Genomic DNA, 128191 nt, shown 5'->3' with positions numbered 1-128191 from the left:
CTTCAACAATTATTCCATGAACACCCCGGATGATCTCCCCTTCACGGAGGAAGAGGTGCTTGAGCAACTTAGCTCCATAAGCCCGAAAAAAGCTCCCGGATTAGACAATCTAACATCAGATATTTGCCATAAGTTCGCAAAGATATACCCCCGTCTCATGACAGATATTTTAAATAGATGTCTCTCACTCCAGTACTTTCCTGGAGCGTGGAAGGAGGCCTACGTAAAGATCATTCCCAAACCGGGCAAAGACGACCACATGGATCTTAAATCCTTTCGCCCCATAGGACTGCTTCCAGTCTTCGGGAAGCTACTGGAGAAGCTATTTATCAAAAGGGTCGTCCATAAAGCAGAGTCGGAGAATAAACTCAACAACAACCAGTTTGGCTTTCGGCAACAGAGAAACACGACGCTAGCCGTTCACACCGCTCTGGACTTCATCCGCCTCGCAAAAAGAGAATAAAACATGTAATCGCGGTCTCTTTGGATATCAAGGCGGCGTTTGACAATGCTTGGCCCGCACTCTTCCAACGTCTCGCCAATCTTGGTGTGCCCAACAACATCTACGGGCTCATCAAGGATTACGTCAGGGATCGAGTAGTCACTTTGGATCACGCCGGAGTGCGCGCGTAAAACACTCGCCAGGGGGTGCATACAGGGGTCTGCGTGTGGCCCCGTTCTGTGGAACATGATCTGGATGAACTCCCATACGCAGCTGCCAGCGGATGCCACCACAGGCCTTTGCGGATGATGTCCCCTTATAGTCACCGCGGACAATAATGAAGAACTGCAGAGCGTGTCAAATACCGTCCTGTCCGAAATTAGTAACTGGGAACTAAAGTAAACTCAATTTTGGCCCAGCGAAGACACAAGTCATTGCTTTCACGCCGAAGGCCAAGTCCGTGCAGCTCCATATGGACGGCACGGACTTGGCATTCGTGCCTGAAATTAAATTGCTCGGCATAGTGATAGACGAAAAGCTCAAATTCAAGCGACACCTCAAATACGTGCTGGTAAGGCCTCGCGTATCTACAACAAACTGTGCATTTACGCGAGACCAACCTGGGGCACACACCCTGAAAATTCGCGAACCATCTACTTACATGTTATAGAGCCGATCATCACCTACGCTGCAGGAATATGGGGCCAAGTGGCAATGCAAAGAGTGCACGAAAAGATCTTGCCAGCCTGCAACGCGGCTTCGCACTAAAGGCCATTCGCGCCTTCAGGACAGTGTCCACTAATGCTGCCCTGGCGCTTGCGCAACTCATTCCACTTGACCTCAGAATCCTCGAGGTGCATCAAATCGAGCAAACGCGCCTTACCAACACCACTCCCTTTTTGCCGGAGGACGTTACGCTAGAGCGGCCCACACCTGCCCGCGAACTACTGCACCCAGCGTTGAGAGTGGGAAACCTAATTTAGACCACGAAAGAACGGACGATACTCAAGAAATATTTACAGACGGAAGCAAACAAGACAGCGGCGCTGTAGGGGCTGCCTTTGTGTGCCTTGACCCAGGTGGGTCACAACAACCAATCATTACTAAAAAATTCAAACTACACGACTCTTGCACGGTCTTCCAAGCTGAGCTCTTCGCCATCCTGGAGGCCTGCAAGGGCGACTCAAAATATCAAAACACTGTTATCTACACCGATTCACAAGCATCATTACAAGCCATAGCGGACAGAAGCAACACACACCCTCTCGTCACACAAATACATAAAATCATACATACACCGCGATACAAAAAACATCACACTTAAATGGGTCAAGGCACATAGGGGCAATGTCGGCAACGAGGCTGCCGACGCCGCGGCAAAACTGGCGACCCTTCTTCACAAGACGCCGGACTACAGGTCGTTCCCAATGTCCTTCGTGAAACATAAGCTCCGCATGCGTAGCCTGGACCTTTGGCAGCGCGCACGTCCAGCGAACAGGGACAGTACACTAAAAGCATTTTCCCTACACTAACTGATATCAAACACTTCCGAAAACACACAGACATTCACTTCCACACAACACAAATACTCACCAACCACGGCTTTCACAAAACATACTTACACAGATTCCACATCACACCAGACGACTGCTGTCCCTGCAACACAATACACCCCAGACTGTGACGCACCTGCTGACTGACTGTCCGAGGTTCGCTGCGGAGCGAATGCGACACGAGGCATTATGCGTCTACCATGATATCGTCCCGTATAGTTTGCCAGAACTACTTAAGAAAGAGGAAGCGCTGGCAAGTTATACGGAACTCGCGAGCAGAATTTACTCGAAACTCAAAGCCTACAATGGCACATAAAATAATATCTATTATTACTCATCTATACATTTTCATATATTATCATATATTTCATTATTCATATATATTCTGAATATTTATTATTCTTTTCTACCCAAGCGATATCAAAACTTAAAAGCGACATCCCAAGTTTCGGCAGCAAGCGTATCAAATCGCGCAAACTGCCGCAACATATCATATACGCGAAATAACAGCTATCTTAAACCAAAACAAAGTTCAATAAAAAAAAAAACCTAACCTAACCTAACCTAACCTAACCTAACCTAACCTAACCTAACCTAACCTAACCTAACCTAATCCTAACCTAACCTAACCTAACCTAACCTAACCTAACCTAACCTAACCTAACCTAACCTAACCTAACCTAATCCCCTAACCTAACCTAACCTAACCTAACCTAACCTAACCTAACCTAACCTAACCTAACCTAACCTAACCTAACCTAACCTAACCTAACCTAACCTAACCTATCCCAACCTAACCTAACTTTGTAAACCTAACTAACCTAACCTAACCTAACTTTGTAAAACTAACTTTGTCAAACCGAACTTTGTACAACCTAACTTTGTCACAGAATGTATTCACAATGAGAGGCAATGCTATTGTGGGAGCCTTAATTTGGGTATAAGTAGAACAGAGGATCAAATTCCTACTTAAGCCTGCACAATAGAACAAATCACTTCTGCAATGAAACCTTTAGGCAGAAAAGTGATAAATATATCTTTTATACAGTTCCGTTAAAAGTCTACATTAGAATCTTTTTGACAAAGTTAGGTTTGACAAAGTTAGGATTGCAATGTTAGGTTGCAAAGTTAGTTTAACAAAGTTAGGTTGTACAAAGTTAGGTTTGACAAAGTTAGGTTTGACAAAGTTAGCTCAAAGTTAGGTTTGACAAAAGTTAGATTGCAATGTTAGGTTGTACAGTTAGGTTTGACAAAGTTAGGTTTGCAATGTTAGGTTGTACAAAGTTAGGTTTAACAAAGTTAGGTTTGCAATGTTAGGTTAGGTTAGGTTAGGTTTGACAAAGTTAGGTTTGACAAAAGTTAGGATTGCAATGTTAGGTTGTACAAAGTTAGGTTTAACAAAGTTAGGTTGTACAAAGTTAGGTTTGACAAAGTTAGGTTTGACAAAGTTAGGTTTGACAAAGTTAGGTTTGACAAAGTTAGGTTTGCAATGTTAGGTTGTACAAAGTTAGGTCGTACAAAGTTAGGTTGCACACAAGTTAGGTTACCTTGAAAGGATCATGCCCATATTAGTATTGAGTCAAAAGTCAGCAACGCCATGCAATGCCCAAATTCCAGTTCTATGTCATACGATAGCTTTATAGCCATATTTGTAAGATATCTAGATTTAATATTATATAAAGCACCGATTCAAAAGATATTGGACATTAAACATGATAACTTCCCACTGGTTTTTTATACATTTTATCGTTTATAGACAGCATTGCTATTAGTTTTTCACTAGGAACTTCATGATCATCATGAATTCATGACTTAATTGTATGTTATTAGATAAACATGTCAGTTATTTGAATATATTGTATACAGTAAATGAATATATACATGGGCCAATGGAAGAGATTGCAGACCGTAATAAATAAAGCATGATTGAAACGATGTCATGTACTGCAATATCAACAAGAATGTCTTATTTTTTTTATTTTTTAACCGGTGCTTTTTAAGACTTCAAATTATCATTATAATTCTAGTTTTTATTTAATAAGGCTATCTTGTGATAGAGTTTCTCTTGGCGTTACTGGGGCACAGGTGGGCATGGTCCTTTGTTTTGAGGTAAGACTTCTGCATGTTTTAGCATGTTATTATTTATTAAAAGTTATAATGCCTTACGTCTGTCTTTTGAAAGTTAAAGTTTTAATAAAACTTCCATTTTCATTATGATTATTGATTTGAGATAGTTGCCACTAATTTATTTAGTGCTTCCTGCTCGGGAGTTCGGAGTGTAGGAAGTTTTGTTATCTACTTTATGAAAAAAACTGTTTTTCGACCAAAACTTTAAAATTTTGCTCTATACTTAGCTATCATTATATACCATTGGATAGCTCTCGCGGAGACGCTTCTTTTGACACTACTCTTGTTTCGATATCTTTTACGAAACGTCAAAAATTGCCCCGCCCACCCACCCGGTGTGTACAGGGCAGGTAAACTTTGCCTCAAGGTCATATTGTGATTACCGCATTTTGAATGAAATTTGTTTCGAAATGGCTTGTAGTTGACTGCCCAAACATCTTTTGTTCTAACAAAACCCTCATAGTCGTACCAGGGAGTGTCACTGCGAGTGTTTTGCTATTAACTTTTCGATATGTCACCCGACAAACAGTAAATGTTAGTTTTATGAAAGAAGTTGTTCAACAGTAGACATTTATAAATAATAATTTTTATTTTATACTAGTGTAAGACTAATTGGATGCTTTTCCCTTTCCAAAAATATAGAAAAATAAACCATTTGTTCCTTCTCCACAAAAAAAAATATATTTAGGTTCTTGTTTCCTAATTTTCAAATAAATGAATCTTCCGTAGTATTGTATGCTTGTTACTCAATCAATTGACTGCCTCGTTGGTCTAGTGGTCGCAAGCGCGGCTGCTGTGCTCGAGGGCCGAAATCGCTTTGTGGGTTTCTTAAACTTTCACAAAGCAGCCCGTAGTCTTGAAGTTGGTGATTGATTCACCCGTGCATCGAGAGCACGTAAATGTAGGTCCTGCGACTGATCTCTCTCTGGTCGTGTCGGACTGCCGTCCCATCGGGATAAGAGAGTAAAGGAATAGTGAGTGCACTTGTGTTCGCGCAAATGCTCGTGCACTCCTGCACAGATGGCTAATCTCCTAAAATGAGAACAGCCACCGTGGCCGCTCTCGAGTCTTTTCCTATCTGTTAGGGTCGGCTTTCAGCCCAACCGGATTCAGCTGAGTGCCAATATTTTACAAGGAGCTACAGCTTATCTAACCTCCTTAACCGAGTTACCCGGCCAAACTGATACCCCTTGGTTAGACTGGCGTCTCGACGAACGACTGCCAAGGATGTTCAATGGTAGCCGGAATTTCTGTGCCATCCAAAGTCATTGGCGTCCAAAATATACTTAGAAAGTACATAAAACTTAGAAAAGTTGTATTGGTACTTGCCTGACCTGTAATCGAACCCACGCACTCATACTTGAGAGGTTGTTTTACCCACTAGGCCACCACGACTTTTTGACGATGCGGCGCTAGTGTCATAGTATGGTTATATTTTCATTTAATGTATATATATATACATTCAAATAACTGACATGTTTATCTGATAACATACAAATAAATCATAAATTCATGATGATCATGAAGTTCCTAGTGAAAACTAATAGCAATACTGTCTATAAACGATAAAATGTATAAAAACCAGTAGGAAGTTATCATGTTTAATGTCCAATATCTTTTGAATCAGTGCAAATCTAGATATCAAAACAAAGGACCATGCCCATCTGTGCCCCAGTAACGCCAAGAGAAACTCTATCACAAAATAGCCTTATTAAATAAAACTAGAATTATAATGATAATTTGAAGTCTTAAAAAGCACCGGTTAAAAATTAAAAAAAATAAGACATTCTTGTTGATATTGCAGTACATGACATCGTTTCAATCATACTTTATTTATTACGGTCTGGAATCTCTTCCATTGGCCCATGTATATATTCATTTACTGTATACAATATATTCAAATAACTGCCATGTTTATCTAATAACATACAATTAAGTCATGAATTCATGATGATCATGAAGTTCCTAGTGAAAAACTAATAGCAATGCTGTCTATAACCGATAAAATGTATAAAAACCAGTAGGAAGTTATCATGTTTAATGTCCAATATCTTTTGAATCAGTGTAAATCTAGATATCTTACAAATATGGCTATAAAGCTATCGTATGACATAGAACTGGAATTTGGGCATTGCATGGCGTTGCTGACTTTTGACTCTATACTAATATGGGCATGATCCTTTGCAGATTCGCGCCCCAGGTACCTATCTAAGTTCAAAAGCTTGCTGAGTACACCTGCCTATTGCACGCAAGCAATTTTCTTCGTTAGGTAAGTAAATACATGATTAATTTTCTAAGTTAAAAAGTTGTCTAGTCTAGAGGAATATGAGGAAAAATCTTATCAGATTTACATTCATAAATAGTGTAGCCTTGTCTTAGGGTTAATAATTTTATTTTTGAAGTATTCATTGTTTTGACACGGAAATTCTTGGACCGGTTACAAAACGCGATCATACGATGTTTGTTTACATCAGTTTACGATGCAAAAATGTGCCTCGTCTCGCCTCTCGCTGAGTGGGTCGCGTGAGAGGTGTGGCGGCCGCGGCGAATAGCAGCGCTCGAGTCGAGCGCGCCGCCCGCGCCAACGTCGCACCACACAGACCTAGAGGCGTAATTACTAATCTAAACAATGTCAAAACATGTTTTGATATTACACAGCTAGTATATAATTCAGAGCACTGTTTACGAGAGCGCAGTATACAGGGAAGTCAGTCACTCACGAGTACTCTGCAACGATAATTGAATTGATAAACTTTAGTGGAACTGTGTTTTGGACAGATCTACGTTACGAAAACATTTGTGTAAAACTCTGAGGTAAAACTATTAATAAAACAGGAAGACTAGTGAAAGTGATAGTGAACATAGTGATCGTACCACCTCGCACCGTGTTGCGGAGTTTATTTTTGTCTACGTTTCGTTTGGGCCAATATTTTATACTGTTTTCAAAAATACTGTGAGTTCACTTCGTAAATATTATTCAGGTAGAACAGTCTGACACTAATTTATACAATTAAGTGCGTCATATTTACTTGAAGAACAGTAATAGCCAAAAATTTAAAAATAATAATTTGAAAAGTTTATCTTTTCATCCCATTTTGTTCCGTGTAACGAAACGGTTTGCGATTTGTTTTGATTTGCTGATGTTGGTAGCGCTTAGATCGTCTGATTTTACGTCATGTTAACCTGTCATTGATTTATTTATATTTATTTGCGAATTTTACTCAAAACGTACGGGTTTAGCACGAATTGTATAATTTATCTTGCTGTCGCGCGGCGCTAAAATACGAAAACTGCAAGAAAAAACATATCGAACAGTGGCATTCCTTTTTGAGTAACAAGACTAATACAAAGGATTGTTTGTGTCAGACATTGGTGTGGAACATATTTATAAAGTGCAGTGGAGAGTGCGCGAGACTTCTAGAAGGCGCCAGTGCTCGTGTGTAGTGTGGTGAGAGGGAAGATGTCGTCGCTGGGCGGGCAGTGGCGCGTGATCCGGCACTACCTGTCGCTCAGCAATCTCAACGCGGAGGTGGAGAAGCTGGTGCAGAAGCTGAAGCCCGCCACGCCGGACCAGTGGGACAGTACGTACCTCACACACACATACTCACGCACAACGCCCGCGTCAGGTTCACGTCAGGACGTTGACACACTGACACATATCATTAAACAGATGATATTAGACTCTTTTGCAAGAAAACGGGCACCTGTCTTGGTTTTAACAACTTTCTGTATAGATATTTCAAAAGGTTTTAATGACTGGAATATGTTTCTAGCATTAAAAGGGTAGAAAAGCATATTTCTAGCTTCTAAATTAGTAATAATGGTGAATTTCTTGGAAAGTTATTAAACCTTGTGTAAATTCTGTCTGACTGACACTAATTCCTGGTTGAAAGTTTTAAAAAAATGCAAAGTTAGCGATAAATGACTCAGTGGGTCATTTTATGATGGGTAAAACACAACTAAAATAGGAGTGTTAAATAACAGGGTTAAACCACTCGTAGCAATTCTCATACATTTTACATATTCCAGTCATCAAAACCTTTTAAAACATAAAGCGGTCACAAGCAACACTCATAAAGAGCCTATGTTTTAGCAAAGAGTTTAGATAAACATTATATACTAGTGGCCCGTCCTCACTTCGCTCGTAACAGAGTTATATTATAGCTGATTTATAACATCCCATCAGACACCTCTAAAATTATTAGTGTATCTCTTCTATATTATGCATGTTTTATACCCATAAACCTTACTCTTGAAACAGCTTATTAAAAAAACTGCATGAAAATTGGTTGCATAGTATCGAAGATTTAAGCATATAAAGGGATAAAGGGACAGAAAAGCGACTTTGTCTTATTCTATGTAGTGATATGTTCTCAATCGGTGAACTTATGTTAAATAATTTTAATGAAGCTGGCTATTGCGGCCATAAACTTCTGAGAATTCAGAGCTAGATATGAAATAGTGGCAAGTGATAGTAATGTATTCTCAATTGTGATTCCATCTGTTACAGATCTAATACAGAAGTTTGAGAAGGCAGTGTCGGCGCGGCTGTCCGGCAGGTATGCCGCGGGCGCGGAGGCTGACAAGACAGAAGCAGATGTCAAACCCAACAATGCTGCTGAGGACACAAATAGTAAAGTCGTGAAGCCGGCGAGTGAGCCCAAGCCCAGGGAGTCGACCGGCGGCGAGCTCAGCGTGGAGGGGCTGCTGCAGGGCCTGCGCCTCAAGAAGGACACGCAGCTCGGCAAGATCTCACAGCCCACCTGGAAGGAGCAGAAGAGTTCAGTCTCTAAGGTCAGCCGCGACACTACTACGTAAACTATCAATCTAGTCAGTAACAGTGTAAAGTGTAGAGGATGTAAGAGAGAGCTGTTTGAGTTTCCCCTGTTTCTAGGAAATGTTTACATCGTTTTGGTAACAAACCAGTCACCTGCGTGCGTATTAGTGAGCGCACAAATAGCGCCGGTAAGTGCATTAGACATGATCACGCGCATAAGGCGGGTTCCGGATGCGCGGTGCAGCGATGTGATTGACATTAACTAGCGACAACATGCATGGCGCCGGGATGATATGCCATACACTGCATGTACACTGCCGCAGCCCAGATAGGGACAGAAGGTTAAGACATGTTTCTGTTTCTATATGTGATCAGCTGTTATCTATGAGGCACAGAATCAGCGAAGTGATTTGACGATATGTATGTAACGCACGTCGCCCTGCAGAGCCGAGGTTATCTCATTCACTTGTATAAATAGAGCAGAGAAATGGCGGCGTGCGTCACCATGTGTAATCAGCCGCGAGCACTTCCCGCACCACCGAGCTGGGAATATAATAATATATTCCCTATTATGCTGGGGATATAGAATAGTATCCGCACACAGCTTCATCCGTGTCTACTTCCTGCTCCTGCGTAAGAAGTAGCCTATAAGGATTATTATTATGTTACATATGTAAGCTATATGTATAACTGCCAAGATTCATTAAAATCCATTCTGTATTTTTGCGCTAAAGAGTTAGCTAATCATCATACATATGTACAAATCTTACAAGGCTTTTGCCTAAGTAGTCAATAATAGTAAGAATGTAATTGTATTTTAAGCGCTCATTGATTGTTGGCTTTCAATTATGAGAAGGAATCAAAACATGTTTGTTGATTAGTGCGAGAGCTATGTGCGGCATGTTGTTGTTAGTGAGTCAGTGAGTGCACTATGTGCGTGTTGTTATTGTAGGCAGCCGCGACGCTCGCTAGCTCGAGTACACCCACCAGCTGAGCGTCGCAGGAGGCCTGGCTGCTTGTATCACGCAATAAACAACATTATCTCTTTATCAATGCCATCGCATACGGAGATAAAGTCTGAACGAATTTGCGACGCATTTGGGAAAAGCCTTGAGGTGTTGTGCTGTAATCATTTAGTGAATAATATCATATCTTGAGGAAATGATTTGCTAAACTTTTACGATGTCACTCGACGCGGCTTAGTGTTTCTTTATCAATGAATTAATAAATATGATAAACAGACCCCCAGGCCTGTCCTCAACAGGTCAGGTACAAATTCTTTCATTGGGTTAATCTGTAATATTAATAATAGCATTGCTATAAGTATGGAAAGAGACAATAAGGCACAGCAAGAATAGAAGTGATGCGTGTGTGCTGGCGCCGCGCCACTGATGATGTTCCAGGTGTGCGTTAAGTTGGTAGCGCGGCTGTGCTTACATAACCATATCTATCGCACTGATGTTACGCTGTCAACGCTTGTTTTGAATCAACGTACGAATGGACTGATACACATGCTAGGTGCACCTGCACCGGTTTGTTATTCAATCGATACCTCTCTAGTAGAAGATAGAAAAGAGCTATCATCTGTTTAGCCTTTTCCCAACTACCTAATTTGCAGTCGGCTTCCAGTCTAACCGAATGGAGCTGGGTATCAGTGTTTTACATGGAGTGACTGCCTATCTGACTTCCACAACTCAGTTGCCCAGGCAACACAATACCCCTTGGCAAGACTAGTATTCAGACTTTCTGGATTCTGATTCCCTGTAACGACTGACAAAGATGTTCAAATGTCAGCTGAGATTCAGCTGTTTATCGTGCTTTCCAGAACACGGAATAAGTCCGTCTCGTTATGACAAGATTGACGATAGAGACGATCGTCTATTCTATTCTAGCTGCTAGAATGAAACGAAATGTCGAAATTAGACCTATTTATAAGTAAAGTAAAACAGTTTTTGCTAAAAAATTTTTATTATATAGTGTCAACGAATATTTAAATGAAAAATAAAATGATTAGAATATGTATTAAATAAAACTTAATTAAGCTCTCTTCCTCTCTCCTACTTTTACTTTGCTGTGCCCGACAGAGTCCATGATGATCTAATAATTTTCAATTTACCACCTAAGAAACGCATTGTGGAATGCAATAAATGATTGAGTGTATAAGTGATGTGTTGCATGTGTTGTGCAGTCGTCGATAGCGTCGCGCACGGCGTACGTGATCGGCGCGGTATCGGCGGCCACCTCGCGCGACAGCGTGCTGCGCCGCGCCGAGCGACTCGTCGAGCATCTGCACGAGTACCCCGAGGCGCGGGACTACGCCATCAAGGTGAGCACTGTTGCAGCTCCAGTCATACGGCTCAATTCATTACGACAACTTGTCAAGTCATTGAATGTAACGTTCGATGTCTTCTTGACTTGAATGGAATACAGTCTAGTTTCCAATATTTATTTGAAAGTAGCCGGGCGTCGGCGTAATAAAGAGTTATGCCCATTTTCACCAACAATCTCTTAATCTAAGTGCCACTTAGAATAAGGGCTCTCCCAATTTTGACATAAATGCGGGGATCAGGGTTCGTGGAATACTTGCGTAATTAAATAATAACCGTTGAATTTCAATCTAAACTATTTATTACTATTTTTTTACTTAAAATCGTTAGGTACATCGTCTATCTGTTAACTCTTCCATCTTTAAATTAAAATCTCAAAACCAATCTCTCACTCTCATTCATTCATTCCCTCTTACTCCCACTCATTCGTTTAGAAACGTCCATCATCTTACACACATCTCAATCGTTCAGAAACATTCAATCCCACATTCGGTCATCCTGACGGAGTGTCTGTCCTCAGACACTTCACCAAATAAACATCATTGAGTTTACATCGTAAGGCTTAAATTAAACAAAAAATCTTTTTAAAACTAAACAAAGGATCTTCTTAGAATTTAACAAAATATCTTAGGTATTAAACATGACTAACAACTTTTTTGACAAACAGTTAAACTTATTTTTAAACAATACTTAAACTAAATAAAATCAACTGGCATACATCTCTTTTTCACTAGAAAATAAAATGAAGTTTGTTACATCAGAAATAGAATAGAATATTACCCTTATTCTCCTATAATCGGCCATTTCTTCATATTGTCTACAGAGGTAGAAGTTCTGTTAGGGCCGTCTCCTTCTCCATTGTATACCTTTTCTACATCATAACGGTCTTTCCCTTTAATTCTTGTAATTTTGTAGGGACCTAGGAACTTTGGCTTCAATTTGAGTCCACCTCCAAACTGAGTGCGTTTAATAGCTACTAATTCTCCAACGTCGTATTTAGTACATTCCTTCCTGCTTCTGTTGTAGTTTCTTTTATTCTCTTCTTGTATTTTAAGGATCTGTTCTTTAGCCTTTAACCTAAGTTGTTCTCTACTGTCAGCAAACTCATCAATTTCTTCCTGTTGTATTAAATTGTATATTTCTGCATCTTTACCTGTCTTCATTTTGACTCCTGTTAATAACTCAAATGGCGTTGTGTTTATACTCCTATGAAACGTGCTGTTGATAGCTCTCTGAACCTGGCTAACGTGTTTATACCATAGGGATGGCTTCTCAATACATAACTTCGTGAGTACTGATATTATTGTCCTGTGAACTCGCTCCACCTGCCCATTTCCACGAGGTACTCCTGTGGTAATCTTCACCTGTTCAATGCCTTCAGCATTACAGAATTCTGCAAACTCAGTGCTGGTAAAAGCTGTTCCGCGATCTGTGATGAAGCGCACAGGATTTCCAAATGCCTGCTGATAAATCAATAACTTGTTTATAGTTTCATTAGCTGATACAGTCTTCGTTGGAAATAGCCAAACAAATTTGGTAAAAGCGTCAATAACCGTCAGTATATAATTGTATTGTTTCTTGGTTTCACACATAGGACCAATGTGATCTAGATGCACTGTATGCAATGGTCTATCTCCCTTATCAATGGGATGTAGAAATCCTTCTTTCCTTGTTTTTGTTGTGGCCAACAGGCATGGTATACAAGTTACAATGTAATCTTTAACTTTTCTTTCTAAATCCTTGATGTAGTAATCTTTGCTTATAAGATCAATCGTCCTTTTTGATGAGAAATGTCCATTTGAGTGAGCCTTCTCGATAACTGCAAGTTCCATACTTTTAGGTACTACTAAAAGTTTGTCTGCACCTTTATACAAGAGACCGTTCTGCAAAAAGTAATCTTCATATGATTTATCTTTCAAAACCATTGAGATGGCTTTGAGACCGTCATCAAGCTCTTGTGCTTTCCTCAAACTATCTTGTATTCTCGTGACTACACCAACATATGGATTACGACTTAGTGCGTCTACATGTTGCATTCTGCTTCCTGAGCGATGCTCAACAACAAAGTCAAATTCCTGAAGTAGTAGTGCCCATCTTGCTACTCTGGTGGTTAAGTCTTTCTTTCTGAGTGTTAATTGGAAGGCTTGACAATCCGTAACTATTTTGAATGTTATACCATATAGATAATGTCGAAATTTCTTCACACCCTCTATGATAGCTAATGCCTCAAGCTCGTAGCTCGAATACTTCTTCTCAAATTCGTTGGTCTTTCTACTCATGTAGTAAACTGGATGCAGGTTACCATCTTCATCTCTGCATAAGAATAGCTGCATAGGCCAAGCTTGACGCATCAGTATGCAATTCTGTGGGTAATCTGGAATTGAAAATCTTTAGAACTGGACCACTTGCCAACTTTTGTTTTAAAATATTAAAAGCCTCTCTTTCTCGTTCACCAAAAACAAATGGGGTATCCTTCTTCAATAAGTCAGTTAACGGACTTGCTATTGTTGCAAAATTAAATATGTATTTTCTAAAATATAGGCTAATCCAACAAAACTATGTACCTGTTTTGTTGTTTGTGGTTCAGGAAATTTCATGATTGCTTCAGTTTTCTCTAATGATGGTCGTACTTCTCCGTTTTCAATTATATGTCCAAGAAAGGTAATTTTTGGGGTAATCAGGCTAGCTTTCTTCCAATTAATCTGCAGTCCATATTCTGCGGCAACTTCCAGAACTTCCATCAATCTTGTTACTGCCATTTGTTCGCTTACCGCTGGAATTATTATGTCATCAATAAATATTATAACTTTACCTGAAGATATCAGGTCTCTGAAAACTATAGACACGAACCTCATGAAATAATTTGGACAAATAGATAGTCCGAATGGGGCCCTTAAAAATTCAAATTGGCCGTGATGGGTTACAAAAGCAGTGTACTTTATGGATTCCTCACTGACAGGTAAATGGAAAAATCCATTTTTTAAATCAATCACACTAAAATATCTACCACCAGATAGTTTATCGATGCAGTCGTCAATTAAGGGAAGAGGAAATTCATCTTTTAAAATCTTCTGGTTCAATTTTCTATAATCAACACATATTCTCACGGATCCATCCTTTTTCCGAACAAGTACTAAGGGACTAGCATATCCAGAGTGACTTACCCGAACAATGCCTTTATCTAACCATTCTTTAACTTGTGTTTCTACCTCTTGTTGTTCTTTCAATGAAATCCTTCGGGGACGTTGTGCTACAGGGACATCATCCTTGACAATAATCTTCATTTGTATGGGAGATTCTTTACCTTGCTGAGGTTTGTAACTTTTAACTAACTGTTGAACTTTGTTTCGCACCTTGTTATCTTTAATATGATCTGTGGAAGGAAAATCAGAGCACACATAAGCCTCACTCAACATGCAGCTCAACCACTCGTCATCTTTACTACCAAACCACACAGAATTACCACTCATACACATTGTCACTCTTTGTAAAAAATCATTGCCTAATATGATACAAAAAGGCATTTCACGTTTCGAGATAACATAAAACTTAACGTTTTCGTATTTCTTATTGTCTATAACAATGTCCACTGTGCACGAACCACTCGTTTTATCACTGATAAACCTAAACCACTGACCGAAACACTATCACCGTTAACACTCATTCCTAGTTGACGACGACACTCATCCGTAATAAGATTGATATCGCTGCCCGAATCCACCAGCGCATCTGTTGGTTTACCGCATATTTCCACCGTTTTCAGCGGTTTCTGGCGCGATTTCGATGTAAACAGTGCTATGTTGTTGTTATTATTGACATCTTGATCTTGATCGATAACGTCACTTGATGAGCTGTCACTGTCATACGTTGCGTTTCGTTCATCATGAATCGTGGCGCACTTCATACCCGTGTTGACAACATGAACATCGTGCACGACGTCGTCGATCTCATCGCGATCGCTCTCGTTCTCAATCTCACTCGTGAAGTAGGTCTGCTTCGGCGGAAGTCGCGTAGCTGCGTCCGGTGTCGGGCGACTCCGTGGATATTCGTGCCGTTCAGTTGTTCGGGTTGTTCGTTCACCGCCGCCGCCATCTTTCTTGATTGCATGAATGTTTTGAAGGCGTTGCATGCTTCTTATTCGGACATTCTACCGAAATATGCCCAAAATCGTTACAATGGAAACATTTCTTGCCTTTACTGCTATTCGGGCACTGGTCTGACATGTGGCTTCGATCGCCGCAGCTGTAACATCTTGGTTGAAATGGCTTATGATAATCATTGTGACTCACCGCTTGAGGCTTACTGCGCACACTCAATGTTCTCGCCTTCATTTTTTCTTTCACCATCTCATAAATTTTAAACTTTTCTTTTAGATCTGGATATGTCGTAACACCGTAAAGCATGATTTTGTTACTCTCTAAGTCAGGTATCCCGTCTACAATGTAGCGGATGGCGATATAGTCCGGCATTTTACCACGTTTTCCTAATTCCTTCATTGTATATAGGTACTCTAATAGGGACTCACTGGGTTTTTTTCTACGCGCACTCATTAATTCATGCACTGTTTTTTGATCCAACGTGTCAGGAAATTCCTTTGAGATAGCCGTTTTCAACTCGTCCCATGTCTTGAACTTAGTCGTAGCGTCGTAGTTTTCGTTAGTCGTCGTCGTCGTCGTAGTAATTTTCGAAGGAAACCGGTGCGGCGTGCAGAGGCGTAATGGCGTTCCACGTGGCGTCTTTGTTCGTCGGTACGAATCGTATCCACAGCACTGATCCCGGACGAGCCCCCAAAACTGTGGGGATCAGGGTTCGTGGAGTACTTGCGTAATTCAATAATAACCGTTGAATTTCAATCTAAACTATTTATTACTATTTTTTTTTTACATAAAATCGTTAGGTACATCGTCTTTAATCTCTTAACTCCCCCATCTTTAAATACCAATCTTTTAAACCAATCTCTCACTCTCATTCATTCATTCCCTCTTACTCCCACTCATTCGTTTAGAAACGTCCATCATCTTACACACATCTCAATCGTTCAGAAACATTCAATCCCACATTCGGTCATCCTGACGGAGTGTCTGTCCTCAGACACTTCACCAAATAAACATCATTGAGTTTACATCGTAAGGCTTAAATTAAACAAAAAAACTTTTTAAAACTAAACAAAGGATCTTCTTAGAATTTAACAAAATATCTTAGGTATTAAACATGACTAACAACTTTTTTGACAAACAGTTAAACTTATTTTTAAACAATACTTAAACTAAATAAAATCAACTGGCATACATCTCTTTCTTCATTGTATACTTTTTCTACGTCGTAACAGTCTTTCATTTTAACTTTCCTAAATTTGTAGGGACCTCGGACCTTTGGCTTCAATTTTCTGTGATAAACACATTTTCTCACAGATCTATCCTTTTTCCGAACAAGTACTAAGGGACTAGCATATTCAGAGTGACTTACCCGAACAATGCCTTTATCTAACCATTCTTTAACTTGTGTTTCTACCTCTTGTTGTTCTTTCAATGAAATCCTTCGGGGACGTTGTGCTACAGGGACATCATCCTTGACAATAATCTTCATTTGTATGGGAGATTCTTTACCTTGCTGAGGTTTGTAACTTTTAACTAACTGTTGAACTTTGTTTCGCACCTTGTTATCTTTAATGTGATCTGTGGAAGGAAAATCAGAGCACGCATAAGCCTCACTCAACATACAGCTCAACCACTCGTCATCTTTACTACCAAACCACACAGAATTACCACTCATACACATTGTCACTCTTTGTAAAAAATCATTGCCTAATATGATACAAAAAGGCATTTCACGTTTTGAGATAACATAAAACTTAACGTTTTCGTATTTCTTATTGTCTATAACAATGTCCACTGTGCACGAACCACTCGTTTTTATCACTGATAAACCTAAGCCACTGACCGAAACACTATCACCGTTAACACTCATTCCTAGTTGACGACGACACTCATCCGTAATAAGATTGATATCGCTGCCCGAATCCACCAGCGCATCTGTTGGTTTACCGCATATTTCCACCGTTTTCAGCGGTTTCTGGCGCGATTTCGATGTAAACAGTGCTATGTTGTTGTTATTATTGACATCTTGATCTTGATCGATAACGTCACTTGATGAGCTGTCACTGTCATACGTTGCGTTTCGTTCATCATGAATCGTGGCGCACTTCATACCGTGTTGACAACATGAACATCGTGCACGACGTCGTCGATCTCATCGCGATCGCTCTCGTTCTCAATCTCACTCGTGAAGTAGGTCTGCTTCGGCGGAAGTCGCGTAGCTGCGTCCGGTGTCGGGCGACTCCGTGGATATTCGTGCCGTTCAGTTGTTCGGGTTGTTCGTTCACCGCCGCCGCCATCTTTCTTGATTGCATGAATGTTTTGAAGGCGTTGCATGCTTCTTATTCGGACATTCTACCGAAATATGCCCAAAATCGTTACAATGGAAACATTTCTTGCCTTTACTGCTATTCGGGCACTGGTCTGACATGTGGCTTCGATCGCCGCAGCTGTAACATCTTGGTTGAAATGGCTTATGATAATCATTGTGACTCACCGCTTGAGGCTTACTGCGCACACTCAATGTTCTCGCCTTCATTTTTTCTTTCACCATCTCATAAATTTTAAACTTTTCTTTTAGATCTGCATATGTCGTAACACCGTAAAGCATGATTTTGTTACTCTCTAAGTCAGGTATCCCGTCTACAATGTAGCGGATGGCGATATAGTCCGGCATTTTACCACGTTTTCCTAATTCCTTCATTGCATATAGGTACTCTAATAGGGACTCACTGGGTTTTTTTCTACGCGCACTCATTAATTCATGCACTGTTTTTTGATCCAACGTGTCAGGAAATTCCTTTGAGATAGCCGTTTTCAACTCGTCCCATGTCTTGAAGGTTTTTTCGGCTCGGAACCAGAGCGCGGCTGTACCAGTAAGCGAGCGCCTGGCGACGATGAGCTGTTGTATTGGTGACCACTGGAATATGTCTTTATTATCCTCGATATCTTGAATCCATTTCGAGACGGGGTACGTTTTGTCCTGCCCGCTGAACGATGGAACGGCGTCCTTGGTGTACCAGAGCTGCTCGTGGTCTGGTGAACCACCGGCATCAGTATCCTTCGACATCCTCTTGAAATCGTCGTAGTCGTAGCGTCGTAGTTTTCGTTAGTCGTCGTCGTCGTCGTCGTAGTAATTTTCGAAGGAAACCGGTGCGGCGTGTGCAGAGGCGTAATGGCGTTCCACGTGGCGTCTTTGTTCGTCGGTACGAATCCTATCCACAGCACTGATCCCGGACGAGCCCCCAAAACTGCGGGGATCAGGGTTCGTGGAATACTTGCGTAATTAAATAATAACCGTTGAATTTCAATCTAAACTATTTATTACTATTTTTTTACTTAAAATCGTTAGGTACATCGTCTATCTGTTAACTCTTCCATCTTTAAATTAAAATCTCAAAACCAATCTCTCACTCTCATTCATTCATTCCCTCTTACTCCCACTCATTCGTTTAGAAACGTCCATCATCTTACACACATCTCAATCGTTCAGAAACATTCAATCCCACATAAATTACTATGGATAAGGGATACCTAAACTTTGGTGAAAACGAAATTCTTATTAAGTGTTCCGTAAATGCTCTTAGGGGATCCCTTAATTTAAGTATTTGTTGGTGAAAATGGGCATAAATCCATGCTATTACGCTATTTACAAAAAACATGCTTAAAAGAAAACGAAAAAATATCAACACAGTAAATACCATCTATGTAAGCTGTTGGGCGCCATATTTGTTTTGTACAAGTTGGACGTTGAGTGACGCTTGTTCAATCAACGTTCGGCCTAGTCATTTAATGAACGCGCTATTCATTCATAAAATAGCAAATTCATCCGAATGACTGCGAGTCTGCGACACATGAACTTCAGGCTTCATATCTGCTCAACTTATATAATGAATTGATGACGCTCGTCACAGTGACGTCAGCACAGTATCTCGGTTGTAACAAACATTGCAGATAGAGCGCATGTGTCCGACTCATTACACCAATGCTTATAGATATGCGACCTTCGCCGTGCGATACACTCACACAACACAGAGTCACCATACAACACACTACAGAAGGACTACTAGAACAATAAACAATAACTAGAATAATGTCCAACTGCTACAGTATAGCGCGGCGATTGTCGACTTGACCTATTGGTCATCACGTGTGTGGTGGCATCATTTGGCACTACATATCTTGCGAAATGCTTTTGGCGGACGCGGTGCGCGAGGCACGAGCGCAAAATATAGACGCGGAAGCATTTCGCAAAACTTATTACATCGACTAAAATATACATAAATAGATATGTAGTAGTTATATATTACTTTGCAATAATTGTATTATATAGGTACATGCAATGTTTACATCTGGACATTTCTCTCACTAGCATTGAATTTGGGCTAGGTCATTCATCTGATAGATGCACCCGAATGTTTGTAAATAACACAGCGTTTGTTGAGCCCCGCAGTGATAGCAATGTCCGCGTGTACAAACAGTGTGTTTACACCGCGGTGGTAGTTTCGCTGTGACGTGCTGGACTGACGGTATGTGTGTCGCAGGAGGGCGCGGTGCGGGCGCTGCTGCGCGTGCAGGACAGCCTCGACCACGCCGAGCCGCTCGCCAAGGAGATCGACGGCGTCGTCAATGAGGTACGTGGCTAAGTCATCATCATCTGCCTATCAACCTTTACAAGGAGCGACTGTCTATCTGACCTCCGCAATCCAGTTATATCACCTTCATACTTGAGAGGTTGGTTCTTTATCCATTATTCCAGCACGACACACGAGTGTATGTGTCTGTGTGTCTCCGCAGGCGCTGGCGCTGGTGGGGTACTGCGGGCCGCCGCGCGGGCCGGGCGCCAACATCCTGGCGCTGGACGGCGGCGGCATCCGCGGCATCATCGCCATCGAGATGCTGCGCCACCTGGAGCGGCTGTCGGGGCGCCGCGTCACCGAGCTGTTCGACTACGTGGCGGGCGTCAGCACCGGCGCCATCATCGCGGCCGTCCTCTGTGGCGGCGCCGGCACGCTGGACTCCGCGCGGCACATGTACTACACGCTGTCGCAGGACATGTTCGGCAACACGTCGCTGCTGGGCGGCGGCGCGCGGCTCGTGTGGACGCACGCCTACTACGACACGCAGGCGTGGGAGCGGCTGCTGCAGGACAACCTGCGCGACGTCACGCTCACGCACTGCAACCGCAGCCACGCGCCCAAGCTCGCCATCGTGTCCTGCGTCGTGAACCGCGGCTCGCGCCTGGCGCCCTTCCTGTTCCGCAGCTACGAGGTGGGCTGGCGGCGCCGCAGCGTGTTCCCGGGCACGTCGCGGGCGCCGCTGTGGGCGGCCGTGCGGGCGTCGGCCGCCGCGCCCACCTACTTCGACGAGTTCCGGCACGACGGGCTGCTGCACCAGGACGGCGGCATCCTCGTCAACAACCCGGCGGCCGTCGCCGTGCACGAGGCGCGCCTGCTGTTCGGCGCCGCGGCCGTCGCGCGCGGCTCGCTCGTGTCGCTGGGCACGGGGCGGGCGCTGTCCGCGCACACGGACTACCGGCGCCTCACTAGTGCACTGGCGGACCGGCAGCAGCCCACCAGCTGGCGCGACAAGTTCAACAAGATCCTGGACTCGGCGACCGACACGGAGGGCGTGCACCTGGTCATGAACGACCTGTTCCCCGCCGGCGGGTACTTCCGCTTCAACCCGCCGCTCATGCAGGACTGCGCCATGGACGAGATCGACAAGGCCAAGCTCGACAACCTCGTCGTCGACACGCATGCATACATCAGGTACGTCACACACACATACACTGCAGCTAGCCATCACACACACACATGCGCAGGTATATAACTCTCTGTATGTATGTGCAGACGCAACCAGCACAAGTTCGAGCAGGCGGCGGCGCAGCTGTGCCGGCGGCGCGGGCTGCTGCAGCGCGTGACGGACGCCGCCAAGCGACAGGCCATCCTCGCCGGCATCGCAGACTGACTCACACACACTGCCGCACTAGTTACTTTACCGACTAATATTGGTCACTTCATTTGACTAAAACTTAACAAAAGGTGGAATAGACTCGTGATCTCTTTGTACAGACGACAGCATATCACAAAAGTTGAAGGCAAGTGTTCGATTGGTAAAATTTTGCAGATTCGAGTAGGTTGTCCTGCTGACGTCTGTACACTTCGTAGTTTATGAGAAAAAACCACCAAATGTCGTGTCCAATATGTTTTTAAAATACAGATGTCGGGAACCATCATGCATATTGAGAGACTAAGTGCTGTACTTACTTTTTATTGTAAAAAAGTTTATTAGCACATAATTTTCTACTTTTGATAGATTTCTAGACAAATATAAAATCGGACGAAAAACAAAGTGCTGCAAATTGATAATTAGCGTCGGATTTAGTTTTAGTTAGATATGAGTCGTGTGATGTTCTACAAGAGCGGAGCGACTCGACGCTGATATTATTAGGTGTAATAGTTGACTGTATTGTAAATACTTTGCCTTCAGCGAGTGTCGGCGACCGACGCGACGCGGCGAACACTCGCTGATGTTCCGTACCTTAGCGCGATGTTCAGCGTGAGCTTAGAGCTACATATTTGTTTTGTAAAGTTATGTGTAAAGTTTCACTATTGTTATTGATTATTATCGGTGCATTTTATACTTTATAAATAATGTTAATGAATGTGATATATATATTGTACTGTTAAGCATCACCGTAGTAGCGACATGTGACGACGGTCATCATACAATCTAGTCATTTCATTAGTTACTACAAGTTTAGTTTGAATGTCACGACTCTCGGCTCACGTCTAATAACTTTACCCCTCTGAAGTGAGCTCGTGAAGCAGTGTGAAGTTGTCGCGTCTCGCATGAACAGTATTGTGCACTCACTAGTAAGTAAGTGGGCAACTTCAGAAGCGTCAAGTTATTTGAGGCGAGCTGCAGCGACGTGACAGTCGTACTCCACTAGTGGCGATATGTTTAAAGTTTAATGTTAAATCAGCAAATGTGATAATAAATTATTATTTAATTCTGAATTTCGTTTTACTCATTTCCGAATTCTGCATAACCCCATAGTTTTGAAGGGGTTGTCAAAAGTGGTTTGATTACCTGATGTCAGAAAACTTATGTAATTTTTTGTGTTCTACTTTGTGGCATTTTTTGTAACATAATGAAATGCAAACGTGTAGATACGTAAATGAATATGAAGACGTGAAATCATAGGTGATTCCCGAATTGGGCAGCAATTAAGTAATTGCTCATTATTCTAACAATCCTTGAGTCATGACAACTGTTATACAACTGACCATCGGCGCACACACACACACACACTCAGTGTTCGTATGTAACGGTACGAGGCGCTACACTAGAACACTTTCACTTCCACTGGAGCATCGAACACCGCTATTCTAGTGCAGGACGAATACCGTCTTCTTGATGACAAAGCCTGCAACTAACTTACTGCTCATTTACTTAATATCACTACATGTGGATATGGATAAGGACTTAAACTTTGATTCATGAAGATAGGATCCGTGCAGTGCGTCAGGTATCGCGGGTTGGGAGGAGTGGGGAGACATCGTTAACATTCACGGCGTGCTTTCCCTCCGGCGGGCCCGCCAGTGCTGCCTCACCCGCCGAGCCACGCGCACGCACACAAGCTTGCACTACTTTCACTTCGGGAAAGCAGTTCGCGACGACGACTCGAGTGTTGTGATCAGTGTCCCGGGAACATGCAGTGCTACACATACCTGCTGGCGATGGTGAGTGAACCACAGCAGCTGCAGTCTACTGCACTGCACTGTAACGTTACGTGTAACGCGTATGTTGTGTAAGTGAGTTGTGAAACTGCGCCGTGTCAGGGGTGACATACTCATCTAAGTAACCCAGGGTCACTCATTGTCGCCTAAGATTTTGGGTTTGATGTGTACCTAAAACTTTGAATATTTATGACTTGCTTTACAACATTCTGCAGCTATAGAAACCTACCTCGCCTTTCCATAAATGAAAACGAGGTCTCGTGATATCCATGAAGCTGGCGGTGAGGTATAAACGCCCGCATCCTACACAGACACAACAAGCGAGCTCGTCTGACTACCTGCTCACCTCATTACTGAGAGCAAGAGGTCACTGACCTTGTTTTACTTTCCTGCGACGAGCTTATAATATTGACCGCCCCGTTAAACCAAAGTCCGTGACAGGTCCTTGTAAATATTAGGATTCGAATTAGACTACAGCTGTCAGCTTGTTTAGACTTTTTAATTAGTATGTAGTTTAACTTTAATATAGGGCTATATGGGTAGCTCTCCTACCCATGAGGTTTGTTGTAGACAACAACATAAGTATTCTGTGTGCACATTCCAGTTGGCGGCGCTGCTGAGCGTGCTGACGGCGACCCGCGCCACCATCCCGCAGCCGCGCGCGCCCAACTTCCAGTACTTCGAGAGGTGAGCGCTACTCCTTGCCACGCGGCTAATAACGCTGCTATGCTTACATACATGACTACTCACACTAGCCAGACAGTTCAGAGGGACAGTTTTGTTTAAGTATAGGGTCAAAGTTCTATGACATTTTGGCGGGTCCACACGATACCAACTTCACACAGACTCATAGAATCTCCAGACAGCCTTCAAATTAAAGTCTGTATCGTGTGGACCCACCATAAGGCTATAGCTATACGCACGTCAACCCGCTCTTCCCTGACCAAAAAATTTCAACCTCATACTCCCTATCGAATATACATACATACCTAGTGTCTGCTTGTTAGACATAAGAGGGTCCTATTCTGGATGTAAATAAAACCCGGGAACTTGATTTTACGTGTGTATACTTGCAAAAACTTGAAAATACATGGAGCTGACGTGAACAGCATAAAGGTGACGGTGAATGAATATAATAAAAAATAATTTGTAACGTAGGTATCTCCATAAAAAATATACGTCATTTCTTGACGCCTAGAACGATGAACCGTGACCCGTTGAGATGCGCGTTGCTATGAAAAAATGTATTGGCGCTTCAGGCCGCGCCATGTTGCTCCCCCCTTTGAAAGGCTTCTCTTTCAATAGAGATCTCTTCTTCTGGACCAGGAAGGGGACACAAGCGTACCAAAGCTCGTCGAAGGCAGTTGGTTGAAGTCCTCACATCTGCCACTCGTATTACCCCATCGGGACCCGGAAACAATTTCGTGACTCTTCCTAGTCTCCAACACAGCGGCGGCAAGTTTTCTTCCTTGTTCAGGACTAAGTCATCCACTTTGAGTTGTGGCGTATCCTTTAACCATTTCTGTCTTCTCTGTAATTCATTTATGTATTCATTTTGCCAACGCCGCCAAAAGTGCTGTCTAATTTGTTCTAATCTCTGAAACCGCTTCAGCTTGTTGGGGTCCACCTCTTCTATTTGTGGATACGGAAACGTAGTTAGCGCTCTCCCTATGAGAAAGTGACCAGGAGAGAGGGGAAGGAAGTTATTGGGATTTGAAGTCATGGGACATAAGGGCCGGCTATTTAATATTGCCTCCACTTGCGCAAATAATGTCTGCAATTCTTCAAAGGTCAGGTGAAGATTGCCTATAACGCGTTTGACGTGGTGTTTTGCGGATTTGATGCCTGATTCCCAAATGCCGCCGAAATGAGGGGAGTAAGCAGGGATGAAATGTTTTATACCCTCTTGTGCAGCGAAGTCGGAAAACTAGTATGGTATGGGTAAACAATGAATGTTCAGCTTATGTGGCATTGATATGATAAATAAAAAAAACCGACATAGTCGATTTGATTTGCACATAGGTACAACACACACACATTAGAAACGAGTGAGAAAATTAAAGACCACCAGCGGTAGTATGAGACTGTCCCACGTACCTACCTGCAATACTTAGTTCGCAGGCTGCTGTCGATGGTTGTGCGTATTGCTAGATATTGATCGACTTGGTGTTGTGTTGCAGGCCGAACTACCGCTACCCGTACTACGACGAGCAGGGCCGCGGCAAGCTGCTGTACGGCTACGGCGGGCCCGAGCTCTACCAGTACAAGTCCTACTCGCCGCTCGAAGGCATCTACTAGCGCTCGTACATAGTCGCGTTATATTAGTGTTCATCTTTGTATAAAGTATTTCTATGTAGGTCATTAAATTGTTAAGTTTATACAAGTACTGTTTTCATGAGGCTGCCCTGTACCACCTTCATCGTAAAACGTATAAACGAGGCACACAAGTGTTTTGTGCGTAGGTATTCCGTGCTTATGCTATCATAATTTCAGAAACTACCTACTGACCCGATTAGAAAAAACGATTTCCGTGTTATCTAGCTAGCCCATTTATCAATTTGCTTGAAGTAGTTTTTGCCTGACGCGGATGAATTCACACCTGCTGGCAGAAGCTAGCTTGAAATAAAATCTATTGCCTGACTTTATTGGCAGCTGGATTTAAAGAAAGCGCATATATCAGGATCACCTAGTAGTTTATCTTATCAGGCTCATAAGTTTGGTCTAGGATATATAACAAGAACTAGTTTAACCCAGGCAATACTAGTCAGTCTTGAAATCGTGTTTGTCCGGTAACATTATATCGAGTCGCACATACCTAAGAGATGAGCATGACGTCAGAACATCACAAGTTGACAAGTGTGAGTATCCTTGAGTTGGCTAGTTGATCAAACACACCGCAGTACTGCCGCGTCCAGTGCTAATACATAATATTAACAAGTGCGGTGGAGCTGAGCTCAGTGCAGCTCGCGTACTGTCGGTGGCAGCATGCGCGTGTGGCTGGCGGCGCTGTGTGCGTGGGGCGCGTGTGTGTGCGTGTGGACAGCCCCCGCGTGGTCGAGCTTCTGGGCGCCGCTGTGGGACCGGCGCCTGCTCAACTACCGCGTGGACGCCGCCTTCGAGCCGCAAGCAGCCCGCGCCGCGAGGGAACACTACGCGGCGCAGCACGGCTACAGAGGAGAAACGCTCATAGCTGATCTGGGCAACGGGAAGCCTCCCCCAGACATGCCCATGGATGTGAAGGCAAGTTACTTGCACTAAACCCTTGTGCGAACAACCTTCTTAAATAATATGATACCTCTAAACTAAATAAATAAACTAAATGTTACAATGTCCTTATATAAAGTTAATTTACATGTATACTCATTCCACAGATGTATGGTGATGTGAAGTTTTACTACACATGAGGAAGGAGCAATATGGTCATATTGATACAGATAAGTTTAAGTTTGTAACACAAAGTTGCAGAGTGGAGGTTTAATTATCAAGATATGTTTAAGGTTTTATTGAAATAATATGATATAAATAAAGAATAGAGATTACAAAACATTTATTATATCCTTATTGCTATGATATCACAGTATGTAATGTGCGGTGGCTATATCCGGCGCTTCTGTGTGCTGATGTAGAGCACGTTGTTGCCGCGGATGAACGCGTCTCCGTACTTGTTCTTGAGCTGTCCGTTCACGTACTCCTCCGTCTGCTCCAGTGCAATGTTCATGTAGCCGTCCAGGCACGCCAACACACCTGCAAGTCAAACATTTGTACTCAAAGTTAATAGGCATGGTGACCAGGTTAAAAATAGTGTGAAACAAAAGTTATTACAACAAAACTTCATAGAGTTGTATCTTCATTGTTTGTCAGAGAAAATGAAAATACAAACTAATTCTAGATAACCTAAGTAAGTTTTCCATGTCAATTTTTGAAAGTGGAATATATTGACCAGGCTGTAGCTGCCTATATTTACTTGCGTTACACCTAAGACGACCCACTGATCCGTTTATGAGTTCCTGAACAGGTTTGGTTGGTACTTTACAGATCTATTCCGATCCCTCGCAGTTGCAGTACATACATAGTAAATAATGTTTAGCTTCTTACTTTGTCCCCAGTACAGAAAAGGTTCGTAGTTTTCAACATTTCGCAAGGATAACCACCTCACCGGCAATCCGCGTCACACATACAACAATAAAGCTAACCTATAAATAACACTGTTTACATATTGTTCGCGATTATGTCACTGAGTAGTTTCCTCGTATTTGTGTAGCACTAATAAAGGCAAATGCGTTTAACTTGTGTGAAGGTAATGACGGGAGCTCAAGGTGAAGTATAACTTGTTAGTAAATAAACGAGCTTGGCTAACCTCTGTAGTCGACGCCGCTGTTTAGCTTCACCACCACCGGCCGCCCGTGGATCTGTTGGATGAACGACGATAGAGCTTCTTTCCGACTCATTGTTTTTGATCAATATTCAGCTTTTTAAGTATTATAGATACTTTTAACGTCCAATAAAATCTAGAAGTAGACAATCTCTATTCCAATTACATAGACTTGGTTGACGGTACTCACGAACGAAGTTATGAATGACAGTCGGTTGACATTGACAGACACTGACATGACAGCCTGAAGATATTTACCACAGAGTACTCAATCCAGGATATACAGGCAACGTATGCTATGTAGTCTAGAAACAGGTATTTATAAAATCTACAAATTTTTTATTATTTTTAACATCATTTTAGTGTACATGTGATTGCCGGTGTTAGTTTGTATCTGTCTTGTTCTTCATTCCTACTTTTTAAACGGTTTTATTTAGCTCACCCAGTTTGTTTTATTCATTCTTGGGTCAAATTTAGTAATTCAAATTTCACCCTCTTCCTGTAAACCGATTAATCTGAAATTTTGTATACACCTTTAATTCCGATGACAATACAATATAGTAATATCAATAACATTGTAAATCCAATATGGCCGCCGGCACAAAATGGCGGATAACGTAGATTTTATCAATCCCATCAATATGGGTATCAAATGAAAGGGCTCAACAAGCAGAATACAATATACTATAAAAAATTGAAATCCAAGATGGCGGCCGCTACAAAATGGCGGATAACGTAGGTTTTATCAATCCCATCAATATGGATATCAAATGAAAGTTCTCAACCAGTAGAATACAATGTACTATATAAAATTAAAATCCAAGATGGCAGCCTCTACAAAATGGCGGATAACTTAGGTTTTATAAATCCCATAAACATGGGTATCAAATGAAAGGTCTCAACAAGTAGAATACAATTTACTATGCAAAATTGAAATCTAAGATGGCGGGTAACGTAGGTTTTATCAATCCCATCAATATGGGTATCAAATGAAAGTTCTCAACCAGTAGAATACAATGTACTATATAAAATTAAAATCCAAGATTGCGGCCTCTACAAAATGGCGGATAACTTAGGTTCATTTGATACCCATGTTGATGGGTCTCAACAAGTAGAATACAATTTACTATGCAAAATTGAAATCTAAGATGGCCGCCGCTACCAAATGGCTGATAACAATTTTTTATCAATCCCACCAATATGGGTATCAAATGAAAGGGCTTCACAAGTAGAAAACTGTCAGTAATTCCAGCGGGGCCCAACAGGGCCAAGGCCTGCCTGGGCTGCGAGATTGTTCGAAAGAGTTACCGCGGCCCTGGTACATAAAAGGCCTACGACGGAACAAAACGGTTCTTAGTCAAGAGTCTGGCACTCCCTCACCGCTGCTGACCCACAGCAGGAGAGGTCATGTGATGATTTTTGGGGTCGTTAAAAAAAAAAGTATCTGGAAGGGCTATGTATTGAGGAATTAGATTGTAATAAATTGTCAGGTAAGAGACCGTGTAATAATGATGCACTAAATGAATTAGATAGAATGAGGAATATTCGGTAGGCATTTTCATTAAATACTAAAAACTAGAATAAAAATCGGTAAAAACTTTTAAGTTAAACGGTTTTATCTTATGTGCACTGAAAACTAGAAAATAAAAATAGTTACCTGTCAACCTACGTAGGTGGTCCCGGTCATATTAGACTAAAATAAAACGTGGGGCCCTGTGAAATCCTACCTATGGCAAAGCATATCTTTATACTTTGGTAGATCATGAGCTACGGCTGATTATTGATTGTCAAAATCTCCAGTTACGATTATAGTAAGTCGATGCAATCCACACCTATTATACCTCTAGAAGAGAGTACTACAGCAATAGTTAATGGGCCCCACGTTTTATTTTAGTCTAATATGACCGGGACCGTAGGTTGACAGGTAAGTTATTTTTATTTTCTAGTTTTCAGTGCACATAAGATAAAACCGTTTAACTTAAAAGTTTTTTTTACCGATTTTTTTTTGGTTATGACTATGATTAAAATTCTTGAAAAATTTAAATAGTTATCTATTTATTAGATAGGTAGGGTCCCAACTGAAAATCACGTATATATCTGAGCTTAAAAATACAATGGGTTAAAATTGTTTCGTTTCAAATTGTGATAATATCATGCTTATTAATAAAATAAAGTTTTTACAAGAAATAGGTACTATAAAATAAGTTTATTTGTAAAATGATGCAATAAGTAAGTCTATGTCTTCTCCTTAGGCTCGAGGGATGTCCATATAAAGCCGGTGTAGTTGTTGACTTCGTTGTCTGTGAGAGGGTAAGGCGTGTTGCTGGCTTTGTAGTAGTCGGACGGGGCGTGCATCACAAACTCCATCACCTCTAGCTTGCGAGGGAGCTCCTCCTCGGGACCTGGAAGGCACATGTCAACCACTCATTACAACTTATGCTTTGGATTTAGAATTGAAAGATGATTCTCTTGTCTTCAATCACTCTGGCTGACTAGCCAATTTAAGATATCACTTATCTACTACTCAATACCTATATTCATCAAACTGAAACTCAAAATCATTTATTATAATTTGGCTACATAACATTACTTTTTTAACATCAAAATTTACGAAACAGTGCCCCCAGATCACCCCCAATTACTACATCCTACATGATTTTGCAGGAAAGAAGTGGTGCAACTAACACCTCAGCAACAATGTATGCATATAGGTTATCATCATTTATAATATTCTCTATAGAATAATGGAACAGTTACCTATGATGTAAGTAGCAGGGTCGAAGCACTGTTCAGGCGGGGGACTGGCCTTGGTGGGCAGAAGCCAGGTGACGACGGCACTCTTCTCGCAGTACTGGTCGGTGAGGAAGCCGCGGATCTGCGCGTAGTACGTGCCGCCGTCCACGTCCGTCATGGACACGATGTCGCCCACCTGCATGTAGCTGCCGTTGTAGAAGATGGAGTCGCTCGTCACCACCGTCGCCGTCGCCGTCGGCGCCTTCAGCGGCTGCCGCTTGAAGATGCTGCGGCGGCCGCGTCCGCGCAAGCCCGGCGCCTTGGCGGGCGCGGGCGCCGGCGTCTTCGCCTTGTAGCGCGTGGAGCGCGTGCTCTTCCTGGTACCTTTACCGGTCGCCTTAGCCGGCGTAGTTTCTCCCTCGCTCCGGCCGTTCTTGCTGTCTGTGTCATCTTTGTCATCCTTCTTGTCGTCGGGCTCCGGCTTCACGTTGGCGTCGGACTTCGCTTCCTTGCTCGCTGCATTCGAGAGATAGCATTCGTTGCATATTTGTCCGTTTTCAGCAGAGCGCCACAATAATGAATCGTTGCTGCTACACTGTACACATGTAGGTTTTGGCATTGTGCTTCTTGTATATCCCGAAATTATAATTTATTTAGCAAACACTTGCTACACTCGATAATAAACACAAACAAACAAACATTTCAAGTTTTCAACCAAATACAGCCAGCGACCGATGACATTGACAAGTGACACTGAGTGAGACTGACAATGTCAAAGGTTTTTTAATTCTCGGTGAGTTATATCTATAAATTAATTAAAACAAAAATATTGTTATTCATTTACCTGCATTATAAAGCGATCACTATAATCATTTATCGTAGATACAGAATATTATAATATGATGTTTTGTAAACTTCGAAGTAGCGCTATCTAGCGAGGAGTAGCGGTGTTAGTATCATTTGCGCTTATTGACAAAAGATGGAGCTGTGTGACTGAAAGTCTGACTGTGGATATCACTTGTGCCAACTTTTTGACTTTTTGAATTTTAATGGGTTGTGACTAATATTTGCATTTTTTCCAATCAATCGTTTCACAGTGCTCTAAGAAACAAAAAAATATCTGATTCAACAATGTATTTTTCAAGGATGTTATAGAAAAATTGACCTTTATGTTATACATAGATACTTTTGAAAAAACGTGACCAGTAAAAAAATACCCCTTTAAAGAAAATGGAACTAAAAAAAAAGCATGGTATCCGCCTAAAAAAACTATTTGCTAGTTAGCACCTTTGTCTACTTACCTCTTTTTTTAACGACGACGAAATCGTCAATTGACCCCTCCCGCTGTGGGTTAGCAGCGATGAGGGAGACGACGCCTCAGACTCTTATTGACTAAAAACCGTCGTGTTCCGTCGTAGGCCTTTTATGTACCAGGGCCGCGGTAACTCTTTCGAACAATCCCGCAGCCCCGGCAGGATCTACTTACTTACCTCTTCAGTTGCGACATTTCTTAGGTGCCTTAGAGACCTACTTACATGAAGGTGAGTTTGTTTAAAACATAATAAATTAGAGTAGGTAGGTACATAGGGAATGCCTAAAGAAGAACAAGGGACTACAGCCACTACAGAGGAGAATATAAAATGAATTTCCGATAGGTACAAAATATACTTATCGTAGTCGTATTTCTTGCATTTAAGTTTTTTACTTTTTCTTTTCGGATCTTCTATCTATACAATAGCAAAAATGAAACCAGTATTCAAATTGTGAATTATTTAATTATCGTAATTTTTATTTTGTTTGTTACGACTTACGACCCAAGAAGAGAGCATCATCCCAATTTGTGACAATAGCCGGTGGTATGACGCAAAACACAATAGCGCGGTGTAGCGGCTTGCGGACTACGGACACACAACACAACTTTTAACGAGCGGCACAACTCGCACAATACTTATTGTGTAACTTGCGTATCATATAAAAATGTTAGGAGCAGTATCAAGTAGCAACACACATCTACGACGTGGTAGCTACTCGTTCGGAACAAGGGAAGCCGCTATCTGGAGAGCAAGGAGGGAGTGATATAAAGGGGTAGTAAATGAGTGACACAGGTTGGTGGTAAAGTTTATTCGCCGAGTCGCAGTGAGTGAATAAGTTAAGTTACGTCTATCGGAATGTTCTTACACACAGACGTACACACGGTACGTCGTACTACTTACAGCTAACACGTATTAAAGCCGTCGGTACTTAGTCACATACAGTAAATGCACATCAACTTCTCGCTGACAACCATTCATTACAACACGGGATTTACCAATAATGCGAATAATAATATTAGCCTACAATCATTTCAGCGCTATACAACTGCATCAGCTTGCGACAGTAGGTATACAATTATACATACATAAATGTAGTGAACCAATTAACGCAAGGGCTACATTCAGCCAGAACACTTGATGACGCCATGAAATAATGTCTAATATAAACCACGATCTCTAAACACCTTTGTAGACTAGGCTACGTCAATTTTCAATATTCGAAGATTTGATACAATTTGTACAATTTAGGTCGTTCTGTATATTCGTTCGATTCGTGCCATCTGGGTAGCTCTGTGTACATACGAAAGTGGTTGAGAGCGCCTGGACGTTTTTGTAGGAAACCTAGCTTTATTCATATTTCTGGTAAATCACGTGATGCCTTCAATAGGTACATTTCACTTACAATTAAATTTAATATTTACAATGTTACATTAAAGCGACTGGAGTTAGTAACTATTCAGTAAGTACGTGAGTGAGTCCTTTACACGCGGTTACAGAGGGAGTGGGGGTCACAGGAGACTTCTCCTGACATCACAGAATGCAGGGACATACAAAAACATTTGTCTGAATTTAGTCAACTAAATGCTACAGGAGTATGACAATGTATCGGTGGTTATAAATAAAAATGTTACATGAAATTGTCGATCTGTTACAAATGAATTATAAATATTAGCAAGTAGAGGCAAGTTAGATCGGAGCACACATGAACTGTCCCGCGTGACGTCACTTGCAGACGTGCGTGTCGGCGCGCGCGACGCACGTGTCGCAGGTGACGCGGCAGCACCAGTGGAAGCGGCAGCGGCACTTGGTCTCCAGCACGCGGCGCTGCGTGTTGTAGCCGCGCCCGCAGCACAGCGACTCGCAGCCGTCCTCGCCGCGCGACGTCACGTTGCACAGCCGCGCGTGCGTGCCGGCCGAGCCCGCCGCGTCGTCGCGCTCGCAGTACGACGGCGACGCCTGCAGGTACACCAGCTCCGACTTGCGCGGCGCCCGCACCACGCCCGCGCTCTGCTTGTGCCTGCAACAACCACGTGCATACAGAGCTACATGTTACCTCCTGACGAGCACGAGGTGGTGGTGGTCGCGCGGACGCACGAGCCTCGCTCGCTCGTAGCGCTCGCGCAGGGCGGCGGCGGCGGCACAGTGTATATACAGAGCTGCATGTTACCTCCTGACGAGCACGAGGTGGTGGTGGTCGCGCGGACGCACGAGCCTCGCTCGCTCGTAGCGCTCGCGCAGGGCGGCGGCGGCGGCACAGTGTATATACAGAGCTGCATGTTACCTCCTGACGAGCACGAGGTGGTGGTGGTCGCGCGGACGCACGAGCCTCGCTCGCTCGTAGCGCTCGCGCAGGGCGGCGGCGGCGGCACAGTGTATATACAGAGCTGCACGTTACCTCCTGACGAGCACGAGGTGGTGGTGGTCGCGCGGACGTACGAGCCTCGCTCGCTCGTAGCGCTCGCGCAGGGCGGCGGCGGCGGCACAGTGTATATACAGAGCTGCATGTTACCTCCTGACGAGCACGAGGTGGTGGTGGTCGCGCGGACGCACGAGCCTCGCTCGCTCGTAGCGCTCGCGCAGGGCGGCGGCGGCGGCGCGGAAGGGCGGCAGTGCTCGCCAGCACGTGCGCATGGCGCAGGAGCCCGACACGCCGTGGCACTTGCACTCGCGCCGGACCAGCTCCTTCACCACCTGCACACCAATCACCACCACGATAGCGTTTCATTGTTTATTAGTTTACAGCTTCATAATGTGGTGTGTGGAATCGAGTCCAAGCTACGTTTCCACTAGGCAACAATTAACGCGCAACATGTTAGCTAGCCACGTCACGTGCTGTTGTGCAGCATTGCCATAGGTGCATGTTGAGCATGACGTGACGCGCTCCAAATGTTGTCTAGTGGATGCACGCTTAGTCTGAACGCGATCTTAGACATGATGGCTATACGATACGATTTGTATACAAATCGTATAAAAATGTAATGAAATGACAATAATAATACAATAATGTGAAGTGTGACAGAATGAGCACGAGAGGCCAAGTGTGACTGAACCTGCGGCGACGGCGGGACACGAGATGTGCTGTACATTGCATCTTATCGTACATTCATCGACAAGATTGTTTTATAAGATTCAATACTATCGTAAAGTATTTTGCAATAATCCGTAATTTGCGAGTAATTGATGGGCAGTTCAGTAAACATTCCCTGAGAGTCGACAGCGCAGGGCCGCACTCGAGGTCGGCGTCGCTCGTGAAGGGTGTCGCAAGCGTGCCAAAAACTATTGATGTACAATGTAACGGCTTTCCTGATTATATCTCGGGTATTGGTTTACGTAGTTTATTCAGCTTGATGGACAATATATTACGTAATTTACGACACGTCGAACCAGATATATGTGGCACTAAACACGCGGAGGCACCTACTGACAAAATTGACTTCGTACCTACGTGATGTCGTGATGCCGCTATTATTGAAACAGGAACAATACATTCACATCAAAGTGATGAAATTAATTTGAATACTGATAGATTGAACAGAGAGAAAATCAGTCAACTCCAGAATAGTTAATATTATGGCAATCGTTGATAGATGTAAATGAAAACAACATAATTCCCAGTTAAAGTGAAACTCGGCATGAAGTGGTCGCGAGGCCCGGGGCGCGGAAGCCCGGGGGCCCGGGCTGGTGCAACGTTTCCCACAGTCGACTTTAATGAATAACTAGACGAAACTTCCAGATCATCTGTTATTTGCACAAATTCAATAACCATAAACGTTGAACACGCATTACTTTAATAGTCCAACGTGCATTAACTGCGGTCGCACATTATTTAGATGAGTACTCGTCTCACTGCAACGATTACCGAAAGAGAAACAAAACATTTAGAGTGGAGTGGGCGCTATTGTCGTAAACACGCTAATAGTAGTACTCCCGTAATCACACGTTCGTACCTCGCTACACAAGTACAAGTCGCGTGGGACAGCTGCGTGCGATCAGCGAAAACCATTCAAATAATATCACCGGAGACGGAGATATAGAAAGATGTATATGGATGACTTAATAAAAAAATGTCATTTTGGTGTAAATTATCAAGCATTGCTCATGGTATGTTCTTGACATTTTTAAATAGGTTTTAGAGTTTTAGTATTCTGGACCATAGAGCCAATTGTTATTTTTTGAGGATAGTGTTGTTTTGCACAAATATTGCGTGTTGACAGGATACGCGTAGAGTGGCGCATGCGTGTGGGTGCCGGCGGCGCTGGACACCCGGTCATTTCGCACAATACGTAATGGTGGGCGCACATTAGCCGCACAGCTACAGATGCGGTAATGAGCGGTGTGCGGCGCCGGCGGCCACGCGGACCGGACGACCCGGCGCGGGTGCTTCTTTTACTCTTCATTAGATGGACAGATAAACTGACTACTTTGCGTGCAATAATGTGAGCTTGCATTCGACATGGACACTTGCATAGCCTACATAATTTGTAACCATGTTCAGCTACAATAATGACCACATAATGTATCGTGTAGCTCTCTGTGACCATCGCCTTTGGACTAATTGTAGTGGTGTAACCGAAGTGTCGTTTGCATTAGTTTTAAGTTGCATTCATACATATAATGTACCAGCTATTTTCTTGCGTTTTCATCCGCGTCCCCGGGGAACTTTTTCCCGTACCCGGATAAAATATAACCTATGTTCGCAGGTAATTTTAGAAATTATTTCACCATTATAAGATGAGTTTTAGCTGCCTGATCCAATTAAAAAAATGTTGTTATGAGAATTTGTTACCTACATAAAAAGATTAATATGCAAAGTAAGTAGGGTTGCACTCGCAAATTTCAATATATAAGCTTTCCGTCCCTTGCAATTAACTACTGAAGTTAATGCGAGTACAAGAGCGGGGCGGTGTCGACTGACTGCTGAATTTTTCACAGTTGTCCCTCCCCCCCACTCCGATCTCGGACAGATCACTTGCTATCATTATAATGTTTACTGTGATGTGTAATTTCACATCCCGGCTGCAGCCAGTTCGTTAACGCCGTCAGTCCGGCCCTGGCCCTGCCTCTGCAATCAGTGTCCGCCTGATATTGTTACTTACTACATGTGCAGTGTAGTAAGTCTGACACCAGTCTAACTAAGGGGTATTGGGTTGCCCGGGTAACTGGGTTGAGGAGGTCAGATAGGGCAGTCGCTCCTTGTAATACACTGGTACACAGCTACATCAGGTAAGACTCCAACATCGTCAACATAGCCAACATAGTAGTAGTAGATGAGATATCATCAGCTTCCGCGCCTTTTGATTGTCCTATTTGCCGTGCAGCGATTACCTAGATAGCATTGTAGTGTGTGAGAGTTTTAAGCAAGAGAGCGTGCGGTTACAGCAAGTCAGCAGAGCAGAGAGTGCAACAGTGCGTGGGTGAGAGGGTGCGAGTACCTCGCTCACCTTCCTGCCGACGCGGTTGTTGTGCAGGTTCATGAGCGCGCGCGCGTCGCGCTCCAGCTCGCGCGCGTCCAGGAAGCGCCGCGCCAGCCGCGCGCCGTACGCGCCCTCGCCGCAGCCGCCCCACTCGAACTGCTCGCCCGCCGCCGTGCCGTGCACGCCGCGCTCAGCGCGTGTGTCACGCCGGCCGAAGTGATCGCGTACGTGAACGCCGCCTCCTTCGTTGCTGCGAACATCACACAACATATCGCTATTATTTACGAGAAGAGCAGACAAATATTTTACAAAAAATATTGTTAAAAGTGCAGAACCTAGCACTCAAAATTACAAAATGTGTGCATGAAGTACATCCCTGTACGTCTGTCGCTGGTGTCCGTCAACAGATTGAGCAAATGCGTCGAGTGCGGGACACGACGCGCGACTGTGACGCCGCATTTTATTAGCGAACTGTCGGAGTGCCCGGGGTCAGGAATCATCCATATTTGCATAATACTACTTAAATTCACCTAACGTGAGATTTTCTTAGAACTCATCTACCGTTAAATGCTGAGGTGCGTGCTCAATGTTTCAGAAAGGATAATCCGTATTTTACTGGCATATTTCTCAGGATCGTATACATCGAGTAAACAAATTGCCGGAGCCAGATAGGAAATTGCGTTAGCAAATGTTTTATGTTCTCATCAATGTCCCTGGGAAGAGCAATGAAATAAATCTTTCCACGGGTAAGTAATAACTGTGTTAGACTTGGCTGGCACAAGACAACCTACAACTGTAGTTACTTGTTTGATTGTTATATTGTGGAAGGTGTCTGCCTAAATGTTTGATGGCATTGACGTGGTTTTTGGTAATGGGCCGCTATGATGAAGAGAGTTCAATTTAGAAGAACTAATACAGAGATCACGTGACTTGTAAATACAAGTAGTAGTTACTTTCTAGTAGCAAGACAAATGTCGTTACAGAAATGTTCCATTTCTTTCCGTCGTTGACTTTTCCCGAGTGTTGCAGGCGAGTGAGAAGCGTGTCGTGTCGTGACAGGCGTCCGTCAGACGTGTCAGCGTCAGCCGCTAACTTATGCTGAAGTGTGACACGCAGCAAATGCACTGATAACTACTGAATACTAATCGAGCTGTTTCAGTGCATACATTACAACAGGCGCGAGATATCACAGAGTGGACTGCACAAAAAACCTAATTTACTTTATTGCGCAAAGCTCGTTCGAAAGAATTACTAGCAGGACTACATAGAGACGTGGGTTTCGCGTCAGTTGTATCGTGGGAGATAATTACTCAGCAGCCGCAGCGGGCCGACTGAACCCGTTTCCTATACATTGACATTAACAAATAATCATGCCAACTGACAGACTGGGATTTTGAAATATTCAGTAATTGCTAACAGGACCACGCTGCGTTGTATTCTTCCTTTGCAATAATCTTTGGTCAGTGGATCATCTTTTATAGATGTTTGATTGTTATATTGTTTGTTATGTTCATTGTGATTATTTAATTCCCAACTGTACATAGTGTGTATTTCAACGTTAATGTATAGCTCGTATGATATCGCTCTGACGCCGTGTGCGCGGGTGCCGGTGCTATCGAGCCGCCCCGTCACGACATGCACTTACATGATACCTCCAACACCTCGCCATTGTGCTGCTACTCAACAAGTTGCTCTGCCTTCATGCACGACTCACACGAGGGGGTTTTTTCCCTTTTTTCGGGTGACGCCACGTATGCGTCTGGTCCAAACAGCTGTCAAATAGTATGGAATTGTAGGTGCCGAACTTATTGTTTATTGAAATTCTGTTATATTGGAAGTGTTATTGATTTTATTATGGACTACGGTCAGAATAAGGTTTCCGAACTAAAAATTGAGCTAAGAGAGAGGGTGCAAAAGTCACTGATACTAAGGAAAAGCTTGTTGAAAAAGGATCATGCCCATATTAGTATGGAGTCAAAAGTCAGCAACGCCATGCAATGCCCAAATTCCAGTTCTATGTCATACGATAGCTTTATAGCCATATTTGTAAGATATCTAGATTTAATATTATATAAAGCACCGATTCAAAAGATATTGGACATTAAACATGATAACTTCCCACTGGTTTTTTATACATTTTATCGTTTATAGACAGCATTGCTATTAGTTTTTCAAAAGGAACTTCATGATCATCATGAATTCATGACTTAATTGTATGTTATTAGATAAACATGGCAGTTATTTGAATATATTGTATACAGTAAATGAATATATACATGGGCCAATGGACGAGATTCCAGACCGTAATAAATAAAGCATGATTGAAACGATGTCATGTACTGCAATATCAACAAGAATGTCTTTTTTTTTTTACCGGTGCTTTTTAAGACTTCAAATTATCATTATAATTCTAGTTTTTATTTAATAAGGCTATCTTGTAATATACTTTCTCTGGGCGTTACTGGGGCACATATGGGCATGGTCCTTTGTTAACACAATATGATTTAGTTTTTTTTATTTACTCAACCGCAATAGTAAAACAATAATGCAGGGCTTTAATTATAAAATAAAAAAAAAACACTAAAATCGTTCACTATTCATAGTAAAGATAAGCACTTTGACAGTTACCTGGACCTGACGACTCGGTGCTGCCACCTCGTGGACGCCATTTTAGAAAACCCTCATTAATGTTACATGTCTACTGGCGGTATTGTGCTTTTAGGTACTTGCGGAGTCCGTCTCTGTGATTCCTGATGTGGGACGAACGTGTGATTTTGAGTAGCAGTGGTGTTCACAGCACTGGTGTGATTGCCGCCGAGGTAAATGCACAGATGGACACACACAACGTGCAATCATTCAGTGTTTAGACGAGTCGTAATGTTGCGTCTGTCGCAATTACGCGGGACATGATGACTGACCATTTTTACACAGAGGAAGCTATTTGCTGAGCGCTCTGCATTTTCAATTGAAGTTTCAATCAAATGAAACAGACCTATTATTTCGTGTTTTAGACTAGCATTAACTTGCTGATCTAGAATTACTTCTAGACAGACGTTATTGAGGTAGAAATAAATGAACTTGGCAATTTCGATGGATTCATTTTTATTAATGGTCCGTGCAGAAATCATCTTTTGAAAGCACCCAGCAGCACTTGTGATCTCTTAACAAAACATGGCGCCATCATAATGTTGGCGTAACATCGTCCATCACGCGGTCACACCGATGTGTCAAACAATATATAGTCTGTGGTCACTCTGCCCTCCACTCGCGGCCACTCCCGGCCAGTGCGGCGTCACCGTCGTATATTATCTGTGCAGCGGCTGCCGCGGACGCACATTACGTATGACAGCTTGAAATTATGGCCTTTGTAATTTATGCCTTCAAATAGTTCAATTTTAAAACTATTTTCGCATGAAATATTCTGAAATTGTAACAAACGTTTTCGGTAGGAAGTAAATTATGACATTAATTAGTGTGGCAGGATTAACTTGGGTCCAGAATATGATAATTTTTCTATGGGGTCATGGGGTAGCTGAATCTTTAGGCAGCACCTTTGTGATCTTACTAAGTTTCCTTTGGGCTGCCAGCAACAAGTGCAATTTTATCTATGAGGTACATGTAGATAAAATCTCTAATAAAATTGACAATAATCTTATTACAGTCAATGGACAGTGTACAACTGTGGTGGAAACACACAGTGTCACAGGTTCTCGCTCCCTTGACTGTATGTATCGTAGTGGCGCATCATTAGCGCGTGCCGCAACAATCAAACAAGCATGAACTGATGCGCCGCGATTACATTGCCATTTAATCCTCACGACACGACCAGATAGTAAGATTCGAAATACAGAGCTCGATAGTAATACATACAAGCTGTGTGCGACTGCGCGACTGTGAGTGCGTTGTCCAGCATGAAATCATATAGCAAAACCCACCAGCTTCAAAGCGCTCGTAGAATCCATGAACGGGGTCCTAATCACAACGGTGATTAAGAAGTATAAGAGTATTAAAGGGTATTGAATAAAATCGTTCAGTCTTTCCAATTTTCGTCAAATAAAGCGAATAAGCATTTCAGTAAGTATAATTGGGCGCCAATTGTTAGCTGAGGTTATCCCAAAACGTACACTACCTATAAATATGGTGGTTATCCTGACGGGTCATTTAGAAGGTTGCTAATTGGCGCCGAGGCGCGACAGTAAAGCTCGTCCCACGCGACGCGCACGACACGGTATCTCGCGCGGCGCCCGCACGACTCCGGCGAGTATAAATCTCCCCGCCGTGGGTGTGATACGAACCGACCGACAATTGACACTTTTATTTGACTTTGGATAATTTTCTGTTATGCTTATTGGTTTCTTTGGTCGCTCAGACTGATTCATGTTATGTTTTGCGGTTGCAGCTTTCGTCGCTTACACGCCTTAATTACGATCCTGGGAGTTTACACCTACACCAACACCAACATTGACATGATATTTATTCCCTTTTTGCAAATCATAATGAGTATATTTTATGAGATTTTCCCCAAAAGCGGATACATCGATATTCTGGATACGTCGACGATAACCGCTTCATGTGAGTTCAGTTCAATGTAACTTTATAATGGTTATTGCTAAAGTTTTAATGATACAGTAGAGGGCTGCACAACGATTCTTTAGTCTTTAGTATATATTCTAGTGTAGATATTTCAGTAATGTAAGTGCTGTGGTACAATAATGTTGGAGCCAGGTTTCACAAGTCGTCATTTATTAACGCAAGTGACGCTACAATATTCCTCTCTGTTGAATGAATAACACGCCGCGTCTACATCGAAGCTTTGTCTTCAGAGAATAGTTTCTGCGCCTTCTTTTCGTATTATGTCATTGCGTCAGTTTCGCTGGCATTTCATCGTGTTCTGTGCATCTCGTCTTGTGTATCTTTATTTCCATTTCATACATCTGTGTGTATTTATTGAATTCGAGTTGTACAGTGTAAGTAGGTGAGTGAGAGGCTGACACGTGACGGCTACTCCAAGCCTGTCCTCCACTGATGGATTAGTGAAACATCATGTTATTAATATTAAATGTGTTATTAATATACAATGATTTGGGTGCGTCTGTCGTAAATAACTCAAGAATCAATGTTTATGCGTTTACGTTGTAAACTAATTTATTATATCCAATTAACGTAGCGATATTACTATAACGACTATTACAAATTAATCCTTGTTTTTGTAATACAACACGAATGATCCGTGTGTCTGTTGATTTAATAAGTTCCAGTAGTTATGGTTTATAATCCACACATTGTAAAGTAATAAAATCAATTAATTTTCTGGACGGAGTCGCGGCACTCATTAGCATATTTCGCTCTAAATCTATTCATTGGTTATCTCACGTTTGGACATTTAAATGGCAATATTTCAAGATACGGATCGCGTTTTCGAAATAAATATGATTGTTTGATGGCGGCCAATTACTGCATTAATATTCACGAAACGGTCGTTATTCTTGTAGTTGTACCTACCGCCGGCACCGTCGCGCCAGACGCGGCCGCAGACAGAAACATAATAACTATCATAGCAGAATGTAGACAATGTATTGTGTAATGTAGATACAAGCTGTACGGGGTCATTATCGATGTGTAACGAGGAGGTTTGTCCCCTGACACTAGTGACACTCGTGTATATCTGACAGACGTCGTGCCGCATCGCCGCAGTGGGCGTCGCTCTGCACGACGCCGCTGCGGGCGACGCGCGCGATGTCGCCTTGTTTCGTTTACACGACACATTCGCTGGATGAATACCATCATGTTTTTAGTAGCTAGAACCACACTCGTGGACAGAACATTCTTAAAGTGAAAAAGGAAAAGTTTTGTTCCTTAATCAATAGCGCCGAATAAGACTTTCGATTTGCATCATGTCTAGTCTTAGTTTACTACTTAGTTCAATAATTACCTTCGTTGATTTGATTGTTGTGTGTTACTAATGTAGGTAATTCGCAGAACATGTGTGTTTTTTTTATTAACGTGCTGATTTATAACTCTGCTTCTGGTACAATAAAAATTTGACAAATTAAAAATGAATACAATAATAATATCGTCCACATATCGTATCATATGCATTAGCATCTGTAACATGTTATTGCTGGAAGCTTTATTTATTTATGTAAGTTCACGGGAAGCTATTAATCAGTGCTAATCTTTGCGAAGATTACGAGATAATGCAGCGGGTATAATAGTTAATAGCATAATGGTATGTAATCCGGCGTCGATCGGCGATCATTAATCTAACAGTTTAATAGTATTACCGTATCTAGCAGATCATTAGTTCGACACGCTCGCTGTGTCCCAGCCCGGCAGATACAGCAAACATTGCAGTATCTATTGTTTGTGGTCACCACAGAATTGATAGATTTCGATGATAAATTTTGTCCATGATTTTGTAATCCGATAATAATTTGTAGTTTATGAGCGACATTATTGGTTATTAATGTGGCGGCCGACACTGACAACTTCAAACATTAAGTAAACTATGACATTGTTCATTTTAACGCCTAGGCAGTTGTTGCTATTTTAGCACACGAAGTGTAACGAGAACTGATCGCATATATTTCCTATTTAAATTGTAACCTCAGACGCGAAATTGATGGCAATTACCGCAATGATAAACTTTTAGTCTGAGGATTTACTCATACAACCCCATATTCTTAGTTGCTTTCAAGTTCCAACTCCAAGGATTGGATACATGAAAAGGACTCCAGAGATTACCTACTTATATCTTCTACTTCATATTGATTATTCAAGATTCGAACCAATCGAACTGCACACAAACAAAATACACGCGCTTTTATGAGACAAGTTAGCAGTTCGGCTACTGCCGAATAATAAAATAGCGTCGATGACATCACCGATGTGCTTTTGTTTCTGTCGGGTAATGCTCAGCTATCGACAGAACTGGTTCGCGCTACATCTGAGCCGTTTACTATCTGCTCTCAAATAATCATAAACTCACCGACTTTACGGAAGTGGTGACGCGACTGCACGGGTGGTCTCGATGTTGATTGCTTATGTATAAACTTAATTGTTTATGTAACGATTTCAGCTTGAACCGTGCATTAGCGATAAGTTACGTGAATGATAGAACTTGTCTTAAGGATGTTGGGGCTGCGGAATGGTTCGCGCGGGTTACCGGGGTCCTGGTACACAAAGGGCTCCAGTTCGAACATGGTTGGTTATAGTCAGTAAGACTCCGACAGTCCCTCAAGGGTTAACGTCAGGATCGCTGTCACTCCCCACCGATCCTCTCGAAATACATATAGAGAGTTGCTACCTAATTGCTACCAGCTACCATTAGTTGCTACCAATTGTTAACCTCGTGGTTTTGAAGATATTCAGATTTTATTTAAAAGTCACAGCTATTCTGATATCAGGATGACTGTCACTTTTCCTAGTGTGAAGAAACGGCGCAAAAGTATTGAGTTTTTTTTCACTCAGAGTAACTCTAACTACCTTATTGCTACTCTCCAGAATTATATTTTGTAATACCTACTGTAGATTAATAAGTAAGACTAATGTATGTTAGTTGCTCACCGATGGGCATGACGTGTCCGAAGTGTTGCGAGTCGCCGACGCCGGAGCAGTTCCAGCGGCGCCCCGCCAGCTGCGCGCGGCACTCCGCGTACGCCATCCTGTCACATGCAAACACTTATATTCACAACATTATAAATATCACTACCGACCAGCCCCGGGTTCGCAAGAGATAACATTATTTCCCCACTACAAAAAAAATCGTATCAAAATCGGTTGCACAGCTTGAAAGATTGAAGCGTACAAAGGGACACTGGGAAATACTTAGGGATACAGGGACTGAAAAAGCGACTTTGTTTTATACTATGTAAAGGATTGAGCTCAATCCTTCTCCGTACCACTACGTGTGAGAGAAGGCCTGTGCCCAGCAGTGGGACGATAAAAAGGCTGTAACAGTAACAGTGATAGGCAACATTATAAAAATACTCAATACTTAATACATTCAATGCGGTTTAAGCTTGGCTGAGAAATTCATGTCGCGCAGAAAAATCGAGCGGCAAAGCAGCCAGTATGAAAGCGCTGTTAGAGTTTCATGCAGGAGAAATTGAACTTTAAGGTTAATTTCCCAAACTGTTGGATGATAAAGTACAGCTGCATGTCAATAGTGACCTACATCCCACAAGCCCGATAGATTTGCCTACTGTTTGTAATTCGGAATTCCACATCAAACGTATGTTTGTATAAGTGTTAGATACGCTATTGTCATACACCTGTCAAGTAATCGGTAATGTGTTGAGCTTTCATCACACATACAAACGAAACGAATGCGTTATAGTGACAGTGGAACGTAGTGTCAACCAATAATAAAAACAGCTATGGCTTTCAATATCCTGTGGTTACCAGTCATAATGCGACTACAATAGTCATTCACTGTCCTTGATTCTCTGTCTACCTACTATTTGTATTTGTTCTTTTCATATTGATATTTTGTATTTTCTCTCTGGTGTAGCTCTCTGTGTGACGAGGGTATAAGGATGGTCAGTGACGTCACGATGTCCAGTTACCAGTCGATAATTGATGACTACCGGTACTACTGAGGTTATATTAACGGTGTTCCAACCGAGATACGAATTAACGATATGCCATACTTGTAGACACGATCGAAGGATATGTATAAATGTATGTTTTGGTCTGTGTCGTGAGGGGAACCGTGTAATATGGACTTTACAAAAAAAAATCTCCAGCAGGCGAGAGCTCGCAGAAAGGATATTTTCCAGCGAATATTTACTAGCCGCAGATTAAATTCCGACTAATCGGATAAGTGGCCAATAAATCGTTAATCGGTTTATCGATAGGTGTAATCTTTACGCCACTCAAGGAATATTACGGGGCGCTTATATCCGCCTTCTACTTTATTTAACGATTTCTTAGCATTATTCATTAACACTAGTTTTGCTTCATGGTGGGTTTTTATTCCAAGTGGAACATAAACAAGCTTTTATGTATTTGTATGCGCCGTTATCATATACCAAACCCTAAAAAGGCATTTAATTGTTAACTCATCTAAAGTATTGATCCTAGAGGAACTCCTAGTTTATAAATATCGTTTACTATGTATTTCATAGTTAAAGAGTAATTTTAATTTATTTACCCTTTAAAGGGTCGTATGACTATCAACTCAAGTGTTAATTCAATTCTTTTATTACAATTTCTAAGCCATATCACGCACATAACAGTGTAAAAAGCTGACGTGAAATCCATAAACAAAGACTTTTCGTTGTATGGGTTTATAAAATATATGTAGCGGTTTCTTTCGGTTTCATCTGCTTCCCAAAAGAGAAGATAACCCCTTTTAATTTGAGTATTTGTTAGTGAAGTGATATGGTCGCTGTCCTCACCTGAGTCCCTCCCCGATGGCGGCGACGGCGGCGGGCGCCTGCCGGCACAGCGCGCGCTGCCGCTCCGTGAGGCCGGGCGCGCGCGCGCACACCAGCGCCGCGCCCAGCGACCCGCCGCACGCAGTCACTCTGCCGACATACATCTTGATGTTATTACAAACTCAAAAACGTTTATACAAAGTAGGCTGAACAATCAGCACCTTTCAAGCGGCAAAAACAAAAGACAGCCACCAAAACGCCCACCCTTCAATACTTTTTATGTCTTTGCTGGGAAAAAGAAGTGGTGTAACTTACTCCCCAGTAGCAGACATATAAAAAGGGCTTCAGAAGGAAGCTTAAACCTGAGTTCTGAGGAGTAGAGACTGACCCTCCGATTGAGTTGGGTCTGTGATTTCTCCTCTGAATTATGACCACCCCTTTTCTATCATTGAAGTACTTACCCGCTGCAGATGCAACGAGGACTCAGACACATAGCAAACAAGACGACTTAAAATAATTCCAAACCATTCATTATATATAGAAGTTCAAAGGTTTTGCCGTTATAACATACCATTACACCAAAATGGATTGACCTATGGAAACCTGTCGGACACTCCATTCAAACGAGTGTCATTCATATCATTAGTGATTACATTCCGCAACAATTGCCAGCACATGACGCGTCTGTGGCGAGCGCATCTCCACGCAGCTGGACAATAGCAGGGCGACGGCGCGTGGTTCCGCGCAGTCGGCGCGAGTACCCGCGACAAACAACGCGCTTCCTGCGACACGCGTCATGTGAGCGTGACATTAGCTCATCTGTTCGCGTATTATCTGGCGTTCGATACGGTACTCGCTTGTTGCAATTCATTCAGGGTTATCACGGGTTCATGGCAGGTCAGGGATTTGACTTTCAGTTTCATGTAGGTACATGGTGAAGAATAGGTTAGTGATAATGATACTGCAGAACATTTTTCACAATTAGCAGTTTTATAGATTACGTTAATGATGGTTGTGAAAGCTCATACGAAGACTGTTTAAAAAAATCTGATATAGAAATGACTGTTATAACAAGCGTGGACAGTACCAGATGCTGAGGTGGGACACATATTTCATTGAATTATCAAGTTCTAAATCCATCTGCACTCTAAACAGACGTCAAATTAACTCGAAGCTCATAACTGGACGCGGCGCGGTACTGTGTCAGCCAAGTTCGTATCATAAACACGGCTAATATTCACAGGTTGCTGTCAAACAGTATAATTAATATGGCAACTGTTAATTGCATCGCTGTCACCGAAACATTTCACTTTCAAGGCAATCACAAAATTAACAAGTTTTCTAACAGTAGTCGCCACAGTATTTGTGCTTGTGATTAATAAGGCATTGTTGTTCGCAGACCGCGTGGGCGCCTCCCGGGAGCTAGCCGCCGCGCCGATGTCGCGCCCTAGCGATAATTGCGCCGCGTATTACCGACCACGTATTAATGAACCGACGACCTGCCGTGACACCACGCACGGGAAATGCACCTCTATTGCACAAAAATACGGATTTTAATAGTGTGCGTGTGCAGTTCATTAGTGTATCACCGATGTGGGGTGTACGCAGCCGTCCGCTGTGGGAAAGCAACATTGATTGGCAGACACTGAGTGAAATCGAGAATAAATAAATGATTGCTAATGAAACGTCGTGCCACTGCCACAGCCTAAATGAATGCAGCTGACCAACGTGGGCGTTCTCTTGCACGAGCGATGGGAGGAGCTAATGATAATGATGTAGAGGTAAACGTTTACACAATTGGACATGATAGACTTAAGATATTAAGTTATTTTAAAAGATTAGTATTTTTGTGTGGACAAGGCACCACGTATCGTGGTTACTCAGAGTGCCTCTGTACTGTAAGCACCTGTTGAGTCTACTGTGAGAGAGTACGTGTAAGTAGTGAGACTGTGGCGGGTAGATCGTACGTGCGCAATAATTATGTCTGTGACTGACTGAATGTGGTCACTTTTCCGTATTAGGTCTAATTAGAAGTTATGTCTGCTGGTAAATATTTTAATTAGCAGACACTGATTGAGTACAGTTTATTTTTAGCCGGTTTGATGGACATTTATTTTGAGTGTAATTAGGAAATTAACACTCGAAGCAGAAACGTTTTTTAAGGGGATTATAAATATATTGAGAACCACTAGAATACTGATCTAAAACATTTCACTCGATATAGATGGTAACAGTAGAATGTAATAAACAACCTCCGGGAATGTATCGACTGTCGGCAGCTGACGCACTGATCAACTGGACGTTAAGCTATCCGCTTGCTCATTAGTAACATACTTCATCACGATGTTATTGACTTTTACATCAATAAAGACAAAATTACGAACCGTTTCATTAGCATATGAATTCGAGGCAGTCATTAAGGGCGCGTCTACACGGTGCAAGTAGCTTGTGCATGTTGAGGCACATGTGCAGGTTACATGCATTTGAAAAAGTGCGGGTCCAGCGACTCGTGCATGTACTAAAGCAAAACACCCGCGTGCTCTTTTCAGTTGCGCATGTTAACTTGCTCCTACTACATGCACCGTGTAGACGCACCCTAACGTGGCTGTGTCTTGGTCGTGCGAGTGGTGAGTGCGACGAGTGAGCGCGGCGCATCTCGTGGGCTAGACCGAACGTGAGGGCTGTTCCTCTATTACAATATTAATGTCTTGTTCACGTTCTGATTGCTTATAAGGAGCATAGAGGGATATTAACTTGTTCAAGTGATCATGTCGTACACCATTATTATTTTGTAATATAACGTTTGATATACATATTTGCATTATGCTTCTAAAACAATGTCAGCTAGTTTCAGCGAGATGGAGCGGCTACAAAATGTATTCGTTTATTTTAGGAGACATAGAGACACGCGGAACTCTAATTTAAAATCCAAACATAGTTTGAATACAAACCTGCAATAATAAATGATCATTTGACAGTATGTAATAATTTATATTGGTCGTTAATCTGTTGACACATGAATCTGAATAAATATTTGCTTTATTAATTTCAGCGTAGGTAATAAATTACGTAAATAACTTAAGTAGACATTAAATAGTCCATTATCTCATCTAATTAATTATGTCAGTTTTGTGATTTATGAAAAATTGACTATCGAATGCAAGTTCGTAATTTTAGGTATTTTTTAACACGAACACACCGATTATTTGAATTTATTACAAACCAGATATTTCAAATGTCATGGATACAATTTTGATGATCATGAATTCATTGCTAGTTGAGTAGTCTCCACATGATATGCACTGATTTGGTATAGCATCAGGCAGTTCTCTTCTACATAATTAATAGGTTATACCTAGGATATGAGTGCATATCTATAACTGTATGTATACATTTTGCAATAAATAAATATACATATTTCACAACCACATGCAGAAGCGAAGTATTTCGTCACACGTCCAGCTCGCCACCACTCGGAACTATATTAGCGAGAGACGTATCGATATGAAGATAAACAACTCAGTGTTCGGTATCGACACAAAAATCGCGCGACTGACCGACAGGAAACATAACTCGCGACAATCGTAGCACCAATCGCAACACCCGGTGAAAACCATGCCTCGTGTAATATGACACCGCGAGAACGACATCGCTACTAATTATTCAGCATTTGGGGCAAAGAAACAGCAATTTGGTTTCTGATGAAAATATCTCATGCAGCGTCTTTGTGAAGGATTGTCGTTGTGGAAAAACAGAATAGATTTCATATTATGTAATGGTTATCATATATATGGAATTATCTAAAACCGATGGAGCCATGTCCTGACAAATTACAATAAAGCTTTAGTTCGGTTCGATTTACTAGCGAACATGTTTAATGCTTACAGAATCAGTAAACCAGAGGTTGCGCAGAACAATATCCTTTAATGATATTGTGAACAGCATGAGTTACATTATCGGAATCTCGCACGCAATATATCACGAGTGTCCTAATGAGTGGCTAATGTCTGTTGTATGGTAATCAGCGCGCGGTTGGCGGTGCTCCGCGGCGGTAACTCAGCGGGCCTACTGTCTCGCGGTAGGCGCCGGCTGTACTCACATACAATACTGATGAACTACAGAAATACCACTACACTTATGACATTTTATAAATGAGTGTAGGTAAGTCAGATCATTCCTTGGAGACTTTCAGTCCTGGTGGCCACGCGTTACGTAAAGCTGGAATAATTCTAGCAGTACCTAGTGGTGCAGAACAGTTTTATCACTGTTTTCCTTGAGGTTCTCCCGTCCTTTATGAACACATGCATCAATTGTTGTGAAAAATATAGACCTATGTTGTGCCAATCTCATGGACTGCAGACATTGTGATCATAGTACATTTATTTGGCAGCTTGCTTTCTGTACAAATCTAATTGTTCGGTTGTCCCTAACTGGAGAGAAATATTGCAGATTGCCAATCTGAGTTGGTGAAGTAGTTCTCGCGTTATCTGTGCAATTATATTAAAGCTGTTGATTGCTATCAGACGCTGGTACTTCTGCAGGGTGCGCGCGGAATGTGTCCGACTGCCGCCCACGCCTCGCTGATAACAGTTATCTATGAGCTTTGTAATTAGCGCCCAGCCACCTAATTGATGGCAGCATGGTGCCAGTACATTGAAACGCACTCGCTACACTCTGTCTGCACCGAACAGGATAGCCAGTGGGCCACTCAGACTGTCAAGTGTTGCAGAACTAGAACACTGCCTAGAACGTCAACAACGAGTTTTAAGAATGTAGTGTGCAACTCACAAACACATCACACGCGGTGTGATAGATGATGGATTTATAGGGTAGCACAAGACAATGCAGGTGTTTGTCAATAAACTAGTAGCGCGTGGTAGTGACCGTGGTCGAACGTCACCGCCGGTGGGCGCCATTAATTGTAACATTCGCTGCAGTCAGTCCGCACTCGCTGGGAGATCATAGTGCAGGAGCCTGTTACGTAAATCCTTAGTATATCTTTGTTAAGGTTATCTAGGTTTTAAAGATCCAATAGAGTTTTATGGAGCCTATGAAGCTTCGAAAATTTCCTGTGATTTATTCATCCATCCTGACGGGAGCCTTAATGCTATAAGATTTTCCTTATGAATTGTAACAGAATAATCCATGCTCAGGCTCCATTTTAATGACATTCATCACAGCGACTCTGAAAGTTAGACATTTAAGATAAAACTCAATTTCAGTTTCTTCAGACTCCGCGCCTACATCGCTCCGTCCGATAGATCATAAGCTTGCCATTACCCAGTGCTGTGCGTAGTATGAACTTGTGTACTGTATGGTATGTACTGTGTTGTGTACTTGTGTACAGGTGGTACAAGCTCGTTAGTGGCGCCTTTGTTGGTTTTCACTCGACACTCGCCGGGTGTGGCCGACACCTCATATATTAAAGTGCTTTCCATCAAACTCAGTACTTGCGCCCTTGTGGAACACTGCTTAGATATTGATTTACGTTATAATAAAGGGGCTTTTGAAGAAATACTCATCTAGATTAAGCAGACGAGTTTTATGTGTCAATTTTCATACTGTTGTGGAAATGATTTTATTTTTAACCCCCGACGCAAAAACGACGGGGTGTTATAAGTTTGACGTGTCTGTGTGTGTGTGTGTGTGTGTATGTGGCATCGTAGCTCCCAAACGGATGATCCGATTGTAATGCGGTTTTTTTTGTTTAAAAGGTATGTCAGTCGGGAGTGTTCTTAGCTATGTTTGGTGGAAATCGGTTCAGGTCTTCAGGGTCATCAGCTCGTTTGCTAGATGTGATAGGAATGTTACACGCTCAGTTTACTTGCAAGTATATGTGGGATCTGAAATTTGAAACACTAATGTCTTTTGGAACCACTGAGCTGGTCTGCTGTTAGGGCACGAAGGTAGGAGACGTAACCCTGAACTGCCTTTTAGTAAACCCATCGAGTTTGGGCTCGTTGAATTTGTCTTGACGAGTTCTCTTCATGTTTCTGATTGACGAGAACCTGATGCTGGAAATGGGATGTGGCGGATGAAACCCTGGAATGCCGGAATGAAACGGATAAACCGATTTATATTTTTGCTGAAAATCTAGAATGTCCAAAGGTTAATCTTTATTGTTTCTCAATCTGTGCAATTCTCCCAGAGCCAGTTTTTCATGAGGATTGTTAAACAGCTTCCTTTGGCCGAGATCACATATAGCAACCCCTTCTTAAGATAAAATAAATTAAATGAAAGCAGGAAAAATTAAGGAGCTCCTTTAAAAAGCATGAAATAAAATTAAATTATAAATTTAAAAAAACCCCCGACCCAAAAAAAGTACGCAATAATTATGACCAAAGTTTAATAAAAACGCTTAACCCTATAAAAAGCAAAAAATAACTTTTAACACTACGTAAACTAAATTTTGACGTGTCGGGGGACCGCTTCATAAATACTTACATAAATCAAATGATACCTACCTAATTACAACATTCGTTTTAAAAAAAACCACGTATCTAAAGTAATGAATTAGAGCGGTCCCCCGACACGACAAAATTTAGTTTACGTAGTGTTAATTTTTGCTTTACATAATATTAAACTTTGGTCATAATTACGTAAGGTTTTTAAATTTATGTCCTTCGAAGTCTCAAATCCCCATTAAGTATTCTCGCACCAAAACGCATTTATATTCCTGTTAAAAATGACCTCATAAAAATTTAAATGAATATAAGGTATCTTCCGTAATCTGCTTGTTAATAGTATGATGTTTATCCAGTAATTTGTTCCCCATAAACTCGGTTAGATTACGTTCCGTGTCAATTAGTTCCGCGGTGTAAGAACGTGCTCGGGTAACTTCGGCTGCGGTCGGCTACTGTCGGCTGTGACGTCACATTAACATTTACATAATTTGACGGTAGTCGGCGACATGTAAACCTGACTTATTGTATTGCTTATGAGCTTATTAATTTAACAGACTTTCTCATGGTCATTTGGAAACTATTGTAATGTCATAATTATAAGGTAACTGTGCTAGTGAATACCATTGACATGGTATAAAGTAATATAACAGTACTCGTCTATAGGATGATGTAGACTCCAAAAAACCCAGATTCAGACTGTTTGCTGACGAGCCGCAGAGTGGTGCTTAATGTGAAACTGATCAATGGTCTGGTCCTCTTCAAGGATATAGCAAAGCGAATGGTTGAACTTCTCGTGACTTACTTACATACTTAGGTAACTTAACTTAGATTAGGTTTATGTACCTAATTTTATTTTCAGTATATCTAGTCAAGTTTATAATGTATATAGTTAAGACAAAAGCCACAAATTCCCTTCGCTAGAAGTAGAGCGTGTCGGCCACGCGACACCGCCAGTAACGCGACCGCCGACGGACGGTAGCGCGTAGCACAGTTTCGGAGATCGCGTTACTCACGTATTAGATTCCAACTAGTTACCTCTTTGCTACTATGTGCGCCTGGTACTTCTGAGACAATGGTGTAACCATTAATGTTACATCCTGGTAGTTTGATCAAATTATCGACCGATTCTTCTATGTAGCTAGGACTTCCCTGACAAGCCGGGGTTAATCTATGGATGGGCGGTTCTTGTTTTAATCATCGAAAGACAGTTTTATACAGTACCCAATCATGTATCTTAAATTCCAATGAAATATTTGTTTCCGAATACCTCAATTTAAATTAATCCCAATAGCGGTTGGTCGAGGATATCGGAGCTCCAATCATAGTTACGAGTGTGTCCGTGTAATAATGATGTCGTCCTCATGTTGTAAGCTATCGGAATGTTAAGCCCCCACTGAGCCAGCCCACCCTGGCATCTGGAAAATCCCTGTACGATACAGTTGCTCGGCAGAGGCAAGCCAAGTTCTTTTCAAAGTATGTGTTTTTGTTCATATATTATTGATTTATTCAATGCCAATAGATTTATTACATGCATAGTTAGAATAAGTTATTAAAAACAAAAATTATAATTGCCAGTCTTGAAAATTATTGTTTAAATGAAAGCACGAGAAAAGTTCGTAGCAAGAAATAAGCCTTGCCACACAACGCAACACAACCACGCATCCTGAACTTGGCTGCATTTATCCATACAGATAGTTATTGAAACATTACGTAAGTTGGTCACGGTACTCACGGTGACGTAGGAGGGTCAGCGATATATTATCATTAGAGCGATATATTTCCCCTAATCGTGTATTAACATGCCGCCAGTGATGTATGGGCGGCCGTACGTAGTGTCGGACTCGTCTCGTGACCGTCTCGATAATGTTATTGTTTAAGACAAAGCAACAATAAAGAGAGAGACTTCGAGTTTTAGAATGGTGTTAATTTTCCTGGGGACCGAATATGACATACATATGTAGACTAGGTCAATTTAAGCTTTCTTCTGTCTGTAGCATATACAATGTAAAGGGATCTCTTACTACAATTATTGAGATAAGTAAGCAGCCTAACATAAGTTAAAAATGGATAGTATAATCAGTATGTAGTCTATGTAGTGTCGCGCGCCGGTTGTGTAACCTCCGCCTTACACTATTATTTACGAGCGCCAGTGTTAGTGTAGTTTCTCTGATTTACTAATGATTTACACAATAAATGTAATTTATTTCAACTTAAATGGTTTCATTAGAACTTTCTCCTGTTGGATTACGTTGAACTATTACAAAGTACAGCTGCATAAATTAATCTATTCCGTTTATTTGTAAGTTATAGCCCGAGGCGCTTCGAGAAATAAACATTTACTTTGGATAGTTTATTTCTCATATAAAAGTGGCGATGACAAGTCTATGGCCATAAACTAACCTAAGGACTATAGAAATAAATATACAGCAACATTACTGGACCCGGGAATCAAATTCACCGCAATCAGAGCAAAAACTAATTGCTACTGTTTATAATGTGACCTTACGAGTAACAAAGAGGACGAATATCAACACAACGGCTTTTTTGTCCAAAACAAGTGTATCTATGTCACACGTGAGACCATAATTATAATGAGTGTAACATCAGTCAGCTACAGCGTATTGAGTTTCACTAGTTTTGGTACAGTAATTCGTGCGAGTGGGGCTGAACCTACTGATGCGATTGAACCATAGGTAATACCTACTTATAGCAGGTACTGACAATGTGTCTCATATTTTTTGAGTTTAAGAACGAATTGCAAAGGTCATTCAAATCGATATTGCCTGATCCAAAGGTACCTATTTCAAAGTCGATCAACCGTAAAACCACTTAAGTATAGCACAAATCATTACGCTCGACTGAGTACTAAGTGGCTTCCGATATGATTTAGTCATAACCATTGAGGTCGCTGTAACATGTCACATTCATAACGCACTTCAATCGAATTAATGTAGTAAGTAGACAATAGTCTTGTTAATGGGACCCACCTCTTAGTGGTGCAGTCGCGATTGTCAACTGTTGGGCGCGTCGGATGACCGCACGAGTATTGTACGCCGATCAAGTCATACAGTGTGTCTGTCTGTATGTTCGTATGTCTGTGTGTTTGTTCAGCATTGTTGCGCTATTGTTCTACGGGGCGCTGGACAAAGCCAGACGACAAGGTCGCCAGACTGAATACTCGGGGTACTCTCCGTAACGGCTATTACTCATTCATGATATATTAGAAGGATTAAAGTCATGTAGGTAGAATGAGTAGGTAAGTTATGTATTATGGTGTTGGAAACTGAGCCTGCATAGCCAGGGAAAAACCTAGACAATGGAGAAGAGAAAATGAAGGAGGATTGGACAGCGTCTTCCTAAATAGCATTAATATCAAAATATTACGATCTCCCTAGGACACAGGAGCAGGGATGCAATTTGCAGTAACTTGTGAGACAAAGTGTTGCTCAGCGGGCGAGCGGAGCCACGTACAGAGCTAGTTAATGTGACAGACAAACAGTCAGCGAGCATAAAGCACTGAGCGTCTATAAACAGCAGTGTTTACGGACACATTACCGCAATATAATCAATATGATTATAATAATTTAATCGTTATTGTTGCAATGGCGCACACTAACGGTTATTGTGGAGGTGTCGCGGTAACTTATGTCGCGGGAGATGAGCTCTGACAGTGACGGCAAGACGAGCCATCAACTACGAATATTATGTGACTATGTTGTACCGGGATCGAGCACTGTGACGAGCCGAGCGGATTTCTTGACATTTCAACTTTGGCCAATGTCAGCTCTTGTGTATGGAAATATACTTCATGAACATTGTGTCCTAGAAGTACAACAGAGCTATGCCAAATATTTCAGAAAATAGGTACCTTAATCGGTTCGAGACACGAGATTACAATAACAGCTTAGTGCCCTTCCTGGGGTTGGCCCAAATTGTAACATTTGTTTCGGAAACCTATTTACCGTCTAACTAATTGCGAAATATGTATTTTCTTGGCAACAATTTGTGCATCGTGTAAACCGCTCCCGCGTCCTCCCGCCTTGTGTCCGCACCACGTCTATTGAGCGCTAATGCAATAATCGCATTAAACACATAATGATAATGACAGGTTAGAGGCGCCATTACTTACGCGTTATTATGCGGCATTATATGCAGGATGTAGCGGGTAAGGCTGCGGACACGGACGAGCACAGCGGGGATTATTGCTATTGTTGAACAGCGGGATAAGGACGTGGATTCATTTATAGTATCTAACCTAACCTATTACATTTATGTGTGATTAGCATTAGATAGTATTCTTGGTAACGTATTAAATTTTAACATTCATTTAAAAAGTGAAAATACCATATCATATCATCCCGTGGGTGTCGTAAGAGGCGACTAAGGGAAAAACTATGGACCCGTGCATAGTATTTAGCACCATGGGTCGACCCTCAGGCGGAGAGAAAACCGCCAACAATAGCATTCCCAAGGAGGGTTGACGTCAGGCAGGCGGCCGGTCATAAAAATATAGCCAAATCCATTCGCAATATGTCAAGTATATTAGATGTGAGTGATAGGGCTAGGGCGTACCCCCCAGGCGACGCGCAGGGGCAGCACCCGGCCCCTGTGGGAAGAGGACAAGGGTTTTTGCACCAACCCGGGCGGGGGCAATGTAAGAAGCGAGCCCGGGAAATAAGATTGAGGTATGCAAGTTGGAATGTTGGAACGATGACTGGAAGAGCCAGAGAGTTAGCGGATGTGTTAAAGAGAAGACGAATAAATGTGGCATGTTTGCAAGAAACGAAATGGAAAGGTACGAAAGCTAGAGAAATTGGTGAAGGATACAAGTTTTATTATTGTGGAAGTGATGGGAAAAGGAATGGTGTAGGAGTGGTTTTAGATAAGAATCTGAAAGAGTGTGTGATGGAGGTAAAAAGAGTGAATGATAGAATAATAGTCGTGAAATTTGTGTTAGAGAATTTAATAGTAAACGTAATTAGCGTGTATACACCGCAAGTAGGATGTGATGAACGAATGAAAGAAAAATTTTGGGAGGACTGGGATGCAGTTATGATGAATGTGCCAGTAAATGAACAAGTATTTGTCGGGGGAGACTTTAATGGCCATGTTGGCAGAATGAGAGGGAAGTATGAAAGAGTGCATGGAGGGTGGGGGTTTGGTTGCCAGAACGACGAGGGTGAAGCCCTGTTGCAATCGGCTACTGCGTTTGATCTGGCAGTGGTCAACACGTGGTTCCAGAAGAACACAGAACACATGGTCACCTATAAAAGCGGTCCACATGCCACACAAATTGATTACTTTTTGGTTAGACGCAGCAATTTGAAGAACATAAAAGATTGTAAGGTTATACCAGGTGAAAGTGTAGTCTCGCAGCACAGACCCCTTGTTATGGAAGTAGTGTTTACAATAAAGTCAATGAAGGGCAAAGAAAAGTTACATCCAAACATAAAATGGCACAGGTTGGAAAGGGCCGATTTGGCGGAGGAATTTAGAAATGCGGTTGTAGATAAGATGATTGAAATGGGAGATATGAATGAAAGGAGTGTGAATGAGTGTTGGAGTGAAATGGCAATGACTATAAGAATGACAGCAAGAAGAATTTTAGGAGAATCGAAAGGAAAAGGTGTGATAGAGAAAGAAACATGGTGGTGGTCTACTGAAGTTCAAGAGGTGTTGAGAGAAAAGAAAGTGAAGTTCAAGGAATAGCAGAGGACACACGAGAATAATGAATGTGAAAAGGCAGAAAAGAAAAATGAATATGGTGCATGGAAGAAAAAAGCTAAAAAGACCGTGGCTGTTGCAAGAGCAAAAGCACACGATATGATGCTCTAGATAGCCTGAATAAAGACCTGTACCGGTTAGCTAAATCTAGAGAGAGAATGACGAGGGATGTAAGCAAAATTAAGTGTGTAAGGGATGGAATAGGAACGGTCCTCTCGGATGACGTGAGAATAAAAGGAAGGTGGAAGGAATACTTTGAAAGACTGATGAATGAAGAAAATGAGTGGAGTGGTGTGCTCCACAATAAACCAGTAAATGAGGGCCTAGTCAGAAACATTTGTGTGGATGAGGTAAGAAAAGCACTAAATGGAATGAAGAATGGCAAAGCGTTAGGACCGGATGAAATACCAGTGGAAGTGTGGAAGTTATTGAGGATGAATGGATGGAAGTGGTTAGCTTTATTCTTCAATAAGTTGTTGCAAGAGGAAACAATACCGGACGAATGGTGCAATAGTTTCCTGGTACCCATTTTTAAGAATAAGGGTGACGTGTTGGACTGCAACAACTATAGGGGAATAAAGTTAATGTCACATAGTATGAAAGTCTGGGAGAAAATTATTGAAAGAAGGCTGAGAGAAGAGTGATATCTCACGAAACCAGTTTGGTTTATGCCTGGTCGGGGTACAACGGACGCTATATTCTGTATTCGCCAACTGTGCGAAAAGTACAGGAGCGCACACAAAAACTTGCATATGGTGTTCGTTGACCTTGAAAAGGCATATGACCGGGTACCTCGTGAGGTTTTGTGGTGGGCCCTTAAGGAGAAAGGTATGCCAGGGAAGTATGTGCAGTTGATTCGAGCAATGTACGGCAGATGCAGTACACAAGTCCGGTCTACAGCCGGCACTACCGCCAGTTTCAGTGTAGGCGTTGGCTTACATCAGGGGTCGGCGCTCAGTCCTTACCTCTTCCTGTTGTTAATGGACGCCCTAACAGCGGACATACAGGAGGAGGTTCCCTGGTGTATGCTTTTCGCCGATGACATTGTTCTGGTGGGGGAGAGTGGACCAGAGGTCCAGATTGGAAGCATGGCGGCTAAGACTGGAGACGGTAGGGTTAAAGGTCAGCAAGAGCAAAACTGAATATCTGCATTGCGATTTTGGCGGTATATCAAGACCCATGACCATAACCCTAGCCGGCATGCCCCTACCAGTTTGCTCCGACTTCCGGTACCTTGGTTCACTCGTCCAAAGTGACGGTGAGGTGGACAGGGACGTCACGCATCGGATCAATTCTGGATGGATGAAGTGGCGACAGTTAACTAGCACTATCTGTGACCCACGGATGCCTCTCAAACTGAAGGGCAAAATCTACAAAACCGTCATAAGACCTGTCGTCCTGTATGGATCAGAGTGTTGGGCATTGAAAAAGAAGGATGAGAAAAGAGTGCATGTAGCAGAGATGAGAATGTTGAGATGGATGTGTGGGGTTACCAGAATGGACAAAGTGAGGAATGAGTATATCAGAGGAAGCCTGAAAGTAGCGCCAGTGACAGAGAAAATGAGAGGTCAGCGTTTGTCCTGGTATGGGCATGTGATGAGACGGTGTGAAACGCATGCTACAAAGAGTGTGCTAAGTATGAATGTGGAGGGATGGAGAGGCAGAGGTAGACCGAGGAAAAGATGGATTGATTGCCTGAAAGAAGACATGAAGCAGAAAGGAGTGGATGTAAGTATGACGTCTGACAGAGAGGAATGGAAGAAAAAGACATGTTGCGCCGACCCCAAATGACTTGGGAACAGGGCAGGAAGATGATGATTTAAAAAGTGAAAATTGGTATTGGGGTTTTAGGCAGAATTTAGTGTCACTTTATTTTCAGTGCTGTGGTGTGATTCTGTAAGACTTCATTCTTAACTTTGCATCTTAATCCGCCGTGAGTTTCGTGATTGGCATTCTCAAACTACAATTGCGAGTGTTTGCGAGTTGAACTAAATTAAACTCGAGATTTTGACATATAAAGTATGAGATGACTTTTAGAACGTTTTGAACCGAATGCGAAGTGCGGGTGAATAGCGAATTGAAATGCGAGTTGTTGTCTGAATTTTATAGAATCGACGTACTGAAAGCGATTGGTAGATGTAAAGTGCAGCTACATTCTGAAGAAAATTAAGAAAAAGCTTAAGAAATATAAAATTTTGCTCCATTGTCGAAATAAGCGCAGTATACACTCAACCTTTTGGAAAGTGAAAAACTACGAAAACGAAACTACTAGACTTCTGTAAGTATGTATGGAGTTAGAGGGTAGAAAAGAGTGTCTATGGACTTTCTTGCCGGTTCTTCTTCATAAGACCCACTCCTCGGAATCGTACGTGTAGCTATCGACGTTTCGTAAAACCCCGTAATTAGTCTGTATGTAATAAAACCATCAATTATGATCTGATTATTAAGCGATAACAGGTGGCTATTTACTTTATATTTTTAAGTGTTCAGTTCAGATTTGTCAACAAATCTGAAAGATTGATGAGTACTCAGGTCCAGCTAGCACCAAGCATGCCAGCTATCCAGTCCACTCGGAAGCACAGAACACAGATGAATTGTCTCGCAGTGTAATATGAACGAGGCTGTCTGCACGCGAGTGTACGCATGTGTCAGCGAGAGCACCTGTCGCCCGCGCCGTTTGGCAAACAGTGTACTTCTGCTAAGTGGACTATCAATATTCAGTTAATTAGGGCTGGCACACGGACGAAGGAAACGTACTCGTATATTGCAGCTAGGTCAGGCGCCTTCTTCGAGGTCAAATACGTACGGTGAGCACCAAAACGATCAGTTCCGAGTGAAGAAAGGAATCGTTCGGGTTGTTTGAGATATTTTTTGGTATTACAAAAATAGTGGGCGTAGACAGTAACGTTCCTCGTCCCCACTCACTCGCATTTTCGCGCGCTTCTTTCTTAGGAGATTTTCCGCTATGGCACCTCCGCTAGTTATTTTGTTCTCCATGGGCCGGCAGGACCCGTGGCGCCATCTCTTTATCTGAGCACGCTGGTCATCAGTTACAAGGCGTTGTGTTTCAAGCATTTCGATAAAACGAGTTAACATGTCACTTAAATAACGATAATACTTTAAGCCGCCATATTGAGCGTTTAATTAAGTTTTACTGCGGATTGTGAGGTTTATTGAGAGAGCTGTAGTGTTACACTCACGGGCGGCGTGTAAGGGACAGCGGCGTACACTCGGCGACAAAATAAAAGGAACACAGAGGTGTGGAGGACAGCCTCGACGATAAGTAACGCGCTGTAATCTCGTAATGAATGTCTTCATAAGCAGTAATCAAACACACACACACACCGACGGCGACGCGCTGTTACCTGTAGGTGATAGTGTTGTTATTCATTGAAAGTTCAAATGAATGCCCTTTTTATTGTATAGCTTATTTTTTTATTTGATTTGGCTACTGGCTGAGAGTGACTGTTTGTGTTAGTCTTTTCAATTGTAGTTTCAATGAAATTACAATGCTTTTTACTAATTTCTGTAACATGGTAGTAAATAAGCAGCTATATCCCACCCACCCATTTGGATATGAGACAATAATGACGCTATATCGTTTCGATATCGCCACTACTATTCAATATCTATATATCTTATATAATATATCGCCAATATTATTCGATACCGCTACACACAGGCTAGGCAGTGTTCATCATCCTCCGAGCCTTTTTCCCAAACTATGTTGGGGTCGACTTCCAGGCTAGGCAGTATTATAGCTGAGCAAAGCATCATTTTGATAAGTGCGACATTACAGTAATACGCCGGGAGCGACTAGTACACTATCGGCTATAGGTAGGTACTCTTGTTCATATTACTTTAGTATATTATGATGTACACCTAAGTACTATGTCGCAGGAAAGTCATAGGAGGGTGTGATACTCATACTTTATATCATTAGGTTAACACGGGAGATTAATATCAATAAAATTGATTGTCAGAATGAAACATATGTCAAGTTAACATTAGAACATAGATAAAGAAAAAGAAGACGTATTTTCTTTTAAGAAACAGTCATTACCCAAATACTCACCAAAAGATGTTAAATAATACACTTATGATATTCAAGACATACACCTGTAACGTTACAGCTAATTGACTCATTGTGTTTATAATAACATAGTTGTACATGAAAGCGTCCGCGACGGTCTCTCGACTCTTAACATTTCACACTATGTTAGTACTGCACTACACTGACAGCTACGCTATACCTTACTATTTCAAAGCTAGTATTTATTTCAAAATGACACACAGAAAAAAAAACAGCTTTAAAATTGATTCAGATTGACATCCCGAAGTATTGGAATTAGTTATTATCTTTCTAACATGAATGCATGCATATAGACAAGTATTAAAATAAATTATGTGTACCTACTCAAATGTACGACATGTGACATTAGCTAATGATTTACATCTGTTTTTGTCTGACGTTTAGCGCTTATTACTCAGTACTTCAGCTGTAAAGTGTTAGAAAGGCCTCATATAGGACGTCTTGTCTGAGCAATGTTGACGTGTGACGTGTGACGTGTGACGTATACCCAAAACAAAAATGTGAAAGGCTGCCAAGTTCGATAATATGGGAATGCTTCGCCTATAAAAGAAGTGAGATCTGAATAAGTACCAAGTTCCATACACATACCTCAGTTAAAAATAGTTACTTTTTAATGATGTTACTTGGCAAGTTTTCACTCACCTTGTTATAAACCTACTAAACGCAATGAATCAAGTATTTAATTTTCTATTAAAACTTGCCAAGTAACATCATCAAAAAGTAACTATTTTTAACTGAGGTATGTGTATGGAACTTGGTACTTATTCAGATCTCACTTCTTTTATAGGCGAAGCATTCCCATATTATCGAACTTGGCAGCCTTTCACATTTTTGTTTTGGGTGGGATTTCATTTATTTTTGTAAGGTTGTTTTTTTTTTTCTTATGATTAAGTTAGTTAAGGAAATGTCTCATTTATACTATCTTTCAGATTTTTGAATATGTACTATGCTTCTTACAAAACTGACTGACATGACATGTTATATATTATGTTCGTGGATCAAACTTACACATTCGTTATTTTCGAAAGTGACTCACACTTGGCCGTTTTCAGATTTTTACTTTACTTTGACTAAATACAAACCTTTGTAACGAATTTCAGATCGGTACGACCATTCGAAGATATATTATATAAATATAGATAGTTCGTTTTAGTTCCTTAGGGGTATAATCTGAATTATTTTGAAACTGACTCACACTTGGCCATTTTCAGATTTTTCCCTTTACCTTGACATAAAGACCTACCTCCATGCCAAATTTCAAGTCAATACGACCATTGGAAGTGGTCTAGGTTTTTGATGAGTGAGTCAGTCAGTCAGTGAGTGTATAGTAAAAATGGCGATTTTCTGACGTCAATATCTCAAGACCTACAATAGGTATATTAATGAAATTTTGTATTTTAGATAAGTGAGGGGGTCTCAACAGATACTAGAAATTTGACATGCGTAAATAAAATAGATTTTGAGTTATAGGGGGGTCGAATTTGGCCCGAAATGGTTCGTGTAATATAACCCACGGCCGGTGTGTCGCTTTTTTTTGCTCGAACTTGGCGGACACACTGCCGTGTGTCTAGATCTGACATTACTTACAATTAGCTCAAGTATTTATTGTTACACGCAGACATTGTACGTACTTACTTGGTCTTCATGGTAGAATACACACGGAATATGTTTATTTATTTATTACTAATACTAATAATTTATTGGACAGTCGTGGTTTCAGTGAGAAATAAAATGAACGATGCATTGTTAAAGAACTTGTGGCAAGATTTTAAAAGAGGTTGTACATGTTTTACAAACGTTAGTTATTATTTAAGTACGTTACTAAGTGAGTCAGTCACGTATGTACTTATTGTGCTTTTGACGCATTTATTCTGCTTAGATTAGCATTCGAAGTTACATTGTAAGGTGTTGAAGTGGAACATTTGTGTAGCGTGGCGTAGCTGGCAGTGTAACATGGTCCTTAGCTAAGGCTCGTCTACAGAGGGTCAGTGGATGTGATTGTAACAACAGGATTATTTCAGTAACGAGGCGCAAACAGTTAATGTCGTCAATACGGTTTTTACTACATTGGATATTGTACGTGAAGTTACAAGGACCAATAAAATGATTCCGTTACGTTCAATTTAGTAATTCTTTTACGAGTGTATGTTGCACAAAATGTGACTCTCATAGCCCTGTTACCAGATTTTATCGGTTTGTCACAAATTAGTGAACAAATGACGACGTGGATTATTACCAATGCTCAAATCCAAGAATATTGGTCCAATTAAACTCTTAAATTCTCGACGAAGTCTTTCCCCAGTATTATGTAATCTCTATTAAATAAATTATAGTCTCCATTAGACTAGTGATATTCTAAAAGGTTTTTTCTTAACAGCAAAAAAATATTCACCTTCATTCATTTTCATTAACGAGAGATAATATCACAAATCACATCGAAACGTAATGTAATAATGAAAAGCAAAAAAACTTAATTGTATCAGTGTTAAAATAGAAATAATAATTATTGGTGTAACAGCCTGGTGTTCCGTCGATAGCATCGGAACACTCGCACAGTGGGCACAACGCGCACACTCGGGACAAAGGGATCGCAGTTCTGTGCGGATGCAAGGTGTTTTTATTGCATCCTTATTATTATCGCCTCAAATATAATAACAGTGCACGACGCCATTACATTTATCGTAAGAGGAAAAACAGTGCGTAATAAACATAAAGTTTAAACTGTGCACAGTTGTGGTAAATACATTACAAAAATACAAAGGTATTTCTGTATTAATAATGTTGGAACTAATAATTTGTTGAGATGGGATATTGTTGTGTATCTTGGTGTTCTAGGAAGGACGTAGATTTATAGACGTGGTGGTGAGCTAATGGCGTCGTTATCTGTCGCGATTTGACCGGCTGGCTGGGCTGGCTGGAGGCCCCGTCGCGGTGACCAACGATGGTTTTTTGTTCCTCATAGAAATTGGCTGGGATTAATTTTTATTTTATCATATAATAATAAAAAAAAACTATTTGCCTATTGTTAAAAGCTTGACCAATAAACCAGTTTGGATCATAGATTTTTCATCGGCTTATCAACTTGCATATTTCTTCATATTTATATCGTTTACTGCATTTCATAATACAAGTACATAAGATGGAAAACATATTATGGTTGTCACAGTTATGGACACAGCAAGCCAGTATTTAGAAGACAGGCAGGCATTTTATGTAAGACATCAAAAAAATATCTTTACACAACAGACGTCTAAAGTAAGTACAATTGTTAGAGTCGGAATGCAACTAATCGTTCGGCGCCATCGTTTTCATTTAAAGCCAATACAATTAATTTACCGTTGTTGCTATAAAAAGTCTATTATGTGAGTGAATGCATTGTTAACACACGCGCTAACAAGGTTACGTAAGACGTCTGTGGCCGAACACGCACGCACACATACATACACACACATACATAGTGCTGACCAGTGCCGAGCGCGGCGACCCACTGTGCTCTGTATACTGTATACTCGATACAGGAGGAGATACCACTTCTAATAAAGTGAAATCACTTACAAATATCAGCAGTGATATTATTTTATGGATGTGACCTTTTATAAAGATATTTTTACGATGCAGTTGTACGAGTGGTATGTGTTGCTCGCGTCGATGGCTACAGAGGTTACCGTCAGCGACAACACGGCCCGGCTGAAGCCTACACAGCGGCACGTTAACGCGATAGTTACACGAAAAGGCGTAACGGACTCGTGGGCGAATGGGCGGGGCTGCTCAATCCCAAATCGGAAATGATCGACTGTCATAATCATATCCCGCAACACTGAATTTTATATTCTACTCCAATAGAGTAGAGTCTAGTTTTATTTGCACGAGGAAGTCGAAGGCGATTTCATAGTGCCCTTATGTGGTTCGTTAAAGGATCGGCAGTAAGGTAATGATGGGTTTCGCCATCAGCGTCGGGTTACATCACTTCTATGATCTTTGTGGAGCTGTGAACGTTCTCAGAGAATTCACGGATTGGACAAATGTCTAGCAATAGCTCATAAACACAAATGTCTGAAGACGACAGCTCGCGTGTTGCATTCCTGCAGGCTAGGAGCACATGTGCACGTTATACTTAGCTTGCGTAGCGTGGTGTGTCATTAGGGAGATGGCAGCCATGGCAATCATATCCGAAGGGCTGTTCACATAAAATTATGGTAATTTGATGAGAATCGTTGTGAATCAGACACGGAACGATGCATCGAGCGCCGTGCAGGTACTCGCACGAAAAACTTTTAACAAGCACCCATTACCGAGTACAAAAACATCATAATTGGCTGTTCCCGGCTCTCTCACAACGCACAAGTTTGGGCGAACGCACACGCTCACGTTGACTTAGTTAAAAACGTTGATGTTGACAAATACATATTCACGTCAATGTGCAGACTTGATAGCTCTGATTATGTTTGTTTTTTGTCAGTTTTTGTGAACGTGGAATTGGTTCGGTCCACAATTTGCGGATTTATTATCCGTAATTACAGGGTTCGGTGGTATTGTTGGTACTGCCTTTGTGAAACCGTTCCTTTTTATATTTTTTCGATCAATCTCTTGTCGATGGCTTATTAAGAGTTTGATGTATGGTTCAAATAATTTGGGGTTTATTCATAAACCGTGAATTCCGATGAGCGAGGTTATTTGGTAGCGTGATTACTGACAGTTAGGGAGCTGAGAGATTAAAGGCAATTTGCCGTAACTACTGTTTTGATAACTTTGATAAGTGGCCGAATACATTAGCATACGATTTGAATGATTAATATGTTTATTTTGATAATTTGGCTCCGCTCAATTGCGGTGGCACCGAGATATGTTAGTCTGCGAGCTACTAAAACAAGTTTCACGGCTAAATTGATTCGTAATGAGGGTTCTAGACTTTTATTTAATCGCCGAGACATAAGTTTGTATAATATTCCATAGGCTTCACAGATATTGTGGACAAGTTATCCCACCTAAGTAATACAGTTTCTTTTTGAGTGGTGTTTTGCACGCTATTGATATTGAGGGCGCTAATAGAGCGCGACATAAGTGTCAGTGTGTCAGGACACGCGACACTGGTGTCACACACGCGTGTTACTGAAGGAGCACCGGCGACCGGTCGGACGGGTCCGGCGGCTGTGCGGAAACAATCTGCTATTAAAGAAGCAACACTTATTTATATCACTTCAGTTTTATTCGGTCGTTAACTTCGCTCTGCAGTGAACATGCCTTATTATTCATTACTCATCGATTGGAGAAATTATACAGACTCCATATTTACTGCATACTTTTTGTAAATACTTCTTAAGATATTTTCCTTATCTGGGGCGTAATTACAATGATCCATTTGGGAATATACATAGATCACAAGGGCGTGTAAATCTGTGCGTCAGTTCATTGAACACCGACTCAGTCTTGTCTAGTCCAGGCCGTCGTTGTCTCGCGTCTAAACATAGACTGCGTATAGTTTAGACACGCATTAACGTTTACCATACTGCGTTTGAGTGCAATTTCGGTGATTCTATTAGCGAACTAAATGCGTCCGAGTTATTTACTTCAGTAGTTAATACTGAGCTAGGAATATCGCCATTTTAACGAGCTTTTGCGAGAACGCAAGCATTTCCTCTTTAGAGCAGTAACTAGTAGTTCGTAATTAGTGAGTCTGGTATAAGAATGCCTGAACACGAACTTTGGGTGCCATGATACTACCAGTATGAGGAAAATATTTCATAATGAATATATGTTGTGGAATGTAACGAGCTTGTCTGTGGCTAGTCGCGTTTAGTTTCGGAGAAGAATGCGAGCCAGTCGCAGTAGGTAAGGAGGTCGTGGGAACTAGTATACCACACGCAGGGTATTCAGGCGATGGAAGCTATAAACTAAAGTATGATGCGAGCGCCGGTTTGCAAATCATGAAACACAAACGACGGATTCTGTAGAATTTAAGTACATAGAATAAATACATATCTAGAGATACATGAAGACTACATGTAGATAATATATTGTATTAAAGTATTTCTTAATTCTGTAAATAATGTTTATAGTTTATAATGACATGTAATTAGCTTAGCTTACCTGACACAGTGCAGCAGTGCGAGCAGCAGCAGGAGTGGCCCTGGCCGCGTGTGTGCGCGGGGGGGGCGCGCGCGTACCACTGTGCGAGCGCCGCGCACGCATTCCAACATGTTTCACATCCTAATTATTTTTGCCATTTTTATCTTTTGCAACACATTTTGACAGCGAGCGTTTTGTCCGGCTCCGCGTTAGTTACGACCACTGGGCTTCACAGTTAATGGCACATTGTTGCTCCGAGCAGTTTGTTTCCACTACATTGTTTTGATTTATAAATTTTGCGCAATGTGCAGTCGGCGTCCGGTTTCGTAATGTTATCTGGAAAAATAAAAATGTTGTTAATAGTTTAGGTATGCACCATTTATAGTCATAGTTGTTGTGTGTCGGAGTCGATGACCTCATAGAATATCACAACTTTCATAATAATTTGTCAACAATAAATACTAATGAGGATACGATAGTTTTATTAGTCAATAAATTAAAATATCAGAGGATAGAGAATGCAGTTTCCCAAAATTAAAAAAGATCTGCAGTGACCTATATATGATGATCTTTAATAATGGATTTCCTTAATCCTTTCGTATGAAGTGGGTACAAAGTACGAGATCGAGGGTTTTCTTACAATCACAGATGTCATAGCTATAATTCTGAGATTTGAGATGATTCAAGACAATTCGCTGAAGTAATTTGGTGTGCGTATCATTAGTAGATCTGTCAAGCGTGAGATGCGCCTTGCATAACAAGCAGATTTATAAATACGTAAATTCTTTGATCATCGTATTTCTTGTTCATTATCCTTACAACAGTTAAAGTCTACGTAAACTGGCAGATTTTGGCTTACAACGCACCTACAAAGTTAGTTACAATCAGGCACTTTCCCATTATGCCGAATTAGGGAGCGTGAGAGATGAGTTTCTTCCACTTATAAACCATATCTGGCTTTACTACTGTGTAGCAGTTAATATCTAACTGAAGAGAGGTTTATAAAGTTTTATAAGAGATGGATTTTTTTGCCGACTCTTCTCCATGAGACTAATTTTTTGGAACCGCGCAACTAGTGTGACGTTTCATGGGAAACTGCAGAGACCTATTTAAAATGAAAACTTTGATATTTCAGTCATCTTTTCGGCACTACGCACTACTGATATTGTGCTTCGCTAACACATCCTCATTAGTGGACCAGTTTTCTTATTACCTAAAATTCAGCGATGCAACATCTCCCGAGGCTTTTTCCAACTATCTTGGGGTCAGCTTCCAGTCTAACCGGATGCGGCTGAGTACCAGTGTTTTAAAAGGAGCGACTGCCTATCTGACCTCCTCAACCCAGTTACCCGGGCAACCCAATGGTTAAACCTAAAAAAAACCCTTGGTTAGACTGGTGTCATATTTGCCGGCTCCTGACTACCAGCAACCTAAGGATTTTCAGTGACAGCCTAAAGACAGCGATGATTGTCCTAATTCCCTACTTATAAACAAACAGCACCTACATTCAGCCCCAGGTGTGTGCAAGTCGTGAGCGTGGCGGTGCGTGCGCGCATCACTTAGCGCGTCGCTTGCGCAACCGATGCGACGACCTGCCATTCATGATCGTCTCGTGTGCTGCACGGGGATACACTAATGCCGTGGCATATCTATGTCCCGAGTTAAGTACTTATATGTAGGTACAGCGATAGTAATGTAGCCAAGTATGTGTCTTTTATTGCACCTACTTTCGCATTAATTTCTAAAGATAAGAGTACTTCAGAAGTAGGTTTATTTATATTTGCACCTAACAATAAAATTGGCAAGGTATCTTAGTTAGAAATGCCAGGGTTAGTTTTTGATTATTCTCTATGGAGGAAGTTTTATGGAACTCCATTTAATAACAATTAAGTTAACTGCGACGTATGATTTCTTTCAAAAGAGAGTAGTCCTACTGTCCTATTGCAGGTGTAGTGCTAGTATTCAATAATATTGGCAGTTATAATACTGAGGCGTACAATGGTATTCGCGTATTGTGGACTACTTGTATGTGGAGCGTTGCTGAACGCATTATATTCGCCGCGGGGCGTGCCGGGGCAATATTCGTGTACCGTGTCAATATGCATTGAAGATTTAGTAAAACGACCCGAATTTCATGAACCAATTTTAATTATCTTGAAGTTCAGAAATAGATAGGCAATAGAACTATTGCAAACTCTGTTTAAATGCACATATCTCTGACATTTGGGAATCACGATAACAAATCACAAGAAATCGCTGCTGGTTTCTCTGTTACTTGACACGATACAAAGTTCCATTTCTTATAGGTAATCTGTCCGTGGTATAAGTCTGGATGGAAATGAATTGTATCTTAAATATGAAAGGTAATAATTGTAATATTCATTTTAATGTCATGTAGTAGCAAAGTAAAGTTTTCTCACAATGAATAAGTTGCAGCTGTAAGACGCTGGTCAAGGGCACATGCTAATACTTCAGATACATAATATTAATAACAAATTATGAGTCGCACAGCACATAAATCACAGTAATTAATATACGCTATGTTCTAACACATTAATACAATAGATACAGTGCGACTGGGCGAGGCTCGAGGCGTGGACAATATATTGTACGATCATATTGATCAGTCTCACTAATGACATTCAGATGGAGAGTAAGAGATATAAATCAGTAGTTATCTGAGCATAAGTAGTACCTAACTTGTAAAGACTGACTTGTAAAGAGTTCTTTTGTTTCTACGAGCTACTCACAGGAACTACGCGACAGTTATGGAAAATTATTTCAGTGTTAGATAGGCTACCTACTTTTTACAGGTGCGTAGATAATTGCCCAATTTAGGTGGTATTTAATCTTAAAATGTGCGTGACGTTTTTTTCTTCCTTTCTTTCTGAATTGATGCTTAAAGTTTAGCATGGGTTGTTGTTGTAATAATTTTCCAAATAACTTTTTTTACGAGTTGCTTAGAACTTCTGTATGTACAGACTCAAACAATTTAAATACTTATGTATGTAAAATTATGTATGAAATAAGATACTAAATAAATAAATTATAATAATATTATTTATCCACTGGTGAGTAACAAATGTAGTGCTGACAGGTGGCGTGTCTCTCGCCGCCATCAATCACAAACTCTATTACTTTATCATTCGGCTTCTGTTGTCTATCTGTGCCAATCACAGCACGTGCAATACTATACCGTAACGCAACGGCATACAGGTCAATATCAACTGCACGTGTCGTGTGAAGGTAAAGTGATTATGTTACAATTTGTTCGCGAGTGTGGAGTCATTAATATGATATGTAATTACTGCATTTGACATAATACATTAATGCAAAACAGTGGCAGTGTTGCAACGCTCATGTATCGCCGAACATTAATCAACAACTACATAAACACGTGTTTTTCATTAACATTTATATTTTACCAGTTTTCCGCGAATGGGCACATAAAGTTATACATTATCTACATGTAAATGACTTTGTTTGTCCATCGGTAAATTAGTGACTTATCAGTTGCTAAGCAGTCGCACTTGCTTACATTTACACAAGTGTCAATGTCGATTATTATCTCAACTAATTTATGTCAAAGACTCCAGCTACTTATATTATTTATTATCAGACTTTCTAATTACTCACAAATTATATGTTAAGCTGTATTTACTATCAGTAAAATCCGTTAATTATTAACTTTAATTTAAGTAACGTCGTCTAATGCATACGATTATAAAATGACGAGTATTATCGTAAACAGCGCGCGTGCGCGGCCGGTAACTGGGAAATATTTAATTAATACCGTTTAGCAGTTTATATACAGCTATAACCCGACCCGGCAGGCGCCTGAGACTAACTGCAGATGATACTTATACACTTATTTGATATAATCTTATATCAAGAAATGATTACAAATGTAACGCAATCTGAGAAATTACAAATCATAATAAACTCTTCCGTAAAAGGTCAGGCTAAGCTATGATTAGCACTAAAGTAAAATAATGCAACATCAACTATGATGCACTTTCCGCAAGCCAGATAAGTCATTAAATCTTCAGCTCATTGCGTGATCAAAAATCTTAGACAAATATACACGGTAGCTTCATAATAACAAATTATTTGAGTCCGTTTGATTGCATAATGTAAATGTGAAAGAAATGAATATAAGTGTACCGACGTTGATGTCTATAGTATGAGCAGAACGATAAAGAAAAGCGATTTTTCTCTCAACTGTGGCGTTCCGCGGCGAATGTATACCACAAAGTTTATTCAAATAAACACGCTTATATTTATTTTAATAAACTTGATTCTTTTATAAGTAGTTCCGTTGAGACCAAATGGAAGAAGAGCTAAAAAAGAATAACAAGTAGTTTTCGAAGCATTTAAGCATTGTTCGTTTCTCTAACAAAAATACTTTATTGACAACAGACGCAGAGCATCTTTTTAGTTCTCAGTGAAAGAATTTGATAGTGGAGGATACAATCAGCATTGCATTCGTTCTCTTAGTTTAAACATAGTACAATATCGACATTTACAAGAACAACTTAGACGAATTTCCACCCCTCAAAGATGCGTAACATATATTGTCACATTACAACTTTAAAGTCCCGATGTTCAGCATAACACGCGACTCGCGTGTCGCACGACCGTATCGCGCGACACTGCGACACTCGTGTCTGACATATCGTGCGGTAACAACCTTAATCGCAGCTCAGTACCAGGAGCACATAACTTGTGAGACAGTTATTGATACTAAACTGTGAGCTTCAAGGAGTTACATATTTTTTCCTTAGCTAACTAGCAACTCGGGTAGAACGCGCTTAAATTATCCTAGAATAAGTTATAAAAAAAAAATAAGTAGCGTATATTAAATATTAAAAGTAGGACCTTTAGCCTCTTTGAAATTTCAGTATTTTTTTAGTATGTCTATTGAAAACTTTGGCCATATCTCTATAATAATCTAACATGTAGTACCAACTTATCAAGGTATAACAAATTGACGATCCGCAAAATGCTAAACCATTCTCCTTTACACCTCTCGCTATCTTTACAGCACAAATTATCTTTTAGCGAATAATAAACTAATAGTTTATATGACCATTCAGTACTGCACAATGGGCCATACGTGTGATACACACACATACGTAAAGTTGTTGCTGTATCGTGTTATCTGTAACACGCGACATGCGATATGGTAAACGAAACTTTATTTTCTTTCTTTTTGCTGATCATCATTAAATGCTATAAGGTTCTGTACAGTTCATCGAATATTTTTTGATGATGCTGTTTGATTGTCTATCGCATTTCCAATGGAAGAAAATAGAAAAAAAGTACCTGGATATCTAGCGTTTTATAACTCTGTGTAAATGAATTGTAATTCACGATAATATACAAGTTTTCAAAGTCAGGCAAAAAAGTATGCTTTGGAAGGACCACACACGACTGCCATACACTGCCGGTGACACGATGATATTCCACGTTAAGCTGACCCCCTCGCGAGTCTGCGCGCCTGGTGCCTCGCGTTATTACTCATTACGTGCGCGCGACACGAGAACGCTATTAACTGGCCGGCTTTATGTCAACCGTGTCTGTACATACTCCTAAATTATAAGGAATATGTGCTCGCCTCACTTTTATGAAAGCCTGGTATCTTGTCCGCTGTGTTCTGTACAAACAATACGCGTAAAAATCACAAAAAAATAATACAGAACTGTGTTTTGAGTACGAAAATATAATTACAAGTATTTTACGGCTTTTTCGTTTGCCGACTGTGCCTGAAAAAGGGTGATGTTTTTGTAAAATACAACTTGCTCCGAAGAAACTGAGTTCGAGCTCTTTACTCAATGATTAACAGCACCTAGACGTTGACGGAGTCATGAAAGCTACTCGTTAGTTCACAGACAGCAGTAATATAATCGAACCAGTTGTAAATACTTTTAATTGCGAGAGAAACTGCCCGCGAACAGTTTCCGAGGCGAGGCGAACAGCGGTAATGAACTGACACGCAGGTGACGTCACCGTATACACCACTACAACGGGCTGAACTTTTTGTGAATAGGTACCCAGGTAGGTATATTGAAAATAAGTGAGTATCAAAGGCCCATTTTCATGGACAATTTATAAGTTTGCTTTTCTTAACGCAACTGATTAATTACAAAAATTAACTGGATAATTCATAGTGAACAGTTTTAAGAAAACTGACGTTTATGTTGTCAGTGAACATGGGCTTAAAAGAAGGACATTAAGTACAATGATTTAAATAAATTAAATATACCGTTGGACTCCCAATAAGAGTCTTAAAAAACTTAATAAAATACTTTACACAATTCGATAAATTAAGTTATAACTTACGAAAATATCGACATCTTAATCGAATGACAACAAGTTGTCAAAACTGACGCATATCGATATTAAAAAAGCTCGTTAAATGAAGTTTATAAATAAAGTGCGAGTCCTTCGTCTCTCGGAAGTCGAGAGCGTTATGAATGGGGCCGGGCGCTATAAGTTATCCGCTATCCGCAACTGAACAATATTATATTATGATCACGCCTCGTATATTTGCGGATCTGTCCGACTCGGAGATTTCAATTAACCGCTGCACTTTCCAACCAACACTACTCACTTTATACTCCAAGTGCTGTTCAACTGTCGATAGATTTGATTATCGATACAACATTTTGGAAGTTTTTACATAGGTCAAACGTTGTTTAACTTTACAACGATCTGATGTTGGCAAATTGTGATTAATTTGGTTGTTTTAAAATCCTGTTTTTTAACATCGGTCACTTCTGCTAAGAAGTGATAAACTTTGTAATGCATTTTTGTTACTAACCACAAATCAGTTTACAGCTGAAAATATAATATGAGGTCTCATTAAAAAAAAAAAATAGTATAATATGAATATCGATAGAGTTTCAAGTGGCCCACCAGTAGCATCACTAGCTGTCTCGTATATTAACAACTTATTTAATTTGTTACTTCATTTACTTATAAAGAGCTTTATAATTTAATCAGCAGAAGGTGTGACAGTCAGATTATCTGAGAGCTGACCTCTGACGCTCATCTCATTACGAGCAGTGATCAATTTGATGATTATTGTCGCGTCGAGTCATTTGTAAGCGATACTCCATCAGATAAGCGCGCTTTCTTACTGTTTATACCTTAATTAAATGATCATCATAAACTGTGGTGAAATGGTGAGATATACCACTTCGAGTGCGTAATCAATTTCTCTTCCTACAATTTTGAACTTTATTATGTAGGAATTTAAGAAATTCTACTTTAGTCTTTTCATAAGACAAATATTAACAGTTCTTACAAAATCACTCGCCAGCGGCTACAAAACTATTTAATATCACATAAAAAATATAGCGCGGACCCAAACTTCATTGGAAAAATTAACAAACATACGGTAAGAATGTTGGTGGCATCCCACCGCGGGCCATTATCATGAATCAAGCGATCTATGGAAATAACTAATACAGGCATCGCCGCGGGCCGCGCTAGTGCACCGGGAACGTTCTATTACGAGACTCTCGTTAACGATACTTAACGAGTGAATGTAGAAACAAATGAGGTGTTTATGACTCTACTGATATATCCCACGATCCATGAATATTTTAAGGTTTTTCATTTTCCGTTAATTAAAATGTAAGACGATGTTAGGCTTCCCAAAAAATCAAGGCGTAGGTTGTTTTGTTCTCGTTGCAAGATGGCGAACGTTGATGTGCAATTTTTATGGCTTAATGTGTCGACATATTTTTTTGTTTGTAATAATATTTTTAATCAGAGCAGTTTATACCACATTTGAATGTTTCGTTTTAATCAAATCGATAAGTCATTAGTAGACGTAGATAAATCAGTTCGGAATCCGTATAATGTGTATGATAACTGTCGGCGCGATCATTATGGATATGAGCAGCGGCGCGGTGGGCGGTGCGCTTATATCTACTACATATTGATACAATACGACTAGCCAGGGAAACTATGGGTTACATTATTGATATTGTAAACCATCATCATTATTTACTTTGATATATTGTACCAAGACTTTAATAATAAGGTTTTCATACGATTTTATGTCTAGCAATCTGAATCATTTCACCTACTATGCACATTACAGACTAAGGGCCTAATAATATTCTATCCCAGCCATTTGACAAAAACACTTTTATGGGGCTAATGTAAATGTATGTATGTAATGTTAATTCTATCTCTACTAGGCAAAACAACAGTTAGGTACATAGATAGAATATAGGAAACTGCCTTCACCTTCAGCTACCAGGCGCTCAGACATTGTAAGAAGTGAACCAGATCTATCAATGGACAATGAGTAGTGAATGTAGCTGGCTGTGTCACCTGCAGTATATCTGGCTGAGCGCAGTATTAATAGCATGCTCTGTGAAGTTTATGATGCCCTGGTAACAGCTGACTTACTGCCCGTGCCGAGTCATAGAAAGTGTTGTTATGGGAACAAGTGTTCATTAAAACTAAAGTTAATCTTTCTGTATTCCTTCTACCTAATTAAAATATTTTGAAAAAGAGGGAAGTTCTAAATGCGTTATTTTCATCACTAAATACACACAACATATGGATGTGTTAATTAATATAGCTATTTGGCGTAATATTAACTGGCGTCTGCTGAGATTCAAGCTATATTTTTATATTACCCCTCTTCCAAGATTTCCCGGATTTAGGTTTTGTTTATTTTCGAAAAGGAAATTAACCAGTGATAAAACGAGTTAAACATTATTTGCATTTCCTTTGTTTTATTACCGCTAATAAGCAGCAATAAACCCCAGTTGAATCGTACTCAAACAGATGAGTGTGACTCCCCCACAACGTGCAGACAGACAAACAAACAAGCAGTGGTAATTACCCGTGAACAGTTCTCATGGGACGATCCATTCTCCCGCACGTAGGTAACTATTACAATATTTGTCGAGACGGGTGTACCGATCTGTAGTTGTAGAACTGGAGGAATAGGGCTGTCCTTAACAATGGGCTCGAATCGGATAATAGAATTAAACGATTTTATTTAAGTTGATAAGTAGCCAGGATAGTTTTATCATTTGAGAACTACAGATCGGTACACCCGTCTACTACCTACTGACTACTTCTTCGTCATTTTGTTTATGTATTTACACTATTTTTTACCGACAACATTACATTATGGTGATTCATAGAGTAGAGCAGTTTAAAACTTTTTTCATATGCGTATCGATATATGAAAGAGTATCATGTTCGACAGCCCTAGTGGTAAGGTTGTAAGCCGCGACAGGTAAGTCTGTCTGTGTGTTTGATTGCACTTTACGACTCATTATGCTCAGATCAGCCGTCATACTTTCTCTTTTCATTATTTACTATTCATATTAATTTGAATCAGCTTCGTTATTAAACGCTGTAAACTGTGCGCTAATGAATATTAACTAAGTAATTATGAAGTGTATGAGGATGGTAGCAGGTGACACGCTGTAGTTTCAGGCTATTTACAGGAGATGTACTCGTGAATTTATTATGACATCAGACTTTTACTAGATTGAGAATTTTGGGTGGGTTTTGGGTACATGTCCTCTTTCTCATGAAAAAATATAAATATGTAATAGCTTTACGCTTTATAAGCATGTAGGAAAAAATAGGGATTAATACACATACATCTTATTTTGTATTGGAAGAAATCTTGAATAACATAAGTAGCGTTATTTGAGCAAGCAACAAGTAAACTAAATAGGAAGATATTTATAGCTGTCAGTATTTGCGTTATATTTGTGAGAACTACAATAGAATATTCTGCATCGCGAAGCTAGTGAGTCAGTGAGTCACTCAACAATTAGCTACATCTTAATCTACACATGACACAACTAGCAATCATGAATAAACTGCAAAAAACTATTAAGACAGCTACATACGAGTTTACTGATATAGACTCTCTCCTACATAGTCATCATGCAAGTACGGAATAATTAGTTTTCAGTAAAATTTCTATTGATTTAAAATTGTGTCTCAGATAATGACAAGAGTTTAGCCTTATACATTATTATATTATTATTATTATATCTAGCCTGTAGTGTCCCACTGCTGGGCAAAGGCCTCCCCATCTCGCTTCCACTCTTCCCGATCCTTCGACCGTGTCCACCAATCCGGACGATAGGCGTCCAGTTCGTCACGCCATCTCTTCCGGGGCCTACCCCGCCTGCGGTGTCCATCCTGAGGTGTCCACTGGGTGATAATAGTGGCCCATCTCTCCGGATGCATTCGGCTGACGTGTCCGGCCCAGTTTCATTTTAATGTCGCCGCCTTTTGGCCTACATCAGCGACTCCTGTTCTGGAACGTATCACGGTATTCCGTATGCGATCGGTCCGTTTAATGCCTAAAAGGCTACGTTCCATTGCCCTTTGGCAAACCTTGAGCCTGGACTTCTGACACTCGGTGAGAGACCAAGTTTGCGCACCGTAGGTTAGGACGGGCAAGATACACATGTCGAAATGAAAAATTTTAATATCACTTAATCACTTCGTGCCTACACAGATAAGGATTGATAATCCAAAGAACAGGCCTTAACTATAAAGACAATGTAAGTTATTAATATGGTCTTGTATAAAACATAGTCTTCTATAAAATAAACTCGTGTAGACTTGCCTTAACGGCATCCATCGGCATTGGTAATTCACGGAACAATTGCGGCGGCTCAAGGAGATTAACCGTTTAGCGGATTACCCGCGGCTCAATTGTGGCTATTCGTGGCTACAATTAATTGTTTCTTCCGTCCATTCACTTCATTCACTCGATTCACTCGAGCTGTGAATGATTGGCTGAGAGATAGCGCCGCCGCGCCGGCTCAACTAACGTGTTTTGTTTTATGTCGCCCTGGTACCTGGACGCCACTTACATCCATGTATGGTTCTCAAGAATTTCATTAATTAATTTGTTAAATAGGCCGATTTAGTTATAAAGGTTGTGCTAATAAATAAGTATTTTTTTTTGCAATTTGAAAAGAAATCTTTCACTCGATTTATATAGCTACGTATGATACAACTTATAAACCGGAACGAAGCAAGGCTGTACGTATAGGTACTGAATAGGCAGAAATAGGCATAGACTTTACTTCCTCAGCAAAGTTCCTTCATCTTGACATTTGCTTTGACTTTGACTCGTAGGTATAACAATGGGTTTATGTTACACAATCTATTTTCAGAACGTATTGGTATGGATTGATATCATGGAGTACAGTTGAATCATCGCGTTGACCTCTATCAAATAATAATGGTTCAATTTAAACTTTATAAAAATATTTTGTTATTTGATAATTAGTTTTTCAGTAATTTAAGTGGAAAATTAACCGTGTAGAAACAAGTTAAGTACACTTAACTTGTTGATAACTCTGTTATCAACTTAACTTGATAGAGAAATTCACAGTTAAATAATATCGTAAACAAGTAAAGTAACGCGATGGATCTACTTAGAAATAGCAATTATTGCCGGAGTATTGAACTGTGTGGAATTCCTTCGCGTTGAGTGACAAAGCGGCATGACCAATGTCATTCAGTGATCTATTGAGACGTACAGCTGGAGCGAAGACGTTATAGTTTGGTTGGTTTGCTACAGGTAAATTCGCCGTTTATGTACTGTCTGTGTATGAAGTTTTGAGTTCGATAAACAAATCGATCTCAGTGGCGTGCACTTGGAGAGGCCTATGTCCAGCAGTGGACTGCGATAGGCTGATGATGAAAACAAGTTAGTGTTATAGTTTTCAGACAGATACCTAAATACATGGTTTAATGATACAAGCTGGTTAGAATCTGGATAAAATCAATAGAGCCATCGAATTTCAATTTTCTTCCCTTGTGTAAGTGTACAGATTAAACTGTTCAAATAGAGATGTCTTGCTAAACACAGTAATTACCCTTGACGCGTAATTATGCAGCGTCTACCGGGGCGCTGTAATGTAGACATCAGCGCGAGCCCACACTGGCACTGCCCAGGCTTGTTCCCTTCTACTCCAGACGTATTGTTATCTGTTAGCAACGTTTTCTTACATTTCTTTTACTTGGATCAAAAATGTTGTAGAACAAATTAAAATATACCTTCAAATTCTTTCACATTGCTCAAAAAAATTGTATGTATCGTCAGCAAAATATAAAATTACATTTTTGTATTTAAAAACTTTAGAAATTCGGAGGAAGGATTTTATTATTTTTAAAGAATTGTTCTTTTCGCTTTGGATCCGTTAGGAAGGATTTAGTGGAGCAGGTGGGAACAAGCCGTGCACAACTTGCGCTCGCTGGAGCTACCGGCGACGTGTAGGCGATTAATTTATACCCCGATGCGTGAGTTATTGCGCTCAAACCGACGCTCATTAGCGTTTATAACTTAGTTATATAACTAGTGCTGTATGCTGTTGTAAATCTGAGCTCGATCCCTTGTTGTAAATCGCGATACTTGCTTGATGCTTCTCATTTGTTAGTCATAAAGGTACTTATACGATTTGTTACCCTAGTCCTTAATGTTGATTACCTGGTGCTTGATGTACAGTCGATAACTTTTGGAGACAACGTGCCATCATTATCAGTCCAAGCATAGTCTAAGGAACTGCTGGACAAAGTGATTTTTAAAGCTTCTTCGACTTCAGGTTTCTTGTAAGTCTGGATGGCATACTGCAATTTTTTGCACATAAGTAGTTTATCAAAGAAAATATTATTTTTTCCTAAATGCCAGTAACTTCACGTTTTACGTCTCCGTGCCATCACGTCATTTGCTCCAGGTGTGCGATATTGTAAATCCGTGTCGGTTCCGGCGCGTTTTACCGCCGGCTGTTACGGATTACCGCCGGATCGTAACCGACCCGTGTCGATCACTTCGCTGTGACTCACGCGGATATTGACTACCTAGTGACGTGACATATGACGATCATCACTGCGCTGCGTTGGTAAACATCATATATTGCTTCATTGAATCAGGAAGACAAAGTATGAAACAGGTAAAATTTTGGAACCTACATACATCGGTACTGATATTATGAAAAGAGGATTTTCATTTGACATGTTTCATTTTCATGATAAAACATGGTAGAATAGGTTTGACCTAACATCTGTTCTAATATTCAACCCAGCACGAATATAAACACGAGTGCATTGTAACGGCATAGAGCGAAACGAGGGCTCATTTCGTGGAACAAGTACCGACATTAAGGCAGTCCTATTTGTTCGAACAACAGGGCTGCGATTACCATAGTGCCCCATACATTAGCCGTACATTATCTACTAGCTAGGTATAGTTCCCGCGCACTCACGCCGGCGAAAGTTTGTCAAACAAATAGAACATTAACATTTGGAGCGGGTTGCTGAATAACTCCTTACGGTTATGCTGCCCTGGTACACGGATGTGTGCAAATGTTTCAGTGACTTATGTTAAAATCCTGCTCAAAAAAACATCAGAAACTTTTTCCTTTATCATCCATATTTTTGATTTTAATTTTAACAAAAGTAGGTATGTACCCATTCTTATTTATGTAACTTGCTTCTCAAATCTTGATAATAAAATAAATAAATTCAGTTGTTCTTATTAAATAATGCTCCAGTGATTCTGTGGTAAATAAATAATATGCTAAAAATGCAACCACAAATATTTTCAGTATTTCCACAATGAAAGCGCCACACATATTCGGCGCACTTTCCACGCGTACCGCTTCCGCGCTATATTTGCATCGCTTTCCTGACACAGTCCCGAAGCGTGCGCGTGAGTGACCCAATGAGTTTACTGCGCTAACACGAAGCGCGTTACTGCAGACAATACTAGACTATTGCTTTTGTTTACAATACATTGCGGATCTTAACTTTTATGATTTGCCCCTCCTTAGTCTAGAGGACCACTTCTGATATTGGCTGTTTGAAGGATTGAAGCGGATTTTATGTGAAATTGTTCATCGTTGAAAATACAGTCTTAAGAGAATTAGTAGACGGGGTAGGCCCCGGAAGAGGTGGCGTGACGATCTGGACACGAAATGCCTTTGCCCAGCAGTGGGACAATAAGGGCTAAGAAAAAAAAAGAAAGAGAATTAGTCGTACTGAAAAATTCTCCTTATCTACTATCTATATAGTTGAAAAGAAGAGTTATGTTCCCATTGTATACTTCTTACCACCAGGGTCTATCATAAATCATAGTTTATCAGAGAGAGTTGGCATCTGTCACCACTAATTCCACTTACCGTTGTGGAAAATTGAAAACCGCGATAATATTGTTCATTCCGTTGCACGCGTTGGCAAAACTACAAGGCGTACATAAAACGTTAGTTCCTGGTTGTAAAACCTTATTTATTTGTTTCCATGAATTTTCTCTTTCCCAAAAATTATTGTACAAAGTCGACTGTATCACTGGGTTGGTCCCGATTTAGTAAGAATATTCGCAGACCTCAATTGGCACAAATCATCCCTCAAACCGGATTCTTGGTATAAAATAAACTAAAAACCCTTGCACAAAATAAGGACCAATAAAATTAAAGGGTCATTAAAACTACACATCTGAACTAAAATTATCGGTCGCTTAACGCCAAAACAGGCAAACATTATGATAGAAAAAACAATCATCGATTATCATATATCGATACTCTATCATCATCCTCCTACCCTTATCCCAATTTGACCCATGTTGATAATTGTCTAAATTATTCTAAGAACAGATGAACAGTCGAACAGTCACCCACAATAGCGCGTGTTCTCAGTAAGGCGATTAGTAGTGATACAACAGGCGTGTCCAACGCGATCAGACGGACAGACGGACAGATTATATTAGTTCCCGTGTCCTTGACTGCAAGTTAACCTTGATCTATGTTCCTGTATGTTTTAGATATGTCTCATCTCTTAGATACTTGCATAAACACGTAGAATATAAATATGTCTTAAGAGAGCACAATCAAGGGAAATGCCTTATTTACATTGAGTACCCATCATATTATTTTAAATGATATATGCGCGCAATATTGCACACCTAATCAACTCTTTCAAAGTTTCAAATGTCAGACGACAGTAAAATTTTATTGTAGAGAAGACCTACTGATAGTTGGAATACGGTTATTGAAGTGTCACCATATCTTCATATATAATTGAAACTTGAACATTAATACATTGGCCTGTATCCTTCACCCCACACTCATTCGGCCAACCTTTCAAATCAGTCTGAAATCTAGCCGCGTTTGATTTATGTGTAGAGCAGGTAAAGATTTAGAGTTGCCGAAAGTCTAGACTAGCTTCCTATGTGATTAGCGAGCGCCGCCGGGAGCGCTGCCTGTATGCGAGCGAGTAATTACTGGTGCGGGGATCAGAAGGGTGCAAGATATAAGCGATTAGCGGGGAGGGGAAATAGTGTTAGATTTAGCATTTGTGAGTTTAAAAGGCCATCAAAATTGTATAAGTTGTTTATTCGTTAGGTTATGAAGAAAAAATATTATTTAAATAAAAAACAAATTGAAGAATCCCCTTCAACAGTCCATCAGTTATGTTGCATGTACTTTTCGCAACCGCGTTAGTTTGCGGAAGGGCAATCTAAGATAGATCAAAATGTAAGCAACAGAGAATTTTAAAAAGTTTGGGTAAGCATTGGACTGAAGCGATATTCAACTGCACGCCAACGTCTGTGACTCAAACCGCAACTAAATTAACTCAGAATTCATAGGATATCAGGACACGAACATAAATCAAACAAAAACTGACAACCAGTGCATTCAGCTAATCCTCACGAGTCGCTGTTTTTGTGGCCACACCGCGCTTTTGTGGCTCCACACATAATGCAGAACTTATTGCTCGAACACGTTGATTGCTTTGAATATATTCATCGCGATCGTGAATTAATGCAATTTTAATAATTGGATATTTATTGTAATAGTCGGCTTCGCTAATAAAGTAATGTGAGTTGTGTGGAGTGTCGTGTTTACATAATTTATGATTATCGCACATTTTACATTGTAGGTTTTATTGTGGGACATAATGATTTGAATTTACACGTAAATATTATCAGTGGTTGGTTCATAAGTCTGTCGTTATTAGTCACATAATCATTAATGTCGCGCTTACTTTGTCTGAGCGGTTTACTTAGCGCCAGCCGACTGACACTGAAACTATGAAATATATTCGGAATGGGGAGTGTAGCTAATTTTGTACTTACGATGGGCTTTAAAAATGTATTTACGAATAGATTTTTGGTAACTTCAAACTAAGAAGAGCGCCTGATCTCAACGCAGTCGCATCATATTGGCATCCCCTCAAATTCTCAAAGAAAAATAAGTATAGCGATTTGACTTACCTTTGTGTTTGCACTATAATATTTCCTATGTAGTTGGCTAATCACCATAAATGTTTAAATGGATAATTATTTTGGTTCACAGGAGCGTTATTGTTTTATTTAATTAGCGTTTTATTTCTGAAGTCACGCGACATTAGCAAATATTAACCGTTTGTTGTTCATCTCTTAAAGATTGAATATCCTCTACATATGCATATTATCTAGCTACATATAGAGTGGATGTGCAAACGCCGCGGCCATATAAAGACATCTCTATTTATATCGCTGCAGTTATTAAATTGCGCAAAAACTAACAAACTGGACGCGTATGATGAAAATATTGGTGAGACAGCCAAGTTCTCACACATTTTGATTATAACATGAAAAAATATGCAATCAATTATTTATTTTTAGTTTCTCATCAATTAGGTACATGAATTTGGTTGTTACAAATTGTTAATCCTAATTACATATATGACAACATTTAGTCGTCGGTAGCTCTTTCATAGGCCATGCGCCTTCACGGAATACCTAGATTCGATATTATATCTTAAACATAACTTCATAAATGGTAAGCTTAAGCAAAAAATGGTTCATTCAGCAATGAGGTTTCATTAATAAAAATACAGATTGCTAAGAATTATGTATATTAAAGTAATTCAAGGTATTACATACGGATATCCTTATATCAATCTACGTAAATTCAATTCTAAGAGTTATATCAATTGACGCACTATTCGTCGAACTTGGCGGTGCTCTCCCGTGCCCCCGCGACCAGTTCTAGGTACAAGTGCATGATACACGACAGTTTGTTTGATTTATTTCAGCTCCATCTCGATTCGTTGAAAAACATGAAATGTCAGTTTATATCGAGCGCGCCATGCGACATCGACGAAGCTGCATTCGTTATTATAAATGCATACATGATAATGATATATTATATCTGCATATAGTGATAGTTACTAAACTAACCAGCATTGAAAATTAATAGTTTAGGTCAATGTAAGTAAAATGAAATGTTGATTTCAGGCAGAGCTGACGTACTCGTTTTTGACAGCAAATCTATGTATTTATGTACCTCTATGGTATATGTCATTTCTTTATAAGATTGCAATTCAGTTACATTGTGAAAATGATTTTGTCATAATTTTCTAAGTCTATTTAAACCTAACTTTAATATTGATTATTATCGTGCTAATGTAATCATGTAGCATGAGCATTATTAATGACATTATATACTATCAAGCTTTTGCGTAACCAGAAGTTCTGTAACTCTGTTATTAATACCATTATGAATTCTGTCAACTTAATACTAAGATATGCACCCAAACTTGAGCAGAACTCATCTCTATTGCATATCACGTTGTTTCATTACAAGTAGATATAATCTCACTATTATATTATCACTGGAGATATCAGTAATTGACCCAGTAATTACCTGTGTTTATTATAGTCATTAGGTGAGCACATCTTTATATCCTAGCCTGCGTTTTGTAACGTAGTTGTCATATTAAGCAGTTTGTAGGATAGGATATTGCTATAAGTTGCTAAACGGCTGAGCTTGGGCAAAGCTGTTGATAGCTTTGAGAAGAGATAAGAATTGTTTGTATGTGTATGTGTGTGTCTGTTATGTACTAATATTATGTAGGTACATGTATGGTCAAAAATCGATTACTCAATATTATAAAGCTGAACAGTTTGTTTGTTCAGGACGATTTTAAAAGTTCTTTATCGAGAAAGACACTTGTTAATCTAGGAGCGCGAGTTGATTCCACGAGTCGCTATCTAAGCACACAATTGGTATTATAAAAGGCTTGCTTCGCCCGTTTAAAAAAAGCTTGCTACTACTTTGGATAAAGAGCGCAGAGAGCAATATTGCCCAAACTCGACCAGTGCTTTTATACCTACTTAAAACCACTTATCTACCAATCTAGGTAGTCTAAAAAAAACATTCTTGCTAGACTTTATCTAAACTTAATCCATCACAATTCACAGTTGGATCAACAATTCTATTTTAATGGTGAATCACCTTGACCTTCGGAGGTGATTGCTCTAACTCATCCACTAGAACACGCGGTCAACTCACAGTTTTTGTACATCTTAGTAACGGGACCAGCGTGACCTGCTAGAAACAATTGCTAGTGCCTAGGCCTCAGTAGATATTAAATTGAATGTGTTTTTGTTTTTGTGAAATACCAGCTACTCCACTGTTTTTTGGTGGTTTGTTTGAAATGCACGTGCTTCTGTAATGAGATGTGTGAGAATTCGGTATTAAAATACAAAATATACATAGATCATGTCAAGACCTCCTCTAGTGTAATATGCAATCATATCAGTATCAAGACAGTAAGGTCTCAAAATATTTTTTGTATTGTGCATCATTTGACGTAGGTACCTATTACACGTGTGTAACAAGCTTCGCAGTCACAACCTATATTTAAACTCACAAACAAAAATCAAAATTAAGTTTTTCTCCAATAGACATCAAGATATCAAATACAAATTAGTGTTCTGTTACAGAGCCGTACGCTAGAGGTATTAATAAAGCTGTCTGAACTAGAAATACATTCGTCGAAAAAAAAAATAACAATAATTACAAGTCTATGGTTCCTAGAAAAAATGGGCATCTTTATAGATCTGTCAGGTGTTCAAATTAGTCAGTTATTATAATGAATAAAGTCTGGCTCTGAGTAGCGGAGTGCGGGGCTAACGAGCTCTCGTAAAACTAATAAATAAATTATTGATGTTCGCCAACTTGGCTCGCGCACTATTATTACACGTTTTTAGAAGCGCGTGTATTTGCATTTATTATTAGAAGCAAATTGGTCTTTTTGTGATAAAAAAGAAGATGGATAATCTTATCTGCTAATTCGTTAACAAAAAAGCAACATGATAGATTTAAAAACTTCAGTTTTATAATCTAAATGCCATGAATTGAGAAATGAATGTAGAAATTGTAGTAAATCCGACAGTTCGGAAAACAATCGGGAATTTCTAAACCCAAGACTTGAAGTTTGATTACAGAACTTCATCAATTAACTGAAACACAACACCTAATCAAGTAACAACCACCTTTTAACTTAAGGTCTTCAGTAACACAACTGACTTTAAAACAAGTCAGTTTGGCACTAATCGGATACCTTTTAAGGGGCAATAAAACTGATATTGCAAAGTACAAGACGCGTACGAACATAAAACCCCAAAGGTTGTCATTGTTATGCAAGGCGGCAAATTGGACAGCGCCGACATTTAGCGCCTTGTAATTGATCGTAAAGTTAACGCGGAGATGAGAAGGATCCAACTCATCTCTTCGTGGAAATACGTAATTGACGTATAAGTAGTGTGACGGTGATTTCGTAAATAACTTATTGCCCCGAAGTTACAAAGAAGATTGCGCAATAGTGTTTTGTTCCTACAGTTTGATTGTTACCCAGTCAGCACCAGAAATCCCTTGCCAAGACTATCATTCCCTATTAGTTCACCTTTAACTACCTTATAGATAAGTATATTAGAGACAGCCGCCATGAGCATAGATCGCCACATGAAAACCTGCAAATTCTCTGTCTTCAGTTGATTGAATGCTCCAAAGTATATTTACTGTAAGCTATCGAAAATAGCACGCTGCTAAACAGCCTCTCCCCACATTCCTGGCGTGAGAATTCAATAGCTACCGTAACCTCTTCCATAGCTAATAAACTTGTTTATGTTTCCTCTCACACGTCACTTCAATTACCAAACGTCAACACCCGACCTGTCACCGAGCTGTCATGTTGACAGATGTCACGAGTTTCAATTGTTATGTATTGTGATTGGAGACAATAATGTTGATGTTACTGTATGGTCACCGTTAGCGCGAAAATATTGAGTTTAGTGTTAAATGCTTTGATACGAGTTTTGAGTAGCATAGTTAGGCTATCTATACAACGGCGATTTTGCTACCTCTAGGATTGTATACGTATCTTATGTTAGACAACGTGAGCTCGTTGTTTCTATTAATTATTATAAGTTAAGTTACAATTTAGATATTGGCATTTCGCATGGAAATGTCATTAAGGATACAAGCTTTTGAAATGCAAGGTTTCAAAGATAGTCTCCCATACCATTAATATAATCTAACAAATGGTTCAGCAAGCCGTACGAGTATGTAATGCATTAAATAGCGCAAATTTCTAACGTATCGCGCTGCACATCACAGCCTGCGCCAGTGATTGAAGCTGAACTATAGCGCAGCGGCTGATGCCATCAGAATGTAGGACTGATGGGCCTGCCCGAGAGGAATGTATGGAAACTATTTATCATATATTTAACTGATTCGAAGGCATTCGATATTTAAGGATATTCTCTAGAAAATTGTAATCATTAATTTCGAGTTCGAATGTTAGATTTACCTCAAATTGGCAAGAAACTCCATAAATAAACCTTTTGACGGCATCAATACAGAATAAAGTACGTCTTTTTTTAAGAATTTCAAATAATCGATATAACAAGAGTAACTGTCAAAAATAATTATACACGTGAAATAAAGTGAGTATGTAACCGGCCTAAATAATTCGATTGGATTATGACAGTGTATCGAGTCGATGATTTGTTTATGACGTACTTTGATATTATTTACGAGCGAGTCGGCCGGCTGTCGGCTCTGATGGTCACTTCATTACAAAAAATAACATTTATGGCCACCATTAAATATATAATTTGATTCGGATGCCATGTTCGTTGTAAGGAGCGGAACATCGTCGGTTTTGTACCCAATATGTTTTAGTTTATTATGCCCCAACAAGCCTACACGAATACAACGCGTCATAGATCACATTCATATTATTTTAATATAGTAAATTATAATTGACAGGCTCGGCTGCTTAGCATGCGGGCGTGGGTTCGGTTCCTAGGTCGGACATAAGTCTAATTGGGTTACGCTGACACGAATTTCTCAACAACACCCTCCTCCGTGTCAAATGTGAAATGGTGTCCTTTTTAGTCATAATTAATTGAAACACATAAGTTCTTTACATTCTAAATTTTAGCATTTCCTTTAGGATTAATATAAATTAAAGAATACCTAAAACGACATAGGTAGACAGTTTATTCGATTTTTTGAGCGAACATATGATCCTATGGAAGTCCCAGTTACAGAGCATCATATATCGATAAGTACATTTCTCATTAATACAGCTCGTATATATCGATGCGCGCGAGCACGCACTCGCAATATTTCCGCGCTATCTCACGCGCGGCTCGCAAAGGGCACGCGCCGTGGAGCATGTGACGACAGAGATCGCATATCGTAGCATATCACATGTGTCATGTAGAAAAAATACAAAACTTCCGAATTGAGATAAGAACATCCTCTTTTTTGCAAGTCGGTTAAAAAACAGGTTTCATGTAAGCGTGGCTGAAGATGTTAATTTTGATGCTTATAAATATTTATATGGCCTACAATGTACATATCGTCGGAGGTACGCAAAAATAAAATTTTATCTTATCCATTGAACTTTTAAACAATATGTATGCGATTTAATTTATTAATTCCTTGAACATGTAATTAATACTACACAAACTTTGGATCTCTCTACGGTACATTCATTGGAAAGTTCATTCTCCATCGGCTATCTAATCTTGTAAGGTGAGTAGCGGAGGCTTCGACGCACATAAATAGTAACTCTAGTGTTATCTACACAAGGTCAACGTCCCAGTTCCACAATAATTATGTAGCAGATAATACGGTGTTACCCTCCGAGCTATCTCGCTAAGTTATTGCTTGCCGAATAACTCCGCGTCTATTGGCAGTACGAGTGGCCCGCTTTCCCCACATAAACACCTACCGTGATTTGATTGAAACAACTCAAGTGCGTGTTGAACACGATTAACTGGGAACTCGTAATCACTCACAACTGTCGTAAATAAGCTTTGTGTACAGTTCCCAGTTGTATCGACACCAGTCCCCAGTTCTATCAGTTTAAATCATGTTTTTACGAGTCGTTCGCCCAGTTGCGGACAGATTATTATTGATCTAGTTTCTTGTAATGTCTGTCTTTAGGGAAATGTTATTCAGAGATGTAGTGCAAATCCTCAATTCATTTGTATTTAATGGTACACCATCCTATTCCGGGAACATGTCCGATACCTAGGAAATACAAACTCTTGGAGTTCTATCGAATGTTCTCATTAATTTGCCATGCAAGATGCAAGTCTTCCTCGAGCTTTTGAATTAATTCAATCAGAAAATACGTTTTTTATTGCTTATATCTCAGTGAGATGCTTGCAGACAATCAGCTTTTTAACATGTATCTTGAACATTACAAGCGGAATGTGGGTGTAGCTACTATAAACTATAATACATCAGGTAGCTACTTTTGTAAAGCATAGGAAAACATGCAGTTATGATGTTTGCGTAATGCGCGGTTTCACCTGTATACCGTGACACGTGGGTGCATTTACAAACATTTCATCAATCTCTCTAATATGGCCAAATTACATGATGGTTGAGACTAATGCTCGCTTGTCGACGTGTTTGTTTGGCAATGAGCATGGATTATCGGCTTGTTTCCATCTGCTCAGCAAATTCCTTCCCAACGGATCCAAAGTGAAAAAAAAAACAAAAAAATAAATAATACAAAAATTCCCCTTGGCTCCAAGATTTTAAGTACAGAGACGTAATTTTGAGGTTTTCCTGAAGATAAATTAAATTTTTTGGAGCCATGTGGAAGGAATTCGAAGGTATATTTTAATTTATTTATTTTGTTCTACAAAATTTAGGACCGAAGGGGGAAGAAAAACTTTGCTAATAGAAAACAATGGGTTTGGAGTAAATGGGAACAAGCCGGATTATTGGCAGCCGATCATAATATTGTGGGATTACATGTAATCGGATTATCCGAGCTCACCTCTATATCAAGATTACACACGTATCGCCATGTTGGAACTTAATCGATTGATTCATTGACTTAATTCGCAATACTTGAGGGATTAGTGACGGGCTTATTAATTTTACGGTCGTTAGAATAAAATCTGGCAAATTGATTATTATGTTCGGCAGTTATGACATTGTTGAAGACGAAAATAACTTTATGAATTCATCATCTTCATTTTACATAATAGAAAAAAGTGTGGAAAAGAACGTTATGGCAAAATATTACGTATATCTGTAGTTTAGCGTCTTAGAATAATCAGCTGTATTTACAATTTATATACTGTTTTAAACAGTCTCTGTGTGCGGTATTGATCATCAGTATACTATACATAAGTCTATACATAGGTGTGTGTGTCATATAATAGCCAATAGCAGTGCTATACAGTCGCGTGGGCTCCGTCACTCCTCACCGATGATATGATGGATGGTAATGACCACGTGATGCGCCCACGCATAGACATACATGTCATATAGAGAGAGAGAATAGGAGGAGTAATTGGGTTAATAGTTATTGCGAAAAAGTTGAGGAAGTGTTAGGTTTTTAAACGACTTCCTAAAAAGAAGAGGTCCGAAATTCGAAAGTATTTCGGCAAAAATTTCAGAAAAATAATGTTATATGAACAAGCTAAGTTTTAACTAAAGACACTGTTCAGAAGCAATCATTTTATGTATCTTGCAATCCATAAACGCTATTTTTATCCTCAACACCTCCATTAAGTAAACTGTGATTATACAAAATTACATCTTCAACAAATAAAATAAATGACTATTTTAGAACAATGTCACAGATGTCATAAAAGTTAAAAATGTAGTGAATCCCTCAGTCTGGCACAATACTAGCGATGCTATCTAACCCGTCAGTTGAGCACGTCGGTAATGAGAGACTGTAACTATTTGTTATTCTGTGGTCATCCCACTTGCAACATCGCAATTCAGGTCTGTACATCATATTTTTGGATGTTTTTGGAATTAACTGGACTGGTCGGACAGTGGGTCATTTATTGTGATGTATTTTTGTTTGTCTGGATCTACTGAACAACAATTATTTTAAAATCAGAATACCTAAGTTCTGTAATATTTATTTCCCCTGTATGTTTTAAGGGTTCAAATGAATCTAGTTTTAGTGTAAATATATTGGGATAGCAAAACCTTAGTGACCTTAGGATTTTTATATATTTAGCAAGAAATAAATAAAGGAGATAGTCCGTAGTCAGACGAATCTAGATAACTAACATGTTAACTCCCACACAAACAAACAAGTTTTAATTAACCGCCAATCAAGCAATGCTCGTAAACTATACAATGTAACATTGACGCTGCGTTTGGTAAGATTGGAGACGTTACCAAATCGGCGTGTTTTACTGCCAATTAGATGAAAAATACATGACACAGAGTAAGGAAATACCGTGTATACAAATAGACGAGCAAACAACTATTTTGATTACATATAGACAACCAGCTTCTATCTTACGCGGATGTATAGCGAATTCTTCATGATAAACTCAAAAACTTAGGCATGGATTGCTCATCAATAGATAAAGTAATTCATGAGGAAGCATAGACAGATACATACACAACAGTCATATCACGATACCGTAAAACCTACTGTTTGTTTGAACATAACAGCTTTATCTACCGCTGCAACATAAAACCCACAAATTAATAAAATTAAATTCAAACGACTTCTCCGTCATTTTCCTACATTCAGATTGTCATTGGAATAGCTCATTAATAAAGTAATATTTTAATTAATATAGCATAACGTTCTGCCCACTGGCCGCGAGCGACGGGTGGTCCAACATTGTACCAACTTGACCTTAAGATTCATACATTCTTAATCAATTACGATTGCAATAAATACACCGTTTCCTCTTTAAAATGAAGATATCACTATATTTTACATCGTTATGCTTACTTTGATGGACGCGTGTTGTATTAATAAGCCGTTAGCTGAAGACAGGTTTCGTTATGATTTGTGATTGTGTGTCAAATCGCGGTTTTGCCAATCGATGTCAAATCAATTTCGTTTTTGAGGATGTTTAATTGCCTTATTGGAAATTCCGGCAAATGATACACGGGTTACAATATCATATCTTGCATCGGAAAACAAATCTCGTAGATGTGATGAAAATATTGAAGTGGTGCATAAGTAAGATAATTTATGTGACTCAAAGTCTAACTATCATCATACCGGTTAGACTTTAAGAAGACTACAAAATAGTTAGGAAAACTTTAGGTAGAGGAGGCTAGTGTTTGAAGTGATTGGACAACCCAAACGTCCAAATATGTGTAATTAGGTTATTAAAATATTTTACAAGGCACCAACTCCACATGACTTCCTGCGAATAGAGGTTTTTACCGTAACTGTGATTAATCAATTAATTAGCAAATGCTAATTAGTTAATTAAAAGATTTCCTAAAGTAAATAATAAATAACTTTATGCTCCTGATCTGTAACAATTTTATGATTTATCGCGAAATTCCTAAAAAGCTGTTATTTCTCAAACGAACGGGTTTTTCCTAGGCAGAGCTAAAAAATATAATGAGCCAGATTTGGAATGTCGCTAATGAATTGACTCGCTTAGTTTTGCTAACGAACTTGTTTTACTCATAACACAGTTATTTTAAAACAATCTCAAAATTTTGAAAAAATAGGACGTAGAACCACAATCATAACGATTTTGAACAGCATATAAAATTAACCACATTTACATAAAGATGCAATAGTGACTTTATATAAAAACTGAACTGATTTTGTTGTAATTAACGGCCCTTTCACACGGCAGTCCAGTTTTTTTGCAGGATACCGTTTCTTGCAGGATCCCTTTTGATCGCAAAAGATATTATATGCTAGTGTTCACACGAGCAAACCGCATGCATGATCCTGCAAAATGCTGTTCCCGTCGATTTGTGTGATTCGGTTTTGTCATTTGAAACTGGATCGTTCGTCCAGTAAAAAGCGGCAATCCTGCAAAAACGGACGCTGTGTTCACACGTAGTTCAGTTTTGCAGGATACAGTAAAATGCCGGTCCCGCAAAACTGGACTGCCGTGTGAAAGGGCTGTTAGACGCATCGAGATGGAGTTAGGTGATACCTATGAGGCGCATATTGGCTTTTTGCAGTGTGTTTCGGTGTTTCGAGACATATTTGGAACAATTTCCTTAGATAGCCTTATACATATCCACATTTTGACATTCTAATCCATTCCATTCTAAAAATACATACATATATTTTTGAAGTATTCTTGTACTGCGATAGTTTACTGTATGTGAGTCAGTCGAGTCTGGGTCGCGTCACTAGGCGCGTGCCCCGGCGCCGCTTCCGCAAACATTCGCGAACAAATTGATAGTTTCCGCGAATTACATAAATACTGCACGATACATGCGCTGATCGCTTTATTGCTGTCCTGGTTTGATTCCCCCCAGTGCAGTCAGTGGAACTTCTCAGCTAATAGGAATCACTTAAAGTATTAATTGTCGATGGCTAATGACATAGTGAGCTAGCTGGGTTTACGTAAGCAAATAAAATTATTTTTAATGTAGTACTAAAACCGTTTTCTTATAATTTTAAAGTTCTGAGAAAACCTTAACCAAGCATATACGAGTATTTATGATGAATAATGTTGATGGCCAAGTAATTCCATTAGTTTTTTAAATAACAGGTACATTAGCACACTCATAAAGTGTTATTATCTCATCAGGCGTCCTGTCATTCGGCTAATAAGCCGTGAAATGATCCCTCGAAGCTGTGAGAGACCGATTGTTCTTCTTCCGAAACGATTTCATTCATAATGACTTTGTATATGTGCGTAACATTGGCAATTATGTCTCAAGGACGACGGGGAGGATGCCTGTTGCATCAGATAGGTATAACTAAGTTTGATTTCAGTGCAATTTGTGCAATATTGAAGAAGGGCTGTGACATAGTGAATTTAATCCATAGAGGACAAAACTTTTTGTAGTATAATAGCTGAGTTTGTATATCTTAACGGACAACCGTGACGCAAACTTTAATTTTGATGAAGGCTGCCTGAAGGAGTCTGTCATTCAATCAATCTTATAATAATTTCAAATATTCCTGTAATAGTTCTATAGATCTACATTCATAGATTACAAAGACTTTCTTAATATTTTACGTAGCTCTGTCATTTTAAATCAAATGTAAGAACAGTCTTTATCAACTCGCGAATTATCGACTCGAAAGACTTACAGTTATAGTTTCCGAGAGAAACGCTCGACACTCAGTTAATCGATACTCTAAATCAGTGGTTCTTAACCTTTTTGACATGAGGGACCACTTTAACTAAAGTCAGTCTTGCCGGGGACCACCTCATCGGTTTACCTAAATTAGCACTCATTTCTTTATTATTTATCAAAAAAAAAACTGAATTTTTGGGTCAGTTCTACTCAAAGCTAAACGCATTTCGGCAGTTGTGTAGGTAAGTAAATGCAAATAAGGAAAAACTTGCGTATGTAGTTTCCAAATGCGCGAGCGAAGCGAGCGCGAAATTTTATCGGACTTCAACCAAATATTACGTAAAATTTAGCCCAAACGTACTTAACTTTATGTTTGTTGACAAATGCAAAAACAAGTGCATACAGTATCTGAATACGCGAGCGAAGCGAGCGCGAAATTTTAATAATTTTTTAAGACTCAAAACCAAAATTACGTAAAATGTAGCCCAAACATATATTTTCATGAATGGGGGGACTAGGTACGACACACCCGATATACGTCCATGCGAAAACCCCTGCTCGCAATTATAAGTCGATTAAAATTAAGTGAGATAAGTTAATTAAGCTAACCCAAAACAAAAATGTGAAAGACTGCCAAGTTCGATAATATGGGAATGCTTCGCCTATAAAAGAAGTGAGATCTGAATAAGTACCAAGTTCCATACACATACCTCAGTTAAAAATAGTTACTTTTTAATGATGTTACTTGGCAAGTTTTCACACACCTTGTTATAAACCTACTAAGCGCAATGAATCAAGTATTTAATTTTCTATTAAAACTTGCCAAGTAACATTATTAAGAAGTAACTATTTTTAACTGAGGTATGTGTATGGACTAATCCGGGGGTACCGCACGATCTCCCGCGAAGCAGCTGGCCTACTCGCTGGACTGCCACCGTGGGATCTGGAGGCGAGGGTCTTCTTGCGCCTGTACGACTGGCGCGAGGAGGCTCAGCGCCGGGGAGAAACCCCGTTGCCGCGGCAAGTTGTCGCGCAGCGGGCGGAGCTCCGGCGCGATCTCATGGTGGCCTGGAGGGAGCGACTATCGCAACCCAGTGCAGGGCACGCCACCATCGTGGCGGTAAGTCCCCTCTTTGAGGAGTGGCTCGGGAGGAGTCACGGCGCCCTCACGTACCGCATGACGCAGGTCCTCACCGGACACGGTTGTTTCGGGAGGTACCTGCACCGCATCGGTCGTGAGGAGGCGCCCGGGTGTCACCATTGTGCGGACAGCCCCGAGGACACGGTGGACCACACAGTCCAGGTGTGCCCCGCATGGGGGCACCGCCGGGTCCTCGTCGAGGCTTTGCGGCGGCGACCCTCGCGTCCGGCCCTGGTTCAGGCCATGGTCCGGGGCGAGGGAATGGGATGCCGTCGCCTCCTTCTGCGAAGCGGTCATGCTCGAGAAGGAGGAGGCGGAACGCCAGAGAATTCGCACCTCTCATCCCGGCCGCCGCGCTGGACCAGGTAGACACCATGGGCGCCGGGTGTCGCGAGATGACTCCCGGCCACCGTAGGCGTGGGTCTGTGGGCGGTGAGTTCGGGTGGCTCATCGTCCCTCTGTCTTCCTAGACGACAGACCCGTGTCGACGGCGCGCGTTGTTCCACGCGCTCCTCAAAGAGACGTCAGCAACCCAGCAGGGCCCAGCAGGGCTGGCACTGCCGGGGCTGCGGGTTGTTCGAAAGAGATACCGCGGCCCTGGTACATAAAAGGCCTATGACGGAACACGACGATTTTAGTCAGTAAAGTTCGACACTCCCTCACCGCTGCTAACCCACAGCGGGAGGGTCATTTGATGATTTTACGTCGATAAAAAAAAGGTATGTGTATGGAACTTGGTACTTATTCAGATCTCACTTTTATAGGCGAAGCATTCCCATATTATCGAACTTGGCAGTCTTTCACATTTTTGTTTTGGGTGGGATTTCATTTATTTTTGTAAGGTTGTTTATTTTATTTTTTTCTTATGATGAAGTTAGTCAAAGAAATGTCTCATTAATACTATCTTTCAGATTTTTTAATATGCACTATGTTTCTTACAAAGAAATGAACTAGAGTAACTAAATGGACTAGATTTACCAACTGACTGACATGACATGTTATCATATATTATGTTCGTGGATCAAAGTTACACATTTGTTATTTTCGAGAGTGATTCACACTTGGCCGTTTTCAGATTTTTACTTTACTTTGACTAAATACAAACCTTTGTACCATTCGAAGATATATTATATAAATATAGATCAATTTAGTTCGTTTTAGTTCCTTAGGGGTATAAATTTACACCGGGTATAAAAGACCTTCATTATTTTGAAACCGACTCACACTTGGCCATTTTCAGATTTTTCCCTTTACCTTCACATAAAGACCTACCTCCATTCCAAATTTCAAGTCAATACGACCAGTGGAAGTGGTCTAGGTTTTTGATGAGTGAGTCAGTCAGTCAGTCAGTCAGTCAGTCAGTCAGTCAGTCAGTGAGTGTATAGTAAAAATAGCGATTTTCTGACGTCAATATCTCAAGACCTACAATGGGTATATTAATGAAATTTTGTATTTTAGATAAGTGAGGGGGTCTCAACAGATACTAGAAATTTGATATGCGTAAATAAAATAGATTTTGAGTTACAGGGGGGTCGAATTTGGCCCGAAATGGTTCGTGTAATATAACCCACGGCCGGTGTGTCGCTTTTTTGCTCGAACTTGGCGGACACACTGCCGTGTGTCTAGATATAATTAAGCTAAGCTTCGCGGACCACTTGGAATGCCTCCAGGGACCACCAGTGGTCCGCGGACCACCGGTTAAGAACCACTGCTCTAAATCGATCATCGTATCAATAATGGACGTTATCGAGTGGAACCTTATCGAGCACTTTGTGTCCTGACTGAACGGCCGAGATTTACACAAATTGAATCGTTTGGGCATGCGACAATATATATTAGTATCGGTTGATTATCGCGTCGGAATAGAAAGCGGGATCGATTTACGGCCGGTATCGATGCTGCGCTAATTGTAATGGCTCGCTCGTTACCGTTGTCACGCTGACAGCGAGACCAGGCTCATGATCAATGATTGTAAGTTCAATAACAAGGACATGATACCAATAAGCTATGAAAGTTCATAACGGTTGTAATATATAATTTCTAATGATCGACCAGGAGCTATGTGCCTGTAAGAAATACGACGATATTTAAAGATGTCTATGAATACCAATTTGTTACATGCATATCTACGTCGCTCGTATGCTTTTCGTAATATTAGGTCAAGTTGACGTTTGTGTATTGGTACAATATCTAGTATTTTTGGACCATCCATTGCGTATCCTTACATTGGCCATTATTGTACTATCGTAGTAACAAAATCAGGAACAATTCATGCACCAATACCTCGACCTCTTACTAGTATTTGTCCCACTGTCAATCCGCCAACTCTGCAACAGCATTGATTAAAGAGTAAAGTGATATTCTCCCCAATCTCCGCACATAACTAGAGCTGGTATCAGGTGAGTCCGTCTCCGCAGTCAGGTCTGTGCTGAACTGCACAGATTAGCGCGCACTATCCGACATGCTTTATCTGTGCACTTTGTCGCCCAGTGTCGTGCGCAGGAACAACGCAGAAGGATTATGTTGAACAATAATGGGATGTTAATGACTGCTTCATAACCAGTTCTTTCCATTTTCGCCACAACTTTTCCCGTGCCAATTCCTGAAGGTCCTTATATGTTACAACTTTTAGCTTCTCTTAAATTTGATTTATATAGCTACCTATACCTTGACCGACCGCCATACCTTCCCCTTCTTTTTCTTTCTTTCCACAATTGTGCTTTTAATGTACTTGTCGTGACGAATAATATGGGGTATAAAAAATTGGTAGAATACTTTACGCCTTTTTATGTATCTGAAACATAGTCTTACAACTATTTCAGTCTGCGGGTTTACATTATAAGTGACGTTACTTCTGTGGTTTATTGCCTGTTGGCGGAGATTTAGTGCAGCGTTAAGATTGATTTAGATCATAATGTATTGTGTCTCACGATGTTATAGTGACAGCTAGTTAGTGATACCTTCGTGTCGTCGTGAATTAGTGGTGTTGTGAAGATAGTAAAGGGCAGGGCTATTTGTTTCTTTCGCATTTATTAGTATTGAAAAGTAGTTTCTTTAATCTTTGGGTCTAACATAATGGGTTTCTTTTCTCTGCCATTGCAAGTAAAAAAGAATTTGGTTTATAAATTTTGTGTGTGAGTGATATAAATGTTCTGCTAGACTTGCTTATTCTCCTGGCCTCTCAGTATAATTGTGAACTGTCACAATATCGCTTGATTTTTGGTTGCCACAGTATTTAGTAACAGCAGAATTAACGACAGCACTTTGTTCATCAAAATACTTGTCACCTGCAACTAATTGTGCCGTACTTTATAATTATTCATGTCTTTATCTCGTAGCAGCTGTCACAAGAAAACGCTTGTAATTGAACAATATTATAACACTGAAACACGGCAAACTTTTAGTCGCCTGATAGTTTGTTTGAGCTTATAAGTCAGTATGAAGATGAATGGTAGTACGCACATAAATAAATAAATTACAAAGATCAGGTATTTAGAAGGTATCAGACCAACTGAAAACTTTTATTGGAATCGAGATTTTTTTAATTATTTTTTTTTGCCAAACATGTGGTCAACTGTCGGCCGACTATTTAGTCTGCAGTTTACGGGACCGCTAATACATTTGTGTGTCAATAAAGTGGCAGTACGTTTGTCACTTGTATCTAGTAAATACTATTTGGCAATCGCAGAGAATTTATATGAATGATAGAAACGTGTGCTATTTGACATAAACTAACTTGTGTGCCGTGGGTTAGTGCATGTCAAAGGGTTAAGTATTTAGTTTAGTGGCGTGTCGGCTCACGGTAATTGACAAACGGAAATATTAGCTGGCAATCTGACAAAAGTATTTGTCACACCCAAAGATGAAGCAACACTATATAAACTTGTAAAGGAAAAGCTGGGTCATATAATTTTATTGCCTGCTAAATGAAATAATAAAATATGTCATTAAAACTATTATGTGTGTATTAAAATTGGCAATATTATGCGGTTTCCAGGAAACTATAAAATGATCTTAAAATAGTACATTATTCTGAGGTTTAGATTAATTTTTGGTGAAAACTCAAAGTGATCACATGATCAGCACCTACCTACTAAGAGAAAATCACATAGTGAAAATACACTCAGCGGCACGGAATTTGGCCCAAACAAACACAAGTAGATATCAGCCCAGATAGCTGTTGTAAAATCTAATTTGATATGACATATTGTCAGTCCTTTCGTAATTGTTAAGTAAAATACAGAAAAATGTGTGTCTGTTTAAGTTTTATAACACTAGAAACAGATTCCGTTGTTGGAACACAAAGCAGAAAGTTAAGTTTAAATTCAGATAGAAATTGCCGAAGTACTAAGCACGTTCCAAAAAAAATAATGATTATGATCGTTTTTTGTTTCTCTTTTTTTCACAATTTGATTTGAAAATTACCCTTACTGCAGCTCAAGTTGCTCAAGTAGTGATGCTAAGACGTCAAGGGCGTACGCAGCGGAAGATGGTTGAAACTTTATGTGCACCGCGTACAAGTTAAAGACATGCATAGAAAATGTATGACCAGACTGGCCTTTACACAAGAAGATCAGAAAATGGGGTGTAAGGTGTTCGTCCTCGCACGACGACCGATTTATCGTACGTGTAATAATGAAAAATCGGTTTCTCACTGCGTTAGAGATACGCCAGCCTTTGCAAACAGCAAGATCAATCAATGTCCGTAAGTGCACAATAAGAAGAAGGATGGAGGGACGGGATCTGCGTGCTATAAGACCAACTAGAGGCCCGGAACTTCTCCCGCACCATCGCATAGCCATACTTAGGTTTGCAAGAGAACATGCAAAATGGACGCATGACTAATAGAGTAAAATTTTATGGACCGATGAATGCAGAGTCATCTTAAGAGCTCCAGGCGGCCGTAAACGTGAATGGAGAAAGAGCGGAGAATGGTTTCTTCCCACCACTACCGAGCAAACACTCGGTTTTCATAGTGGGTCCATCTTGGTTTGGCGAGGCATAAGTTCAGAAGCCCGTACTGAATTATTGGTTGTCGAAAGTCGTCTGAAAACAGTGCGGTATATTGAAGAGATCCTTCAAAATCATGTTTTACCCTATCAGGGATTCATAGGAAGTGAAGAATTTCGTATAATGCAGGACAATGCTCGACCTCACGCAGCTCTTTGCGTAACCGATTACTTGTTCGATGTCGATATTCAAAAATTGGACTGGCCTGCAAGAAACCCAGCCATGAATCCTATAGAACATGTCTGGAACATGCTTAAAAGACAGGTCCAAGCAAGTCGTAACCCACCACGGACTCTTAGTGAATTGAAAACCGCGCTGGTACCTGCCTGGGAGGAGATCTCTCAGGTGGAGATAAAAAACATCATCCAGAGCATGCCAGATCGTATGCAGGTAGTCATCAGATCAAGAGGAAGAAACACCCATGATTAAAATTCGATAACTTTCTGTTTTGTTAAAAATGTTGAATTTAAAAGTCTATGGTGATTATTGCGGTAAAGGACTCTGTTTTCTAACTGAATGAAAATTAATGAAAATCCTCACAATTCTGTTGTATGTGAGTCATTTTCTTTTGGAAAATGAGTAAATTTAACAATTTTAAAATAAAAATTCCGATTTTTCATTTAAATAATGGTTATAAGGCCCAAATGTGCTTGGGCCAGATTCCGTGCCGCTGAGTGTATTAGTAGCTCAATATCGCATAGCATTATTAGTGTGATATCACCATAATATAGTAGCTGTATATTCGGTAAATTCCTCGAATTATACAAAATAAACAGACCAGTGTGTACTCGTTAATTGATCGAGAAGTTTGGCGTGTTGTGTGTTATTAATTACGCGTGTAGGTATTTACACGCCGCGTGTTTATTTATGCAGTAATTTAAACTTTATGTAGTTTTAATTGTAGGTGGGAGTCATGAAGCTTTTAATTTCGCTTTTTATTGCTAAAACTATTTTATAACATGCGGGTTGTAAATTAATTATACTAGAATGCAAATGTTAATTAATGGAAATAAATTCAAGATCTTTATTATATTAGTGGGAGGTTATCTATGAGTTTTAGATTTTATTTAAAACAAGAGATAAATAAATAAAAGCTACTGCAACATAGTTTAGTTGTGACATCACTTAGCTTAGTTAAATATAGGTAAGTGCAAAAATATATATCGAAATTGTTACAAAAGTAGACGGACGGAAACAGTTCTTATTTTTCTCTACAGTTGGCTAAAAAGAAAGTAAGAAGTGTTCTAATCAGTATGTTATCTAAATTGCATTGAAAAGTGAGGAAAGCATTGGAACGGAAAATGCTACAAATCACCGAGTTTCTATATTGACTACAGCATCGAAGTTCAGTTGTCGATCGAGTTCTCACTTGTTGAGGAAACATTCGATAAATATATTCTTCCTGTGTCAGGGGTTAACAACATTACTCCACACTAGATTCATTCTTCAAAATTAAATTAATACTAGGTTAGTTCTGCAAATAAGAACGTCGTTAAATATGTTTGTGCATAGCCCATGAAAGCGAATCAAAAATTCGATCCAATTAATTAATTCAATAATGTAACAACCGGATTTCTTGACATATCAGTTTCATGTAAAACACGATCAAGAATTAACACTTTACCAATAAGAGTTCCCCTATGTTGAAAACCCCTTTCCATATACTCCGATACTTCGTGTTGTGACAAGCTCGAGTAATTAATTATTCGGTACATTAGCTCTGGCCGGTGTCATGTATTAACTAATATCTACGTGTCACCCTATCTGCCGGGTATAGATAACATAGTTTTTGTAGTCGGAGGTGACAGCCGCGGGTGACAGGCGCGGGTGACAGGCGCGGGTGACAAGCGGCTTGAAAGAGATGTCGATGTGTTTTGACTACGGTTGATAGGAAAAAAGGCTTGAACATACGTTTGTTTGTCGAATAGATAGTGTCGGATAGTGTCCGGCAAGTCGGTGATTTGTTGCTGGATGAAGTTGTGTGTGTTAAGGTGAGAAGCGACAACACATGTTAGAGAGGCCGGTTTTCAATAGTCAACAGTTTATATCATTAAAATTAAAATTGGGTTGTTTTGAAGTTTAAGTGATAGTCTAGATCCCTAAGTTCGTTGCTGGCTAGTTATGTGTGTTTCACCATTGAGGGAAATATTATGTGGGAAACGTGATTTTGGTCTGTGTGTAGGTATTCATGCTTACAGAAGGGGTAAATTTTCCTGTTGCAATAAAATATCAAGGAAAAAAACTATATCAGCTCACAGAGACTACTCTACCTACATAAGGTAAACGCGGGTGAAGTCGTCATGCCCCAATAGTCGTCAATTAATCTTAAAACTTTTATTATTATTTTCTACTGAACTTAAAATGGGCCGGTTTATATATCAACATATTCTTGGTAATATATTGCACAATTGAAATAACAATACGGGGTTTTAACAGTCACGGCTTCTAAGATATATTATTTGAAACGTGTGTGCCCTAACGAAAACGTTTTTTCGTGAAGTTCAGCTGTCAAAAGTGAAACTCAGCACGTAGTTTTGTGTTTTGATTTACATAACTCCAGTGGGGTCTGTGGTATGTTTCTTTGTTTAATTAGATAGTTTAGTTTATTTGCTAGCGATGTAATATGCAATTTGGAATAATTTTAACATAGAAGATATATTTTTTTAATGTGACGTCTATTGGTACTTCAAAACTCCCATTTGACCCAAAACCCGTCAATTTTACAATTATTATGACGACTACTGGGACATCCTCAAAAGTTGCACCTAAACTCCTCATAATGAGGATATTTTGTGTTTTACAGTACAAAATGCGAATAAATAGCTAATATCGGGAATTTTACAAAATTGATAACTGTCTAGAACAAACATATTTTAGGTTTAGACTACATTTGTTCATAAAACTGCGTTTCTTTTAAGCTTTTTCTTAGGGGTAAATTTTACTCTGCTGGTTCTAGATGCACGTACACAGTCATGTTAAATCCCCTGTTTTCTATAAGTATGCACTTTCTACAAGTGTTTTTTCAGGTATATATTGGCCGCTGTAGGCCTCCGCCATTCGATTAAGATCTACCGCTTTGGGTAGAAGTAGGTCTAGCACTAGCTTTTGTTTCTACTACGCTTGGATTACAATTTGTGGCAAACAAGAATTGACTGTTCTTACACTATGCTTTTTGTTCAAAATAACTGCAATTCGGCACGCGTATTGTACCGCGTCTTCCTAACGTGTCTTAATAGCGGCTGTTTAAAAATTATGTCATTCAACTAGTTTTGACGCAAAAAATATTAAAATCAGTTTTAAAACTAAGATGACATAGCTTCCATCGCTGTCACTTCTTTGTTTGTCGTATTCGATATTGATGGGTAAAGAGTAATCTTAAGTAAGATTTTTTTATTTAAAATTGTCTGTTTAGTGATTGCATGATCGTAATTTTAATAGCAGATCATGACTGAATGAAACTACAAGCATGAGGGCCTTTTAAGAGTCATAAAAGCTGTAAAACACACAACATCAGATGCATCAAAAAAATTTAAAACGCCCTTTTGAGGCAACTAATGAAATGGTGACACAAAACCGACGATTATCCCTGTATACACTATAGAAATGAACCCAAGGACAATCTCCGGTTCTGTGCTAAAGTAATGCTAACTATGGAGGAAAACTACTTGGGCTATTGCGTTGGGATGTTAGTGGATTAGGATATAGGAAACTATAGGAACTATGGCACCTGGAAAAAAAGTCGTGGTGGCCTGGTCGGCCAAGCATCAACGGGTTCGATTCTAGGTCAGGCAAGTACCAATGCAACTTTTCTAAGTTTGTATGTACTTTCTAAGTATATCCTGCAATGACACCAATGACTGTGTTTCGGATGGCACGTTAAACTGTAGGTCCCGGCTATCCTTGAACATCCTTGGCAGTCGTTACGGGTAGTCAAAAGCCAGTAAGTCTCACACCAGTCTAACCAAGGGGTATTGGGTTGCCTGGGTAACTGGGTTGAGGAGGTCAGATAGGCAGTCGCTTCTTGTAAAGTACTGGTACTCAGCTGAATCCGGTTATACTGGAAGCCGACCCCAACATAGTTGGGAAAAAAGGCTCGGAGGATGATGATGATGAGGAACTATGGCACCTGCCGATGACTCGCCACCTCACTTACTGGGCCCCCGGGAATCAGTCGCTAAATCGCAACAAGAGGGCAACAGGTACATGAGCGGCTGAAGGGTGAGGATACCTCGGCGGACTTTAAACGCAGATCACGCGCTCCCTGTGGGTCCAGCATCACCGGCCCACTCGCCACTTACCACGAGGCACCTACCCTCCGGTCAGGGCTGCTAACCCTGCTCTAGCGACTCCACTCTGGTCGGCCAATGAAGGCAAGCCAAGAGGCGGGAGACCTTCACTCCGGCAGGCCGGAGATGGGGGACAGTATACTCTCCCCGGAGCACTCGGATATATAGCCCCGCGTTGTCGCTACTCCCCGTCATCCGCCTCAGATGCCCTCAGGCTCAGGCCCTGTGGGGCTTATTAGATATTATTATTATTGGGTTTGAACGGAAACGGGGAACGGTACCTAATCATATTTTATTTCTTGATAAACTGTCTATAGAGATTTTTGCAAATGGTACTTAGCATGCGCTAAGCAGTTCAGAAGTTTCGATGAATGACAACCTTACCTACATATCTATGAATGCTAGTAATTATTTCGCGGAAAGCTATATAAACGAAACGAATGTGGCTGTTATTGTTTGTGAATACTAATTATTTTATTTTACAATTTAAATATTTTAAAAGTAATTATTTTGCTCGTGCTACATATGCACATGACTGCATCGTTATTACGATTAAGAAATATAACATACTAGCTTCTGCCAGCGGTTTCACCCGCATCCCGTGGGAACTACTTCCCGTACCGGGATAAAAAGTAGCCTACAGCCTTCCTCGATAAATGGGCTATCTAACACTGAAAGAAATTTTCAAATCGGACCAGTAGTTCCTGAGATTAGCGCGTTCAAACAAACAAACAAACTCTTCAGCTTTATAATATATATTAGTATAGATATTTTAAAGACTGGTTTTGTGATTCCAAGCGTTTGATAGATAGGAATATAAATTAAAATGCAACCATGTATCTGTTTTATTGAATACCTGCTCTTCTAACAGATTATGACCTGCTATTCTAAATAGGAATTTGGTTTTTTATCTATCTACCTACCTAATGTTTTAAAAGCACAAGTATGCTTAACAATTAATTCAAGCACAAAAAAATGTACATAACTTGAACCTTATGTTCAAGAGCAGAGAGTTTACATTAGCATTAAAAGTTGACGAGTACTGGGAATATTTGACGAGTATCCGTACAAATCAGACGACTATTGGTACAAATCGCCCTTTTTTTACTTTTGCCTTAATAAGTATATAAACCCATCAAAATTATTAAAAAAACATTAGTTACTTAGAATAATGAATAAATACTCTATCACGTCATGCAAAATTTTTCATTTTCTATTGAATATTTAACACACAGTAGCGCTTCAAAGTCAGCGATTTCCGAAATCCGACGACTATTGGTACGTTTACCTTATTCCAATTAAACAAGTTACTTTACGTATAATATTAACATTAATTAAATATCCCCTTGAAGACATATTCCCACGTAGAATGTAATCTAGCATTAGACATGATATCCATCAATTATACTCACCTCTCACAAATCTAATCACTGATCTGTCGATATAGGCTTACAGGCACACACATATAATATATCTAGACTGTATCTAGGCAGTATATTATATATTGTAATATATCTAGGCAAAGATATATAATATAGAGTATATCTAGATGGTGCACACATCGCATCCATTAATAATGAACATCTAGGACACATTGAGACATGGAATCTGTTACTGCGGACTAACGGACGGACCCGGGGAATATCATTAGTTTGAGTTTAACTGAAACAGTTCGACGTGGATTAAATCAATTTTATTTTGAATAAGTTCACCTCTAAAAATATGGTGACCTATATTTTGTTAATAACTTCAATGTAACAAAAACTTCCAGCTTAGCTTATAGCTTTCCTCGATAAATGGTCTTTCAAACGCTGAAAGATTTTTTCAAATTCTGACAAAGCCGCGTTCAAGCTAATATATCAATATTAGTATAGATTTAGCCACATAAACTCTTTCATTTCTTTTTATTACATACAATAAAGATTTTTTTAAAGGTTTAAATCTCAAAGCTTAAAAAACATCTTAGCAGTTGCATCCAGTTTTGACCACGCTCCACAAGCAACTCGTATTTTAAGTCTGGTTTCAGTTCTACTTTTTACCGACTGCGGCCGACATCAAAGACAGTGTTATGTTTTTGCATGTACAACATAAACTAACGTTAAGATAATACTTAATCGGTGCTAACGGGTAAATCAGTAAGTTCTCACGACGAATTAATAGAGTGTTTATCTTGGAAATGTTCTTAGTTAATAAATATAACTGTTGACGTTTAGCGGCGGATACGGCGCGTCGTCGGCGTCACGCTTCCACTACATACATATTAATTTGTTACATTAATTGCGTATGCGATAGTTCAAGTTTATCCAGTTGGTAATCACAAATTAATAGGCAGGTTTCTCGGATTTTAGGGTTATCAGTTTTGACCCTTGGATTGAAAATATACATGGTAAGTATGTATTTAACTTTTAATCTGAAGTGATGTAAGATTCAAAATCAATAAAGTCTTTTAAAATTAAGCTAGTATATAGCATCATAGTACCTAGCTTATGATTTAAATATTCATACAAGAGGCTAGATAGCATCTTCTTCATTTTAGTAGTTTTTCTAGTGAGGAAAGAACATCCTTCATGCAACCCCGAAGTTTTAAGAATTATATTCCAGATTTGTAGGGTATTATTGAACTGATGAACCCAATTCATTCATTAGTATTAATTCACAGGTTATGTATTAACATCAGCTGATAAGAAGGTGATGAATATCGTAATCCGTAGATAATTTACGATCTATAAACATATGTAAATGTTGTACAAGAGAAACATAAATAACGTGTATCTGCTACATTTATTCGCCATTAAATATTAATTAACAATATCTGAACCGTCTCGAACATACAACATTTTGCATAGATAACACACTATTACAATACTAACTGTATTTGTTACGATTTTATTCGTTTCACATTATATAAACGGAATTAATTGATTATTATTCATTTTGTATGTTAACTTGTCATTTCTCACGTTTTTAAGAAGGCGTTAAGATAACGATTTTGAATCCAGATGAATAAATAAAAGAGCAGGATTCCGTTATGTTAGAAATAACTTGATTTACTTAACATACGTTTATTATTTTCTTCAGTTAGAATCAAGTCCCATAAAGTAATACTAACATATTATTTAGAGAATAGAAAATAATGTATCCCAATGAAATTACAATCAATTGTTTTCAGCAATAAAAGTGAATTTACGTTCCATCCAAAACAAATATTCATTCGAACATCATAAGGCGATTTATCTTCCATTGTTTTCACAACAAAAGTACCAGTAACCCGACCTTAACTCTGTAGTTGCTATTACATCGCACTAGAACCGAATCCCACATAAATATCCCTTCGTCTTGTAAACCACTGGGGCACAAGATAGCTGCGGAGAGAAACGCGATACGCGAGTCGCGGGTTCGAGCCCGGCTGACACATAAATAGAATTAGCGAGTTGGTCACGACTTCGCTCGATAGTGTATCGAGGCACGGGATCGAGTGCAGCCGCGGTGCAAGCTAGGCTAGATTATCATATTCTACGGGAATTACAATGAGGAATATTTACTTACACAATATTAACAAAGCCATAGTTTTGCTTTTCTTTTATGAAGATACTCAGTTCTAGGAATCAATGCATAATAATACGTCCTAGGCCGATTTCGGCGACAGCATCTGATCTCATCCAGACTACGGGCTGCTTTGTAAAAGTTTGTAAAACCCACAAAGCGATTTCAGCCCGACCCGGGAATCGAACCCGAGACCACAGTCATAGCAGACGCGCTTGCGACCACTAGACTACTAACTGGGCAGGTCATTAGCATACTTAACGAATATGTATATACCGGATACTTGAAGTATATATTTAGCTGATAAGTTAATTGAAACAAATTATAATCAAAGAGCGTATGTCACGGAACAATATCGGAAAAACATTTCCAATATCCGAAAATATCAATTGATTAGCAATATAACGTTTGTCAGTTTGAATAACCACATGTTCGTTATCACATAGAAAAGCTTTTCAAAATCACTGATTACTGATTCAATTCGATTCCGTTATATAACAAAATTAAGAAAAGAAATGTCGCGAGCGATTTAATTGCGGCGCGGAATGTGGCATGCATGTTAATGAAGTAACTGCCGATATTTGCATATACACTATTATGCATAATAAACTCTTTTGCATAAAAAGCGGGCACCTCCGCGAAATCTTAGTTTTAAGGACTTTACGTGTATTTCAAAGGGGCTTAATGATTGTAGTATGTTTCTAGCATCAAAAGAGTTAGCCGAGCATGCGTGAGAGTGTATTCTAAATTTGAATTTTGTACAATTGCTAAGAAATTGGTTAAACCTTGTTTTGGACAAATTGCTGGCAGAAAGTTCGTCGGTGTTTCGAAAAGTTTTTGAAGTGATTTTCAGGAAAATGATAATGCAGTTTTAATTCATGATTAATGTACTTTTTTGTTAGATCAAAACATTTTTGAAAAACTCTGCGTATTTGACAAAATTAATTTTCACCTGCTCTAAATGGGCTATACTGATGGTTGATGGCAATGTTAAGAGTTTCGGTATTTTAGTGTAAAGTGTTCTATTGTCTAGATATTGTACTCACGTGTTTTAAAATATCGCTTTTTCATATTAAACACTATTTAGAAGAGTATCAGTACCTTTGGCTGCGACAAAACCTATTTAAAGTAAGCAGTGCCCATCACAACCCGTCTCCTATCGGACTTTGACATTTAAAAAATACCAAATTTTGGGATAAATTTTAAAATTAACCACATGAAAAATGATGAGGAGAGTTAAAGCTATCTAAAAAGTCAAATTATTGCCTCGTTGAAGCTCTCGATAACTCCATAGGTATCGGGTTACTAAACGACGATTTAGCTGAAAGGCAGTCAAAAATTCAAAATTATTGGCCAAACGTATGTTTCTTAAGAAATGAGCAGATAGCCAATTATTGTTATGATTTAAGCAGGAAAGTGCTGCAGATGCCAGAAAATCTCGGTGTAAGCAAGTTTATTTAATAAAATATCCATGGGATGAAAACACGCTGTTTGAACGCTCAGACTCATAGATCTTCAGAGGTCTTCGGAGTTTCCCAAGAGACGAGGTTGTTTAAAAATCAGTAATTTCGAGACCTTAAGACCTCGTGCTCACAGTCTATGCGCTATTTTCTGTATTTTGTAGAATTTCAATACTTTTAAAAATGTCAAAGTCCGATAGGAGACGAGTTGTGATGTACACTGCTTACTTTAAATTGGGTTTGTCGTAGCTCAAAGAACTGGTACTCTTCTAAATAGTGTTTATTTATGAAAAAGCGATATTTTGAAACACGTGAGTACAATATCTAGACAATAGAACGCTTTACACTAAAATACCGAAACTCTTAACATTGCCATCAACCATCAGTATAGCCCATTTAGAGCAGGTGAAAATTTTGTCAAATACGCAGAGTTTTTCAAAAATGTTTTGATCTAACAAAAAAGTACATTAATCATTAATTAAACCTGCATTATCATTTTCCTAAAAATCACTTCAAAAACTTTTCGAAACACCGACGAACTGTCTGCCAGCAATTTGTCCAAAACAAGGTTTAACCAATTTCTTAGCAATTGTACAAAATTCAAATTTAGAATACACTCTCACGCATGCTCGGCTAACTCTTTTGATGCTAGAAACATACTACAATCATTAAAATCCCTTTGAAATACACTTAAAGTCCTTAAAACTAAGATTTCGCTTAGGTGCCCGTTTTTTTTGCAAAAGAGTGTATTATATTATTTAGTTTACTGAACATCCGCGACTATCCCCTTTCATTTCACATTTAAAACGAGTGCATCGAAATTGCATCAATTATAACGCGTTTAAGTTTTTGTTGCATAAGAGCCTGCAAAGATCAATTCGAAATTAAAACATTTAACTTTACTAAATATGATCAGGAGTTAGATAAACAGATGTTTTACTCTGATCTCAAACATATCTTAGACATGTCAATAATCTATCAGTTATGTACACAGTAAACACGTGAAAGAAGTAGAAGTAACATAAAATAGTAAAAAGGTACTGCTTATTTCTAATGAAATCTCTTACAGCAGAAATCATTATATAAAGAAAGATCAAGCTAGTATAATGTGCATCAGAGTGATAATGTGTTAGCTGAGAGCATATCGAGTGTGACAGCGACGCGATGCTGTTTGCTCATCACCGCTCGCGCAATACACGCGGTTGCGATACCTCAACTTAACTAACCGCTCAGTATTATTGACGATTATATATTTATGTTACTGTCGAGATGTATCTTATCGGTTGCTTTTGAAATATTTGATGAACACTTTAGAGGCAATATACGAAGAATATATAGGTATTTATTATATCTCCTTTTCCAAAAAGAGTATACAGTAACTTAAATTTACTCAGTTATATTTAGAGTCCTATAAATATAGGCTAAGAATGACAATTATTTTTAGAGTCATCCTACAAAGTGCAAAAAAGAAATGTTTTACCCAATACAAGATTAAAACCCACGACTCAAGTTTGCTAAACTACTAAGTAACAACTAAACCAACGAGTCAGTCTATTAATATTTTTCCTCCAGACATACAGATTATTTTATGACACAAATCAAGTCAGAGCCAGTATTAGAAACACTTAGTAAATTATCGCCATCGACAGCCGCAATAAGTCAACTACAACTTAAACTTAGATTACTTTAAACAACTAATATTTACTTCCCACGAAATAGCAACTCGTCTGAGTGAACTCGATCACTCGGTTACGATATAATCGAATAATTTCTAATCGATACAAATGCGAGTGTTGGCAATAGAGAGTCGCATACGCAAAGGCGTAATGTGACGGAATTAACATTTAATATCTACGAGCTGCGGCTGAAATGATTTATGTCGAGCAGTCGAGCACTCGAGCATTGGGCAACACCGACAATGTCTTATTTAGTAGTGTGGCTGCTACAGATCGTATTGTTATGAGATCGCGTCGATAACATTCAGATGTTGAATTTGTTCGAGTTTCCGAGCGATGTAATCGAATAGAAGTTATCGTAGATAGCCATTTGTTTATCGCTTATTATTCTGTAGATGGACCAATTGTCCGTTATTTATTGAGGATGTAGGTATACGTTATTAGTTTAATTCATTTTTTTCTATCATAGGTTATAGTTTCGCCTATTGCTTATTGATTCAGGATTAAGTTTTACGTTTATCTGAAGCCAAATAAAGCCTTGTTATAAGTTTAGAACTGCGAATAAGACCCCGTGCCTAATAACCCTAATTGCTATCAATTGGAATAGTTAGTGTAATTTAGTTACCTACCTATAATTTTAAGTTTGATTTCAGGACACTTGTAGCAACTAAACTTATGTAGATATACATTGAAAAATAATCAAGTTTAAGTTTGACACATTTCACTAAAAAAATACCTATGACAGGCTTTAATTTTGTATTTACGTAGGTTTGGACAAGTTCAACCATGATTCAGCCAGTATTTAAGTACAATTAAAATAAGGATAAAAAGAAAACACTCTACAATTAGTGAGAAGAACAAACTTTTTTCACGTTGATTAATAAAAATCACTTTTTATACTTTTTTAACGGTAGTTATATGATGTAAATACAGGTTTGCATCTAGTGTAAAGGTCATCAATCCAACGCTAATTCTAGACATCCTACTAAAAATAACAATAATTTGTAACACCACTAAATTATTTATTCTACGTACCTACTAATAATATAACGCATATAATATCTTTAAATAAGAATAACATAAAACGAAAAAACTTACGAAAATAAACTCCTGAATATTTTCAGCTTCAACAAACTAAACTTTCAGTAAATAATTCTTAAAACTTTTCCCCAAAAAAAACCTCTCAAAATCCGGAACTTTTAGCAACTGTTGTACAGTAAAAAAAATCGATTACTCAGTTCTTAAATTCACATCACAGTTCACACACGATTCGATGTCTCGATGTATCGAGAGGAGCGAGTATCGAGTACTCGGTGCACGTCCGTCGTGCGCGCGGCCGCAGCATCCACTGACGGACATCGAACACTGGACCAACATTACTCTAGGACAACACAAGTCCCAAACTATCACATAGATTATCACACATACATTACCGCTTATATTCATACTTTAAAGTTTTACGTACATAGTGGGTCGGTAATGGATGTAGACTGCGGAAAAATTATCGTATTTTTTTTTTTCAATTTGTTGATATGCTGTCTTGTAAGTATTACGCTTTTATTAAAGCCATGTGTAAGTGGACACGAAAGCTCGTGCGTTTAGTTTTTGCTGCGGAAACTGTAAGGTTGTTGTGTGAAACATTTTAACGAACGAGTTAGTGGTGCAGTTAGCACCCATGTGTTATAATGTACGGAACTGACTGTCGTTGACGTGTTTATGGAAAATCGAAAGTAACCATATCGGCGAACGTTTTCGGAGAAATAATGTTATTTTTCTGTTGTAATGTGAAATTATATTTCTATTAACATTGTTCAGGTTTTTTTTTGTTTTATCATAGAGTTGCTATTTAAGTATTTCCTATTTTAAACTGTTTCTGTTGGGAAAGTTCAAGTACCTTTTTTGTAAATTGTTTGAATTAACTGTAAGTTGTCCATGTTTCCTAAATAAATAAATCGGGCAATGAATAATCTGACAAACAACCGCACAATGTTCCTTCTGCAGCAATAGCCTTAACAAGGATATATCAGAAAACCACAACAATATGCCGCCATTGAAGTAAACAAGGTGTTTCCATCACAATATTGATCGATAAAATTATCGCCCCGCAGTAAAACAATACATGAGGAAGTGCATTACTGACAAACTAACAGACAAACATATATAGTAGGTATATAGTATGTCTCGTCATTTAATTTTATACATGTCTATTTATATCTAACCTTTTCAAAAATACCTGGAAACAAATAACGTTTTAAATGAAAGTTATTAGTACTTTTTATTGAGTTAGAAATATAGAATTACAGTTTTTCATCGCTTACAGCTAAAAACACACAACATGTTACAAAACTTATAATAAATCAATTTTTTTAAGAATTACAAAAATGAATATAGCACCGTGTGATTTAAGTACCTATATGCTAAGTTTTCATATAGATGACGGAACTAATAAAGCGATTAGTCAATAAACATATTGTACACAGAAAGTCATAAACTGTTGTGTGTGATGACGATGAATGCAACTCTATAGAGATGCATTACAGTGACGGAGGTCAGGGTGCAATAGGTACTCACTAATTATGTAGTTTATTTATTTACGTAATAGTGAAACATTTGTTGTTAATGTGTAGATGGGCTATGATTTATTTTTCGAGTTTATTGCTGATTTTATAGATGTTTATACAAGTAGGTGTTTCTTCTAGAAATAGGTGTAGCTATGATATATATTTCATTAAAACTAAAAAATAAATAAATAGCAGTAATTAATAGCAGTAACAAAAATAGTAGTAAAGTAGCATAGCACAAGTTCTAGTTATATTTGAATTAACTATCCAAGTGCCCTCTAATTAATTACCTTTTTAATTAATTATAAGTAATCTCGGTACGAATATGAGACAGATATGATGATTGTCCTACTGTGTTTACTTTGAAACTTGAATGTTGTTTTTACAGTTATTAATAACTAATGATTATTATAGTCGGTGTGAATCGAACCTATGAAAGCTCGAATTCTCAGTTCAGGATTCGAGATTTTTGATTTTTTCCCACCAGGTGTGTTCTCATTGAGCTAAAGCTTTATTTCTAACTATATAAATATAACAAGCACGGTGTGTGGTCGCACTGAGCTAGTTTTTGCTTCGTTAGCGTCTAGCGAGCGACGTCGCGGCGCATTCCTAGCGAACTGGCCGCCATCACATAACTTCTGCTAAGAATTTACTAGCTTTTGGCGGACGATATCTTTTACAGTTTTTTTTGGATTTATTAATTTGATGTTGGAAATTGACATATTTTACCAACCGGTATCTACCTTTGATTTAATTGTGTGACTATAAAGTAGAATGTGGTCTACATTAAAATTATTTTTTCCAATAATGTCCATACTAAGTACTAATTTAAACTACATCGATATAATAAGCAGAAGTTTTATCTTAACACTTCTTAAACATACATTAAGAAAGAATCACTTTTATGCATAACGATAAAGTATAAAGCACCTTCTTACAAAACAATATTCAACACTCGTTAAGCAAATAAAACCCCTTGACATTTGTTGTGCGAGCGCGTTGATGTCTTTTGTTCGGCGCCTCGGTCGCACTTAGTGCTCACTTAACTATGACTTAGTGCAGACCCGCTCACTTAGCGTTATTGTGTTGTTAATAATATTACACACGTTATGATATTGCGTGGAGTTCTTAAGGGATCTATTATTAGAATTCTCTATACGTCTATACTAATGTAATAAATAGGAAACTTTTTTGTTTGCTTGTTGTAGTAAATTAGTAATTTGCCCGTACCGAGATAAAATATAACCTATGTTACTCGGGGATAGTCTAGCTTCCCAAGAGTGAAAAATTTTTTGAAATCAGTTCTGTAGTTTCGGAGCTTTTATTATATTAGCATGGATGAGGGGCTTGTGGTTTAGACAAAGATGTTTCGTCGTGGCTAAATATTAAGTCTGCCGAAGTGAACTAATTTCAAACTTCGCGATGATATCTAGAAAATAATAATTTCCATAGGATGCGAGGTAGTGGGGGTTAAGCTTGTTTTTTTTGTTTTCATCTATAAAATTGCACTTTTAAAATATTTAAATATGCAGTAATAAATATTTTTTATGACAATGAATAACAGTTCACAATACCGCGCGAACAGTTTGAATAAATTATTAATTATCATTAAAGTCAATAAATAACGATTTTCTATTATCCAGTTTATTGGACGACGCACTTAATGTTTATTCAATAAATTATTATGATTATGTGTATGTGCTACAAGTCGCATTTACTTAATATTAGCATGTGAATGATATTTCCTTATGTCTGTGTAATAGGAGTTTATTTTATGACCTTACTGTACTGACATGTTAGGACATTATATTTCCCTTAACGAGCATACATAAAGTACTATAGCATATATATAGCATAAAGTACTTCACCTCAATTTAAAGTCCAGTTATTTTAATCTTCAATTTACAACATTACCGGGCTGATTAGAATCCGGGATGAGAATGAAAAATAATTTAGGCTTGCAACCCAGAAAGTTCTTCAGAATCAACTTAATAATTTGCATAAAGATTGTGTGCTCTAGAGCAAAAGATTCATCAATGGATAGTAATATTTAGTAAGGAATCCTTATATAATATAATGGATAGTAATAATACCATAGTAGTTTAAGGTACAATAGGGTACCCGTACGGAAACCTGTTTTATTTTTATAAACCAAGGTTTTTGATAAGGGTAATACTATATTCAAAGCATGTTATATACAGAAATCCAGCCTAATGCACTCAGTGGTCATGACCCTTCTCTGCCTGTAACTCGGCCTAGGCAGTAATTCAGCGTGTAGGTACTACTGCCCGCAGTGCTGGCGCGAACTCGGCGCGAAGCTAATCAGCTACACGCGCTGTAATTACTGTTATATAAACAGTAATTACAGCGCGCGCTAACGGGAGCTCAAGAAATATGATATTTGTTTAAGCAATATGGATAAGCATTAGCAGGATTAATTCGTAGCAATCACATTTATTACGATTCTTATAAATAATTATTATAAAACTTGTATGTTTATCCCGCAGGAATTGAAGTTGAGACTCGGCACATGGTTAGTCGATCAACCACTGCGTCTTTGTTACTTGCTTTAAATTATCCCATTTATTTCGTTTAACATTAAAAAATTGAACAGTCAAATACAAAGACACTTCTTATTTCTTAAGAAGTCTCTTCCAGCAGACCCGTTACAAGATATAGAGTTAGTATAACCAGAGATGTAAATAGACTGTTTAAGAGGAAATGGTCATGTGGTTTTGATTAAAAAATAAATACAGGACTCCATCTTACGAGAGTATATCAATAAATTCAATTCGACATTGTCGTATTAGTTTTGAAATTAATATGTGAGCGTTTATTCAAAAACTGAAAACTCCCAACCTATCCTAGCACACATATGTGAAGTACCGTTAGCACACAGCGGGATACATTTCAGCCGCAGACCGCAGCTTTCTAGTATCGACAGCAACACAAGCATTGTCGCCATCTTGCTATGTTAATACATTCAGGCAAAGTATTGGATATTGCCTTGTAAGGAGGGTACTTTAATAACATTGTCGTATGGCTTTCTTATGTTGGATTCAAACTATAGGGATAGTTCTTGTTGTTCGATTAGTGAGGTGAATTAATAGTTGCCATTTACATTTTGTATTGATGGATAGCCTCTATTTAAATACATAGAATGGCACAAGCTTTGACAAATGATTGTTTGTGGGGTGATTTTTATGACTTTTATTTTCAGTGTCTTAGAATTTTTGAAATTAATTCAGCTGTAGTTTTAACATCATCAATATTATCCCAAAAATAAAATCAATTTTATTTGTTTTGCCCAAAAATACTTCCTACAATATCCTAACTTCTTTTTAAGAATTAATAACTATACCCTACTCTCAAAGCAACATAAAATATAACATATATCCCCTACTTAATCCTCTGACTGTAGCTAATACCAATAATAACAAAATGTCCAATAACATCGAATGTAACTGAACACCCCCCCCCCGGCGCCCCACCCCGCCCCACCCCGCCCCACCCGCAGTAGTTAGCTTAATAGGTGAGCACATAAACTATCATTAAGCCAGTTAATGCTTCATTAAGGGGAGTACACACGCTCCAAGGTTAAGGAAGTTAAGCAGAGTGTACACGAGCGCTTGTCGCGACAATTTATATCGTATCGTATCATTTGCATGCAATTCTGGCTGAGAGCTTCGCAGAAATTAGAATTTCAGAATCATGTAACACATTATTATCTCAGCTAATTGTTAACTGGCGTAGACTAAATTCCGCGATTTTGAACTTATTCTAATAAGCGCCAGATATGGATGGTTTTCAATCACCAGATAATTTCAATGTGATGAATATTATATTCGACGTTTCGTCAGCTTTTGTACAGAAAATATGTCAAACTGCCATGTTTATTTCTCAGACAAAAGTTAACTGATGATTGAACAGTTAGTCCAAATAGAATTAAAATGTCTCGAATGTAATAAGATAGGTACAGCCCTAGATATTATCGTATTACCGTGATATCAAGCTGGGTACACACTGTTCTGACAAATGCTGACAAATAGAGCGCGCGTGACCACACGGCTGAATGATCTATGAGCCCAAGCTACTATTAACGTATTGTTTGAAAGATATACAACATTATACATATAAATGTGAATACGTACTGCAGTAAAGTGAGGAATTTAATTAAATTAATTACTTACATTTGCTTGTCTAATTGAAGTAAGTATTCTGATTTTGTTGTGGATTGGAAACAATAGAGAGAATTCCTAGAAACATTTAAATACTCATAAAAAGTATATCATTTTAATGATATCGAAATGCAGTTAGAAAAACAACAAAAAATACTAACACACAGCTTATTAAGAACCTTATTACGTCTGATATTCCGAGAGCTATCAACACCCGCCCGAGGCGAGCTCAAATAAACTATTTCCTATACATTTAAATAATTTACGGCATAAATAAAGTGTTCCCACGCGCTTGCCATCAACTGTAGTATAATGAGGGCTAATTGACATCACTGCGACTAGCGCGCCCCGCGGCGTCGCTCGCCTCGCGTCATCTGCGTGTCGGCATGTATGTATGTCTGTCTGTCTGTTTGTATGTTTGTACACGCGATTGTTTGTGTTATAATGATATGTGTGTGCTTTGTTCGACAGTATTAATAACAGATTTTTGATGCGGAACATGCAATATTAAATGATGTCTGGATAAGAAAAAGAATGAGATTATTATGAATCTGTGTTATTAGGAAGTGATGTAGTTTTGTTGTCTGAGTTCTCTGAGCTAAATAACGAGTATCATTAAAAAAATAATTTGAAATATTTTCATAGTTACAAATTCTTAATTGCAAATTACTGTTATATAAAAGTGATCTACCAAAGCAAGACTGATGCAGATGCAAGACAGATATACGCCCAGCCAATAAACAGCATAGCTATCCTATATTTCTTTCCATAAATTACAATGCACAACCCTTATAAAGACTTTCAAATAAGGCTTTTAAAACAGCTACAAAAACCGTTAATCTTAGCAAAAGTACTACCATATCGTGCTCGGTGACGGATGGGGTGTGAAGAAAAGATAATGGTCTCTGCACACAGCGGGCGCGGCGCGGCGGGACGGGACGGCGACGCGACACAATGTACTAGATCGTCCCGTCCCGTCGCGCCGAGCGGGACGGCTCTGTGTGACGGCCTCCGTAATATCTAGTACATTACAACTGCTCAGCGTCGCGTCGCCGTCCCGTCCCGTCGCGCCCCGCCCGCTGTGTGCAGCGACCATAAAGCCTCCTCTACTTATACAAAATAAAAACAATACATCCTCTCTATCAACACTTTATTTTTTATAACAAACATATTCAACTTCCCTTATAAACGCTAAAAGGACGTAAAACACATTATTTTCACCGCGACTTAAGCCCTTTCTATACTACCGATATATTTATTTGTTTTAAAAGGCACATGTTATAAGAATGCGTTTTACAAAAAACTGTCCCTTTCGAGTGAGACAATAGTGATCGAGAAGTAAACGTTTGTCCCAATTAGTTAGTTAACTAATCGCCTGATGTCAATACGGCAGATTGTCATCGATAGCACGGGTAAACAATAGGGCTGTACTTTGAAAAAACAAAGTGGTTCTTCACATTTTTAAGATTTATTCTGAGATAAATATTTATTTGTTTATTTTACTTTTAAATTACATTGTTTAAATAAATAAAATTATGCAATTGTCTTAAGTAAGACATTACAATGATAATTAATGTTTGCTAATTTGTGCATGAATTTGATCATGACTTTTTGTTCGCATTTTAATGTATTTAAATAATACCTACTGTCTGGTGTGCTACTTTATTTTTACTATTACGGTAGTCAAATTCAGCTTAATATTAATAAAAGTCTTTTATTACTATTTATTTATCGTTTTACGACTCAAAGTTGAAGGATTACACCTACTAAACACTTGACTATTAATGAACGGCAGATATAATAAAAGTTTCAAATGTCAAGCTTGTTAATATTTATGGAGCGAAATGTTAAAGATTTAATTGTTAAGAAGTAATATTATTCATTTGTGCGAAGTTTAGAGTGGTTGTAAATCTCGGGAGGTTTTACAAAGTGTTCGTATTTGGTACAATTAGCAATGTTAATGCGCTGCGTAAGGAGGAACGTGTTCACTCGCTGCTGGTTTTGGAGACGTGTACCAGTTCCTGCGTATGCTTGTTTTTGTAAACAGCCTGTGAATATATTTTGGACAAGTTTAAGATGATGATGAATGAGTATGCTATAACTTATGCCAGATTCACTTGAAAGTAAATCTGTTTTTAGTCATATTTTTGTTCCTAACTACATCTACCTGAATTAATTTCACTTATCATCATAAAAAATCCGCAATTGAAAGGGTTATAATTGAGGTCATGGTATTTATGTAAAGGTTTATAATACATATTTACAATAAAAATCAAAAACTATCCTAGTAAAACAAACAACTAAAAAGCGTCAAAAAATTCGGTATTGGTATTTGGTATTTATTAATTTCGAAATACCTTCCAAATAATATGCAGCCTGCATCAAACACAATATGTACTTCAAAATAATTACATTGAATACAGCAGCGAGTGAATATAATCGTAATTCAACACTGCACCGAAATAACTCAATCGGCTACTGTATACTATACTAACTAATAATAATTTCGTCACATTGCGGTGCGGTTTGCGGAACCCTAATATGGTGGCGTACTATTGTCACAAGGAGCCTTGCGAGGCAGGTAGGGCTGTCAGGTACTACTATTTAGAGTTTTATTGGAAAACAAAACCTTCGTTATGCATATGTAAAATTATAATCTTTCTTGCATCTTTTAATTATTAAGCCAGATTCTAAGCACGAATAGGTATTTAAATCATGTTTGTAAAATCTGTTAACAAAGAGAAATTACGACCTGTTTAAAATTGCTTGCACTTAGAGCGAAAGCCAAGAATTTATAACTTATAAAAAAACTTCATGAAATCTAAAAAAAAATTAAGAGGGCCATGTTACTTGACAGCAAACTTCAGAGAAACAGGCACCACTTTCTCATTAACCATCGAAAAATAACCACATTATAGAAACCAGCTACAAAATCTCTTCAACATTAACATTTCCTTTTGGTTGGCAGCCCTGTCGTCCGGTAGCGATCCGTCAGCGAGTTTATAGCTACAGATACGATAGTGACGGGTTTAGTGTTCTCGTCTCGACGCCAACTCGTTCCCCAGAGGTGACGCTTTTTATTACACTAATTTTATGCTTTTTTGTTTTCGGGGTGTGGGTGAGGGTATGGTGTGCAAGAGGTCGCGGATTTGTCATTATATTTTGATCAGATCACTGGTGATGAGATTTTGTAACTCTCGAGAACACCAGCTCTTTTCAGGGGGAAAAACGATTATTGAAGTGAACAAATAAATTGGTTTATTTACATAAAGTTGAAGATGATTCTATTGATGTCATTATTCCTGCTACAAACATTTTTTTACTAGTAGCATAAATTTCACAGATATTTGAAAAAATCCACGTTAGCTACAATATTTTGACTATCTCAATATTATTCCCAATTATTTATTTATGTTAGTTTTGCAATTCCCAGGGATTAATATAATTTACATATTTCTCACAACAATGCATACTTGCACAGATTCAAATTCAGTTGTATTTAAATCAGCCTTAGACAGACATTAGACAAGTCAATCTGCGTCTAAACGCAGACAATTTACTGAGACGCGACTAGTCGCACGTTTGTCACCGTCCGACCAAAAAGGTTAATCGCATTAGTCGAGGTCGCACCTCTATGGCTCAAGCTTTTGGTAATGACAGTTGAGAGGTGAATGACCTTTTGACATTGATTGATGGGTAGACGTGAATTCGAATGGTGAAGGTGTTTCTAATGATGGAATTAGCGATTGCATAATGTTAAGGGTCTACCAGCGGCTTAACACACAGTTTAGAAACACAGGATCAAACATTGAATGCTCCTTCGTAGATTTCATACAAAATATCAAAATGCATCAGTTTATATATGAGACTACCTAGGTAAGTCACGTTACCTAACTTTTCAGAGATATGCCAAATCGAATTTGCAAGTAATGTGTTAACAGTAAGTATTCTAATATTGAAAGTACATAGTTTGAGTTGGTCTTAATTTCAAGTACCGTTCTTTCGCTATAAGGCTCTGTAATAAGGAGGCTTAGACGTAAGTAAAGTAACCTCTACGTATACTTCGTGAAAACGAGCAACTGTTAAGAGTTAAAGATCAAATCATATCCGCTTCCCGCTCCGCTTATGCGCTAGCCGCTACCTCACACCGTGGCGTGATGCAACTAACATATGATGTGCCAAATTGTCATTATTTACCTGTCACCCGAGCGCTACCGACTGGATACATTTACATATGCATATCACTAGCTTGCCTGGCTTTGCTTGCTGCCTGAATGCACGTCATTTTTAGTGGAGCATAGCCAAGGATGCGAGCATATATATGTGAGTATATAAATCTAACAACATTTTTTACAAGAAGAAAAGCAAGAAAGAAAATTGACACAAACCCAAGACTAGCACAAATATATTCCTCATTTATGCTAGTCACACAAAAGCACAAAAAACAAAAGAAGGGATCATAGCCACATTATACAGATAAAGCAAAGTTGTTGCATAAACTGTTATTTATCATAAATAATTTAATAAATATAAATAATATTCTTCAACACGCATAAACAAACAAACAGTTTATGATATAATAAAATCATACCATAATTATGTGAAATGTTAATTCACATGTTCACACTATCGGATTACATCGGAATAGTAATAAATGAGCCAGTTTTATGTATTTATTGCTGCAAACCAAAGATAAACATTTAAATAGTAAAACCTCCTAATAGTCATGAGAAAATGTCGTATCGAGATGAACTTGATGAGTTCAATGTTACGGTATGAGCAATAATGAGCAGATTTATTAATTGACCAGATTTTTACTCGAATATGTGACAGTGAAAAATGTGTTTCACACGTATTCATTTAAGATTTGAATGTATTTTCTTAATAGTTTCTCATAATGTTAAGAAAATAATCAGTCATCCAACGACTGGTGATTTACAGATTCACACAACCTTATTTAATTCACTCATGCCTTAAGCCTGCTTTGATGCGCCACTCGACTGTTCAAATATAGATTGAAGTTTACATTTCAAATATAGGTATAGGTAATTTATAGAAGGACATGCATTTCAGGGAAAATGTTTTTTTTTTGCTGATCTAAAGTATGAACTAAACATATAGAAACAATTGCAGTACTGGCTGGTCCAATATTCGATTATCAGCCCTCCACTATTCTCCCAAACATCTATGTATAACAATACTTATGTTATGTCCAATGTGAACGTGATTCCATTAAGTGAACACTACAACAATTTGTCGTTAGTTCTCATTGAACCGCTTTAGTCCACAAGTCCAGTACAACCGCACCTTCACGTAGGACACAATGGAAGCTATAAATTATAGCCTTATTTAATTAGCTCCGGGCGACGGCCTGACTTATTATATTAGTTAGCCGAGACTATATTATGATGCAAATGTGCATGATCCGAGTGCCAGCATTATAATGTTGTGTTATTTATTCACGAAGTTGTATAACAAGACAAATAATTATTGTTTTAACAAGAAAGAGGAAAGTTTACAAATAAATTATTTTGGTAAAACATTTCCGTATCAGCTGCTCAACTCTTTGAATATTAGTTGTAGCCATCAGTATTTATATCTCCATTCATTTTAAGTGGTATAGTGTACAAACTTAATGGGCTTTAAATTAGCATCTCATCACATACTAGTTATTACATTCAAAGAAAAGAAAAGCCAGCAAATTCAAACCAACATATTAACAGAAGCAAGCCATCAGAACACTTTTACTTGCAAAGCCCATTGACACTTCATAACTGCATACTCGCACAGCCCTTTGCGTGCTCCACTAGGCCTAGTAAGCATTGTGCTAGGCGTAGTGTCGCAGTGACCGGCGCTAGGCGTAGTAAACTGATTCATGCTAAGCGCAGTGAAACTGGCTCACTTCTCACACTTTCGCTCTCGGTGTATTGTCGTCTGTAGGGCGTAAGGTATGAAGTATGACGAGCTTACACGAAGGGAATGCGTTTATATTACATGTTTTAATAGTTGTGTGTATGTCTGTTTGTCGGTAAAGACAAGAGTATTGAAGTTTAGCATCCTGGTGTTACTAGTTTTTATAGATTATTGTGATGTCTACTGGTCTCAAACCACTGACGTGTAGTGTGTCTCAGTGTCCATTGGAGATGTCATAACATTGGTATACGGTAGTGATAGGATGAAAATATTAAAATAATGCCTCTTGCGAAGTGACAAATATTTTAACTTCTTTTCTTAGAAGTAGGAACTATTTGTACTTCATCTTGTTACAGCCTTTTTTATCGTCCCACTACTGGGCGCAGGCCTCCTCTCACACGGAGAAGGATTAAGCATTAATCTACTTAGTAATTCATCTTATAAAAGGAAAAATTGTTTCATGAAAAATTGCTTTATTATTAACTTTTCCAAGAACATTTTGAGGCTTTTTATCGACTCAGAAAGAATTAAACTATTTGATTGATTACATACAATCATACTGTATCCAAAAGTTTGTCTGCATCCAGTACTATGCGCCTGCGCAAGTGTAAGGCAATCGGATTACGTGTGACGTCATCACATTGTCACCTCACCTGTCTTATTAAGATATATCTCGATAAGATTCCTACCACACGACCACGACTTGTGGGATCTTATTGGGTTACGCTAAGATGCTGGAAATTGAATTAATAAGGTGTTACAATGATTTTCTTCTGTTTGTTAAAGTTGGGGTAGGTGGTTTTTTATATCTCTCCTAAATTAATCATAACATGTAGTTGATTTGGGATTGCAACTTTGACGGAAACTTGCTATTAGGCATTCCCTTGCTTGCATACCTATATATTCTGTCTTTGGTCACTTGGTAACAACCATAGTCCAAGAATTACTTAATCCACTCTAATATATTGAAAGCGTATCATAACAGTTGGGCAGTGAATTGGTTCCGACAGTATTACACTATTGAATGGATCGCCCACCGGCTGAGGAAACAGACGCCTCCGCTTAATACACCTGCTTCAATGGAACTTTGTTAGCACAAGATAAGGGGTGGTATATGTCTAAATGGGTAAAAGGCTGATGATGATGATGATAGCAGGGTGTTTAGCTGTTAGGCTTAATTGAGGGTCCCAATTTTTCTTTTCATTGGTTTATGTAATGTGCTTTTGTGTTTGAAAAGCACCTAGTGCAATGTCGTGAGGAATTATTTAGAAAATTGCATAATACACTATGGTACGCATGTTCACACTACACATGTATTGTCATATTTAAACAAAACGCGTGATGTTGCCTATTTATATTTTTTAAATTGAATTAAAAATTACCAATATTTCCTCAGAACTGGGAACCATATTACTTAATCAGGACAGTTCCACAACTGTGCTAAAGAAAATCGAATGTGATCCAATAAACAAGAAACACTTAACGTTCCAATAAGTTAAGTCGAGTGAACGCGACAAACTGGCGAACATAATGCCGTGAGTTATTCACCGCTGCTCACATAAATCTAACATTATGTTACAAAGCCGAGAACTATTCACAATAACGCGACAACTACGATATATCTCTCTTCAATGCAAATATAGGGGAAAACGAAACTGTTCTGCAATCATAAATATTTGAGTGTCGCTATTGAGCGCGGCCTCGCTCAACATTATACACAATTACAGTCGTCATTTATCAAGAGTTATCACCACTGGAATAATAACCGGTGAGCGAGAATCAATTACGGGTGGGTGGCGTGAAATTTGCGTGTAGTGTGGTGCCGCACCTCTGGTGCAAGCAGTTTTTATTGGCGGATTTTTACGCGGGAACGAATGATGAATCAATCCACACTAGGGTATGTTTATTGTACATAAAGAATCGAATCCGTTTTTATACGGAGTTGAAGATAAGTTTAAGTAGGTTTTACTAATAACAAGGCAACCAAAATGCTCTTAATATTTGCTAAATAGCTTCAGCAATATTATATGGGAAGGACAATCACTTACATGCTATCAAACCTTTTACTTTCGCCTCAGCCTCTCCCACTTGTAAACTCTCACCCTATGTAAATGTAATGCACTTTCTAAGTATGTAATCATTTATCAAAGACCTGGAACAAGTTGATGATGACAAATGGCCCGCGATTCAGGGCCGTGTAGCGATCGGTCACGATCGGCTGTAATCGGCCATCTTCGGGCGCTGTCGGGTATCTTCGGAATAGCTCGTATGTTTTGTAGTTGTTAGTGCTAATGATTGCAGTATGTAATGTGAGGTATGTACTTAGGTCTTGTTCTACGTAGTACCTATTGTGGTTGGTTATATTGAAAATAAGAGAAAGGGATAGGGGTTTCAAAGGGACTAACTGCTTATCAAATATGTATGACCAAACTGGTGGGCAACAAGATTCTCCGTCTAAAACTGGTCGTTATAATTTCGTGCTTTTAGG

At 39.4% G+C, this 128191-nt stretch overlaps 7 protein-coding genes across 10 annotated transcripts; 3 read left to right on the top strand and 4 right to left on the bottom strand.

Annotated features, from left to right (window-relative positions):
* Positions 1-6690: 6690 nt before the first annotated feature.
* LOC110382332 (calcium-independent phospholipase A2-gamma) lies at positions 6691-22340 on the top strand. Of its 4 annotated transcripts, XM_049850034.2 has the most exons (7): positions 6701-6936; positions 7489-7703; positions 8633-8916; positions 11088-11225; positions 19865-19954; positions 20118-21091; positions 21173-22340. In XM_049850034.2, exons 2-7 carry the CDS (start codon positions 7583-7585, stop codon positions 21288-21290), a joined length of 1725 nt encoding a protein of 574 aa, XP_049705991.2. In that variant the 5' UTR covers positions 6701-6936; positions 7489-7582; the 3' UTR covers positions 21291-22340. The 4 variants fall into 4 exon arrangements, 1 of the variants encoding a protein (XP_049705991.2); XR_010277687.1 differs by lacking the exons at positions 8633-8916; positions 11088-11225; positions 19865-19954; positions 20118-21091; positions 21173-22340 and having other exon boundaries at positions 6691-6936; positions 7363-7500; XR_010277686.1 differs by lacking the exons at positions 8633-8916; positions 11088-11225; positions 19865-19954; positions 20118-21091; positions 21173-22340 and having other exon boundaries at positions 6691-7075; positions 7363-7500.
* Positions 22341-22906: 566 nt separating this feature from the next.
* On the top strand, positions 22907-25448 carry LOC110382337 (uncharacterized). The gene is made up of 3 exons (XM_021342936.3): positions 22907-23068; positions 23670-23752; positions 25246-25448. Exons 1-3 carry the CDS (start codon positions 23039-23041, stop codon positions 25361-25363), a joined length of 231 nt encoding a protein of 76 aa, XP_021198611.3. The 5' UTR covers positions 22907-23038; the 3' UTR covers positions 25364-25448.
* Positions 25449-25966: 518 nt separating this feature from the next.
* LOC110382335 (uncharacterized) lies at positions 25967-26576 on the top strand. Its single transcript, XM_021342934.3, has 2 exons — positions 25967-26305; positions 26437-26576. The coding sequence occupies exons 1-2, from the start codon at positions 26051-26053 to the stop codon at positions 26467-26469; spliced, it is 288 nt and encodes a 95-aa protein (XP_021198609.2). The 5' UTR covers positions 25967-26050; the 3' UTR covers positions 26470-26576.
* Positions 26577-26595: 19 nt separating this feature from the next.
* LOC110382336 (U6 snRNA-associated Sm-like protein LSm6) lies at positions 26596-27641 on the bottom strand. The gene is made up of 2 exons (XM_021342935.3): positions 27423-27641; positions 26596-26809 (listed from the first exon to the last, which is right to left on the bottom strand). Exons 1-2 carry the CDS (start codon positions 27511-27513, stop codon positions 26661-26663), a joined length of 240 nt encoding a protein of 79 aa, XP_021198610.1. The 5' UTR covers positions 27514-27641; the 3' UTR covers positions 26596-26660.
* A 1983-nt stretch (positions 27642-29624) lies between these two features.
* LOC135118638 (GATA zinc finger domain-containing protein 1-like) lies at positions 29625-30937 on the bottom strand. Its single transcript, XM_064041188.1, has 2 exons — positions 30195-30937; positions 29625-29839 (listed from the first exon to the last, which is right to left on the bottom strand). Exons 1-2 carry the CDS (start codon positions 30787-30789, stop codon positions 29673-29675), a joined length of 762 nt encoding a protein of 253 aa, XP_063897258.1. The 5' UTR covers positions 30790-30937; the 3' UTR covers positions 29625-29672.
* Positions 30938-32198: 1261 nt separating this feature from the next.
* LOC135118604 (protein Wnt-7c-like) lies at positions 32199-37167 on the bottom strand. The gene is made up of 3 exons (XM_064041037.1): positions 36925-37167; positions 33993-34174; positions 32199-33500 (listed from the first exon to the last, which is right to left on the bottom strand). The coding sequence occupies exons 1-3, from the start codon at positions 37165-37167 to the stop codon at positions 33206-33208; spliced, it is 720 nt and encodes a 239-aa protein (XP_063897107.1). The 3' UTR covers positions 32199-33205.
* A 7246-nt stretch (positions 37168-44413) lies between these two features.
* On the bottom strand, positions 44414-114395 carry LOC135118616 (protein Wnt-7a-like). The gene is made up of 4 exons (XM_064041078.1): positions 114150-114395; positions 68586-68900; positions 46299-46427; positions 44414-44561 (listed from the first exon to the last, which is right to left on the bottom strand). Exons 2-4 carry the CDS (start codon positions 68693-68695, stop codon positions 44429-44431), a joined length of 372 nt encoding a protein of 123 aa, XP_063897148.1. The 5' UTR covers positions 68696-68900; positions 114150-114395; the 3' UTR covers positions 44414-44428.
* Between the last annotated feature and the right edge of the window lie 13796 nt (positions 114396-128191).

Source organism: Helicoverpa armigera, chromosome 24, assembly GCF_030705265.1.
Source record: "Helicoverpa armigera isolate CAAS_96S chromosome 24, ASM3070526v1, whole genome shotgun sequence".
Taxonomy (NCBI): Eukaryota; Metazoa; Arthropoda; class Insecta; order Lepidoptera; family Noctuidae; genus Helicoverpa; species Helicoverpa armigera.
This window is presented reverse-complemented; position numbering and strand designations above follow the sequence as displayed.

Coding starts and splice junctions, on each gene's coding strand:
- LOC110382332 (XM_049850034.2), top strand. CDS start 7,583: ATGTCGTCGCTGGGCGGGCAGTGGCGCGTGATCCGGCACTACCTGTCG. Junction 8,917..11,087: donor AGAAGAGTTCAGTCTCTAAG/GTCAGCCGCGAC, acceptor TGTGTTGTGCAG/TCGTCGATAGCGTCGCGCAC. Junction 21,092..21,172: donor GACACGCATGCATACATCAG/GTACGTCACACA, acceptor ATGTATGTGCAG/ACGCAACCAGCACAAGTTCG.
- LOC110382337 (XM_021342936.3), top strand. CDS start 23,039: ATGCAGTGCTACACATACCTGCTGGCGATG. Junction 23,069..23,669: donor ACACATACCTGCTGGCGATG/GTGAGTGAACCA, acceptor TGCACATTCCAG/TTGGCGGCGCTGCTGAGCGT. Junction 23,753..25,245: donor AACTTCCAGTACTTCGAGAG/GTGAGCGCTACT, acceptor GTTGTGTTGCAG/GCCGAACTACCGCTACCCGT.
- LOC110382335 (XM_021342934.3), top strand. CDS start 26,051: ATGCGCGTGTGGCTGGCGGCGCTGTGTGCGTGGGGCGCGTGTGTGTGC. Junction 26,306..26,436: donor ACATGCCCATGGATGTGAAG/GCAAGTTACTTG, acceptor CTCATTCCACAG/ATGTATGGTGATGTGAAGTT.
- LOC110382336 (XM_021342935.3), bottom strand. CDS start 27,513: ATGAGTCGGAAAGAAGCTCTATCGTCGTTCATCCAACAGATCCACGGG. Junction 26,810..27,422: donor CAGCGGCGTCGACTACAGAG/GTTAGCCAAGCT, acceptor TTTGACTTGCAG/GTGTGTTGGCGTGCCTGGAC.
- LOC135118638 (XM_064041188.1), bottom strand. CDS start 30,789: ATGCCAAAACCTACATGTGTACAGTGTAGCAGCAACGATTCATTATTG. Junction 29,840..30,194: donor CCCTGCTACTTACATCATAG/GTAACTGTTCCA, acceptor TGTGCCTTCCAG/GTCCCGAGGAGGAGCTCCCT.
- LOC135118604 (XM_064041037.1), bottom strand. CDS start 37,167: ATGTTGTGTGATGTTCGCAGCAACGAAGGAGGCGGCGTTCACGTACGC. Junction 34,175..36,924: donor ACAACCGCGTCGGCAGGAAG/GTGAGCGAGGTA, acceptor ATTGGTGTGCAG/GTGGTGAAGGAGCTGGTCCG. Junction 33,501..33,992: donor CACCTCGTGCTCGTCAGGAG/GTAACATGCAGC, acceptor TGGTTGTTGCAG/GCACAAGCAGAGCGCGGGCG.
- LOC135118616 (XM_064041078.1), bottom strand. CDS start 68,695: ATGTTGGAATGCGTGCGCGGCGCTCGCACAGTGGTACGCGCGCGCCCC. Junction 46,428..68,585: donor GCACTGCTGCACTGTGTCAG/GTAAGCTAAGCT, acceptor GTATGTCGGCAG/AGTGACTGCGTGCGGCGGGT. Junction 44,562..46,298: donor GCCATCGGGGAGGGACTCAG/GTGAGGACAGCG, acceptor TGCATGTGACAG/GATGGCGTACGCGGAGTGCC.